General features: G+C 56.8%; 4 protein-coding genes and 1 long non-coding RNA gene across 12 annotated transcripts; 2 read left to right on the top strand and 3 right to left on the bottom strand.

Moving 5' to 3' along the window:
* The first annotated feature begins 18323 nt into the window (after positions 1-18323).
* LOC135286214 (uncharacterized) lies at positions 18324-19539 on the top strand. Its single transcript, XR_010350665.1, has 2 exons — positions 18324-18981; positions 19423-19539. It is a non-coding gene; the product is annotated as an uncharacterized LOC135286214 (long non-coding RNA).
* Positions 19540-27598: 8059 nt separating this feature from the next.
* Positions 27599-51753, bottom strand: KCNC4 (potassium voltage-gated channel subfamily C member 4). 4 transcript variants are annotated; one of them, XR_010350582.1, is made up of 6 exons: positions 51419-51750; positions 48893-49639; positions 43701-44637; positions 42062-42247; positions 28199-28920; positions 27599-28075 (listed from the first exon to the last, which is right to left on the bottom strand). XR_010350582.1 is itself a non-coding variant. In XM_064398880.1 (5 exons), the coding sequence occupies exons 1-5, from the start codon at positions 51590-51592 to the stop codon at positions 28859-28861; spliced, it is 2106 nt and encodes a 701-aa protein (XP_064254950.1). In that variant the 5' UTR covers positions 51593-51750; the 3' UTR covers positions 28185-28858. The 4 variants fall into 4 exon arrangements, 3 of the variants coding, with proteins under 3 accessions (XP_064254950.1, XP_064254949.1, XP_064254951.1); XM_064398880.1 differs by lacking the exon at positions 27599-28075 and having other exon boundaries at positions 28185-28920; XM_064398879.1 differs by lacking the exons at positions 27599-28075; positions 28199-28920 and adding an exon at positions 34494-36091 and having other exon boundaries at positions 51419-51753.
* Positions 51754-54655: 2902 nt separating this feature from the next.
* SLC6A17 (solute carrier family 6 member 17) lies at positions 54656-78437 on the bottom strand. 2 transcript variants are annotated; one of them, XM_064398812.1, is made up of 12 exons: positions 77983-78437; positions 70732-71130; positions 65796-65953; positions 65249-65375; positions 64426-64607; positions 62755-62865; positions 61533-61774; positions 61062-61254; positions 60529-60721; positions 60057-60216; positions 59385-59547; positions 54656-58974 (listed from the first exon to the last, which is right to left on the bottom strand). In XM_064398812.1, exons 2-12 carry the CDS (start codon positions 71015-71017, stop codon positions 58606-58608), a joined length of 2184 nt encoding a protein of 727 aa, XP_064254882.1. In that variant the 5' UTR covers positions 71018-71130; positions 77983-78437; the 3' UTR covers positions 54656-58605. The 2 variants fall into 2 exon arrangements, with proteins under 2 accessions (XP_064254882.1, XP_064254883.1); XM_064398813.1 differs by having other exon boundaries at positions 70732-71127.
* A 36534-nt stretch (positions 78438-114971) lies between these two features.
* ALX3 (ALX homeobox 3) lies at positions 114972-115367 on the top strand. The gene has a single exon (XM_064398842.1). The coding sequence runs from the start codon at positions 115053-115055 to the stop codon at positions 115281-115283; it is 231 nt and encodes a 76-aa protein (XP_064254912.1). The 5' UTR covers positions 114972-115052; the 3' UTR covers positions 115284-115367.
* A 2844-nt stretch (positions 115368-118211) lies between these two features.
* Positions 118212-132365, bottom strand: STRIP1 (striatin interacting protein 1). 4 transcript variants are annotated; one of them, XM_064398840.1, is made up of 21 exons: positions 132211-132365; positions 130027-130096; positions 129684-129758; positions 129008-129142; positions 127259-127379; positions 126913-126981; positions 126437-126543; positions 125911-126038; positions 124874-125056; positions 124573-124790; positions 124240-124305; positions 123983-124046; positions 123337-123408; positions 122791-122865; positions 122528-122625; positions 121884-122010; positions 121691-121791; positions 121408-121474; positions 120578-120682; positions 120227-120431; positions 118212-118569 (listed from the first exon to the last, which is right to left on the bottom strand). In XM_064398840.1, exons 1-21 carry the CDS (start codon positions 132259-132261, stop codon positions 118322-118324), a joined length of 2385 nt encoding a protein of 794 aa, XP_064254910.1. In that variant the 5' UTR covers positions 132262-132365; the 3' UTR covers positions 118212-118321. The 4 variants fall into 4 exon arrangements, with proteins under 4 accessions (XP_064254910.1, XP_064254908.1, XP_064254909.1 ...); XM_064398838.1 differs by lacking the exon at positions 132211-132365 and adding an exon at positions 132045-132204; XM_064398839.1 differs by lacking the exon at positions 132211-132365 and adding an exon at positions 130177-130312.
* Between the last annotated feature and the right edge of the window lie 1064 nt (positions 132366-133429).

Raw genomic sequence — 133429 nt, 5'->3', positions numbered from 1 at the left:
AGCCTGTGCCTGATCCCCACCTTGCCACTAGCCCAGAGCTCGGGGTGCCACATCCAGACAGTCACTGGACACTCCAGGGATGGGCACTCCAAACCTCCTTGGGCAGTCCCAAGGCCTGAGCATCCTCTCCATGGGGAAATTCCTGCTGGTGCCCACCCTGAGCCTCCCCAGCCCAGCCTGAGGCCGTTCCCTCTGCTCCTGTCCCTGTTCCTGGGAGCAGAGCCCTCCCCTCCTGTCAGGAACTGTGCAGAGCCACAAGGTCCCCCCTGAGCCTCCTTTTCTCCAGGCTGAGCCCCTTCCCAGCTCCCTCAGCCCCTCCTGGTGCTCCATTCCCTTCCCCAGCTCTGTTCCCTTCTCTGGACACGCTCCAGCCCCTCAATGTCCTCCTTGTCATGAGAAACCCAAACTGACCCCAGGACTGGAGGTGAGGCCTCAGCAGTGCCAAGAGCAGAGGGACAATCACTGCCCTGGGCCTGCTGGACACACTGGGCCTGACCCGAGCCAGGGGCCACCGGCCTTGTTGTCCCCCTGGGCACACCTGGGCTCACGTCCAGCAGCACCCCCAGGTCCTTTTCCAGCTTTCCAGCCTCTCTGCCCCTGGCCTGGAGTGTTCCAAGGGGCTGTTGTGATCCAAGGGCAGGACCTGGCACTTGGCCTTGTTGACCCTCAGCCCATGGACCCAACCTGTTCAGATCCCTCTGCAGAGCCTTCCTGCCCTCCAGGAGATCCACGAGTGCTGTCTGTGAACTGAAAAAGGTGCCCTTGACCCCCTCATCCAGATCATGGATAAAGAGATTTAACAGGACCACCCCAGTTCTGAGGCTTGGGGAAGGCCACTAACAGCTGGCTGCAGTGGATGTTGAATCACAGGATCCCAGACTGGTTTGGAAAGGACCTTCAAGCTCATCCAGTGCCACCCCCTGCCATGGCAGAGACACCTTCCACTGCCCCAGGCTGCTCCAAGCCCTGTCCAGTCTGGCTTTGGACACTTCCAGGGATCCAGGGGCAGCTGCTTGGGCACCCTGTGCCAGGGGCTTGCCACCCTCACAGGGAACAATTCCTTCCCAATATCCCATCCAGCCCTGCCCTCTGGCAGTGGGAAGCCCTTCCCTCTCATCCTGTCCTACCAGGCCCTTGCCCCAAGTCCCTCTCCAGCTCTCCTGGAGTCCCTTTAGTCCCTGGAAGGGGCTCTAAGGTCTCCCCAGAGCCTTCTCTTCTCCAGGCTGAGCATTCCCAGCTCTCCCAGCCTGGCCCCATGGTGGAGATGCTCCAGTTATTTCAACAACTTCATGGCCTGCTCTGGACTCACTCCAACATTTCCAAATCCTTCTGATGTTTGGGGCAGCAGAAGTGGATGCTCCATGATCTTTAAATACAGACCTTGGAGTGACAGGAATTGTGTTTGGAACATACACTGAGCTTCTGAAACTGAGATTCTTCCGTGGAACCACCTGAACCCAGCAGAGGTTCCTGTGGTGGCTCAGGAGCTCGGGGTGTGGGGATCACCATGGGGAAGCTGAGGGACACAGCTGGGTGGTGTGATCAGAAGAAGGGACACAAAGATGTGCAGGAGGAGCCGTGGCTGATCCATGGATCTGTCACAGGGCTTGTTCCAGCTGCTGCTCCCAGCTGGATCCAGCTGCTTCCCACAGAGACACAGCTGAAGGATAAAGCTCAGGCTTATGGTTTTCCTGTGGAAAAATTGTTATTCTGTCAAGGCTGTACTGTTTGACAGCAAAACCTCCCTTCCAGAGCTGCTAGGAAGGGTGTTGGAGTTGACTGAGGAGTGAGACCCAGCAGCCAGCATGTTTTAGAGAGCAGAATATCCCAGTGTACAAGAAGAAAGCAGTCCAACTGCAGTCTGGATCAGGTGCCCCCACATCCCATGCAGAGATTCCCCCCACCTCCAGCTCCTCTCCTGCATCTCCAGTTGTGTCTATAGGATTATGCAACCCCAGACTGGTTTGGGTTGGGAGGACCTTAAAGCTCATCTCCTCCCACCTCCTGCCATGGCCAGGGGCACCTTCCACTAGCCCAGGCTGCTCAGAGAAGAATCACTGAAGAATCGCTCAGTGATGTGAGAGAAAAGTGCGCAGAAAACCATAATGTGCCACATTTCAGCTTCATCTGAAATTTTTCAGTTACATCTGGTAAAACCTGGCACAGCTCCATGGCTGAAGAAGAAATGCATCACGTTAACAACAAGTGATAGAGACTTGTCTCCACGGTCCTCTCCTCTTCCCCATGGTGCCTGGGGTTGGGAGAGAAAGACAGGGATTAAAATTCCGCAGCAGATGAGTCACAGGGTAAAAGACACCTTGGGGGGGAGCACTGGGCCACATCACCACAGGAACGGGCCCTCCTGATAGACATTTAATCTGATTTCACTCCTCCTGAACTGCTCCTTCCAAGGGGAGACTTCTCCTCCTGGATTTTTCCACCTCTGCATCAGCTGCTGGGGATGTGGATCTCTGTGGATCTCCACGGATCTCTGTTTGGCAGCTCTGGTGTGTTTTGGAGCAGGTTTGGTGCTGGGAAAAGGCATCTCAGCACTGGGAAGGAGCTCTGGAGAGGATCACGTTTGTCAGGCCATGAAAAACGATCTGGCACAAGCAGGAATCTTCCCCTGGGCCCAGGCTGGAGAAGGAGCGCTGTGCTCTGCTCTGCCTGTGCTTAGATAAAAGTGTATGAATAATTCAGGTGCCAGATGGCCCTTGAGCCCCTGGCCTAGATCTAAACATCTAATTACAGCTGGTGTCCCTGGGACTTGGGCATCCACGTCCCTCTGCAGAGCTGGGCTCATCCCACAGGACACTTGGGTGTCGCAGAACCACAGAAATTGGCTGTTCTCTGGGGGAAAAAAAAAAAAACAAAACAAACCACAAAAACCCCCCAAAAACATTATCTTGGGGTTTAACTTTGCCTTTTCCTTTCCAAACCCAGCAGATCACAGACGAGCAGGTGGGCCTGATGGAGGAGGAGATGCAGTGGGCTCCTTGGATGGATCCCAGAGCTCCCTCTCCAATCCCCTGATCCCGGCAGGCCTGCGAGCCCCTCTGCTGGGGAGGCATTTGCCTGCTTGCAGTTTTGCATTCAGCCGAGCTGCCGAGATGCGCTCGTGTCCCAGCTGGCTGTTGGAGACATGGAAATCCATTAGCTCCACTTAGGCGAGGCCACAAGAGCCCTCCCGGGAGCGGAGCTGCCCCGCTCTCCGACCCGAACGGAGGCGCAGCTTCCCCGGAACGGCGGCTGCGATCCCCGCAGCGGCCCGGAGCTCGCTTGGCCAGCAGCAAGGAAACTGGAGAGCATCCCCGCTGCGGGATGCCGGGGAGCTCTGGCAGCGAGCAGCCAGGCGGCACCTCGAGGAAACACGGGAAGGAGCAGATCTCTCCCCGCAGCCGGGAAAGCTCGGGATGGAGACAGCTCGGGATTCCTCACCCTTGCCCGTGCCGCTGCCGGGTTGAACCGCTGCTAAAGCCAAGCTCGTGTTGCCTTGAGCTCTGCCCAGCATCGTCCCCGAGGGATTTGGGTCCCCAGGCAGCGATTTCTGCGGAGCATCTTCAGCACCAGCATCTTCAGCTCCCCAGCCTCGTGGCCCGGGGGTGCTGGGGCTCTGCGGGCAGAGCAGGGAGGGCAGAGCAGGGCAGAGCAGGGCAGAGCAGGGCAGGCAGCCCCTGCCCGTCCCGCTGCCGGCAGAGGGCAACGACAGCCCGTGAATGACCGCCTCTGAGCCGGCCCCGCCGCCGCAGCCCAGCCCGAGACCCTCTGCCCTGGCTCCTCACCCCCCTCCGCTTCCTTTTCTTCTCCATTTCGCCTCTTTTCCTCCGCTGCGTGGGGAGGGATGGAGTTTAATAAGTAATGAAGGAATTTATGGAGCCATTAGCACGGTAATTGTTCGCTTTCCACCTAATATTCAGAGATTAATGGAGAGGGAAGAATAAACCCCCAAAGTACAGGGAGAATTAAGGCAGGATCAGGGATTGCATTGCAGGGCCACATCCTTCTCTAAAGCCCTGCATCCTGAGGAGACCTGCTGCACGGACATGAACCCACAATTCCAGAGCTTTGGGCACCCAGGGGTCCCCCGTGCTCTTGGTCCCGTTTCCCTCCCAGGGACTTGCTGAGAATGGCCCCACTCAGACGGTGATGTCTGTACGGGATGGAGCCACCTGATTTGGGGTGCCAGCCCCGATCCCTCGCAGGGATGCAGCCCGAGGAAGCCAGGAGGAGCCCTGGGAAGCCGCACACATCCACGGGCTTCAGGTGCTTTGGCTCTGCTCTGTGTCCGGCCCATCTGCCCCCTGCAAGCTGCTGCCTTTGCCTTCCAAGCGTTACCTGTGCTCAGAGGAGCCCAGACTGACACGGTGCTCCCTCCCAGAGCCTTCCACCGAGAGGCAGGGACCTGGGCCACGGCCACCGCCGCTGCCTCAGCTCCTCCCGTGCTCGGAGGAGCTGCAGGGCCGGGAGGGCTCGGCCCGTGTGCGCTCCCGCAGCGATCCCGGCGCCTTTCAGCGCTGGAGCCATGTCCCTGCCACGCACGGTGACACGGCCGGGAGTGACGGACGGGCTGGGCAGACACCAGGCAGGTGGCAGCTCCGCAGGGGACCCATCACACAGCCAGAAGTGCCCAAAACCACCCAAACGCCAGAGACTCCATCCCAGCCAGGGCTCTTGGCTGCCTTTGGCAAAGGATTCTCCGTGGATAGGGAGAGGGAGGGAAAATGGGGGGACCCCCCCAGCCCCGAGCTGAGCTATAGCGTCACCGCTGCGTGTGACGTGTCTGCAGGACAAGTGGCACTTGCTCCGGGAGGGAGAGGCAGCGCTAAGGATGCTCCGAGGAGCCAGACAGCGAGACCAGCAGCGAGACCTGTGCCCTTCCCTGTGTCCCAGCGGGGAGGAACAAGGACACAGCCTGCGGCAAATGACATTTTCCAGCCATTTGCACAAGCGGCCGGGAAGGGAGGCGCTGGGCAGGAGCCTGCGGAGCGCCGGGCACTCACACAGGGAGACGAGGGAGATGGCCCCGGGACACAGCCCCATGTGCCAGCCAGCTCCAGGCACCTCACACCTCTCTCCCACACCTCTAAGGATCGTGCCCATCTCCCCTCACCTTCAGGGTGGTGTGTGTCACGTCTGGCAGCTCTTCCCCGTGACAGGCTCCAGCCACGGGGGGAGTGGAGCGTGCCATGCCAAGCAGCACGTCCTCCCCTGTCCCTGTCCCTGTCCCTGTCCCTGTCCCTGTCCCTGTCCCTGTCCCTTCGGGGCCTTGCCTGCAGCCCTGGAGGAGAACAGACCAAATCCTCCTGACACCTTCCTTCCCCTCCAACACCTTCCCAAGTGCAAAAGGTGCTGTGCTGAGATGCTTCACCCCAGGGCACAGGTGAGAGCCCAGGGAAGGTGCCTGGGACCCCTCAGCTCTGAGGACACGTGCTCATCACAAAACTCCAGGATTTTTCCTTTTTATCTGCCCTTCCCATCCCCTGCGATGCACAGGCAGCCCAAAGCTGGTTTCTCATCCCATTCACCTGCAGACAATTTCCCACCTCCTCCTAACCAGCTGCAGTGCCTCAGTTTCCCCACATTAGGGGGTTCAGGGAGCAGTTTTTCCATATGTAGAGGTGGGTGATGCCCCCACCGAGCCCCCAGCACATCCTGTCTCAGGTGCTCCAGCCTGGATTCATCACGTCTTTGTGTCACCAGGAGAAGGAAAAATGGCAATTAAAATAAGCCAGAGGCTGGCAGCTCCATTTGTCATCCCGAGGGGAACAGTTCCAGCCTGGATGGGAGGGAACTCAGGCAGGAGACAATCAATAAGGCCGTAGGTCTGTAAGGAGACACCCACCAACCTTCAGTCAGAGCCCCAAAGTCAAAACCTCTCCTGACTTTGCTGTTGGAACAGTGCTGGACCTGAGGAGGAAACGTGTGAGTTCAATTCCCTCAAGATCTTGTGTTTCCAAGCCGACAGCTCTGGGCAAGGCTGTGCTGCTCAAGGAGACCCTTCTCCAGGTGTAAGGGGATCCTCCACCCTATGGAGGAGCCGTGAATAATTCATGGTGCTGGCTGGTGGCACAGCTCCTGGGCAGACCTGGGCTGTTCCTCAGAGGGGGTTTTAGCCCAGGATGATCCGAGGAACAAGGGAATCTTCTCATTTCCAGAGACCTGGGAGCTGGGCCATGCTTTGGGATCTCAATCCCAACTCTGCAAAGAGCGGAGTGTCACTCCAGGTGATTCACACCCACCAAGCTTCATCCCCGAGGTGGCTCCATGCTCTTCATCCCATGGGACCATACCTGCCCCTTGTGTCTCCTCGTGGATGCTGCATTATGGATTTCATTCCATGCTTTCCCATCCCTCTGGGTGGTCCCTCAGCAGTTCCCTTCCAGAAGGGCTCCAGCACCTCCTCAGGTGCTCCCAGCCTCCACGGGGACAAGGACCCAAGCCAGGCTGTCCTTGTCCAGCAGAGGCACCAGGAACAGTTACTCCCAAAGGAGAGCCATGAAAAACAGGGCAATGTCACCACAAACCTGCCCTGGTGGGACCCACAGGGTCTCACAGCTTGGGTGCCAGTCCAACCCCATCAGCAGGACACCTGCTGGGAGATCCTGATGGAAAAGGAGCTGGTTTTAGAGACCCAAAAGGTTCAACATGTGGTTTTATGCAGTGTGGGGGCAGCTCACAGGCACGGGAGCAGCCCTGCAGCCTCCTCCTGCCCTGGGATCTCCTCCATCTCCCTCCCATCTCCATTCCTCCTTCTTCCCCTCTAAGCTGTGATAAATCCTGAGGGTCTTTATCAAAAACCACACTGTACATTTGGTGCCTGGAGCTCCTTCAGCCATGGACTATGAATTCTTGCTAAATATATATTTAAGGCAGTCGTGGGGATATTTTTAAATGACCCCTGAAGCTATTTCTGCTTAATTTCCCTCACTTTTTCTCTGTGTCTCTCCCTGATCTTCCCCTCCAGAGAGGACGAGAGCTCATTTTCATCTCTCCTGTCTGGGAGATGGGGTGTCTGACAGGCTGAGGACAAAAACCAGCCCAAAAAAAGAGCAGACAGGGCTGAGCAAGAATAGCAACAGGGCTGGCCCAGGGCAGAGCGCAGCAGGTCCGGCCCCCTCTGGCTTCAGGGTGCTGCTGATCACCAGTCAAGAGCACCCAGCGTGGAATATTCCCCTCTGCAGCCTCGTCCAGGCACCAAACAAGGCTTTCAGAACCTCTGTAATCTTGAATTAGATTAAACCTCCGTGGGCAGGATGAGATCTACTCCTGGTCCTGCTGCTTGGGAGCAACCCCTGCTCAAAGGCAAAGGCACATCCCAGCCTGCCGTGAGAAAACAGCGGGTCCAGCCATAGCCCCAAACCCAATTTATTTGCCACCTTGGGCCAAGCTGTTTCTCTGCTTTACATCTCAATTTTCTCATCTGACACCTGTGGAAAATCAGCGGTTCCTGGAGCTAATAAGGCCCCGCAGATGGAAGAGGTTATTTTCCAAGGCAGCCCTGGGGGAAGAGCAGTGTGTGCACACATGGGTTGGTGCACTGAAACACTGCCAGGGGAGAAACACAGACCAGTGCAAAACCCCAGGCTGGTGCTGAGGAGGAGCCAGTCTCTTGGTTTAACCCTTTCATCTCCCCCCAGTCTCCTGTCCCTGCTGCTGTCCTTGGGAAGCCTCCGTTCATCTGCAGCCACTGGCTCATCCATCTTCCCTGCAGGCATGATCTGCCCTTCCAGCTCTGCCCCTCATCCATTCTTTTCACAAGTCATTCATTCCCAGCCCTGAGTTTCATCCCACCACAGCAGCCTCATGCTGACCCCTTTGGTTTGGCATTTCTCAGGTGTCCGTGGGGATTTTGTCTGGCTGAGTGGGAAGAGGCAGGATTGCCTGCTGCCCTCCAGCAGGAAAGGGGAATGCTGCTTTGCTCCTGGCTTCTTCTCTGTGGCTTTCCATCTCTACCTTCCCCCAAATCTCCTTACCTGCAACTCACCTTCAGCCTTTTTGTGGCACTTCCCCAGCTGCCCAGGCTTCTCCAAGCCTTGTGAAGTGTTGACTTGATAGGATCCAGCAGAAAATGAAGACAAGAGCACATCATAAACCAGAAAATGGGATCCCTCTGAGGGAATAGATCCCTGACGAGGCCCTGCCTCCCAGGGAGCTCCCCCACCCCTCTGCCCAGGCAGGATTTTAACCTGCACCATGCTGGATGTCCAGCCCCAAGGTTTCACTGGTGAGATTTCTGCGCCAGAGCCCAGCCTGGATTTCCATTAAAGCTCCTCCAAACCGTCCCACAGGCAGGTGGAGTAGCACAGGTACAGGAACAAATCCCAGGGCCTGAAGATACTCAGAGCTTCTATTTTTCTTCAAATCTCTCCAGAATGCTTTAAGAGACCCTGGCTACTCCCTTTTGGTGCAAAATGACCCCAAAGTGTAGGCTGCCCACAATCAGGTTCTAACCACAGTAACACCAGTGACACACTCAGACCATTCCCAGCAAACCAAAGTGGGTGAGCTGCTGCAGCCCCTTCCTCCCTGGGCTCTGCCTGGGCTCTGCCTGGGCTCTGCCTGCCTGCTCAGCATTTGGCACTGAGGTGCTTTCTCACACCTCACTCAAATGCAGGCTGGAGCTGCTGGGAGGATTTTGCTGCTGCTGGAGAAAATCTCCCCAAATCCTGCCTGGGAGATGGGACAGAAGAACTGAGGATGGGAAACTGTGGCTCACTGTAAACCTTCTCAGCTGGGGTGCTTTGAAATCCTGTTGCACATTCAGTCCTGGAGGTTCTCCATCAACTCCTGGATCTGAATTTCAGCACAAACCAGTCTGGATCCAGGATCCTGGTCTGTCAGGAGCTCGGCAGCATCCATGAGCTTCAGGCTGACAAACAGAGGTACAGATGGGGTGAGATGGCCCAAAATGCCCCTCCGAGGGAGAGCCTGACCCCAGGAGACACCCAGGACATGGAGAGGAGACCCTACAGCTTCAGAAAACATTTTATCAGGTGAGTGTCAGGTGCCACAACCTGGGTGTAACCCCTTCCTCCCGTGGCCAGGTCAGTCACTGGGACAGCCCCCACTGAACCCTGGGACCAGCCAGCCCACTGCCAGGAGCTCTGGGAACGTGGATTGCTTCCAGATGCTCCTGGGGGAGGCCCAGGACACCCAGAGCTGCTGCAGGCCAGAGCTGGGCACGTGGGCTGGAGCAGAGCCAGGGCACAGCTCCTGCCGTGCTCAGAGCAGCGCGGCTGTGAGAGATGGAGGGACAAGGGAGGAGAGCAGGAGGGGGCCTTGGTCACTCTTTACAGCACCCTTGGCCAGGCCAGGGCAGGGATTGTCCTGCTCTGCCCTGCTCTGCACCAGGGCAGCCTCACCTCCAGCCCTGGGTCGCTTTTGGGCAGCACAATATAAAATATAAACAATATAAAAACGATATAAAAAAGATGTGAAGCCACTGGAGGGCATCCAGTGGAGGCCACGAGGATGGGGAAGGGTCTGGAGGGTCCTAATGAGGAGGGGCTGAGGGGACTTGCTCTGCTCAGCCTGGAGAAGGAGATGGGGGAAGACCTCGTTGGTGTCTTCAACATCCTCCCAAGGGGCAGCAGGGGGACAGCAGGGGGACAGCTGTGGTTTCTGTGACAGGGACAGGAGTCAGGGGAGGCTCAGGCTGGAGATCAGGGAAAGGTTCTTCCCCCAGAGGGTACTGGCACTGCCCAGGCTCCCCAGGGAATGGGCACAGCCCCGAGGCTGCCAGAGCTCCAGGAGAGTTTGGACAGCGCTGCCAGGGATGCCCAGGGTGGGATTTGGGGATGTGTGTGCAGGGCAGGGGTTGGACTGGGTGATCCTGGTGGGTCCTTCCCACTCGGAATTCTGTGATTCTGTCCCTTTTATCCCAGGCAGAGTGGGTGTCCTTTGCATGCTCAGAGCCACAGAGACCATTGCACAGCTGGACAGTGTCTGGGGACACAGACACTGCTGGGACACTGGAGTGGGCAAATTCTGCCCTGAGGACCAGCATCCATCCCTTCCCTGGCTTCCCAGGGAAGCTTTACCAGCGCCCAGAGGCACTTTGGAGCCCTGAATGCCCCCTCTGTCTCCTGCTGCTTCTTCTTCTCACCCACTTGTTCCACCCCAGTTCTCCCCCCAGAACCGATGACCTCCCAGCCCTTCCCTGTCAGTGCTGCTGTCCCCACTAAGGGCGCTGGTGGCACCAGGCTGGCATGTCCCTGGCACAGCCCTGCAGGGAGCTCACAGCTCCTCACTGATGATGGGTGAGGTGGCAGTGAGGAGCTGGCAGTGAGCACCCACAGCCCGTGTGCTCCCCGGGCCAGTGGCTGGGTTTGGGGGCTGGTTTGGGGTGTTTGGTTTGGGGGGCTGCATTTGGGGTGCTGGGTTTGGGGGCTGGCTTGGGATGTTGGGTTTGGGGGCTGGGTTTGGGGTGCTGGCTCAGCGTCGGGTGCTGCACTGATGGAGAGTGGCAGTTGTGTGTGTTGCTACGTGTGACACAGGCTGAGAGAGCTGGGAATGTCCAGCCTGGAGAGGAGAAGGTTGTGTGGAGACCTCACAGCTCCTTCCAGGGTCTGAAGGGGCTACAGGAAGCTGGAGAGGGAGTTGGAGTGACAGGACAAAGGAAAATGGGTTCAAACTGTCAGAGGACAGGAATACACAGATATTGGGAAGGAATTCTCCCTGTGAGGGTGGGCAGGCCCTGGCACAGGGTGCCCAGAGCAGCTGGGGCTGCCCCTGGATCCCTGGCAGTGCCCAAGGCCAGGATGGGGCTGGAAGCAGCCTGGGCTGGTGGGAGGTGTCCCTGCCCATGGCAGGGGGTGGAACAGGATGAGCTTTAAGGTCCTTTCCAACCCAAACCATTCCAGGATTCCAGGACACTGGCACAGGTGACCACCCAGCCTGGCAGGGGCAGAGGGCATTCAGTGAGGCTCAGCCAGGGGCTGGCAGCCCACACTGAGGGGACCTGGCTGGGACCCCCAACAGGGGCTGGGTGAGCCTCTGAGCTGCCCTAAGAGGAGAGGGTCCCTCCCCATAACCATGGGTGCCCACCCAGGGCACTCTGAAGACATCCCTGGAGAACCAGGAAGGTAAAAAACAGGGGGAATTGGCAGAAATGGGGCAAAATCCCACCCTGGGCTAAGCTGGGTGCTGCTCCAGCCTCAGGCTGTCGTTGCCCATGGCTGCTCCAGCCCCTCTCTCCTGGTAAAAGTGCCTCCCCTCCTTTCTCCAAGCCACAGCACCGTGCTGAGAGCTCTGATCACTGATCCGGCGCTGCTGCCCGGGGAAGGACTCCCAAGGACACCAGACAGGGAAGGGCACACCACGCTCAGGTTGATTAGATGGATTTGAGGCCGGCTCTGAGCCCTCCTCCGAGGCCAGTGGAGCAGGGCTGTGATCTTCCCAGGTGACTGGCTCCAGTTTGCTCGGGATACCGAGGGGGAGGTCACACCCACCTCCCTGGCATCCACGCTTCCCTCGGGCCTGGCCCAGGGGTGCAGCCCTCCAGAATTCCCCCTCCCGTCTGGCCACAGGGAGAGGAGCAGCAGCTGAGATAATTTACCATTTAATGTGACCAGATGGCTTAATTTAAACCAAATCAGAGGGGAGAGAAGCCTGTCTGTGTCTCCAGGAGTCCAGCCTGTCCTCCCACCTCTCCCTCTCCCTGCACTGCCTTCCTCCAGCAGCAAGGAGGGTCCTGCAGGACCTGCTGCAGGGGTGGATCCAGCCCCAAAGCTCCTCAGCTCCTGTCATCCTTTCTCCTCCCCAGGCACCTTTGTGCAGGAGGGAGGAAAAATATATCCAGCAAAATTCCAGCCTCCCCCAAAGACCTTTGCACAGAGTTTTGGTCTACAGAAGCCCTTGAGATCGTCACTTTGGGGGTCGTGTTGAGTGGTGACAGGTACTGGTGTGGTTGGAGGTGGTGGCACTGTCACCCAGTGGTGCAGGGGCAGAGCTGACAGCCATAGGAGAAGCCAACGTGGGCAGAAGCCCTGGAGGTGGGCACAGGGAGCAGAAGGATGAAGATCAAAGCTGTGGCTTCTGTGTTAAACCTGTCCTGCTCCTGTCCTGCTCCTGTGGAACATCCCAGCAAGCCTGGTGCCCACGAATCCCTTCCCAAACTGCCCCCCAAGCTGTGCTGCCCTGGCCCTGTGCCCATCCCACTGCCAGCTCGTACAGGACCATGGAAGGGTGGGAAGGTTGGTCAGGCCTGGAAGATCTGGAGATGACCCAGTCCCCAGCCAAGGCAGGGTCACCTGGACACAGGAACACCCAGGTGGGTGTGGAATCTCCAGAGAGAGGCTCCCCAGGTCCCTGGGCAGTCTGCTCCAGTCCCCATCTCCTGCCCTTCCCCTGTCTCAAGGCTTCTCCTGGCTCTTGCCTTCCACCCAGAACCAGATCCCCCTCTGGCTTTGGCCTCGTGGGTCCCATTTTATGCCCTTCAAGCCCCTCACACCATAAGATCCTGCCCAGACCAGAGCTTTCAGTGCTAAATTCAGTGTTCTCTTGGTCAGCAGGGGTGGAGGAGGCAGCTCTGAGCCCAGACCATGCCCAGGGCACGGTGTGAAAGCAGAGGATGATTGGGGAAGGTGTGATCAGGAGTTCAGCACTGCGTTTTCCTACCCAGGAATTACCCCAGCACGGCCCCTGTGCCCACAGGGAGAGCCAGGCAGCCAGCCCTGCTCCTGGCAGGCATCACAGGAGCCAACACAGCTCCTTGGGCTGCCAACCTCCACCATCCCCACCTGCACCAGCAAAACAGCCCTGACATGGGGGGGAAATACCTCCAACAGCCGTGCCGACCCCCCTAATTTCCAGAACAAACACACCGGGCTCTTCTCTGTCACGAGAGGTTGATTTTTTTTCTCTAATTACCAACATAACAAATTCATCCTGGTTATGCAGAGCTTTCATAACAGGTTGCATGGCCGTAGGTGATTGCTTTAAAAAGCTCCCCACCCATGGAGCTGCGCTCGCCGAGCCTGTTCCCTCCGCAGTAATAAATGCTAATAATAAGGCTCAGCACCACGCAGCATTTTATGGCCTGTCTAATGCAGAAGTCAAAGTTACTGAACACAATGGGCTCCTCCAGCCACAAAAAGGATCAGAACCCAAGGAAAAAGCCAAAGCAGCGTTTTGGAAGCGGCACCAGCAGCCTTGATTTGGGCTATCAAAGCCGAATCTGAGTTCAGTGATGCGCCCGAGGCTGGAGAGCGCATCGGTGGCGGGACCGGGCTGGAGCTCGCTCCTCTCCACCCGAGCCTGCCCCGGGCACCGGAGCGATGCATTCCCGTCCCCTCGCAGCAGTTTTCTCCCGCATGAGGCTGCTCGGCCCCCAGCCCAGCAGGTGCCGTCGCTCCCAGCCCGGCCGGGGATGCTCGGTGCCGCTGCAGCCGCTCGGGGCGGATCGGCGGCGCTGATCGCCAGCCAGGCTGCGCTGAGCCGAATTTCAATCAGGTCAGGCAAAACCCATCCACCTGCATCCTCCACCGGGAAATGTGGAGGGAGAATCCCGGAGAACGGCAAGAGCCGCGTTTTGGGAGGAGTGTGATGGCATGGAAATGCAGCGGCAGAGGGGACAGGGGGCAGCTGTGCTGGCAGCTCCGGGATGATGTTATCCTGCGGGCTGAAAACGTGGAGGGAAAAAGCAGCAATGAAATGTGGGGAGAGGAGCCAGGAGTAAAGGCTGGGGCTCACAAAGGATGGAGCTCACAAAGGAGGGAACTCACTAAGATAATTCTCTTTTCTCCTCCCTCCTGGTGAGGTTTTGAGGACGGGCACAAACCACGACCACCAGAGACAGAAGCCCTTCCCTCAAGAGCTGCTCCATGGCCACTGTGGAAGCTGAGGATCGCTTGTTGCGCCTCTTTTAGGCTCAGCTGGCAGCCAGGAGGGACTCGGGAGCCATCCCGATTTACCCCTCGCTCCTGCCCGTCGCCCTCGGGGCGGTTCCGGCTCTGCAGCACAGACAACGGGATTAGCATCGATCTGCCGAGAGCAGCATCCTGGGCACGGGCTGCTGCCCCCCGCCCCTCCCTGCCCGCATCTCTCCCCCGCAGCCGAGAGCCCTCTGCAGTGTCCTGGCCCCGTACCGCCCCAGAGCTGTCCATCGGAGGGGACAAAAGCGCGTCCCTACCCTAATAAACCATGACCCAAACAGGCGGTGCAGATCTGAGAGCTGAACCCCCCCCCGTGCATCACCCCCCTCCCCTGTCTGGCGTTTTTGTTACAGGTTAAACCTCGTCAAACGGCCATACCCACCAGCCTTTTTACACACAAGAGAGAGGAAAACATCCCTGGTTTCTCCCCAAATGCCTCTCTGGCTCCAGCAACATCTGTGCAGTTTCAGAGGGAAATGGGGAGAGGGGCTGAACACAAAAAAAAGCCAATTCCTCCTGCATGCTGCGTTTTGGGGTGGGGAGATCCCAGCAGCCCAAGGAGCTCCTGCATTTAAATTCCTTTTCCTAGGAGCTGGGTCCTCGTTGTGTTGCCTGGGGGCTGATGAGGAGGGGAAGGAGCAGCACGGCCAAGGCTCTGTTTACAATCCTGGAATCCTGGAATGGTTTTTCTGGAGGGAAGGGACCTAAAGCCCATCGTGTTCCAACCCCCTGCCACGGACAGGGCCACTTTCCACTAGACCAGGTTGCTCCGAGCCTGGTCATTGCCAGCAATTTCAAAGAGGTACTGAGGAACAAAAGCCCTTGAACATTTTTAATGATGGATGTTCCCTGTCTGCTGAACAAGGAGCCTTTAAAGTCGGGCTCCCTTTGATTAGACAATGGACCCAGAGAGAAAGAAGTGCTTCTCCTCCTCCTTATCTATCATCTACCCTCCTCCATACCCCTCCTGCCCCAAAAGGGATAAATTTAGAAGCAACAGCCCAAGAATTCCAAGCAAGGGGCAGGAGGGGCTGCCCGAGATCAGAGCAGCAGCCCCACAAACAGGGAATTTAATCCACTGTGTCTCCTGAGGGGTGTTAGCAGAGGATGGGAGGTACCAAGGGGGTTCCTCACCATCTATCCCAAATTTATCCCCATTATTTTCTGCGATACAGGAGCTCTCATTCTGCTGCACAGAGACAACACGACCCCCCCACCATGGCCACAGCCAAGACCAGAGAGGAGAACTTGCCCCTTCCCTTCTCCTCCTTAATCTCTTCCAAAGTGCTGCTCCAGATGAGTTAACAGCCCCAGGCCCTTAAAAAGCCATTTCTCCCCACAAATCCCAGCCCTGCCAAGCTCCTCAGCTCACCCTGGCTTCCAACATACCCGACAGGCTCCAAGGACACTCAGACCAGTGACAGGAATGTGACGTCCCTCTCTGAGAGGGACAGCACTGGGGAAGCACGAAGAGCCCCCAGCTGCAGCTGACTCCCAATTATTCTGCTCCAAAACTGCTCTGTGGTATTTTTTGGAGTTGTTAACATCCCATTAAAAGTGTCCTGTTGAGCAGAGCTGGCTGGCAGGGAGCAGGGAGGGTGCACGCTTGGAGGGAACCGCAGCTCTCCCGTTATGGTAAGTTTTCCAAAACCCACTGGTTGTGTCCCTAAATAGTTTCCTTCCATGAACAGTGAGATGGTGTCAGATGCCTTTTTTAAATGAACAGCAGAAAACAATAAAAGAGCTGCAAGTGGCAGCTATAAATGCAAAGCAGGGGCTGGAGGGGGTTGGGGTCCCCTTGAGAGGGACTGGGGGTGTTGCAGAGAAAGTGGAAACACATTCAAAGGGGTCAGTGCTGGGCTGACCCTGCGAGGAGCTGCTGCAGCCTGGCAGAGCTGCCTGGGCACCACTGGCCTTCCCTTTGTTGCCAGTTTGGGAGGAGATGGTATCTCTTCAGCTGGGAGCAGCCATCCATCCCTGGCAGTGTCCAAGGCCAGGCGTGGGGGCTTGGAGCAGCCTGGGCTGGGAGGTGCCCCTGCCATGGCAGGAGGTGGAATGGGATGGGATTTAAGGTCCTCTCCAGCCCAAGGTGTTCCACGATCCATAGTGAAAGCTCTCCTTGGACTTCTCCACTGTTCCCCTGGCTGTGTCTCCTGCACCCTCCTTGCTCAAGGGGGGACTCTGCTCTACTACAGAATGCTTCCCACCAGGGCTTAAACACATTGGGATTATCACCTGCCTCTGCCCACCCTGTCTGGCCATGCCTGCTTCCCATCAGTGCTGGGAATCACAGAAACACTTAGGTTGGAAAACACCTCTAAAAACATTGAGTGCAGCCTTTGAACGAAGCTGCAAAAACCTTCATTTCTCCAGGAAGGGCCACAGGCTCCCATGGAGAATTCAGCCAGGTTACTGAAATAAAGTCAGTGGATATCTGGAGTGCTACACTTTGGATTGGGGGTTGGTTGGTTGGTGGATTGGTTGGTGGATTATTTGGTTGGTTGGTTGGTTGGTTGGTCGGTTGGGTGATTGGTTGGTGGGTTGGTTGGTTGTTTAGTTGGTTGGTGGGTTGGTTGGTGGGTTGGTTGAGTGGTTGTTTAGTTGGTTGGTTGGTTGGTGGATGGGGTGGTTGGTTGGTGCGTTGGTTGGTCGGTTATTTGGTTGGTTGGTGGGTGGGTTGGGTGATTGGTTGGTGGGTTGGTGGGTTGGTTGGTTGGTGGGTTATTTAGTTGGTTGGTGGGTTGGTTGGGTGGTTGGTGGGTTGGTTGGTTGGTGGGTTATTTAGTTGGTTGGTGGGTTGGTTGGTTGGTTGGTGGGTTGGTTGGGTGGTTGGTGGGTTGGTTGGTGGGTTATTTGGTTGGTTGGTGGGTTGGTTGGTTGTTTTCCTTGCAGGCTATTCCACAAATACCGTTTTCTGGGAGCAGGAAGCAAAGCCAGGGACTTGCTCAAGCTGGGAAAAAAACAAAGGTGACGATGGAGCAGCTTGGGCAGGGATAAGAGGGAATTAATTTCATGTGTTTCATGCAGCCTCAGACACGCAGGAAATCATCCCCTGGTTACCACGGAGCTTCTGGCAGTGTTTGGAGAATGCCCTTGGCATGTGGTTCCTGACCCAGGGAGAAGGGGACTCCCTGGGACACTCCTGCTGTGGTGGCAGCATTCCCAGGGGATCGGATCACACCTTGCATCCCAGAGGAATGTCCACCCCAGCAGCACAGGGAGGGCTGGCCCTTGCCTGACCTGTGCCATCAGCCAAATCCATGATCCAAGAGCTGAATCACAGCCCTCCAGCACCAAAGTGCCTCTGGCAGCACCCCCTTGACTCCGTGGGGAATGACACAGTTTCCAAGACTACAAAAAGGAAGGAGCTGGGCAGAAAAATGACTTTTTTCCTCTTTTATTACCAAGAACAAGGAAAACAGCCCATTTTCTGAGCATGGCCTGAATAGGAACAAGTCTGCCTAAATTCTCTGTGAATGGAGATGAAATCCCATCGTGTCAGCTGTTTCCAATCCTGGAAAATAATCCGTTGGAAAGGAGCAGTTTCAGGCGTGCTGAGCACAGGGCAGGGCTGGGGGAGCAGCTATTAGTGCCAGTGGAAGTGGTTCTCAATTAAAAAAAGCCGATGCAACAGTTTTTAGATCAAAAGAAGCCTTCCACAGAAGGTTTTCTTTGCTTGGGCAGAAATGTTAATCAATCAGGCTGAGAGGAGCTGCAGCAAAAATCATTTTGTTTGGTACAAGTTTGTGAGTTGGATTTGGCTCGGGGGACACGGGATGTTAAACACCCATTGCTCTTCTAATGAAAACACCTCTGAGAAGGCGAGGAGGCTTCTCCACAGATGGGATTTCAGGATTTTTCCCCAGGTAATGGATGGCAAAGCACAAACTCTGCTTTGGAAATGGAGCAATTTGTTCAACCGCGGCTGCTCATGACTGGTTTGGAAAATCAAAATAATGAACTGTGCTGTGACAACGTGGCCTTGCAGTGCCTGACTGCACCAGAGGTTTGGTGGCTCGTGTCTGTCTGCAGCCTTCCACCTCTCCTTGGATCTCACCTGCCCTCACACACAGCTCTAAGAGATCTCACGAGGACATCTGGGTCTGGGGAGCCTTCTGCTCCCAGGAGCGGCTCATCCCCCCAGAGATGGTCCCTCCCTGGTCCATCCCTGGTCCCTCCCTGCTCCATCCCTGCCCAGCAGTTGCACATTTCCGTGTCACTGTCCCTGCAGATGCAGCGTTCCTATGCAGGGAGGCAGTGCTGGGGCTGACCAGGAGCCAGCCTCTGCTTTGGCCTTGATCTCATCGTGCTTTTCAGCCTCTCTTGGGGCAGCTACAAGTGGCTCCAGGTCAGGTTTTCAAGGTTTCCACGTGCTGGATCGCCACATGCAAAAGTCCCAGGGGGAAAACAAGTGGCAGGAAATGCTGTGGCTCCAGCCTGGATCTCAGCTGTGCCTCGTTTGGGAATCCTCCCCAGGCACCACCCCAGTGCTGGGCTGCAAGAGCAGAGATCAGCTCCTGGGTTCAGCATCTCACCCGTGCCCTCATCCCCACCAAGGAGGGCCTCCAAGAGTGCCCCTGGATAAGTCCCAGGCCAGTCATGCTGTGGTTGTTGGGAAAACCAAACAGCCATCTCATGGTGGGTCCCTCTTGCTGAATCTTCTCCAGTGCCACGCTGGTTTTCTCCTGCTTTGCCACCCAACACTGTCACTGCACCAGCTGGGGAGAGTCCTGACCACAGGGCTGGGCACAGGCTGGAGAAATCAGAGAAAAGCCCTGCAAGAATGAAGAATTTTCTCTTTTTTCCCTCCAAATTACCAAGGAAGATGCAGCAGGAGGTGGGGATCAAGGGGGAAATGTGCCGAGCTAGAAAATAACAGCGAACCCAACATTTCAGTATCTTCTCCATGGGAGAGTCTTGTGGTTGATGTCTCTACGTTGGCCAGCAAGCAAACCAAGACAAGACAGTCCTGTGGTGTCACCCTGGGCCACCACCTTCATCCTCGTGTCCTCTGAGGGCATTTCTGCTCCTGCACAGAGACAAACCTGCCCCAGGAAAGCCCTTTCAGAGATGCCTCGAGGCAGAAGACAGCACAGCTCCCACATGGGTAAGAGAATCTCCTGATTTAGCTCATTAAGTTCCTGCAGGTGGGGTAACAATTCCTGCTTCCACCATTCCAAACCCAACCTTGGCACCACACTGCCCCTTTCCTCCACAGCAAAACCCCCCAGGGAGCACACCAAGCCCCCAAAACCCTCCAAAGGGGCATGGGGTGGATGGAGCAGCACAGCCCACACCCAACCACCTTTACCAGCATTTCCCACCCACACCCACACCTCTGCTTCTGCCCCAGCATCCCAGCAGGAAGGGACTGGGATTTACAGCCACCACCCTCCCCCTGGAGCCATCCCATGGCCAGCCCCTGCGCCCGCTCTCTACCTGCTGCCTTTTATTTTTTTATTTATTTTTTTATTATTATTATCATTATTTTTGCAAGGAAAACGGGTTGCCCTGGAGCTGGGTCTCCATGGAAACTTGGGTTTTTCAGACACTCAATGGAAAACGCTGGCACGGAGAGGCTTGTGCAGGAATACTGATTCAGCCCCAGCGTCTGTAACACTGACTGCATTTTAATCCCGCTCCGCTACCCGGAGAGCTAAAAATACCCTGTGAGCTGTCGCCTCCTGAACTCGAGTAAACAGCTTAAAGCAACACGCTGCTGCCAGAGCAGAAATTCCATGAATCAGCTAAAATAAAAGGGATGGGGGAGGTAACCGTGGGGTCTCAGCCCTCGAGGAGCACCAGCCTGGTGGGGAAGAGCAAATCCCCGCTCCAGGGATGGAGAAGGGGCTGCTGAAGGCAGCAGACGGGTCCTTGGGGCTTTGTTGCACCTCTCCAAGATGCCCTTTTCCCGGTGTAAAAGCAGGAAAACAAGGTTCTCCCTGGTCCCCAGCTGGCTGGGAGGAGCGCTGTGTTCTCTGTCGCACTGACATGGGCTGGGAAGGAGCCAACTGTCCCCACCAAGGGGGTTGGGGACAACTGAGGGAGGGGTAACCTTGCTGCCACACTGGCACTGTGCTTTTCCTTCTCTCTCCTGTCATCTCTCCAAGAAAAAGACGTTGAGTCCAGCAAAAGGGGCCCTGGGGCTGTGGGCACTGCCAGCCCCTCACCGTGCCCGCAGCCCTGTGCCAGCCCAGCCTTCCCAGGGCTCTAATTGGGAAATAAAACCCAACTCTCCCCTCCCAATTAGCTGGGACTGTCCTCAGCTGACTCCCAGAGCTGCTTTTTGCAGAATACACAAACACCTCCTTAATTTTTTTTTTTTTTAAAGACATTCTCCCAGCAGCTCAGCATTCCCTGGGAGAGAACCCAGATGGGGAAACTGAGGCACAAGCCTGCTTGCTCAAGAGCTTGCTGCAAGCTGGGAGTGAATTCAGGTTTCCCAGCTGTGCCAGGAGCCAGGATCAGGCATTGCCCTGCAACACCCCATCAAGGAAACTCTCCTAGCCTGATTAGTGCTGCCTCCTCATTAAAAGGCTCTCAAAAGCCCATGGCAAGGTGGGAACCCACATCCAAGTGGCTTTGTGGTGGCTCCAGCAGCTGGGTGCAGAGTTGGGAGTGATTTTTCTAGGGAAACTCTGCATTTTTACATTTGTTTTTCTTCCAGCTGTGGGGAAAACAGGCAGCATTATAAACCTTCCTTTCTACCAGGATCTAGGGAAGCAGGAAAAATGCCATCCCCAGCTCGCAGTCAGACGATTTAGGGTGGGTGATAAATGGGGTTTTGCAGTGGAAAATTCCCCCCTGCCCTGCTCAGTATGGGAAGAGCCTGTTTTCCAGCAGAAACCGTTTCAGGGCTCAGCCATTCCCAGAACCCCAGGCACCCCTCCTAAGCCTCTCCCCTGCTTATCTGGCTTTTCAACACATCTTACAGCACTGCAAAGCAGGGATGAGGAAAAAAAGAACATCTTAGGTCAGTTTTTGTGGGCTCTAAGATGTCCCTCCAGCAGAGATGGGATTAAGGCCATTGGCTCTGAGTAGCCAGAGCAGTAAAATAAATCTGTGCAAGGCAGGCATGGCCTGGCCAAAACCAGACTGCAAGGCTTGTTCATTCCTTGATGATAAAGAAACTCTGTTTGGGGCTTGAGTTATTTATTAGACTGCATCTCGTTAGAAGAGTGGGAACTGGGCACACTGAGCACTCCAGCCCTTCCCCTCCACTCCGAAATCCTCCAGCACTGGAACTGGGAGCCTGGAGATCCCTGGGAGGGGACGTGCAGGAATGCTGCAGCCAGGGAACACTGCTGGGGTCAGCAGCTGTAGATCTCCGTGGGATCTGGCCGGGATCAGGGCTGGGATCAGGGCTGGGATCAGGGCTGGGATCAGGGCTGGGATCAGGTGGGGTCAGGGCTGGGATCAGGTGGGGTCAGGCCGGGATCAGGCCAGGATCAGGGCTAGGATCAGGGCTGGGATCAGGCCGGGATCAGGGCTGGGATCAGGGCTGGGATCAGGTGGGGTCAGGCCGGGATCAGGCTGGGACAAGGCTGGGATTAGGCTGGGATCAGGCCTGGATCAGGGCTGGGATCAGGCGGGATCAGACCGGGATCAGGCCGGGATCCGGCTGGGATCAGGGCTGGGATCAGGTGGGGTCAGGCCGGGATCAGGCCGGGATCAGACCGGGATCAGGCCGGGATCCGGCTGGGATCAGGCCGGGATCAGACCGGGATCAGGCCAGGATCAGGCTGGGACCAGGCCGGGATCAGGCCGGGATCAGGCCGGGATCCGGCTGGGATCAGGCCAGGACCAGGCCGGGATCAGGCTGGGACAAGGCTGGGATTAGGCCGGGATCAGGCCTGGATCAGGGCTGGGATCAGGCGGGATCAGACCGGGATCAGGCCGGGATCCGGCTGGGATCAGGGCTGGGATCAGGTGGGGTCAGGCCGGGATCAGGCCGGGATCAGACCGGGATCAGGCCGGGATCCGGCTGGGATCAGGCCGGGATCAGACCGGGATCAGGCCAGGATCAGGCTGGGACCAGGCCGGGATCAGGCCGGGATCAGGCCGGGATCCGGCTGGGATCAGGCCAGGACCAGGCCGGGATCAGGCCGGGATCAGGGGATTCTTCCCCCCAGCCCCACGGCTGGCTCAGCCCCTGTGCATGGAGCAGGGTTTGCCAGGCAGAGCTGGGCTGGGACGGAGCCCAGGAGCTCCCCGGGCACAGGAGCACCACTGGGGAGAGGCCCTGAACCAAACTGGTCCCAGTGGGCTGAAGTGTGGAAACCGGGATGGTGGGAAGTGCGGGTGAGATGCTGGAGCTGCTGGATGAGGCCAGAGGAGGCCACAGGGATGTTCTGAGCCCCTCTGCTCCAGAGCCAGGCTGGGAGAGCCTGGGGTGCTCAGCCTGGAAAGGCTCCAGGGAGAGCTCAGAGCCTCTTCCAGGGCCTAAAGGGGCTCCAGGGGAGCTGGAGAGGAACTTTGGACAAGGGCCTGGAAGAACAGGACAAGGAGAATGGCTTCCACTGCCAGAGAGCAGGGATGGATGGGATATTGGGAAGGAATTCTCCCTGTGAGGGTGTTGAGGGTGCCCAGAGCAGCTGGGGCTGCCCCTGGATCCCTCGGAGTGCCCCAGGCCAGGCTGGACAGGGCTGGGAGCAGCCTGGGACAGCGGAAGGTGTCCCTGCCATGGTAGGGCTGCACTGGATGAGCTTTAAGGTCTCTTCCAACCCAAACCATTCCATAATTCTGCTCTATGAATAAAGGTTCCAGGAAGCTGGACAGAGGCTGGACCCAGGGGTCTCTGATCACCTCGAGCTGGGGGAGGGGGCCCCAGCTGATGCCAAGATACATCCAGCACATGAGGCTGGGGCTCTGCAGGGGAAAAGAGCTTTATAGGATCCCACTGATCCCAAACTGAACAGGACAGCCCCTTGAATCCCATCCCTTACCTTCACCATCCTCGCTCCAAGGCCGTGGCCAGTCACATCAGCTGCACAGAGATTGGGGTGGGCTGAGAGCTGCTCTGGGCTGGGTTCAGAACCAGCCCAGTGCCCCCGGTTCCACCCCCTGCAGCCCCCCAGCCCCCAGGCTGTGGCAGGCACAGCTAGCCTCACCTCAGAGCTGGGAATCAGCTCTTCATTTTTCATAGGCATGCAGGGGGAAGGAGGAGTCACACCTGGCTCCAGGGAACCTCCCCCTCCCAAAATCCCCCAGCAGCATCCCCGAGGGGAGCGGGTGTGAGGCCGAGGCAGCCTTACACCACACGGAGTGCAGCTTGAGAGGAGGGATGCAGGGATTCACCTGCCCCTGGTGGGCATCCAGGGTGCTCCCCATGCTCTGGCCCTTCCTGAAGCTCTGGAAACCCATCCTTGCCCAGAGCTGGCCCCTCCTGCTCATGGCTGGATGCTCAGCTCCTGCTGCACTTCTCCCAGGCTTCGCTCCAGGCTTATCCCACATCCCATAAGAGGGATAAACCCCTCTTCATCCCCCCCACCAAATCTCCCCGTCTGAAAGGAGTGATCAAACATCTCCACTTAGGAGTGGGGAAACCGAGGCACAAACCAGCTGTGGAGAGTCCCAACAACCCCACACGAAGCTCCCATCCCTGTCCCCACCACCTCCACTGCAGCAGCACCCACAGGGCAGCCTGGCTCCGGGGGAAAGCCTCTCTGAGCTCAGGTTTTCCCTGGCTGCAGGCAGCTCCTTCCCCAGCCACATCCAGGCTGTTCCCTCCCAGCAGGTACTTTCCTAGATTAAAAACCCTGCTCTCATCCCTTGGCGTGGTGCCCCAGAGCCTCGCACTTGTTTTTACTGACAGCCCCATCTTTTGTTGATTAAAATTCCTTTAAGTGCACCTGCTGGTTAATCCCATGCCCGAGCCAGGGATGCTGTCACTGTCCCCCCCATGGGGCCTTTCTGCCCTGCTCCCTCTCAGCCCTGTGTCCCCGGCTGCTCCATGTGTCTCCTTGGCTTCAAAAATAAAGCAAAGGAAATAAAAATGCTCCGGGATGATGGGGAAATGGTGATTTTTACTTGGGAAGAGAAAGGGACTGGTGTCAGGGCGTGCCAGGCTCTGTCCTCATCCCTTGTCTCCCTTCTCCCACTTGGCTGGATTTGCACCTAGAGGATGGAGAGCCAAGGAACCCGGGCCAGCAGCAGAGTCGTGCCAGAAGCGCTGCAATCCAAGTCTTGCAGCTCCAAACAGGCGGTGGCACTGACAAAATCCCTGCCAGCCCCGGGCTGGGCATGCCTGGCACTGCCCACCGGTGAGGATCATCTGCTCCGTGGGGATGTGGGAATGCCAGGAGCACTGCCCAGTGAGGGGGAGGATGCCTGGGTCCAGAAAAGGTTTGGACTCCTCTGATAAATCGACCTTTCTGCTCCCCTTTGGGATTTCTGCTCCCTCCAGGAACTGTTGCTGCTGTCCCAGACTGCAAGGCAAGATGTGTTCTATTTGCCATCTGGATGGCAGTTGTCCCCTGCTCAGTGGGCAGTTTTCCTTATCTCTTCCACACCCACTCCTCCCTCGGGGGCACATCTGCTGATAACAGGCTGTGGAATGTCCCTGCATGGCTGATAAGAACTGCAGCATCCATGGGAGATGTGAGCCCAGAGGGAGGAGCCAAGCATTCCTACCTGGATACAATCTGAGATTCTGGAACACCAGCACGGCTTCTGCACTGGATTCCCAGAGGAGCAGCAGCTGCCTCTTCCCCTGGATCTTCAGAGGAAGACTGCACCCTTCTCCAGGATCCCTGCTCCAGCAGAACCACCCCTGACACTGCAGGAGGGCTGAGCCACAATTCCAATGGGACTGCTGCCAGCACCCTGACCCACAGGGTGTCAGGCTGTGCTCTGACTCTGTCAGTGCTGTTTTAGTTTGCTGCATTGTTTATCTTTTTATTTTCTTCCCTAAATAAAGAACTGTTATTCCTGCTCCCATATTTTTTACCTGAGAGTCCTGAATCTAAAATTTATAGCAATTTGGAGAGAGGGGGTTTCCATTTTCCATTTCAGGGGAGGCTCCTGCCTTCCTCAGCAGACACCTGGCTTTCCAACGGCACTCTTTCACACCTGATCCTGGTGCTCCCCCAAGAGGGTTTTGGCCCACCTGAGGTTCGGCCTCCCCCAGCTCCATTCCCCACCTGCCACAACATTCCTGTGATTCTGTGGTCTGTTGGGAAGCTGGGTTGCCCATGGCCTCGCCCAGCAGCCCCAGCCCAGCCCGTGGAGCTCAGCAAGCCCTGCACTGGTGGGAGTTTGGGATGAGCTTCATCCCCTCCTGCATTCCCACACCCCCGTGGGGTCCTGGGCTGAAGGACCTTCCCCGGCTCATGGATCCCATCACTTTGTGCAGCTTCAGAGAGGTTTGGCCTTTCATCATCCCCTGCCCCCAGATTTAGGCTGGGGCCACAATTCCCAGCCTGCAGCTCCAGGGTCAGGCATGGAGGGGTTTTGTTCTCTCCCAAAGCAGGAGAAGGAAGGAGAGGGGCCTGTGGGGATCTGTGCTCACACATTCCAGCCCTGAGTCACCCATCTGCTCCTCCTGCCTAATTTTTTGCCCAGGGATCAGAGAGGAACAGGTTGCAGTTGGAATGGTAATGGGAAGAGGCTTTGTCCAGGCTGGAGCAGGGACCTCCCGCTGCTGCTGGGGATCATCTCCAGCCACTTCTGTCCCAACCACCCACAGCACCACTGCCCTGTCCCCACAGGGCTGGGCTGTTCCTGTCCCCTCGAGGTCACCTGGGGGTACGTGGGCAGGTGCTGAGCTCTGCTGAGATGTTCCAAGAGCTCCCTGTCCCTGACAGGACCCGGGGCATGCAGGGCTCAGCACACCCTGACCAATACCCCTGTCAGGACCCAGGGCATGCAGGGCTCAGCACACCCCGACCAACACCCCTGACAGGACCCTAAGAGATGCAGGGCTGAGCACACCCTGACCAACACCCCTGACAGGACCCTAAGAGATGCAGGGCTGAGCACACCCTGACCAACACCCCTGTCAGGACCCTAAGAGATGCAGGGCTGAGCACACCCTGACCAACACCCCCTGTCAGCCAGCCCTGGCACCCAGCATCGATCCTGTGATCCATCCATGCCCAGGAGCAGGGCCTGGCACAGCTGGCAGCACCATGGGGCTCTCCCGAGGACTCTGCAGCCACAGCAGGAAGTGAAGGCTCCTGGAGAAAGGCTCTCTTCTCTCCTCTCTCCTCTCTCCTCTCTCCTCTCTCCTCTCTCCTCTCTCCTCTCTCCTCTCTCCTCTCTCCTCTCTTCTCTCTGTAATTGCTCTTTGGCCCCCTGCCACCAATCGCTCACATTTGGGAATGTTTTCTTTCCAGTCTCAGGGCTGCTTTGCAGTTCCCTCGCTGGTTTTACCCATCCCAGCCTCTTCCCACTCCCAATTAAAGGGCCTTGTGTTGTTGTCAAAGGTGCTCCCCAAGCTGTCCAGAGGAGGTGTCAGCTGCAGCCCCCTCAGCTCGTGGTGATTCGGAGCACCCAGGGCTGTGCCAGGCCCCTGCAGTTCTCCAGGGGCTCTGGGAGGGTACAGCCCCAAAAGGGTGGGAAAGGTGAATCCTGGAGTCAGGAATGGGGTCAGGGTGGCCCTGCAGTTCAGCAGGACCGGCCCGTTCACCCCATCCTGGTGTCCCCTGTGAGAGCCAAGGGTGCCCCGGCAGTGCTGGGGGGTCCTCCCTGCTGGGGGGCAGAGCCAGGGGCAGCTCTGCAGGGGCTTCCCAGACAGGGAGGTCATGGGGAGGTCATGGGGAGTCATGGGGAGGTCACAGGGAGGTCACAGGGAGGTCACGGGGAGGTCACAGGGAGGTCACAGGGAGGTCACGGGGAGGTCATGGGGATGATTCTGCCCTGGACTTTCCAGTGTGGGCTCCACTCCAAGCCATGACAAGGAGCTCAGCCACAACATGGAGTCCCAGAATCCCAGACTGGTTTGGGTGGGAAGGGACCTCAGAGCTCATCCAGTCCTAGCCCTGCCATGGCAGGGACACCTTCCACTGTCCCAGGCTGCTCCCAGCCCCATCCAGCCTGGCCTTGGGCACTGCCAGGGATCCAGGGGCAGCCCCAGCTGCTCTGGGCACCTGTGCCAGGGCCTGCCCACCCTCACAGGGAACAATTTCTTCCCAAAATCAAACCTAAATTTCCCATTTTTTGCTTCAAGTCATTCCCCCTTGTCCTGTCACTCCAGTTTTTGATGAACAGTCGTCCTCTATCTTCCCCGTAGACCCTTCAGGTCCTGGAAGGTGCTCTGAGGTCTCCACACAACCTTCTTTTCTCCAGGCTGAACAGCCCCAACAATCCCATCCTGTCTCCACGGGGGAGGTGCTCCAGTTCCTTTATCAACTTCATGGCCTCTCCTGGACCCACTCCAGCAGTTCCACATCCTTTTAGTGATGGGGGCACCAGACCTGGATGCAGCATTCCAGATGGGATCTCATGAGAGCAGAGCAGGGTGAAAGAATCACCTCTCTCAAGGTGATCCAGGCAACATCCAGGCAATGCCGTGGCCAAAATCCGCATTCCAGGGGACACCCGGGGCTGGGACAGGACTCCATGGGAACAGAGGCCGTGGAATTTTGCTTTAAACCTCACCCCCAGCCCCTGCTCATGAGTTTACCCAGCTGCCTCCCCTGCAGACCCAACACATCTCCAAAAACTCCCCCTTTCCCACAAGATAAGGTCTCGTTCTCCCTGGAGAGCCGGAGGCAAGGAGGCAGGGAGGCAGGAGGGGTGGGGAGCTGACTCAGCTCATGGATGACTTTATTGGAACTCTACACGTCGGACAGGCATGCGAACAGGACAGACGGAGACAGGAGTAGTATTGCCTTGGTCACAGAGATATGGAACAGCGTCGGAAGGGCCCTGACCCCTCCAGGCCAGCCGGGATCCCCACACCTCGGTCTCCTATTGCTTCCCATCCCCATCCCTGCCCCAGCCCCCTGCTGGGCCCCCGTGCCCCTGGGCTCAGCACCCATGGGCAGGGGCGATGGTGGCACCCAGAGAGGAGCCTGTGGCACCCAGAGTGGCACCCAGAGAGGAGCCTGTGGCACCCAGAGTGGCACCCAGAGAGGAGCCTGTGGCACCCAGAGTGGCACCCAGAGAGGAGCCTGTGGCACCCAGAGTGGAGCCTGTGGCACCCAGAGTGGCACCCAGAGAGGAGCCTGTGGCACCCAGAGTGGCACCCAGAGTGGAGCCTTTGGCACCCTGGAGTGGCACCCAGAGTGGAGCTTTTGGCACCCTGGAGTGGCACCCCAGAGCAGAGCCTTTGGCACCCAGAGTGGCACCCAGAATGGAGCCTGTGGCACCCAGAGTGGAGCCTGTGGCACCCTCCAGGGCCTGAGGAGGTTCCCAGTGGCCGTGTGACGATGGAGGGGTCAGGGCACGGGCGCAGCCGCGGGCAGAGATGTCCTGGTGAGCAGCTGGATCTCCAGAGGTGGAGGGTGAGGTGCAGCCAGAAGCGTGGGCAAGGGGAGGGGGCAGCCCAGGGGGTGCAGGGGCAGCGTGGCCGTGGCAGGGCTGGCACCAGGAAGGGGAATGGGGCTGTCCCCAACCTCCCTCCCGGCCCTGCTGCTCTGTGACACCTCTCGGGGGGACCCAGCTGCCAACCCCCCCGGGGATGGAGCTGGAGCTTTGGGGAAAGAAAGCTCCTTGGGAAGAGCAGCCCTGAAGGAATGCATGTCCCAGCCTTGGGGACAGCATCCCTGGGCTTTGGGGAGGACATCCCTCAGCCTTGGGGAGAGCATCTCCCTTGGGAAGAGCATCCCTCGGCCCCGGGGAGAGCATCCCTGGAGGAATGCATGTCCCAGCCTGAGGGAAAGCATCCCTGGGCTTTGGGGAGAGCAGCCCCGGGGGATGGATGCATCCTTTAGCCTCAGGAAGAGCATCCCTGGCCCCAGGGAGGGCCTCCTTCACCCTGGGGAGGGCATCCCCTGGGGAGGGCACCCCTCGCCAGGGCAGTGCCTGCGTCCAGCTGGGGCTCAGGAGAAGGTGACCACCTCACCCTGGGGGTAACTGGAAGCGAGGGTGTCCTGGCAGGAATCTGCAATTAAAGACATAAACATTAAACACAGCATTAGAGATTTGCTTCCATGGCTAGGTAGGGGGAGAAATAGGAGAGGGAGAGGGCACTGAGCTTCCAGGGGACCCTGACCTAGCAGGATGCAGAAAACAGAGTAACAGAAAAAAAGTAAAGTGGCCTTTTTCAGAGGGATAAAATGCTGCTGTTGCATTTGTAAATCAGGAAAAAAATGGTTTAAAACAGCCTCAGGATGGTGGCAGAGATGGAGACTTGGGAAATGATTCTCCATGAGAAACCATGCATGGAATCAGGGTGATTTGAGGGTATAAATGAAAAGCAGGGGGGAAAAAACATCACCCTCACCACATCCCTCTCAACCTCTCCTCCCAGAAAGCTGCTCTTGCCCAAAACTTCCCAAGCCAACCCCAAAGCAGATGTCCCAAAGCCAAGCCTGGTGCATTAATCTCTCCATGTTTTTTCTTCTCCCTCTCTCCCTCTCATTTGTTATCATTGAATTAATTATCATTGATTGGAGCTCTGAGTCACCCCACCGCCTCTCCCCATGTGCCAGGGCCCAGTTTCCAGGCAAGGGGCTGGCAGGCAGGCAGACAGCTCCTGATCCACCTGATAAGCCATGGAATTCTGTTCAAACCTCACCCCCAGCTCATGCCCATGAGTTTGACCCAGCTGCCTCCCCTGCAGCCCCAACACAGCTCCAAAAACCCTTCCTTTCCCACAAAAGAAAGGTCTGGTCTCCACTGAGCATCACTGCACAGGCTGGGTGAGCAATGCCCAGGCACGGAGGCTTTTCAAATCTCACATCCCATAAAAGCCCCAGGGATTACAGGAGCTCTCCCCCCTGAGCTGGCAGGAGAGCTCCCACCTCCAAAGACAAAAGGGTTTGGGGACCCAACACTCCCCCTGCAGCAATTTGGGGACCAGCAGTGGCCACACATGCAGCAGCTGCTGAAAAATAGCCCAGCTCTTGGTTCAGTCACTCCTGCAAGCAGCTAAAAGCTCTTGGCAGGGTTTGTGTCCTGCTAGAAACATTCCCCGTCAGGTCGATTGATTTACCAGGGGCACGACTTGGCTTTTAACTCCCATCTCCTCCTCCCTGTTCAAAGCCATTTTGTGTGTGAGCTCGAGACCTGCTGCCCACAGCCTCCAGGGGCCTGCCTTGGAAAGCAGCTTCCCAGCCTAGGAAAAAAATTAGCACCACTAAAAATAAATAACAACAGCTCAGATTTTTTTTTTTTTTTTTTTTTTTTGTCCCCTAGATAAAGGCACCATGAGAAAACATCAAAACATCCCTCCTGTCTTGGCTTACAGGTACCAGCTCTGTTCCACTCTCACCCCCACGGCCCCTCAGTGATGTTCTACCCTTTTCTTGAGGCTATTTTTGGGTGCAGAACTGCCACCAACCTCCACAGAGTGCTGCCCTGAGCACGGCAGGAGGCTTGGCACAGCCTGGCACAACTCAGCTCCAAACACCCCAAGGCTTGCTGTGCTGCTGCCAGAGCCATCACCCCCAAATTTCCCCTCTTGGGAAGTTCACCCAGTCCTGCCCTCTGGCTGTGAGCATCTCCTGAAGTGCTGCTTGGGGGCTGCCAGCTGTGCCAGCTGTGCCAGCACAATGTTTGGGTGGCTCCCACACTGACTGCTCTGCTCTGGCACAGCAGCCCTGAGGGGGAGGATTTGGGGGTGTTGGGGCTGAGCAGCTCGACATTCCCCAGGCGTGTTTCTGGAACCAGAACCCGCCAGGTGATCCCCAGCCTGGGCAGCAGGGCACAGGGGGGATTGCTGCCCCGCTCAGGGGAGACCCCACCTGCAGAGCTGCCCCAGCCCTGGGCTCCATCAGAGGAGCTGCTCTGCTCTGGAGCCAGGCTGGAGAGCTGGGGGTGTTCATCTTGGAGAGGAAAAAGCTCTGGGGAGATCTTAGAGCCTCTTCCAGTGCCTGAAGGGGCTCCAGGAGAGCTGGAGAGGGACTTTGGAGAATGGGGAATGGCTCCCACTGCCAGAGAGCAGGGTTAGGTGGGATATTGGGAAGGAATTCTCCCTGTGAGGGTGCTGAGGCCCTGGCACAGGGTGCCCAGAGCAGTTGTGGCAGCTCCTGGATCCCTGGAAGTGACCAAGGCCAGGTTAGACAGGGCTTGGAGCAACCTGGGACAGTGCAAGCTGTCCCTGCCATGGCAGGAGCTGGAATGGGATGGAATTTAAGGTCCCTTCCTACCCAAACAATTCCCTGACTCTGTGATTCCTTTTTCACAGCCACCAGGACACATCCCCTGCCCCTGCCTGTCCCACGCAGGAGGAAGTGTGACCCTGTTCCCAGGAGTTCACAGATCCCTTCTGAGCCTCCATTTACCTTTCCCGTGGGTAAAACGCTGGGCTCGCTTGCCCGGGCGGAGGTAAGGAAGTAACAGACTGGGAGCTGGGAGGCTCCTATTTATAAGCTCCCCTGCATCCTATTTTGCATCTGCCTCTGCTCTCCCTGTTCCTCGTCAGCACGGGCAAGCCATGGGGTTGCTATTTATTTTCTGTTTTTCTTTATTGTCATCAAATAAGCAGCGAGGATTTTTCCTGGCAGAGCTGGGGAAGCCAGGAACAGGCTCCTTCTGGGTAGAGCAATTACTCTCTTGACATCTTCACCTCCTGCCCGGCTGCCTGACAGGCCTTTCTATTTCCTCAGCTCTCTCAGGCATCTCCCGAGAAACAGAGCAGTTGTTGCAACAATAAAAATTAATACTTTGCAAGCAGCCCGGGATCACAGTGCAGCCTCCACGCAGTGCTGGACTGAGAGTCTTCCAGCAGGAAAAGAGGAGGAAGGAGCTAAGGCTGGAGCAGGGAACTGCTCCCAAATCCCCCTGAGGTGGTTTGGCTCCTTGCACAGGGGTGGGTGGTCACAGGGGCTGGTGACAGATCCTTGTCCCAAAGTGCTGATCCATGTCCCAAAGTGCTGATCCATGTCCCAAAGTGCTGATCCGTGTCCCAAAGTGCTGATCCGTGTCCCAAGTGGGCAGAGGAATGCAAGGACCCCACAGGGCAGCCCAGTATCACCCAGCACCTCTGGAGTGCTCAAGGCCAGGCTGGGCAGAGCTTGGAGCAGCCTGGTTCAGAGGAAGCTGTCCCTGCCCACGGCCCTTCCAACCCAAACCATTCCATGGCTCCATCATCTCTGGCCCCATTCCCACTGCTGAGCATCACACGTGTCCCCATGGTGGGGAGAGGGACACGGGGCACTGGAGCTCTGTGGGGTCCCACCCTGCTGAGCATCCCCTGCCCCTGTGAAGGTGGGCAGGCCCTGGCACAGGGTGCCCAGAGCAGCTGGGGCTGCCCCTGGATCCCTGGCAGTGCCCAATGGCAGGCTGGACAGGGCTTGGAACAACCTGGGATGGTAGAAGTTGTCCCTGGCCATGGCAGGGGTTGGAATGGGATGGACTTTAAGGTCCCTTCCTACCCAAACAATTCCCTGACTCTGTGATTATTTTTTCACAGCCACCAGGACACATCCCCTGCTCCACAGGTGAGGGACACGTTCCTATAACACACCCAATGCTCACTCCTGGATTCCTGCTCAATCCCATCGCCCTGCTGGAAACGAGACCCAGCACACCCATCCCATCCCATCCCATCCCATCCCATCCCATCCCATCCCATCCCATCCCATCCCATCCCATCCCATCCCATCCCGCTGTGCCCCCACAATCACTGCACGCCCCTTGATGTTATAATTTATTTTTAAATGCCATTTTAGGGCTTGGGCAGGGGCAGTTGGACTCCTGTGGATTTATGCAGTTTCTTGGGAATAAATCCACCAGCTTGGCTTTGTCTCGGTGCCTTTAGCCTGGGCTGGAACGTGAGCTCCTACAGATCCCTAAACACAGATAAGTCCTGCGAGGATATTCAGGGGAAGTATCGTATATTCCTGCTCTATTCTTATCCTCTTCTCCAGGCTGCCAATTTTGGCCACTGGTTGAGATAAAAACCTGGGCTCCAGAGATATTTAGAGGTCTGCTCTGATCCACTACAGCTCCTCTTCTAATCTTACCCAGGGATTAACCCGTGCTAACTCGCCCCCAAAACCAACCCAGACCCCACCTAAAAATAACAACAAGCTGTTTAGCTGTTTTCTCCCTCCTGCATCCCCCAGGTCCTGCTCAGAAGGAGGCAGGGAGGAAGAGGGAGAAGATGCCATGGGTTTTTCAGCAGTTTGGTGCCTCCCACTGAAATCCCTCCATCTCCCTTTCGGGGCTGGGCTGTTTTAGAGGAGCTTTTTGCACATTAGTCATCCCTTCTCTGGGTTGCATAACGCCCCAGCTAAAAATTGCATCCTGCCGGCTCCGTGGCAGCTCCTGCCCAACCCTCCTTGCTCCGGTGGGGATGGGATTTTGGGGGCTCCACCAAAGGTTTTGCACCCAAGCAACCACTCTGGCATTGGGATGAGCTGCTCTGGGAGCTGAGGGGGCAAAGGCAAGGATGGGATCTGCTGGGATCTGTGGCTGCTCTGGGGTTAATCCTCTACCCCAAGAGACTCAAACCCCAAAGTCTGGGCATTTTGATCTGATCCTTCTGCAGGAGACAGGGTTTCATACCTGGCTCATCCCAAAGTCAGCTCACAGCCTTGGGTGAATCATTTATGAGCCAAAGGCCACTGAAGCCATGGAGTGTGGCCTTGCCTCTGGCAGGGCTGGGGGTATTCCAGCTCCTCCTGCTTCCAGAGGGAAGGATGAGCCAGAGAAGCGCCTGCACGGTGCTGCTGCTCCCACCCCTTTGCCCAGCTCATGGAACTTTGGGGGATCCATGAACCTGCCCTGTTACCCCTCCATCTGCTGTGGGAATCCAAGGAATGCAGCTGCACCCACCACACAAACCCAGGCGCTGCTGGCGAGGGGTGGATCAGCAGCACAGCCCAGCATGGCACATCCTGGGCACAGGATGGACACAGCTCATCCCAATTCCTCCCCAAATCCACAACAACTCTGCCTCCAGCACCAGCTCCTCTCATCCACCCCCAAGATCCAGCCCAAGCCCTTTCACCTCTTTTGTGCTTCCCTTTGGCTCCTGCACAGCTGGGACAGGGAGGGAGGGAGGAAAAGAGGAAGGAAAAAAGGGTGGGAGGGAAGGAAAAAAGGAAGGAAGGAAGGAAGGAAGGAAGGAAGGAAGGAAGGAAGGAAGGAAGGAAGGAAGGAAGGAAGGAAGGAAGGAAGGAAGGAAGGAAGGAAGGAAGGAAGGAAGGAAGGAAGGAAGGAAGGAAGGAAGGAAGGAAGGAAGGAAGGAAGGAAGGAAGGAAGGAAGGAAGGAAGGAAGGAAGGAAGGAAGGAAGGAAGGAAGGAAGGAAGGAAGGAAGGAAGGAAGGAAGGAAGGAAGGAAGGAAGGAAGGAAGGAAGGAAGGAAGGAAGGAAGGAAGGAAGGAAGGAAGGAAGGAAGGAAGGAAGGAAGGAAGGAAGGAAGGAAGGAAGGAAGGAAGGAAGGAAGGAAGGAAGGAAGGAAGGAAGGAAGGAAGGAAGGAAGGAAGGAAGGAAGGAAGGAAGGAAGGAAGGAAGGAAGGAAGGAAGGAAGGAAGGAAGGAAGGAAGGAAGGAAGGAAGGAAGGAAGGAAGGAAGGAAGGAAGGATAAACTCAGAGGGGCCTGGTTTGGATATGTGCTGGCTGCTGCTCCTGGCAAATGCTTCTCCACACCAAGGGAAACTGAGGCACAGGGAACCTGGGGTGGAGCAGGAGGGTCCTGGCTGTGGGATCTGCCAAAATCCATCCCAGCTTCTTTCACATGCAGGGACCTTGGAATCACAGAATCCTTAAAGCTGGAAAAGAGCTCCAAGATCAAGTCCAACCTCACCATTCCCTGAGCACCAGATCCAGGTTGGCCATGATGGAGGGGAAGGGTCTGAGCCCAGGAAAGCTCTGGGGGCTCTTTGCTTTTCAAACACGTCCAAATCTAAGCTGTCCTCCCAGAAAAGTCCCCGGGCTCCAGCCCTGCCTTGCTCAGAGTGAGGGAAGAGGCCAAGAGAGCACGGAGGAGACTCCAGACCAGGGCTGGACACCCCAAACCTGCCCCCTGCAGCCACCCAAGGTCCAAACACCTCCAGGGAGGCTGGGCTGGACAGAACTGAAATGATCCAGGGACTGAAGGGTTTGTTCTAGTTCGGGAAGATACCTGAGATAATCCAAAATCATCCCAAAAACCGATACAGGTGAGCAAAAGCCAGCAGTGCCACAGGGAGTTTGACTCTCCAGCCTCATCCTCCCAGGGATGGGGAGAGCCTGGCTCAAACCCAGCTCCCACCCCGTGGGAATGTTCTGGAATCACCTCCTCACGTCCATCCCAAACAAGGATTCATCCCCCACCTGTTTAGGCATCATTTTGCCTCAAATCTCTCTCTGCCCTGCTATTCCACACCAGCAGCAGCTTTGCCAGGGACCTCTATTCCTCTTGCCAACACTTCCCAGCTCTTCATGGGATTATCCATCCCTATTATCCCAGCCTCTGTGTGCTCCCTGAACCCTCTCCCAAGGCCTTCCAGCCTCCACGGGATCTCAAGGCTGGTTTCCAAGGCCCCTCAGGCCCATCCTGAGGTTGGAAGGAGAAGCAGCCACAATCTGGGAAAGAACAAGTAGGATTTAGGCAGAAAGAGGCACAAAACAAGAGGGGAACCACTGCTGGGCAGGGAATAGAGGTTTATTCATCTGTTGCCTCCGGAAACTTGAGGCTGGTTTTAAAGAAAAACCAAACAAAATAAAACCTAAAAATATATGAATTCAGCCATTTCCAGCACAATGAGATATAATTTCATGAGTCAACTTGTCCTCCTTGTGTTTCCACCACCCTTTAGCCCAACACAAACGGCCCACGGGAGGGAGGGCTCGACACCAGAGGGAATTGCAGGGTTTATTTAGGATGAATAAGGTTTCAAAGAGGGGAAAAGCACCCCAACACCTCCTCCAGGGACTGCCCATCCACATGGACACGAGACAAGGCCAGTGGAGACGTGACAGGGGGGAGCTGGAGGGGCTCAGAACCAGCTCCTGGGGGTGGAGATGTCCCAGCGGGGGCTGCTCGGCGTGGTGGGGACCAGAGGGGCACCGGGGGCACAGCGAGGTCCTTTAGAGGATGGAGGGCACGGGGGAGCAGGGGCGCTGCCCCGCGGCTCCTGCCACGCCGTCTATGCTGCTCAGGCTCCGCGACTTTCCACAGCCTCGGGAAGAAAACACACAGGTTAGAGCCCAGCACCGGGCTGAGCCCCACACCCCGAGCAACCCCCCGAAAAAACGCAGGAAGGGCTTTTTGGGGACAAGCAGGCTCCTCCAGAGCGTCCCTTCATGGAGCAGGCTCAGTGAGGAGACCAAATTGCTCCTGGAGGGTGCTGGGTTCTGTTTCCCAAATTGCTCTGAATGAGGAATGAGTCTGGGGATTTTGTGGGCTGAAGCAGACGGGGAAAAGCAGCAGAACTCAAACAAATACGGGATCTGGAAGGAGTGATTCCCCCAGCTCTGGTTTTTACACCCCTGTAGCAGCAGGCTGCTGCTGACACCTTTCTGTGTGGAAAGGAGCAGGTAGACATGCTCATTATTTTCCATTGAAAATGGCATTAAAGAGCAAATATTTCTGTTTCTTTAAGCATGGGGACCCTTCACACTCCTGCAAAGAGCCAGGAATTTCTCCAGCTTTTATTGAAAAAGCAACAGCCAGAGGAAATGTTCTCGCAGGTCAAAAGCCACTTTTCTTGCTGGGAAGACACAAAGTCTTTGCACTGAAAATTGGATTTTTAGATCCACAAAGCAGCACTGCTAAGGATGAGTCTGTTCCCTGGATCTGCTGCCAAAACACGGAAAATTAATGCTGCTCCCAGCTGTGATGAGCCCAATGTCCCTGTGCCTGGGCCTTCCCTGAGAGCACCTGGCTGAGCCAAGCCAGCCAAGCCTGAGCCTTCCCAAGGCACCAGCGAGATCCAGGGAAAGCAAAGACCAGGGAAGCAGCGTTTGTGTGGGGGGAGCAGAGGGAGGCAGCTCCTGACAGCAGAAAAACAAGGTGATGGATGGCTCCTTCAGCAGTGCCAGGCTTGGAATCCCTCCCTGTGTCCTGCCCCAGGAGCTCGTGGCACATCTTTGGGTTCTGCTTGGCTGCTGCTGGTCTGGGCTCGGATCAGGGTCAAGACTCACAGCAGAGCAGCCCCAGCATCACCCCCAAGGTGCTGAGAGAGCAGCATCACCTGGGAAAGGCTCCAGAGCACTGCCTCTGCAGGCCTGGGGCTTGTCCCCTGTTTGTGACTTTTCCCAGCCCCAGCAGGGATTCTTCAGCCCCCCGAGGAGACCCAGCTCCTCCAGCTGTGAAACAGAGGCAGGCCCAGGGGACAGACACCTAAACCTGTTGCTGACTCCAGCAGAGCTTTTCCCTCCCTGCAGTGGAAGCGGGAGCAGCAGCAGGCCTGAGGAGAAGAGCAATTTCCTTATTTACATCTTGGCACGGATCCACCCAGCAAGCGAGGAGGGAAACGAGCACAGCCCTGAGCTGGGGGGGAGCTGGGAGTTTCCCACCCACAGCAGCTGATGCAAAGACCACCCTGCTCCCCACAACACTCCCAAAAACTCGTTTTTCCTTCCCCTTGCTCTTTTCCCTGGGTGTGCTGAGGCTCTTGGAAGAGCTCAGGCGTTTCCCGCTGCCCTGAGCTGTGTGGGAAGCAGCTGTGCTGAGATCCAAGTGGTCCCTGAAAGCCTGGAGCACCCCCCAGCACCCAAACAGCCCCAAACAGTGGGGCAGGAGGTGTTATGGGCTCGGGGTTTGCTGGGGATGGGCCCTGCTGTGGGGTTTGTGGGGATGGGCTTTGCCCCTCGCTCTGAACTCTGAATAGAAAAGGTGCAAACAGGGATAGAAACAGGGTCAAAATCCCACTGCTCACTCTGATTAAGCCTCAACCATCACATTTTGGGGCAGAACTTCATAAAATGTTTGATTTCCCTCTGCATTGGAGCTCCAGGGGCAAACCTGCCCCAAGCCCAACACTCCGTTCTCTCCATTAATTCATCCCAAGCCACACTTGCAGGAGCACCTCAAAAGGAGCTCCAGACTCAGCCCCTCAAGGCTGGCGTGGTTTCCCACCACACCCAGGGCCAGATAAAACCACAACTGGACAAGGGGGCTGTGCTCTGCTGATCAGCTGATAGACAGAGCTGGTGTCCCAGTAACTCGCCCTGGGGCCACCCGGAGTCACTGGGATTGCTTCGGCAGTTAAAGAGCCCTGGGTGACCCCGGGGGCTCCTCCAGGCAGTGGCACTGAGGGCTGGGGGTGCCACACAGGCACGGCTGGGCGCTGTGGCAGAGGGGATGGGCAGAGCAGGGAGGCAGCAGAGCCCAGGAACGTGCTGCTGCTGGGGGCAGAGGGTGGCACACAGCTCCTCTGGGGTCGTGTCCCTGTGCAAACTGGGCTGGTGCTCGCCCCCCCAGCCAGGCAGCTCCAGGGGATGCTCCCGTGAGTGTTCCCAGTTTGATCCCATCCTGCACGCTCAGGATCATGGCCCTGCACTGACAGCAGGAAACAGAGTGAAAATCAGCTGCACCATGCTCTACAGAGCCAGAAATTGCTGCTGTGCCATGTTAATGCTGATAAAGGAGGGGGAGCTCTTTGAGAGACACAGATGTGGCACCTGGGGACACGGGTTAGTGGCCAGGTGCTGGGGGAAGGTTGGAGCTCTTTTCCAGCCCAAGGGATTCCATGGTTCCATCCCAGCCAGTCTCACTGGCTGGGCTCACCCTGCCTCCACATCCCTCCATCCAAGCAGAGCACAGGCTTTTGTGCCAAGGCAGCCCCATGGCAAGGGTCTGCAGCCAGCAGGACACGTTTTTGGGAAGGGCTTGCAGGACCCCAGGGCTGAGGGGAGATAAAGGCTCTGAAGCCATCCCTGGCAGCCAGGGAGCAGAGCAATACCTCTGCAGGCAGCCACAGGAGCAAGAAACACATTCCACATAGGAATCCACAGCACTCCAGCTCAATCTGCTCCAGGCTCAGCTCCAAGGGCAGGAGCAGCTCTTCTCTCTGAGCTGCCCCAACAAGACCAACCTGGAGCTGGGGTTAAGCCACGATGGATGCCGAGATCTGCAGCTTATTCCCAATCCAGCTCCCTCTCCTGATTTCCACAGCTTGCACAGACACCAGTACCTGTCCCAGGATCTGACAGATGGCCATCAGAGAGTCGGGCTCAGAACCAAGCTCATCTCAATTTGCAGAGCTGCCAACATCCCAGTACCAGAACAAACAGCCTCAGCAGGAGATAAATCAGGACCAAGGGAAGAGGCGCCTCTGCGGCTCCCAGCGGATTTTGGCTGGAGGCTGCTTTGCCCCCTGGTCACCTCTGGTCACCTCTGGTCACCTCTGGTCACCCAGAGCATTCCACTAGGCCAGCCCTGACCTCCCAGGACAGCGTCCCATCCGTCTGTCCCACAGCCCAAGCAGGACACTGAGGTTCCCCTTCCCAAAAGGTCTCAGGCCTCTCTGGAGCCTCTCTGGACAGCAGATCCAGCTTTCTCCAGGTGCAACCTCATTCTAGCAACGTGGGCATGAGTGACCCGTGCACACCTCCTGTTTTGAAGTGTAACAGGCACTCTGAAATTTGCAGGGAAGACACCAGAGCCCCCCAAGAACCATCACCACAGCTCTTTTCAAAGAGCTGCTGTGCCACCACACAAGGACAGAAATCTCCTGGTCTCCTGAATCCAGTGATGGGATTTGGGAGTGAGTGAAAGCAGCTCTGGCTCCTCAGCTCTTAGAGCTGCTCCACTTCTCCTGGCTTCAGTGGGACCAGATTCAAACGCTTCAGCTGAAGCCTGGCTTCAGCATTTTCTGAGGAGGAAAATCAGCTCTGGCTTTCATCTGTCTCCTCCATCCCTCCAGTTCAGCATTCCCTCTCCCAGTCTGGAGTGGGACTAAACCTCTCTCCCCTCTCCACAGGACCTGCTTCACAGGAAAAGGCACTTCCAGGGAAAAAACATCAGGCATTTCAAGCAGATATTTGATGGTACCCCAAGAATGAGCAAAGCTTTTCCTCTTTGTCCTCTTTCTGAGGCTGAGCAGCAATGCCAAAGGGAATCCTTGATTTCCCAGGAGGAAAGAACCAACTTCCTTCTACTACTGATAAATGTGACTGCACCCAAACACCTCCCTGTGCCCCACTCAGTCTGTGCCATGCCAAGAGTTCCAAAAGTAACAAACCCCGAGGCTCTCCAAAGCACCAACAGGTCCTGGGGAGCAGCTCAGGGATGCAGCACACCATCCCTGCTCCTGCCTGGTCCCAGCTCCCCGTACCTTGGTACCAGGGAGGTGGAAGTAGGTCAGCTCTGCAGCTACAGCATCCCACGCCACCCTGGACACACAAAACACTGCACAGCTGGGAAACTGAGCTGTGCCCTGAGAGTCAGCCCAGCAATCGAGGCTGCAGCTGGATTTTGGGGCGCTGGATTTGCCCTCTCTGGGGCTGGAGCGCTGAGAGATGGGCAAAGGAGCAGAGAACGCTGGGACCAGGTTGAGGAACATTTTGTTTTGTCATGGGGAGAAGAGTTTTGTGTTTTCCTGACTCATCTCCCCCTCAGTTTCCCATGGAAAGCCTCAACACTTAGCACAGCTCCTGTTCCAAAGCCAGAGGAGCCTTTCTGGCAGCCCCGAGCTGCTGGCAAGGCAGCACCTGACACATCGCAGCTCCCCACGCTCGAACCCGCCCAAAGCCACCACAGGGGAGAGGAGGGGAAAAGCCTCTGGATTTTTTCTTTTTCCCTACTGAAAACCTTTTTGTCACCTTCAGTCACAACCTCACCATGTCCCCAGGAGAGATGTCCCACTCACACCATCCAGAGATGAGGGGTTGAAACCCTGGGAGAGGAGCTGCAGGGGCAGAGGGAGGGCAGTGCAGCCAGCGCGGGGTCACAGACCCCAAATGAGAGTCACAGAGCCTAAACAGGGGTCACAGACCCTAAATGGGAGTTATAGACCCCAAATGAGAGTCACAGACCCCAAATGAGAGTCACAGAGCCTAAACAGGGATCACAGACCCTAAATGGGAGTTACAGACCCCAAATGAGAGTCACAGAGTCTAAAGAGTGATCGCAGACCCCAAACAGGGGTCATAGACCCCAAATAGGAGTCACAGAGCCTAAACAGGAGTCACACACCCTAAATGGGAGTTATGGACCCCAAATGGGAGTCACAGACATCAAACAGGAGTTACAGACCCCAAATGAGAGTCACAGACCCCAAATGGGAGTCACAGACCCCAAATGAGAGTCACAGACCCCAAATGAGAGTCACAGAGCCTAAACAGGAGTCACACACCCTAAATGGGAGTTATAGACCCCAAATGGGGGTCACAGACCCCAAACAGGAGTCACAGACCCCAAATGGGAATCATAGACCCTAAATGGGGGTCACAGACCCAAAATGGCAGTCACAGACCCCAAACAGGGATCACAGACCCCAAACGGGGGTCACAGACCCCAAACAGGGATCACAGACCCCAAACAGGAGTCACAGACCCCAAATGGGAATCATAGACCCTAAATGGGGGTCACAGACCCAAAATGGCAGTCACAGACCCCAAACAGGGATCACAGACCCCAAACGGGGGTCACAGACCCCAAACAGGGATCACAGACCCCAAACGGGGGTCACAGACCCCAAACAGGGATCACAGACCCCAAACGGGGGTCATAGACCCCAAATGGGAGTCACAGACTCCAAATGGGAGTCACACACCCCAAATGGGAGTTATAGAACCCAAACAGGGATCACAGATCCCAAATGGGAGTCACAGACCCTAAATGGGAGTCACAGACCCCAAACATGGATTACAGACCCCAAATGGCAGTCATAGACCCCAAATTGGAGTCACAGACCCAAACGGGAGTTATAGACCCCAAATGGGAGTCACAGACCCCAAATGGGAGTCACAGACTCCAAATGGGGGTGACTGGGGAGGAGAACACAAAATGTGGAGCCAGCACAGAGAGAAACGTGTTGGATGGAGGTGAAGCGGATGGAGGGGCAGGGAGATGCGGATTTGGGGAGCAGAGGACAGCCAGGCAGATGGATGGAGATGAAGCAGCCTTGGATCAGCCCAACAAAGCTGCCCTCAGCCTCCACCTCTCCCTCCCAGGCAGGTCCTGCTCCCACCTGCAGCCGTACCTTTCTGGATGCCCCCATCTGCCGCACAGGAGAAGTCCCCCGTGGCCAGCAGGAAGCACGTGGAGGATTTCTTGTTCTTGTCCCGGGTGCTGGAGCGCCGCATCGGCCGCTTCTCCTCGTCCGTCGGGGACAGCGGCTGCTCCTCATCCGACAGCACCACGTTGGCCTCGCCGTTCTGCTTGGAGTCTGCAGGGAGGGGCAGAGACCCATCAGCAGCTGACAAACCACAGCACAAAGTGCTCAGGGTGGCCAGGAGGGGCTGGTGCTTCCACCGAGGAAGCACAAGAGCAGGCTGCAGGTGGCCCAGAGCAACACCAAGCAGTTCAGGTGCTGATCCCAGCCTGGACGCGCTCATTTAGAGCAGCCAGGGGAGCAGGACAAACACAGATATGATTCCAAGCAGCTCTAGTCCTGCTGAGGGTTATAAAACCTGCATGAAGCCAAAGCCGGGGATGAAACACCCCAGGTTTTTGAGATCCACCCACCTAATCGGAGGGAATTAGCTCTCCAAAATTCACACTGCTGAGGAACGGGCTGCTCGGGGTGGTGGGAAGTGCTAATTTATGTCCCCTGGCTCCCTGGTGCCTTGGCTGAGAGGATGCTCTGCCACGTGAGGGCCTGGCCTGGGCTCCTGGCTCCAACTGCTCCCTGCTGCCAGGGATCCTGGGCAGATGGGATTCGCAGGCATGTGGAAAAAGATTTATAAAGGGAAAGAGCTGTTTGGGGCACCCAGAGCTCCGTTTCCTCAGCAGGGAAAGCCCCATCCCTGTTGAACACCTCAGTGCTGGTGCAGGACACAACCCCACCATGGTGCCCCAGACACCCCAGAGGTGCCACTGGCAGCAAACCGAGACAAAAGGGGCAGAGCAGCCACCAGGGCCAGCACTGCCAGTGGGGCAGGGCTCACACAGACCCCCAAAGGTCACAGCCCAAGGCATGGTGCCCACAGCCCAAGGCATGGTGCCCACAGCCCAAGGCACGGTGCCCACAGCCCAAGGCATGGTGCCCACAGCTGCCCACAGCTGGGGCTCTGCCTTCTGCTGATCCTAAGGAAAGACTGGCCAGCCCCTAAACTCCAGCTCAGTGCACAAGACCAAAAAAAAAGAGAAATGTCCAGGGATTGGTTTTGCTCAGGATTTGGAGCAGCAGTGCAGGGATTCTGTCCACCAGCAGATGAATGAGGAGGTGGGGTCAAGCCCCAGGGAATGCCCCTGGATTTATCAATTTTGGTGAAAGTTACCCTGATTTATGGTGGAAGGAAGCAAAGGAAAAATCTGTGCCAAGGGCATGACCAGGCTAACATGAGAGTAGGGCGAGTGGCCTTACCTCTGTCGCTGTGAGGGAGAGGTGGGTTAGGCAGCGACACCTTGAAAGCCACCACGGTGACTTTCTGTGCCATTAGGAGGGAAGAACATGGCTTTTGGGAAAGCAGGTGGCCTTTCCCCCTGCCTGGATGGGGGATTTGAGCTGCAGTGCCCTGCTCCACCAGCATGGCCCCCAACACCCTCACACCTGAGGAGCCCCGCCCAGGGCTGGGGGCCACATCCTGCACCATCCCCGGGGACATGGGGACCAAACAAATTGCCCTGAGGGCTCCCAGAGGTCTCCCCCTCCCTCGGTCCCACCTTTGGGGTCTCACCTGACCGTTTCCGCTCAGTCGCCCCCTCCTCTACTGCCAGTGGGCAGGTGTCACTCTGGGTGCTGTTCCGGGGCGAGTTCTCCTCGGATTTGCCGAAGGTGGGGGAGTCCAGCGGGGCCGGACGGGGTATATGCTTTTTCTTCTTCTTTGGCAGCTTCTGCTTGGCCATGGCCAAGGAATAGTACATCCCAAAGTTATTGACGATGACGGGCACGGGCATGGCGATGGTCAGCACCCCGGCCAGGGCACACAGGGCCCCCACCACCATCCCCGACCAGGTCTTGGGGTACATGTCACCATAGCCCAGGGTCGTCATCGTCACCACGGCCCACCAGAAGCCGATGGGGATGTTCTTAAAGTGAGTGTGGTCACTCCCGGTGGGGTCGGACGTCTTGGCTCCGATCCGCTCGGCGTAGTAGATCATGGTGGCGAAAATCAAGACCCCCAAGGCGAGGAAGATGATGAGGAGCAGGAACTCGTTGGTGCTGGCCCGCAGCGTGTGGCCCAGCACCCGGAGACCCACAAAGTGCCGCGTCAGCTTGAAGATCCGGAGGATGCGGACGAAGCGCACCACCCGCAGGAAGCCCAGCACGTCCCGGGCAGCTTTGGAGGACAGGCCACTGAGACCCACCTCCAGGTAGAAGGGCAAGATGGCCACGAAGTCAATGATGTTGAGCAGGTTTTTAATGAAGAGAAGCTTATCTGGGCAGCAGATGATGCGGACCAGGAACTCGAGGGTGAACCACAGCACGCAGACCCCTTCGATGTAGGTGAGGATGGGCTCCGTCTCCACTTTGTGGGTCAGCAGCACCGTCGTGGTGTTGCCAACCACCAGGGTCTCTGTCACGTTGACGTCGATGTTGAAGGCCTCGTGTGTCTCCAGGCAGAAGGTTGTGATGGAGACCAGGATGAAGAAAAGCGAGGCGAAAGCAACCACCTGTGAAAGTGAAAGTTACAGGGGCCGTGAGCTGACGTGGGGCAACTTCTTCTGTTTGGAGGAGGTCAAACCACTCCAGATGCTGCCACCCACTGCCCCAAAGCCAGGGGTGGAGAATGAGGAGGGATCCCTGGACCTGTCCCGTGGGTTGACAGCAAACCTCAGTGCCTGGGGCCATCAGCCCAGGACCTTTCTCCAAGTGCTATGATCTGTGCAGGAGAAGGTGTGCTCCAGCTGTGCCTGGAGATGTGCAGTGTGGGGATGGGGGGGAACTGGGACAGTCAGCCTGGAGCAATCTTCCAATGGGAACTGACATGAAAAGGGAATTTTGACAGGACAAATTCAAAGGGCTTTCCCCCACACTAATCACAAACCCCTCGAGATGCCAGGTTCACACTGTTCACAGCCATGAGCTTTGGGGTCTGGATGTGTCAGAGACACCATTCACCCCCTCCCTGAGGGTCAGTGGTGGGTGATGTGCCCACAGAAGGTCCAGGACTGGGAGGGCAGGATGAGGAGGGGAGCAGGCAGAGCTCAGCCTCCTGCTGATGCCTGGACCTTGTGACACCCAGATGTTCCCATTTCTCCGTTCTGCCCAAGCAGGGAGACCATTGTCCCCTCCATGTCACCTCCTCCTCCCTTCTCACTTCAGATGGGGGTGAGGAGGGGCCAGCAGCACGCACTGGAAGTCACAGGCTGTGTCACAACATTCCACCTTGTGCTTCCATCAATCCTGCTCAGCTCCCTCCCTTCCTCGCCCATTACCTGGAGCACGTTTTCAAGAGCCAACCCCCCAAAAAAAACCAAAAAAGCTTCAGAGCAGAAAAACCCCTGTTCTACCTCCCTGCAGCACAAAAGCACGGTGGTTTCAGCTTCCCAGAGCAGGTCCTGCTGCAGCCCCTTTGCACCAGCAGGACGTGTGACCTTTTGCTGCCAAAGCCACCCAGGGCCGCGCGCGGTGGAGCCGCACCGCGAGGCTGCTGCGGGCGACAGCCCTGCTCCTCGGCCGGAGTGAATCAGCAGCAGAGACAGCCTGAGTCACGCTGGAGAAACACCCGACCCCCGCCACCGCCGTGCCCTGCCGGCAGCCCCGAGCCTGCCAGGAGCGTCCTTGAGGGCTGTCCCCAAGGGCAGACCCGCGTGGGTTCGTCTAGAGAGCGCCAGCCCTGCAGGAGTTCGGTGTGAAGTTTAAATCAGGCATTAAATGATGGGGAAACCTCTGGAAGATGATTCTCCTGCCCCAGTGAGGGACACCTGCTCGGGGATGGAGTGAGGTGCTCCTCACCCCTCAGTCAGACCCCTCTGAACCGCGCTTGGGGATTCGGCTCTGCAGGCTGACCTGTCGTGTGGAGTTTGGGAAACAAATCCAGCAAAACTGGGATCTTAAAGCAAGGCCAGCTTAACCAGACAAGTGTCTCTACACAGTGGTGGCACGGCCAAAATAATCTGCTTTTCAGCTGAGGGCTGAGTCACGTTCCTGAGCTTCCCTGTATGGGGAATCTTGGGAGAACCTGAAGAGTAAAAATTTAGACTTAAAGTAAAGTAGAAAGAAAAAAATCCCCACGAAGGGAGTGAGACCATGAAAACACTTGAGTAATGAAGCAGCCCTGCTGCTGGGTGTGAGGTGAGACCTGATTTAGCCCAAGGAGCAAAATCAGCCTTTAAAAATAGAAGTTGGGTTCACAGCCAGTGCCAAACATCGTGTCCCCCCCAGAGTGCTGCTCCAGTTCTGTGTCTGACCCAAGATGTCTCACCTCAGCCACTGCTCCAAACTCAAGTCCTTTTCCAAAACTATCTTTAAAATGAAATAAAACCTATGTATAAACCCAGTACTACCAAAACACACCAAACAAGTCCTCCAGAACCTGCTGATGTTCTACACAATATTGTCCTGCACTCAACAGCTTGCCATAGGTGTCACCAAAAAATCCATGACCCTACAGAGGGTGACTAGCCTGAAAGTCCCCATGAAAGTGAGGTCAGGACTCTCCAAGTTGGGCTGCAAAGGGAAAAAACAATGAGGAGCTGCACGTAAGAAGAGTTTGGACATAGAGGTAAAATCACAGTCAGGGCAGTTCCCCATGGGGAGGAAAAGTGCCAGGCTCCAGCTGGGACAGCAGCTGCACCAGGGACCAAACATTCCCTGAGTGAGGAGCCAGGGACCCCGTGGCCATCGATGGTGCACGGAGAGGAGGCGAAAACATGGGAGAGATTTCCAAGCGCGTGCTCACACTGCTGCCAGCTCAGAAGTGCTGGAGGGAGGGAAAGGTGGAAATAACGAGGAGCCAACTGAGTCAGGGCCCGAGGGGCTGCTCCGTGGAGAGGAGGAGCGACGACTGACCAGAGAAATTCAGCTCTTGAGACTCTTAGTCACGGCTGGCACACAGAGAGGGAGAGAGTTTGTATGGACAGCCTGGGACTGCTGCTTGCCGAGGTTTGGCAGCCTGCTGTTCAGCTGCTCCAGCACATTCCCTGTGGCTCTGGCAGGAAAGGGGGAGCCCCCAAAATGGGGTGTCAAACCAATCCCAATCACTGCAAACGTCACCCACCAGCAAAGCCAGGGCAGCACCAGGAATGTTGGACCCACACGAATCCTGCAGCATCCTGGCGCTGGATGGTGACTCCAGCCAGGAATTTGGGCTGGTTGTGTTGCTCTGTGCCTCAGTTTCCCCTCTTGCCAGAGCAGTTCTCCTAAGCTGTGGCAAAACTACACTGGTATTTTTTCCTGTTGCCTCTGGAAGTTGATCGTTCCCATGGCACTGCTGAGCTGAACACTTATCTAGAGCACTGAGAAGGAAGCAGGGAGATCCCAGTGCAGACTGGTCCCAGTCCAGCCCCAGCTGGGCCTCAATCACCATCTCTGCTCCCTCCAGTACATTCCTCCTGCTAAAGCCTCTCCAGGACCAGCTCAGCACACAGGAAAAGCAGAACCAAATGACACCAGGGGGAAAAAAAGGAGTGGAATTATTGTGCTTGGGTTTATTTTTAATTTTGTTTAATTTTTTATTTGGAGCTTTACACCACTCAGAGCATCTCTCCAAGGTGAAGAGCCCTCAGGGATGGGCAGAGGAGGGGGTACCCTTTTAAAATAGGTTCAGCTCTTGCTGCCCGAGCATTCTCTGTGTTTGTTGCTCTAACATTTGCTGCAAAAACACCTCCTTGCCAAACTGACCCCTGCCCTGTGTGCTGCTCGTGGGTGTGAAATGCCTGCAGAATTTCTTACCATTGATGGGGTTTTTTTACACCTCTAAATGCATCCAGAATTCATCTCCATCCCAACTGCCTGCCTGGGTGTGTGTGTGGCAGATTTATAAGCTGGGCGTGCCAGGGGCTGGGTGGGTATTGGGGGGGTCAGGGCAGAGCTTTGGGGATGATCTGTGAGGAGCTGGGAGAGGAGACACATGCACAGAGCAGTGCCTGAGGGCCAGGCTGGGAGCCTGGCACGTCCTGGGCACGTCAGCACCCATGGGGAGGGACAGCCCGCGTGCCCTGGGAGGGTGGGGGGCCTGGGTTCTGGGGGACACGTCCCAGGCACATCAGCATCCATGGGGAGGGACAGCCCATGTGCCCAGGGAGGGTGGGGGGTCTCTGGTGTGTGCACAAGCTCACATGTGCACACACACAGTACCAGGGCCTTGTGTGGGGAGGGGGCTGCAGGACCGTGCTGGGGTGTCAGCGGTGCCTGATGGGCTCTGTGAGACGTGGGGGTGGCCCTGGTGGGGACAGGGTGTACAGGGGCACGGGGTGTCCTTTGGGGCTGTGGGAGGATGAGGTGTTTGGGGAGAGCCATGAGGATCCCATTCACTGCAGGACCTGACCCCCAGCCCTGACCTCCACTCCACACCTGGGCTGTTCAATGTGGGTTTTGGCATCGTGCAGCCCAGCAGGAGGAACCCAAACATCCTATCCTAGAGCATCCTGAAACTCTGCCAGGAGCCAGCCCTGCCAAGGACAATCCCTCATCTCCGTGTGCCCAGGAGGTGCCCAGGGAGCGCTTGAGGGTGCAAAGGGGGCAGGGATTGCTCTTGCCCCCAGTTTCAGCCCAGCTCTCCCAGATGTGATGCGTTGGGAGGTGACTGGCAGACAATGGAAGAGCTGTCCTGTAGGACGGGACACGGCCCACGTGCCCCACAGTCGGAGTGGGACAGTTATGTGTAACCCACCAGGATGGGTCTTGCCCTCGGGGATGGTGAAGACACAACCCCAGCATGGCCCCATCCACCCCACCTCCCTCCGCCGCCTTTCGGGAGCTTACCCTTGCCGCCTTGGAAGAGTAGGGATCCTCAAAGAGCGCCCACATCTTGGGCTGCCAGTTCCGGCAGCAGCCACCCCCTCCGGCCGCCCCTGCCGCCCCCGGGGGCCTGTCATCCATGCCCAGGCGCTGAAGGGCCATCTCCCTACCCCCTTCCTCTTCAGCCTCCTCTCCGCCAGCCCCTCCACCAGGCTCGGGACTCTCGAAGATGTCCAGGGCCTCCTCGGCGTCGCGGTGCTGGCGGTAGGTCATCCAGCAGCAGGGCTCCACGTCGGTCTCGTCGATGCCCCAGTAGGTGAGCTCCTCCTCGAAGAGGGGCCCGCAGATGTCCGCGGGGCAGTGCAGCTTCCCGGTGCGGTAGTAGTTGAGCACGTAGGAGAAGATCCCGGGGTGCCGGTCGAAGAAGAACTCGTTGCTTTTGCCATCAAAGTCAAAGTTGCTCTGGGCATCGGGGTCGGCCAGCCAGGCCAGGCGCGTGCCCGGCAAAGTCCGCAGGGTGCTCTTGTAGGTCTCATGCCGGGTGCCACCTACGTTGATGGTGATCTTGTCCGACTCTTCCCCTTTGCCCATCTCTTCCTTCAGGCATGTTTTGGAGGGTGGTTTGTTCCCAGACTTGCGTCCACGGTAGGAGGAGACACACACCGAGCTGATCATAGATTTCGGTGGATGGGAGATGCCCACAACGTGCACCCTTCCTCCGGGCGAGGAGCCGGGGCTCAGCGAAGGCGGGAGGGGAGGACAGAGATGGGACTGGGGAGGGGAAGAGGGGGGGCTCAGCCTTGGCTCTGGCCTCGGGGGGAGCAGGCTGGAGCCGCGCCGGACACCGCTGGCTGCCGGGGGACAGCAGGGGAGGCTGCAACCTCCACCCCCTCCAAAGCCACCCCCCCCCAAATAAAACCGCCCTAAAGCGGGAGCCAGCCCAGCCCCGCCGGGCAGCAACAAGTGCGGGATGGAGGGGCCAGCAGCGGGCGGGGGGGTGCGGCACCGGGGGGGCTGCGGGCCCGGCCGGGAGGATGCTGGGCAAGGGATGGGGGATGCTGAGCCCGGCCGGGCGCTGTGTCCCCCCCTCCCGGTACCTGCAGCGCCAGGCGCGGGGGGGGCCCCGCCGCCCGCCCCTCCCGCTCCGGCGGCTCTGCGCTCCCTCCGCCCCCCCGGGCCGGCTCGGGAGGAGGCGGCGGCCGGGGGGCTCTTCCCCGGTTGCCGGCGGAGAGAAGGGGGGATGGATGCGCCCTCTCCGCCTCCCCTCCCGCTCTCCCCCCGCTCGGGGGTCCCCGTTCACGCGTGGCCGGGCCGGGGGGGCCTGTTGCGCCCCGGCGGTGCCTCCCCGCGGGGCTCGGCAAGAGGGAGGCGGCGGGAGCGGCTGCGGGGCTCGGCGGGGTTTTATAGGGCTGGGAGCGAGCGGTGGGGTTACGAGAACCGGCGCCGCCCCGCCGGGGGGCTGGGGACCCCCCGCCCCAGCGCCCAGCCCCGCAGCCCGCCCGGTGCCCCCCCCGCCGCTGCCCTCCCTCTCCTCCCCACATCCATCCCTCCCCTCCATCCTCCCTTCCCTCCATCCATCCATCCCTTCATCCCCTCCACCCCCGGCCCAACCCTCCGCCTACCCCCGGTCCCCCGCACCCCCCGGCACCGGCTCACCTCCCCGCGGGGCCCGACGTGCCGGTGAGGGTCTCGGGGGGTCGGTGTCAGCGAGGAGTGAACCCCGGACACCCCAGCTCGTCTTCGCGCCGGAGGGGAAATGCAGCCCAGAGCTGCCTGCGGATCTGGAGCCAGCTCTTGGCAGAGGCTCCCGCAGATCCCATCCCTCCCTGGCTCGCAATCCCTCGCTCACCGAGAGGTCAGGAGAGACCGACCCCGGGGCCGGTGGGGAGCTGGGAGGCTGCACTCAGAGCTGACCCCCCTTCCCTCCCACCGCCCTCCCCGAGCATCTCTCCGCCCTGTTTCTGCTCCTGCGTGCGAGATGCCCCTTTCCCGCAGCGGCTGCCGGGGCTCGGGGCACCAACCCCCCCAGCCCCCGGGGCCCTTCCCCTAAACCCCTCCCTGGGGGGCTCCGAGCCCCCCGGGACGCTGCTGGTGCTCAGCTCCCGGGGCTGGCGAGGGGGTGACGGGCTGCGGTGCCCCGGGCCGAGGCTGCCCCCCAGGCGGAGACCCGAGGCACTCATCGCTGTTTACCCCTGCTCCGGCAGTGCTGGTGCTGCTGCACCCAGGGCGTGGGGGATGCTTTGGGCTCACAGAAGGGACCCAAGCCCAGCACAGGCCTGGGGTTGGGGTGCGGGCTCACCCAGGAGGGGCAGCACTTGGGTGAGGGAGTTCTTGGTGCAGGGTGAGGGGACATGAGTGGGGATGCTGCCTCAGCACCCCTCTCTGCAGCTCCCCGGGCTGTGCACTGTCACCCCCCAGGGCCCCTCCTCACCCCCCGCCCAGGTTTGTCCCCCCCTGTTTGTGATGTGCCCCCAAAATCCAGGGAGCACTGGGGGGAAATGCTCCACCCAAAACCACCCACGAGGCACGAGAGCCACGCTGCAATCTTACCACCAAGAGAGCCCCAAGAAAGCTCCAAGTGTGGCTGCAACTCCACGGCTTCCAGGGCCGGATCCGGAGCGGGTGGAGGCTGCCGGAGCTCCACACCCAAAGCAGCCCGAGCTGCCCCCGCGGGAGAGCCTGGAGCCCGAGGGAAAAGCGTGCTGGAAAGATCGAGCCTTGCATCACCGGCCAGGCGTCGCGGCTCGGCTCCTCATCGCCGTCATGCCGGTTTGGCCAGGAGGGAGGAATGCTGCGACCTGAGGCTAATATTTTATCTGCCGACTTTCATCCCGCCAGGAAAAGCTCCGTGCACCCAAGCGCGGCCGTTCCTGGGGTGGGAGGAGGTGGCCAAGCAGACAAATGAGTTGTTTCTGGGGAAGGAAGAGATCTTTTAGCCAGCAACACCCGCCCAAAGCTGTCTGCTCTCTAAATATGCCTTCTGATTTTTAATGTCCATGGGAAAAAAGAAAAGGAAAAAAAAAAATAAAAGAGAGAGAGAGAAGAAGAGAGAAAAATGGAAAGAGCTGGATAAATAAGGACCTTTTGGAGCAAGGAGTCACTTCTGCAGGCATGTCCTGCAAGGCTCAAGGCATCTCAGATAACATCCAAAGGATGGAATGAAGAGCAGGGCCTGGAAGATCTCGAGGAGGATCAGCTGTAACCTGGAAAGCCTTGGGTGGGTGCTGAGGACATGGGGAGGGGTCTCTGGGTCACCATGGCCTCTTTCCCTGACCCAGCACAGCACCTGAGCCTGGCCCAAGGTCCTGAACATCAGGAACATCCCCAGAGCTGGGGAGAGAGCAGCAGGAGAGAGCAGGGGATGCTCGGGGGGCTGAGTGGCCCCACAGAGAGGCTGGGGGCACGCTGGGACCTCCCAGGCTCTCTGTCCATGGAAGGACAGAGGAGGGTGGAGTGCAGCAGTTTAGGGAGAGACAATCCTGGTTTGGTGTAGAAATAGCCAAACCAACCTCTCCAGGTCCTCCCAGGCCAGAATCTCATTAATGAAAGATCTGTTGTCCTCAGGAACCCCTGGATGCTCCAAACAAGGTCTCTGCCCTCGTGTTTCTGGTGGGATTCATCTCTGATCTGTGTGTGTGGCTCCCACAGCACTCCCCTCCCCAGGGTGTGATCCCCAAGAATCCTCCAAGACTCTCTCTTGGAGCTGGGTCTTCCCAAAAAAGCTCTCACAAGCCCTGGACAAGCTGTGTCTCTGCTCTCTGCCTCTGCCAGGTGAATTTTTCAGCCACAGCTCCTCATTTCAGCAGCGCAGGTGACACTGACAGACTCTGCAGCCCCATCCCTGCCCGAGCTCAGCCTGGAGGGGCAGCTCGCACCATTCCCGGGTGGGGAGCGCTCCCCGGACTGCTGGCGTGTCCCTTGCTCTGTCACACAGTGCCACCTCGTGTCCTGCGCTCCGCTGGAGCCCCGGCAGGCAGAGCACGGGCGCCGGAGCCTGGCGGGGTCTGGGGAGGATCTGGCTCCATCCTCGGCATCGCTGACGCAATTTCGCTCCGTGAAAGCAGCCTGGGGGCTGGGCTGGAGCGAGGACAGCGGTGGGCATGGTCCGGCTTTGGAGTGAGCGAGAGCGGCTCGTGCGGGGGGCTGTGCCTCGGTTTCCCTGTCTGGAAGCGTCAGGATGTCCTTTCCTCCCCGAGGTGCCCAGGGAATCACAGCAGACGCCGCTGTAGCAGCTCCACCTCGTGTCCGAACACACCTCGTGCCCGGAGCCTGGTCCAGAGCTGGAACACCCAAAACCCACCCCCACATCCACAGCAACGTCCTTCACCTCCCAGCAGGCTCTGAAACCTCCCTCCCTCGCTGTCACAGGAAGTTCAATATTTATGGGGTTTTAAAACAGAATGTATTTGGCTTAAATCCCACATTTGGGCCCATTTCTGTGTCATTTTTCCAGCCCCCAGGGGCCAGAATCGCCCTCTCCAGTTTGTTTCTTTCACCTGTTTTCGGGAAGCCCCTGGCACTGGGATTTTCTGGCCCCTCTCAGCCCCTGGGAGCACAGGATGGGCTGAGTTTGGCAGGTTCAGCACAGCAGTGACACCAAACTGTGTCCCACGGGGCACTTGGCATTGCCCTGAGCTGGGATCTCCATCCCTGCTCCCCCAGACTGGGCTGTGCTGGGGCCAGAGCTGCCCCACGTGTCCCACTGTCCTGCTCATCACTCCTGGGGATGTTTCCCCCAGAGCTGGGTCCTGGATGTCCTCTGGGACACGGAGAGCCCTGTGCCACCTCCTGTCCCCTCCCTGGGCAGTGCTGCTCCTCCAGCCATGTCAGACACTTACCCCAGTCACAGAATTCACAGAATTCACAGAATCACCAGGTTGAAGAGACCTTCAAGGTCACCGAGTCCATCCCAGCCCCAACACCTCAACTGAGCCCTGGCCCCCAGTGCCACATCCAGGCTTTGTTAAACACACCAGGGATGGTGACTGCACCACCTCCCCATTCCAGACCTTTATCACCCTTTGAGTGAAAAACTTTTTCCTGATATCCAACCTAAATTTCCCTTGGTGCAGCTTGAGGCTGTGTGCTCTGGTTCTGTCAGTGCTGCACCAACAATTCCAGATGGTGCTGAGATCTTCCCTGCCTCCCCACAGCTGCCCCTGCGTGGGGACAGGTTCAGCTCATGGCTGTGGCAGTGTCCCCATGTGTGGTGGCATCCCCAGGGCAGGGATCTCCTCTGGATCCATCTCTCCTGATCTCTTCCCTCCTTCCTCCTGCTCCCTGAAGCAGCCCTGGAGAAGCCAAGCAAGCCAGCAGAAATGGGAGGGAAGGGGAGAGGCAGCTCTGCTCCCCAGCTAGCCTGAGCTAATTCCCAGCAGCTGGAGTCATCTGGGATTGCTGGAAAGCCCAGCTCCTTCTCCAGACTCCGGCAGTCAGGATAAGCCAGCAGCACTGCTAGCAGGGCACTGTGCAGAGGAGCAGACCAGTCCCAGCGCCCTGGAAAACCACGGGGTACTGGTTAAACTGGGCCAGGAGGGAAAAGAACCTCCACAGGCTCCTGAGGCACCCACAGACAGCTCGCTCTCAGCAAGGCCCAGGCAGAGGCTGGTGCTGGGTGGAGGAAGGGATGAGGGGAGACAGGACAACAGTGGGACAGACAGGGAAGGACAGACCTCGACACCCGTGGGCTCTTTGCTTTCTGTCTCCGCCACCCTAAAACTCAGAGAGACCCCAGAGCCCACCCAAGAAAGGAAACAGAGGCACAGAAGAGACTCGGTGAGGAGAGACTTGGTAAGAAGAGACTTTTAATCAGACTGATACAGCTCTTAGAGGGTTTCTCCCGGTGCCCGAGGAGCCCGGGCGGCGCAGCCCGGCCCCGCCCGGCACGCGTGGGAACGACTGCGGCCACCGGGGACACGGGACACGCCACTACCGGGTCTGTGCTTTACCTGTACAGGAGGGTTTCGCCAGTGTTGTGCTTGTCCCAGGGGAAGCAGCCGCATCCTGCGTGTTCCCGTGCTGTGCCGTGTCCCTCCCGACCACCAAGGCCAGCCGGCCCCGCTCCTGCCAGCGAGACCCGGCTCGGGAGGGGTGGGGGCCGTGAGAAGGCAGTGGGAGCTGCTTCTGGGGGGTGCTGGGGCTGAACGTGACCTGTCGGGGTCTGGGCAGGAGCTGAGAGGTGAGGAAGGGGCTGTTCTGGAGGGGTTGAGGGGAAGGAGCCGTGGGACACCCTGGGGACCCAGCTCCAGTCATGCCCTTGCCAAGGCCGGTGCTGGGGAGCAGAGCACCCCAACTCCAGCCCTGCAGGCAGGACCTGACAGGGTGTGCCCCTCCAGCCACCTCCTGTGTGCCCTCTGCAGACCCGCTGAACACCCTCCCCCAGAGGGGGAGCAGGTTTGGACCCTCCTGACCCACCCAGCAGCAGGGACACCCCTCTGCTCTGAGCAGCAGGATCTGGGCTGGGAACACGTCCAGGAGCTGATGTGGGGGGACAGGGATATGGGCAGCGGTTCCCCCCTCTTTGTCCCACTGCCTGGAGGAAAACTGAAAAGTGCCTGTGCTCACAACTAGCAGCTATTCCCTGTGCCTCTGTGCAGAAAAAGAGGAAAAGAAGTGATTTCTAGGGCTGAAAGCCACTGGGGGTCGGCCCGATCCGCAGCCTGGCACCCCGAGAAGGCATGTGGAGGGAGAACCTGCCCCGGCGAGCGGGAGAAACCCCCACAGCCCCACACAGGCTCCAAAAGTGAGCGAGTAGAGCCAGAAGTGAATGCTAAAGGCAGCCACGCACACGGACACGCGCACCCCACGCACGGCATCTACGGACGAACACGCGCACGCTGCCACGGCGACAACACGGAGCTCCTAACACCTAACACACACACACACAGCCCCCAAACCCCGTGTGTAACACCGAGCAAATGCCACGACAAAACACGAGTATTTCCACGGATAAAATAAAGGTGTCGTCCCTCCTCCTCCTCGCTGCTGGACCCCCAGGGCAGCTGGGCACCCTGGGGCTGGGGGGAGAAGGGGGTGTACACCCACCAGACACAAGAAATAAAAAGGTAAAAATATGCCCTGCTATAGAATGAGAATTGATCTGTACAGCACTGGGAATGAAAATAGGTCATGGGCCACTTTGGAATACGATTTGTCATTTAACAGCATTTACAGTGACATTTACAGAATAAATATACAATAGAAATAGAGAATCTCTAGGTTATTATTCCATCTCCTCTCTCTGTATATATTTTTTATATATATATAATATAGCTTCTTTGTTACCTTCTTATTGACTTTGCCTCTTATTGATGCTGCAAGAAGAGAGGAAAGCGAGCTCCTCGCCGGCTGGTTTGGGAGCAGGGTGGGAGAGAGGGAGGGCTGGATCCTTCCCCCCGGGGTCCAAGGAGCATCATGCCGTGGGAGCACATGGGACTAAGCGTTCTGGCTGTGGGAGGTGTCCTGCTCCATTAACTCCATGGGAGCTACGGTGGGAACCCAGCCCCGGGCTCGGGGGCGTTGGGGAGGTGATGCTGGGCAAGGGTTTGACTCATCCTCTGTCCTGCTGGTCAGTGAGGATGGACCCATACGAAATGGGAGGGAAAATGTTGCCTAACGATGGGGAAATGCCACTGGATTTGGGGTTCTCTCTTCCAGAGATGATGCCATGGGGACATTTCTGTGTCCCTCTGGCATTGGGAAGAGGAAGGAGAAAAAGATGGGAGGGGATGAGGAAGAGAGAACTTCTAGAGGAGCGTGGCTGACTCACAGATCTTGGAACCATCACTGAGCTGCTTTGGTTCATTCTACTCCTCCATCTACCCCCAGAAAAACAGTTAACGAAGGGCTTGAGGTAATTGTCCTGGAAGAGTCTCCAGGTCACCAGCCAAGTCCATGGGGCAGACTGTGAATGAAGGATCACACCCACAAGAGATGTCACTGTGGGAATCTGCTGGCCCCAGGGATGTCAGGGGCGTGGTGAATGGACCAGCTGCTTCCTGCCTTCACCTCCAGCCAAAAGGAGAACCAAGATGAAAGAAAAGCAGTTGACAGAAAAGCAGAGGAGAGAAGGGCTCATGAACCAGCACCCACAAACGTGGCCTTCAGAGTGGCCTCAAGGATCTTCCTGCACAACCTAAGCCAAGCAGGACCCAGGTGAGGCACTCCCTCAGCCTTGGGAGGCAACAGAGGGAGAGAGTGTGCTGCTTCCGTGTCCCCAAGGAAAGGGGGGACGATGCCAGGCTGTCCCGACACCCTTGGCAGAAGTGCTTGGTTACATGTAGGATTCAGGGAAATGACCCTCAGTCCCAGTGGGACTCAGAGCTAGAAGATCCCACACTTTCCAAAGAGCCTGGGGAGAAACAACATGAGGTCACATCAGTCAGATCCCCCCAAAAACATGGATGGGCACGATAGAGGCCCCTGGACTCTCACAAGGGCTCCCCAGCCTGGATCAAGAGCTAGTGGGGAGCTGGCACTGGCTCCCAGGAGCCGCTGCCCCTCGGATGCCTGTGGTCCCCAGGAGCTGGTCACCCCCATCCAAAGCTGCTGAGCTCCTGTGGGGTGTGGCAGAAGGCAATGCCAAACCCCTGGCTCGGCGGGGACACGAGGAGAAATGAGGAGGCACATCCAGAGAGAACCACTGCCCAGCTCACCTCGGCAGGGGGGCAAGGGAGGGAAGTCAGGGGTGGTTTCCTGAGAGCTAAACCAGGAGTGTGGGAGGACTGGATGTCCCACAGCTCCTCTGCTTGTCCCTCTGGGACATCTAAAGAGAGAGGAGCGAGAGGAGATGATCACCATGCCAGGGATTTTGGTTCAGCAGAGCATCCCCCACGTCAGGAGTAATTCCAGGCGAGCGCTCCTGACCCCCATCACACCAACCCCACCCAGACCCCACACAGCCTCACACCCCAAACCACTGTCACTTCAGGGGTCCTCCAGCCACTCAGCACCATCACCACCAACCCATGGAGCCTCCCAGCTACTCCATCCCACGGCTGTGACATCTCCGTGCCTCCAAAGAACTCCCAGCCACCGTCCCTGTGCTGGTGGCAACAAAGATTCCAGGGATTCGCCCTGCCCTGTCTCACACACCCCAACATCACAGCCAGCCCCGTGCTGCTCCCTGCCAACCCTGGTCAGAATCTGGGGGGTTATTTGGGTGTGTCCACAGCTATAAAAACCTACAGGAGATACAACAACAACAACGATGGTGACAACAAGAGCACCTTTTTGTGCTATGAACATCGATGATTAATTGTGCTCGTTGGAATAAGGCCATGACTCCTCCCGGCTAAAGGACAACAGACGGAGAGGGAAGAGCTCTGGGTGACAGGAGGAAGTGTGATTGGCTTCCCACCTGCTGCCAGGTCCTTGTTCCAACCATCAGCTGCTTAGAAAAGAGAGAGATTCTTTGCTTCGGATTTGAGCTGCATGAGAACAGCTCTTGGAAAGGTATTGCAGCGTCTCTTACTCCTCTTTGCTTCCCCAGAGGTGAGTCCAGGGGTCCTGCCTTTCCACCGAGGGTTGTCAGAGGAGTCCTGCCCCTCCTGCAACCCCTTCCTCCCGACGTCATCTTAGAAATGGCTGCTTTGCTTACGATTTTAAGAGGGGTTTCTTCTTCATCTTAGTAATTAATTCTTCTCCGCCCTTAGTAATTAATTTTCCTGTTGCCTGGACAGCCAGGATCCACTCCCCAGTGCCCTGCTCTCCCGGTGGGGGTGGTGGGCAGGCAGCCCTCACAGTTCAGACTCGGGGGTGCTGGCCAGCAGGTAGCCGCTCCCGTACCGTCCGTTGGGAGCGCTGCTCATTTCCATGGGGGAGCTGCTCCCGGGGCCCAGGTAGGAGCGGTGCGTGGGCATGGGGGACGGCGTCTCGCTGGGCACTTTGCTCAGGATGAAGCGGGTCTCATCGTTGTCTTCCAAGTTGGAGATGTCCTTCATCATGCGGCCCTTCTTGTAGGTGACGGAGAGGGCGTTGGAGCCGTCCGACACCAGGTTGAACTGCCGGAGGATGAAGACCAGAGGCAGAGGGAGGGATGCCAGGATGATCAGGCAGATGAGGATGGCCATGGCCCACGTTGGGTAGAACAGGAACTTTTCAGCAGCCTGGAAGAGACAGATATTAACGTCTCGAGGCTGCTGCAGCAGTGATGCCCATCAGGTACAACATCTCTGAAACACCAGACAGCTCCTGCTGCCTCCTGCCAGACCCAGGGACAGCACATGAAGGCGGGCTCAGGTCGAGGGAAAGGATCCTCACACAGAATGCTGGGCACAGCATGGAGCTGTAGGAGCCAACCAAAATCAGCACAAGCTTCAGCCCACGGGCAGAGCTGGCTGGAGATATCTGGGCAGCGTGAACAAACTGCCCCCAGAGGGTGAGCAGGGTGGGAATGTCACCCAGCAGGAGAGGAAGGAGGAATGAGCAGAGCTGGGAGGAGCAGAGTGGTCTGGAGCTCTGAGCTGGCCCTGCTGTGCTGGGACATGGGTGGGGAAGGGGAGGGAGCTGTGCTCACCTCCTCTCTGATCCACGCGCTGTATCCCGGGGGGCTGACTCCCAGCTGGATGATGCTGGCAGTCATGAGCACGGCCATGCAGATGGGGGACACGTACTTCCAGGCATAGTAGTAGAACTGGTAGGGCCGGAAACCCAGCATTTCCGTCAGCTCCTGCATGAACCTGCCGAGGAAAGACATGGAATCATGATATCTCCCACCTCTGAGTGAGAAACAACCTCCCATGAACCTGCTGATGCTCAAGGTAGAGCCTGAAGAAGAGCCCAGGTGACCATCTCAGCGTCCCTCAAGCCTGAAGAACTTGTGGAAAACTTCTCAGGAAAAGACCATCTGAGCGTTATCCAGAGCTGCCTTTTGCTCTGGACAACTTCTGAAGAAGGAGACCTGTTGGGGAACAGCCTCCCCTTCCAGAAGGAGCTGGAAACCTCAGAAAAAAGGGTCATCACAAGTAACACAGCATCACAACCAAAAGGAGATACCCACAAGAAGGACCCACTCCTGGGGCTGTGTTACACCAGGGCAGGGCAGGGCAGGGCAGGAGGATCAAAGTGAAACAAATCCCTGCCTCCATAACTGCCCTTGGAGCATTTTCTCCTGGAGAAAAAACCCATATGGAAAAGAGGTGGAAAGAGTTACACCACAGTTATTCATTTTGCTGTAGAAATTCCTTACTTCTTGGTGCCGTAAATCCAGGCCACAGCGATGTTCTCCAGGATGACCACGACGGTGAGTGGCAGCGTGGCTGAGTAATCATCAAACATGGTGACGAAGTAGTTTCCAGAGCGCTGCACAAAGATCAGCCCCACCACGAAGGCAAAGATGCAGCAACCAACTGCGGGGAGCAAATGGGACTGGTCAGCAGAGCCTCCAGAGGGACACCAAGACCTCCAGAAGGTTCATTCCCTGTATGGGCATGGCCAGCAGAAGCTCCTGAGGAACACCAGGACCTCCAGAAGGCCCATTCCCTGTATGGGCATGGCCAGCAGAAGGTCCTGAGGGACACAAAGACCTCCAGAAGGTTCATTCCCTGCCTGGGCATGGCTCAGTTCACCTCCCACCACGTCCACACTTTCCTGGAGTGACTCTCAAGGCAATGGGGACCTCCCACCCCTTCCCAAGGAGGTTGCAGGAGAAGAGACCTCACCTGTGAACACTTCCTTCCGCACCTTGAAGGTGTCGATGATGGGCGTGGTGATGCCTGACATGGTCCCGATCATGCTCCCCAGGCCCAGGTTGATCAGCATCAAGAAGAACATGACGGACCAGAAGGGCGAGGCTGGGAAGTGGGTCATGGCTTCTGTGAAGGCAATGAAGGCCAGGCCGGTCCCTTGCACCGACTGTTGAGGTGGGGAGAGGACCAAAAGATGGGAAGAAACTTGTCAGGGACACAGACTTCGAGCCCCTCTCAGGTTTCCCTCACCACACCCTCTTCAAGGAAAGAAAACCCCAGTCTGGTACTGGAGATGAACTGGTGATGACCCTGCTCAACCTGTACTGGACAGAGCTTCTCCCACCCCAGGAGGACCCCTGTGTGCTGGTAAAACCATAGAGACTCGGATTCTCCATCCCTGGAGGTCTCTAAAAGTTGTTTTTCCAGATCCATGTGCCCAGGATTGACACAGGGAGAAGAAATGGGGCGGGTGACCTGCTGGTCCTACCAGGAGTGCCACCAAGTACCTTGTTGAGTTCATCCTCCAACAGGCAGGCATCCAGGCCCAGCTCTTTGAAGTGCCCCTCCTTCACCGTCATGATCACCCTGTACATCTCGTGGTAGTCCTTGGCAGTGAGGTGGGAGAAGTTCACGTGGGGTGGGATGAGGTCGTGGCTCAGCACGTTGGTGTTCAGGTAGCCCAAGATCTTCTCAGCGTTCCTAAGGGAGAGCAGAACCTCTCAGGTGATCCAGGGCACCTGAGACACACTGGATTCACACCCAACTGCAGATTAACAGCTCGTCTTGGGGTTGGATTTTAGCTTGGAGGAGCTGAATGTCCAACTCCCTCAGCTGCAGAGGTACATCCCTGGAAATCCAGGTCCTGACCAGCAGGAACTTGGGCCCACCAAACCCCAGGATCATCCAGCTCCAGACCCACCACAACTGGCAGCAGCAAAGACCTGCCCACCCCAAACAGAGAAAAAAGCAAATCTTACTCCACCACGCATTTCTCGTTCATGATGTTGGCCTTGAAGCCCAGCACAGCAAACACAACCAGGGTGGCCAGCACAGACGTGAAGAAGTTGATGAAGGAGACAAGGGTGGCATCGAAGTGGCAGTTGTTGTCCTGCTTGTTGTAGCTGGAGAAGGCAATGACCCCCCCAAAACCCAGGCCCAAGGCAAAAAAAACCTGTGTGGCTGCTTCGCGCCACACCTGGGGGTCCAGCATCTTGTCCAGCTTGGAGGGAAGACAGAAGAAGAAGTTAGGTGGCCTGATGGCCCCACAGCCCATCCCAGAGCTACGTTAAAAGAGCTGAGCTGGTTTTGGGGCAGCTGTGGGCTGCTTTGGTGGGGCAGAGGAAGGAAATGATCTCTAAAGCCCCATCCAACCCAAACCATTCCATGATTCCATGATCTGCCGTGCTCAGGTCTGGCTTTACCCAGCACTCACAGGTCCTTCTCCTCATTCAAACAGAGGGGGAAACTGAGGCATGGAGAGGTCAGGACAAGGTTTGACCTGACCACGTCTCTGTCTGCTCCACCTGCCCTGAAGGCCTAACTGGGGGTTCCATCTCTCTCTGTGCAGCTCCCCACTCTGTGTCCCCCCAGCCCAGGGCACCACCACATGCCCAGGGATGGGTCTCCATCCTCCCCTGGCCATCTCCTGCTTCCAGAGCACCTGGAGCACTGAAATCAAACATCCTAGCCGGGGGGTGTTTTAGGCACACTCCCCCCTCTCCCGGGAGCCAGAGCTGCAGCCTGGAGACCTCCCAGCATCATTCATCAAGAGACCATAATTAATGTCTTCTAACAGCCTCGCCGGCTGAGCTGATTCATCTACATCTCTGCTTAATTAATGAATTAGCTGCTTAATTAATAAGTGCATACCACCAGCAGAGGTTTTTCTGCCAGCCAGCACCTCTCCATTAAATCTTTGTATTTACATATTCCCTTGGGCACCTCTGTGCCCCCCACGCTGGCATCTGGGTAGCTGAGGATGGTGAGCTTGTGAGGCTCATGGCTGTCCTGGACACACCCTGAATTTTGGGAGCCACTTCACATCCTGATGATCTATCAGGATCCCCAAGTTTGGGGCTGGCAGTTTGATTTTTGGGGTGGGGAGCAAAATAAGGGGAATAATAAGAGAATAAGGGAAAATAGGACATGAGCAGCCTGGAGGGGAGCCTGCTTGGAGTCTGCTGGGCTTGGAACTCTCACCTTGGGTGTGAACATGTGCATGATCCCATCCACTGCCCCACGCAGCAGCAGCCCCCGCACCAAGAAGCAAACAAGCACCAGGTATGGGAAGAGGGAGCTGAAGTACATCACCTGGAGCGAGAGGGATGAACACAGCACAGCCTCAGTTCCTGCCCCCTGCGCCCAGCCACCCCCCACCCAACCTATGGACACCCCACAGCGGGGAGAAGGAGCATTTCCCTCCCCAGAATGGGGCTGGATCCCCAGGGATGAACTGTGGGACCCTCAGGGCAGCATGGTGCAGGTGGCTGGGCAGTGCCCAGGCAGAAAGGGACCTGGGGACACTGATGGACAGCAGCTGGACATGAGCCAGCAGTGTGCCCAGGTGGCCAGGAAGGCCAATGGCTCCTGGCCTGGGTCAGGAATAGTCTGGCCAGCAGGAGCAGGGCAGTGATTCTCCCTCTGTGCTCAGCACTGGTGAGGGCACACCTCGAGTGCTGTGTCCAGCTCTGGGCCCTCAGTTTGGGAAAGATGCTGAGGTGCTGGGCTGTGCCAGAGAAAGGTAACAAGGCTGGGGAAGGGTCTGGAACACAAGTGCTGTGAGAAGGGGCTGAGGGAGCTCAGCCTGGAGAAGAGGGGGCTCAGGGGTGACCTCATCACTCTCTACAGCTCCCTGACAGGAGGGCACTGCCAGGGGGGTCGGGCTCTGCTCCCAGGACAGGACAAGAGGGAACAGCCTTAGGCTGCACCAAGGGAGCTTCAGGCTGGACATTAGGAAGAAGATCTTCACAGGAGGAGACTGGGCATCGCAAGGGGCTGCCCAGGGAGCTGGTGGAGTCACCATCCCAGGAGGTGTTTAATAAAAGGCTGGATGTGGCTCTCAGTGCCATGGCCTGGCTGACAGGGTGGTGTGGCGTCACAGGTTGGACTTGATGACCTCAAAGGTCTTTTCCAACCTAACTGACTCTGTGAACTGACTCTGTGAACTGACTCTGGAGCTCAGGCAGACTCTCTGTGCTGGTGTGGCCGAGGCCTGGCTGCACGTGCCAGTTGAACTAAACCTCTTCCCTACACCCTCTTTTGATCTTACTCTGGATCTCTCCAGAGGTGACCCCAGCTGTGGAGTGGGTGTGACCATCCCAGGGGACACAGCATTCCACTGGTACCTGTCACCATCATATTTTCTGGAAAAATCCCTTGCCCAGGATTTCTCTCCTGGGAAGCTGAGAAGCCTCAGAGAAAAAGGAAAACAATAATTATCTAATTTGCTTCTCCTGTGTTTTGCTGCTTTGGAATGTGTTTGGAGATTGTTTACCCACAGGTGATTGTTTCATTGGCTTCTGCTGTGAATTGTTTTGATTTATTGGCCAATTGGGGCCAAGCTGTGTCAGACTCTGAGGAGAGAGTCACAAGTTTTCCTTTAGTATCTTTTAGCTTTCTGTCTGTATCCTTTCTCTATTCTTTAGTATAGTTTAGTATAGTTTTAGTATATCATTCTTTAATATAATATAGATCATAAAATAATAAATTAGCCTTCTATGAACATGGAGTCAGATTCATCATTTCCTCGTTTTCGTTGGGGGTCCCCTGTGAATACAAGAGGTACCCCAGAGCAGGGCAGGATAGTGTGTCCAGCAGGCTCCTGCCTCCAGGACAGAGCCCAGCCAGGCTCAGGGGGCCACCAACACCCACCTTCCCTGAGGACTGGATGCCTTTGATCATGGCCAAGCCAACAAGGCTCCAGGCCACCAGCAGACACAGGGTCATCTTCCAGTTGAGCCCCCCGCTCTCAGAGATGGAGTTGGAGATGTCCAGGGTCTCCCGGTACCAGAAGTAGGTGGTGGCTGAGCTCCTCTCGCATTCGGTCTCCACAACTGCAGGAGAGAGGCAGGAGAGCATGAGGGGGAGAGTCATCCACTGTCTCCTGAGCTGATCAAATGTCAAAGACCCGCTGGAGCCAGCCAGGACAGGGAGACACCTCTGGAAACTGAGGGGCAGAAATTAATGGGGCTCATTCTTAGCAGGGAAAAGAGGAGACAGGACATAAAACTACTGCCAGGTGAAAATGAGATGTTAAATACAGGGAGAGACGTTTTCATTTGCTATAAAACCTCTCAGAGAGTCCCAAGCTGATGCTCAGATATTTTAAAACACCATTAGCTCCATCCGTGTCGCAGGCAGGCAGTGGAGCAGCCCCTGCCTGACTCTCGCTGACTCCCTCCATGGTCCTGGCTCAGATTCTGGCCTCAAGCACTGAGGCAGTCTGGAAATCCCATCAGTGGGAACTCTGGATCCCCAAACTGGCATCAAATCCCATCAGTGGGGAGAAAGAGCACCGGAGACACTCATCCAACCCAAAGGGAAGCTCTTCACATGGTCGGGGCAGCTGGGCCAGAGAGAAACCTCCACCTGCTGTGGCCCCACCTTCTGCTGGGGTGATGATGTGTCCCACAGGGCCCCACAGCCCCCCTTCCCTGGGAGCTGCTCCCTCCCAGCCCAGCCCCCCGTGCCTCACCGGCCACCGAGCCGTTCTTCACGATGGGGCACTCGCTCCAGGGCAGGGGGTACTGGAAGGACTTGAAGAAGTAAAAGATGCTCCAGCCAATGATGACGTTGTAATAGAGACCAACAAAAAAACAGACCTGGGGGGAGGAAGGAGGAGGACATCAAACCACAGGGCAGTGAAACGGCCCCAGGGCACCACCGGGGCTGCAGGGATCAGGGGGTGGGCGCACCCCAAACCAGCCCTCTAGCCATGGGTGGAGCTGGAACAACAACTCTTGACCTCCTGAACCTCCCCATGGGGCTCCTTGGGGTTTGCCTCACCCTGCAGACCCCGGGATGGGGCTGGAGGGTCCCGGGCAGGACTGTAGGGTCCCTGGGATGAGGCTGGAGGATCCCAGGGCAGGGCTGGAGGGTCCCAGGCAGGGCTGGAGTGTCCCCAGGATGGGACTGGAGGGTCCTGGGTGGGGCTGGAGGATCCCAGGGCAGGGCTGGAGGGTCCCTGGAATGAGGCTGGAGGGTCCCCAGGATGGGGCTGGAGGGTCCCCAGGCACGCTCACCAGGCAGCTGGCGTAGCCGATGCCTCCCAGGCGGGGACAGATGTAATTCCAGACGCCGATGCTGCCCCGGCGGATGCGCTGCCCCACTGCCAGCTCCAGGAAGAACAGGGGCAGGCCGATGATGATGAGCAGGACCAGGTAAGGAACCAGGTAGGCGCCTGGAAGGGAGAGAAAGGTCATTCTAGGGTGGACAATCAGGGCAGAGCTGGGGCAGGCTCTGCCTGGTCAATCAGTTCATTTGCAAACAGCCTCAAGTTGTACCGGGGGGGTTTAGATTGGATGTTGGGACCAATTTCTTCATGGGAAGGATGGTCAGGCACTGGCACAGGCTGCCCAGGGCAGCAGGGGAATCCTCATCCCTGCAAGGGTTTAAAACGTGTGGGTGTGCCAGCTGGGGACAGGGACTAGTGGTGGCCTTGTGCTGGGTTGATGTTTGGACTCGGTGATCTCAGAGAGCTTTTCCAACCTAAATGTTCCATGATTTTGTGATCCAGGAATGCAGATCAGAGCTTGGCCAGAGAAGAAGCTGTGGAGAGGAGCAAATGTGTGTGGAAGCAAAGGCCGCGGCATTCCCTGCCAGTGTGGATCATGTGGGATTGACCCCAAGGCCTCCAAGGCCTCCCTGAATCCACACAGACAAATCTCCACGTGTCCTGGATTGCAAGGCAATGTGTATTCTATTTGCCATCTCTCAGAGCTGGGGCAGTTCTCTGCTGTTCATGGGGAAGTTTTATTCATCTCTCCCACAGCCAATCCTCCCTCCAGGAGATCTCTGCTGTTCATGGCCGCTGAGTGTCCCTGCAGGGCTGATCAAATTCCAGCATCCCATGGGGAGATGCTCTGCCCAGGGCAGGAGCCAAGCATTCCTACCTGGATACAATCTGAGATCTTGGGACACCAGCACAGCTTCTGCACTGGATTCCCAGAGGAGCAGCAGCTGCCTCTTCCACTGGATCTTCAGAGGAAGACTGCACCCTTCTGCAGGATCCCTGCTCCAGCAGAACCACCCCTGACACTGCAGGAGGGCTGAGCCACAATTCCAATGGGACTGCTGCCAGCACCCTGACCCACAGGGTGTCAGGCTGTGCTCTGACTCTGTCAGTGTTGTTTTGCTTCACTGTATTGTTTATTTTATCTTTTTATTTTCTTCCCTAGTAAAGAACTGTTATTCCTGCTCCCATATTTTTGCCTGAGAGCCCCTTAACTTAAAATTTATAGCAATTCAGAGGGAGGGGGTTTACATTTTCCATTTCAGGGGAGGCTCCTGCCTTCCTCAGCAGACATCTGGCTTTCCAAACCCAGAATAGAAGTGCAGATGACCACCTCCATAAGCTGACCCCTGGGGACACGGCCACATTCCTGAGCCATCCTGTTCCCCCAGACACTGCCCAGCCCCAGTCCCAGCACATCCTCCTGGCCATCCCACATTCCCAGCAGCAGCAGCACCATGCCATGTGCCACCCTGCACGGCCAAGGAGTGGAAACAACTCGGGTTAACAACTCGGTTAATGCCTGTCTGACTGGGGCTGGAGGGGAGCTGGTGCTTCCCGAAGCAGAGCCGGTGACCGTGAGGGATGCGTGACTCACACTGCAGCGCCCGGCTGAGGAACAGCTCCAGCTCCTGCCAGGAGCTGAGGAATGGGCTCAGGAGAACGTGCCTGGCTCCTGCAGGGCAGCACACGGTCCAAAGACAACCGAAATTCCTGCCTGGATTGACACCCCTGTGACAGCCGGGCCCAGGCAGGACCTGGGGCAGGGGGAGCTGCTCTGAGCAGGGACTCTGCAAAGCAGATCAGCCCCAGCATGGGGGGAATGTTGTGCTAAAAATGGGGGTGGGGAGAGGAACTGAGGTACAGCAGCCCAGGGTGAGTGGGAGGGTAAAAGTAGAGGCAGAGAGCAGAGCTGGAGCTCAGAGAAATTCAGAAAGGACCACGAGCATCCCATCTCTGCAGCACTCTCCTGGCTATCTCAGCCTACAGACAGCTGGACATGAGACAGATTCAGATGCAAATTTGTCCAGTATTGGAGATTTTCTTGCTGGGATGCCTGGAAAGGGGAGCAGCAGCTCACGGCTGTGCAGCACCAGGGCAGAGCTGCCAGCCCTGCTGGCTCCCGGCACTCCGAGTCCTGGGAATTTGGCTCCAGCCCATCCTGCCTCCAGCACGCAGCCGTTCTCCCCCGCAGACACCTGCTGGGGGAGCAGGAGAGAAAGCAGCCGCCGCCATCGCATCCTGGAGCTGCTCAGAGCCCAGGAAAGGTCTGTCCATCCCTCCCAAACTGCTGCTGGCAGCAGCCTCACGGCCTGGTGGGAGCCCCAGCCAAGAGGGTTGGACACGGCAGGAGGAAAAGGTGGAGAATCTGTGCCTGCCCCATGGGACAGACAGATTATGCCACTTGGGCAAAAGAAAAACCCAGCAAAGCCCAGCAATCTGCTGGTCAAGCCAGTTCCCAGCTCCATGCCTCAGTTTCCCCATCCATGGAATACTGGTAACGGCTGGGGCGGCTTGTAAAGCTTTTATTTGAAGTCCTGCTGCAGAAAGATGTTCTATCACAGTAAGAAGCTCCTAAAAGCAGCTGCTTGTCCCAGTCCCTGCCTGGCTTGGTGCTCCTGGATCCCAGCACAGGGTGGGTCAAACCCATTGCTCATCTCCTCTGCTGCAGCAGTGTCAGGGCTGTGCTGCCTCAGTCCCCATCCCCATAACACATCCCATCTGATCTTGCATCCAAAACCACTCATTTAATGTTCCCCACATACAGACAGCATTTGTCTGCATGGAATTGAGGAATACACCTCCCGGATTTGAGGAATACAGCAGGAGGAATCCCAGCCTGGGAACACCAGTGGCACCTCCCATCACCCAGCACTGCTCAGCTGAGGCCAAAGACCCCCAAATACCCAGGACAGCAGAGAGCTCAGCCTAAGCTGAGGATTTTTCATTGAGTGCACTAATTATTGTTAATTAAGGATTGCTGTGGCATGGGGAAACTGAAGCACAGCTGGGCTAATCCTCGTAGAGAAGAAGGATGCTAGTTCTCCAATCTCTGGCTCTAAATCTGTTTTAAAAATCGCATTTAATGGGGAAATCTGGTTCTAAATCTCATTTGGTGGGGAAAACTTTCTTGGCAATCAGAGGCCCGCTGTGGGCTGTAATGAAGACAGCAGGGCTGTACAGACCTCCCCCAGCCCCGAATTTGGGGTGAAGAGCTGTGCTGTGCCAAAACCGAGCTGAGCTGGAACTGAAACAGGGCACTGGGAGGTGCTGGGATGCAGGAGCTGGGCTGTATGAACCTCTCCCAGCCCTGAATTTGGGGTGAAGAGCTGTGCTGTGCCAAAACCGAGCCAAGCTGGAGCTGAAACAGGGTGCTGGGAGGTGCTGGGATGCAGGATCCAGGCACAGCCAGCCCCATCCCGGATGGGAGGGAAGGGAATGGGGCTGAGCAGCCACGGGAGGGGAGTGCTGACTGCACAGGGCACAGTGACTCATCCTGAAGGTGACACCAGAGATGTTTGAGTTATTGAGGGTGCCGCAGGTTCGGCAGCTGCGGGGCTGGGGCCACACAAAGGATGGAACACTGGGAGCACGGAGCTCAGGGGATGGGGGTGCTGTCCTGGCTCCCTCCAAGGGGCTGGGAAGGGACTGGGTTTGGATTAATGGTGAGGAGCCCACCCTCTCATCAGTGTCATGAAGGGTGGTGGGGCTCAGCACAGCTGGGAGGGACCTGACCCTCTGGGCTGCCCAAGGAGGAGGCATGGAGTGGGATGAGAGAGTGGCTGGCTGCAAGGAGGATTTGGGAATGGGATGGAACCACAAAATGTGGCTTCAAGGACCCAGGGAAATGGAGGAGCTCTCTCTTCCCTTTTTTAGCCCTAATTTCCAAACTAGGCACTAGGGTTAGGGGTCAGAGAACCACAGAGTCCACAGCTCTAGAGATAGGATTAGGGTTAGAGTTGGAGTGCTGGGGCTGGGAAAAGCACACCAAAGGGAGCACAGCACTGTGCCAACACTTCCAATGTACCCATCAATGCTAATCTGGGTCATTTGTGACACTGGGGACCTCAGCCACAGCCCCAAGCTGCCACTAGGGCTGGGGTGAGGGATCAGAGAACCACAAAGCCCACAGCTCTAGGGATAGTGGGGCTGCTGTTACTTGCAACTAAATATTCCCAACAGGAGTCAGGGGGAGCAGCCAGAAATCCTGGCTCCCAGCCTGGGATTCACTGTGACTTTGGAGAGGGCAGGTGGACCATCTTTAGGAAGAGGCCATCCTGGAGATCTCCACATCTCAGCACAACTTCTGGCAGCCCCTTCCCCCTTCAGAGCCCGAACAACACACTTTAGAGCCCAAATTGTGGCATTCACGTGCCCTTTGAGCAGAGAGAGATTTAGCTTTGTCAGGATTCTCCTGAGAGGAGCTATGAGAGAAGCAGAGAAAAGAATGATCAAGACAATTCTTATCTCATTTGCTGCTCCTGTGTTTGTGCCCATATGGAACATTCTGGAGATTGTTTACCCGAGGTGATTGCTTGATTGGATTCTGGTGATGGTGTTTTGGATTCCTTGACCACCTGGATCCACGTGTGCTTGTCAGGACTCTTGGGCAGAGAGTCAGTGGTTTTTAGTTTGTTAGTTAGTGATAGTTCTTGTTAGTATGATACAGTGTAATATAGTATATACAGTATATATACTATATATATATAGTATATAATGTAATATAGTGTAATATAGTAAAGTAATTAATTAGCCTTCTGAGATCATGGAGTTCTGCACAGCATTCTTCCTGCCTGCAGGCATCATAGCACCAATACCAAATAACCCATTTTAGAGCCCAAATCACCCCGTTCTCTCCCGGGATCCACACCCCAACACTCAGTGAGGCAGGACTGGGTCACACCCCCTTCTCCAAGGGCTGATCCCATCCCTGCCCCGTCCCTCACCTCCTCCATTCTTCTGGCAGAGGTAGGGGAAGCGCCAGACGTTGCCCAGCCCCACGGAGTAGCCGATCTGCGCCAGGATGTACTGCAGCTTGCTGTTCCACGCCGGCCGGTTCTCCGCGTCCAGCTCCTCGTCCCCCTCCTTCTGCTTGTCCCAGGCCTCCCCCGTCACGTTGAGGACGCTGCGTTTGTAGTCCACGGGCTCCTGGTGGGCCAGCAGGTCGGCCACCGACTCGGTGACATGCTCGCTGCTGTGCTCCCGCTGCGTCACCTTGCTGTTCTTGGGCATCGGGGCGGCGCCGGGGCGCGGTGGGCGAGGCAAGAGGGTGAACGTCCCGCAGGGGACAGCGCAGAGTGGCAGCTACAGCTCGGGCCTCACCTCCTCTTCATCAGCAGGACCTGCTGGGGAAGGGGTCAGCCAGGGTCAGCTGGGTTTGTGTTATCCCCAGTGACCTGGTGGGACAGGCAGCACCGGGAGAGAAGGGTGTCCATCCCCCGTGTCCTGGGACCTGAACCTGAACCTGCAGGGTCTCCTGCCCAGGAATGGTGGACCAGGAGCCACGTTCTGGTTGAGAATTAGAGAGTGCCAGGGTGGTTTGGGTGGGAAGGGACCTTAAAGCTCATCCAACCCCACCCCTGCCACGGGCAGGGACACCTTCCATAGGCCAGGGGCATCTTCCATGGACCAGGCTGCTCCAAGCCCCATCCAACCTGACCTTGGACACTTCCAGGGATCCGGGGCAGCCACAGCTGCTCTCATTCTTGGAGAAGAGCCTCCTGTGTCCCAGAGACAGGAGTTTCCCTGGCCTCCAGGGGACAGTGGCAGTGATGACAGGTCACATCGCTGTGACACCTCTGCTCCCCTCTAACCCCTCCAGCCCAGCAGCTGAACCTCACAGGGCCTGACACCAAATCCAGGGTCTGCCCTTCCTGTCCTGCTCCTTCCCCTCCTGACCATCAGCACAGCCCAGGCTTGCTACACGACAGCTTGGAAGCACTCAGGGGACAGTGACAAACGGCCAGGCTATCTCTGCATCCCAGGAAGTTATTAGGAGTGACTTAAAACCTTGGAGCCTGATGCTAAATCTCCCCAGGCAGCTTTACAACAGATAACAGCTGCAAAACCAGCAGCAGCCAAGGCAAAGCCATCAACCCTGGCACCTTCACTTCCCCAGCCCTCAGCGTGGGTCAGGAGGAGCAATCCTGGACAGAAGCACCTCAGGAGGTGCTCAGACCCCAGCCCACCCCTGCAGATTTCCCCCTGCCTCAGAAATCTTGGGGACATTGTGGAAATCTGCTCCACTGGGCTGGGGATGCCCAGACTGGGAAAGCACCACGTCCTTCCTCTCCATACTGGGAGCACTGGGCTCAGATGGACAATGCCCACCCTAGACTGACCATGGTCCAACACCAGCTGGGGGGAAAACACAGAACTCTCATAATGAATCCCTCAGCTTGGAAAAGTGACCCTCCTGCAGGGCTGCACTTCCTGCTTCCCTGCCCTCTCCATCTCTGCTCCCGGGGGACACCGGGCTGGTGGCTGGGCATGGCAGAGCTGTGCTCAGAGGCTGACCCACCCCAGCTGGGCAGCAGCTCCTCCCACCTGGGGGCTGTTCCAGAGCCATTCCCAGCTCTTCTTTCCTCTTGGACGTTTTTGATCCAGCTCAGCCCACAATCCCATCCCTCTTCAGGGCAGTGGGTTCAGCCCAGGCAGCAAAGCTCATCCCAGCCCAGAGCAAAGCACCGGGAGCAGGAAACCTCCCCCTCAGCCACCCTCACCTTGGTGTTTTCTCACCCCTGACGGAAGTTCCCCCTTTGCCAGGCCCTGTTCCTATATGAAAAAAAATCTATTTTCAACTGTCGGCTGCATCTGTTGCCAGGCAACCATCTCGGCTGCACATCTTTCCTGGATCCGGCTCCTCCGGAGAAGCCGCTCGAGTTATTTTTTCAAGCCTAGGCCAGCGATGTTTAATTTCCTAACGAGGGCTCATTCACGCCAATCGTGGCAATTACCGGCACGTGTAATTACTGCCCGGGGCCGAAGCATCCTCAGCCGGGCTGGGGAAAGGCACAGAGCACGGCAGGGCCCCACCGAGCCAGGAAAGGGCAGGATTTCCATCAGGGTGGGCTCGGGCTCGCTGTGGATTCGTGCAGACCTGGCTGAATCACCCACGGGCTGTTTGCTGCTCCCTGTGTGCTCAGCAGCTCCTTCAGAGCGCCAGGAGGACTCGGGCTTGGGGCTAAAGTATCTCTTAGGATTCTCTAAAGAATCTCTTAGGATTCTTTAAAGTATCTCTTTAGGATCGCTAAAGTATCTCTTAGGATTAGGGAGAGCCAGGGAGATCCAGGATGTACTGGCCAAGCCCCCAGAGTGCAGAGGCCCATGGTGAGGGCACCAAACAGCTTTTCTGGGACACCCCAAGCCCTTGGAGGTGCCCAGCTCCAGGGCAGGTGGTGCTGAGCCAGGCCAGCACCGTGGGGTCAGCACAGGCCCCACAGCATCCCGCTGGCTCTCAGCCTGTTCCTCTCCTGGGTTTAGGTCCCCCCGAGTTGTTCTGAGGAGTTGGGATGCACCAGGACACGGATCCTGGAGGAGCAGGGTCCTTCCTGCACCTACAGAGCCCCAGAGGCTCTCAGAGCCTTGGAGGACACAGCAACATTCCCAAAGGATGTGGGGGATCAGCAGGGCTGCTCTAAGGGCATGGGGATGGGCTCTCCAAACATGGCAGGAGGGTGAAGGACAGGTACAAATCTTCCTGCCCGTGCCCAAGCTAAGCTAGAGGGGAAAACCACAGCAGAGATCCAGACCTTGACCCTGGGATGGCTCTTGTCCCGTGGCTGGTTTGGGGATCTCCTGCTGTCTTTCCATGGCTCAGCCCCAGCCTGGGCATGGTGCTGCTGCCTGGCAGAGATCCAGGCTGAAGGAGAGAGGATCATTCCCGATTCCATGAGCACACCCAGCCTCCACCATCCCCATCCCTGCTGGGAATGGGAGATGAGCCCAGCCAGAGCCTGCACGAAGCCACCAGCCCACACAGCACAGGAACACGGGCAGGGAAAGCGAGGTCAGCGGGGCTCTTCCTTTTCCTTTCCCCAGCCTTTTGCATCAGCCCCAAACGAAAAAGCACAGTCCAAACCCATCTGAGAAAGGTACTTCTGCGCATTGCTTTGGTAGAAAAGGGAATTTAATCAAAAAATCATCTGCCAAAAATAACAACCACCCTGTGAGAAAGACAAGGCAGATCAGCTGACAAGCAGGAGCTTTCCGGGCTGGAGCGAGATAGAAAACCCTTGTCACCGACAGATGGAGATTCAGCTTGTTTACTTAGTCCCATGACCTTAATTTTCTTAAATGTGCATTTTTTCTCTCTCTTTAGAAGACAGATTAGGGTCTTTCAGAGCCCATGGCTTGCAAGAACCTCACTCGTGCTGCCAGACCAGGGCTGCCTTTGCACCCACAGCTTTGCCAGGTAAAACCAGCACTGGTGCCGCCCACCTGGAGAGGGAACATGGCTTTTCCCACAGCAGGACCCTGGGAAGGACCAGTTTGTGCTGTGGTCGGTGCTGGTGTCCCTGAACAGGCATTACAAGGGGAGGGAATAACTCACCTCGTCCTGCTCCATGTGTCCTTGAGCAGGATTCCCACTTCCCTGGTCCCAGTGGAAACCTTCACACTGATCTCCTCAGACAGCAGCCACATTCCCTGAGCCCTGTGCCCAGGGCTCCTGCTGCACTAAGTGACAGTCCCCATCCATGCCCAGGTGGCACAGGGTAACCCCAAGCACCCCATCCCTTTGGACTGGCATGGAAACCAGCACAGCAGCAGATCCAAGGCACGTGGGACAGGTTTGTCACGGGACAAACTGGATTTAACCACCAGGGAAAGGGCAGAGATGGAGAAGCTCCTGCCTTGTCACACCCAGGGGTTTAATCCCTGCTCAGAGGCTCCCATTATCCCAAAAGCAGCCATGGGAAATGTTATTTGGGATGAGTGAAGACCCCCCAGCCCTGCCAGCAGCATTGCCAAGGGCCAGGGGAGGAGGGAGGCCCCAAGCCACGTGTCCCAGCTCTGCCCATCCTTGCTTTCTCATGAAGGCAGCTGGGGAGCAATAAACAGGCTGGAAATGTGTCAGCAAAGCTTTCAGCTGGGCCTGGGAGAGCAGGGGAAGGCAGGGAGGAGATGGGGATTTACAGCAGAACCCAAGGAGAGCAGCCACCGGCAGCAAACGTGCTCTGGGTCCAAATGATGGGGCACAGTGGAATTTCTCCTCTCCTGTGTCCAAATTCTACATTTATCCCTTCTTTGGGTTCAGAAAGGAGAAACTGAGGCAGGAAAAGCCACAAGATGAGATTGGGTGAATTCAAAATTAGCATTTCAACCCCTGGGGACTCTGCTGGTCCCTCCCTGCCCCACCATTACCATTTCTCCCCCTTCAGCTTCCACAGAAATCCCCCACAGCTCCTAAAGGAGAAGAAAAGGATGTTCCTGGTGAAGCATCCAGCTCAGCAGGCCTGGAAAGGTCCAGCTCACCCCACCAAGGTCACAGAGCAGGGAAAGGAGGGAGGAGTGGGGACAGAGGGATTTCGGGAGGTGGAAATCTACTCTCAGCTTGGGGCTGGGAGATCTGAGCATCAGTTTGCAGCTCCTCGTCCTCCCTGACACACACAGAGCCAGGGAAACACTGCACCCAGGGCAAGGCTGCTCGGTGAGGTGGGGACACTGGACCAGGCAGGAGAAGGGACAGATCCAAGGTCACCGGGAAGCAGAGGGGGAGGGAAGGACACGGATCCCTCCCGTCCTCCCTCTGTGCTGCACAGCCAAGAGCCAAGGCAAGGAGACCTGGATGCACATCCCACTTTGGTCCAAGTCATGAGGAAACCAGCCCAGGCCCCTTCCTGCTGCTCCCTGAGCTCAGGAGAGCCTCTGTGGTGGGATGGGGATGGTCCTGGCAGAGTTGGTCCTTTGGGAAGTGTCCCACTCTTCCAAGCCACAGGAAACCAAGGGCAGCACCCTCCAAACTTCTCCTCAAAGCCCCAAGAAGAGATTTTTGCCCAAGGCAGAGTTTTTGCAGCTCTGCCCACCCCTGCCCTGCTCAGAGGACCTTCCCACAGCTTCCAGCACACAAACCTGCCTTTTCCACCAGCCCAGGCTGGTCCAAGCACCTCCATCTTAAACCTGCTCCATGCTGGGGTTTGCTCCTCCCTGCTCGGCCTCCGGCTCCACAGGGGAAGGGTTTTACCATCTGGGCTCATTAGGGCTGCTCCCATTATCCCCTCGTTAAAATGAACCCTGCTAATTAGCACCCAGCTCCCACTCCATGCGGAAAGGACGCGGGGTGACTCTCCCCTCCTCACACCCGCCCCTGGGGAGGCACAAACTGCACATGGGGTCGGTGTCAGAAGGTGACAGAGCACGGGACACCTGCGAGAAGCATCCCAGCTGGGGCTGAGGGCAGCCCGGCATTGCCCCCGGGGGGCTGGAGCCGCCCCGGGTCCTTCCCGTCCCGCTTTAGCATCGTGACACAGGAGAGCTGATGAATCAGAGCTGCCCCCGCTTCTGCCTCACACCCACGGCAGTGGCTGTGAGCGCCCAGATGTTATAAATAACCCCAGATCCTCGGGAGGGAAGCAGGCTGGGGCTGCACCAGCCCAGCTTGGCCTGTCCCACCTCAGGGGGACACGGCTGGGACCTTACAGGGACTCTTGTCCCCAGGAGGTGCCAAGAAGCCTCCGGAAGGGTTTTAGCGATGGGTCACGAGACGGGCACGGGAGGAGCAGCCCGGGCACTCGGGTTTGTCACGAAGCTGAGCCCGTGGCTTCAGGGGCTCAGGGCTCCTTTCATGTCTCCTTCGGTAGCATGAAAACACACACAGCTGCAATAACGTGACACCAGAGCAAAGGCAACCATCATATGATGCCTTCAGGGCTCCGTTTGATTCACCAGATGATGGTTTTGCTCTTAGACCTCAGCGATCCACTGTAACTCACCCACTCCAGCCAAAGGTTACTGAACGAGCCCCAAACCAGCCAAGATTTATCCTGAAAAGCAACGAACTGGAAGCACCCAAAGCCTGCCGTGAGTGCTGCTTTTCCTGTTGTAATTCATGAAGCTGCTGCTACGTTTGTAAACAAACAAACCCAAACCCAGCCCGGGATGGGGTAAAAGCAGGGCTGCTCCTCCCAAGGCAATGATTTCACCTGGACGTGGGCAGGTCAGCCTCTGATTTGGGGTGAATCTGATCCTCGTGACTCCAGCTGTGGTGTAACTCCACATTCCTGCTCTCTGCAAGGCTGAAGTAGCAGTGGAGTCACTCCAGATTTCAACTGAACCTTTTATCCCTGCTGGTTTCAGCAGAGCCATCTCCAGTCCCTCCCAGTGGACAGCTCAGACCCACATTTTATTTCCCTTGGAGCAGTCACAGCTCCAGCCAGGTTCCTTGACCTAGTCCTGACACCTCTGGAGAAATATTCACAAGGAACTCTCCACCCTGCCGAGAATAGCTCAGCTGCCGCGGTGCTCCAGGTTTTTTCCTACCAAGACCAGAAATAGTTACATCAGCTCCTGATGGATTCCAACCTCAGGTGCTTCAGACACAAGGCGTGATCCAGGCAGCAGGATTTCACCTTCTGGGTCCTCTACAGAGAGCTGGGAGCAGATTTCTCAGGTGGTTTGAGCCCCACATTCCCAGAGTGACGGAAATTTGGACCTGGCCAAGAGGCCAGCCCAAAAAACACATCTTTGGGTGTATCCAGCGTGCACAGAGGGGGCCAAGGGCTCCCCACACCCAATCCTGGGAATTACACAAATCCAGGACCCCCAGCCCCATTTTCTACCTCAAACCCAACCATCCACACTTAAGAAGCAGCATAAAAATAAAAGAAGGGACAAAACCCCCCCACTACTCCAGGGACCAGGACTGAAATATTCATTGCAGCCCAACGCTTTCTCCTCTCCCAATGTTATTGTCAAGGTCAACCTGGAGGCTGCATCCCCACCCATCCTCGAACGGGATGAGCCCCCCAGCAGCAGGAGCCGGGCAGGAACCCAGAGCCACCCCCGGCGGCGACCCCCCAGCCCCTGGAGTGCCTCAAGCCGTCTGCTGCCTCCAAATGTCCCCCCAGCCCTGGATAACACCGCCCTGAGGGCCACGCCTGATGCCTCCAGGCTGGGCTGTCCCCTCCATGAACCTCAGCCCGGCCCTGAGCATCTTCCCCCCAAAAGACCCCGCTGGGGGATGGGGGGAGCATCCTCACCTCGGCGCTGCTGCGGCTCCCCGGGAGGGCGAAACCGACCCGATTCCAGGAGAAACTGGTCCGGTCCCGGAGGAAACGGCGCAGAAATCTCCGGGTTCCCGGCAGAAATCACCAGCGGCGAGCGCGGGCGGCGGCGGGGCCGCTCCGAGGCTGCGGGGAGCGGGGCGAGCGGGAGCAGCAGCGGCCGGGAGAGGCGAGCGGCGCTCGGGAAGGGCTCGGCGGCGATGCTGCGAGGTGCCGGTGGCTCCGCTCCGCTGCCGGTGCCCCCCCGCCCCGCCGCCGCCCCGTGGATGCGCGCTGGGCTCGCCCGGCCCCGCTCGCCTTCGCCGGAGGGAGGACACTCCGCGCGGCTCCCGGGAAATCGAGGAGGAAAAGGGATAGCAAATTAAAAAAAAAAAAAGGAATTTAAAAAAAAATCAACGCGAAGGGACACGCAGCCCCTGACGCAGGCTTGAGTCACCAGGGCTGCGCATCAAAGCTGGGGTGCCGGGCCACCCCCCCTGCTCCGAGGGAGGCTCTCGCAGTCAAAAAAAAGTAGCATGGAGTCCTGACACAAAGGGGTGGGTCTGGTTTTGCTGTGGGGAAAATAAAAGCCCTTTGAAATGCCCCTAAAGCAGCCCCGGGAGGGCCCTGCTGGCTGCTGCTTCCCCTGGGGGAGGGAGGGTTTGGGGGGTTTGGGCACCCCTTTGCCCTGATTTATTATCACGGACTTGTAGGATGGTTTGCATTGCAAGGGGCTTTGATGATCACCTCGTCCCACCCCTGCCATGGCAGGGACAGTTCCACAATCCCAGGTGCTCCCAGCCCCATCCAGCCTGGCCTTGGGCACTGCCAGGGATGGGGCAGCCACAGCTGCTCTGGGCACCCTGTGCCAGAGCCTGCCCACTCTCACAGGGAAGGATTTTTTTCTAATATCTAATCTAAACCCACTATATTTTGTTATTTGAAATAAGTATTTAATATCTCTTTTATTAGTTGATGTTTCAGAGGATTTTCTTTGGCTGGGACCACACAGGAGGGAGGCAGGAGGAGTGGCCAGGCCCCAAATTCTGCTCCCCAAATTCACTCAGGTGTGAATCCTTAAGCTGCCCCTTCAGTGTGAGGATGCTCAGAGCTGGTGCTGAGCCCTGGGACACTCGGGCAGCCCAGAGCCAGCACTGGGCTCAGGGGACACCTCATCCCTGGCCACACCAGTTCCCCCTGCCAGGGGAGCCTGGGAGCAGCACTGACCTGAGTGGGCTGAGCTGGGCTGTCAGCCAGCTCTGAGATATGGGAGATATTTACATTTATTATAGAATGGTTTGGGTGGGAAGGGACCTTCAAGCCCTTCTCATTCCACCCCACCATGGGGGACAGCTTCACTGTCCCAGGCTGCTCCGAGCCCTGGCCTTGGACACTCCCAGGGATCCAGGGGCAGCCACAGCTGCTCTGGGCACCCTGTGCCAGGGCCTGCCCACCCTCACAGGACAGGATTTTTTTTCTAATATCTAACCAAAATTCCCCTTCTTTCAGTGCAAACCCATTCCAAATTTCTGAGGAATAATCCCCCTCTGGCTCCCCTGTAGGCCCCCTCAGCTCCTGGAAGGCTGCCCTGAGGTCTCCAGCTTTAACCCACCTTTAATGCAGACAATAAAATTCTCCAGGTGGAAGGACACCACTTCCCTTTCCTTCCCAGCAGGACATGGGATACAGCAGCACATTCATCTGGAAAAGGCAGAAATGCCTTGCACAAACATCTCTTGAGGGTGAGCAAACCCCAAATCCAGCTTTTTAGGCCAAATTTCCCACAGCTCCTCAGGCTGCTTGGTGTGGGGAGCAGAGCCCAGGACACCAGGAGGGCTCAGCCTTCCCCACCTGTTCAGTGCTGCCCTCAGAAAGCCTCTAACCAGATTCATCAGGAAAAGCACAGGACTGCTAGGTTGGTTCACTGCAGGGGAAACAGGGGAAAAGTTTTCAGAGGAGCTCATTTCTGGTTCAGCATCTCATGGAAAAGTCTCCTGGTCCTGAAAACACACATTCAGCAATGGAGCCTGGATGATTTTCCCAACCAGTGTATTTCTGGTGCTGGTGTTGCTGGTACCAAGAGAAACCCTGATAGGAGGAAAACCACATTTGGAAGAGACAAACTCCGGAGGATTCAAACCTCCAGCCCCAAACCACGCTGCCTCAGCTCCTGGATCGCAGTGTTTATACACATTCCTGGCCTTGGAGCCTTTCCCTTTCCAGCCTATTAGGCACAGAAGGATCAATTCTCCCAGGTGCTTGGGAGCTGGGCCAGCAGCCATGGCCATAACTCTGCCTCTGCCCCGGGAAGGATGAGCCATGCTCCATTAACTCTGCCTCTCCCAGCCTGGCTCCGGGGGAGGCAGCGCTGGAAAGGGAATGGACCCATCACACTCATGATTTAAAACTCAAAACAACCTCCCAGTGCAACATCCACAGTAGCAACATCTCCGTGTGATCCAGGGAGTGATGGATGGTGGATCCAGCCAGTGTTCTGGATTGCCAAGCAGATTGGATTCTCTTTGCCATCCGGATGGCAGTTGTCTCCTGCTCAGTGGGCAGTTTTCCTTATCTCTTCCACACCCACTCCTCCCTCGGGGGCACATCTGCTGATAACAGGCTGTGGAATGTCCCTGCATGGCTGATAAGAACTGCAGCATCCACTGGGAGATGTGAGCCCAGAGGGAGGAGCCAAGCATTCCTACCTGGATACAATCTGAGATTCTGGAACACCAGCACGGCTTCTGCACTGGATTCCCAGAGGAGCAGCAGCTGCCTCTTCCCCTGGATCTTCAGAGGAAGACTGCACCCTGCTCCAGGATCCCTGCTCCAGCAGAACCACCCCTGACACTGCAGGAGGGCTGAGCCACAATTCCAATGGGACTGCAGCCAGCACCCTGACCCACAGGGTGTCAGGCTGTGCTCTGACTCTGTCAGTGTTGTTTTGGTTTATTTTATTGTTTATTTTATCTTTTTATTTTCTTCCCTAATAAAGAACTGTTATTCCTGCTCCCATATTTTTACCTGAGAGTCCCTTAATTTCAAATTTATAACAATTTCGAGAGAGGCGGTTTGCATTTTCCATTTCAGGGGAGACTCCTGCCTTCCTTAGCAGACATCTGGCTTTCCAAACCTAGGCAGCCCAGGAGAGATGGGATATGGTCAGTGCCTGCCAGGGGCTGCTCTGGGCTGTGGTCAGTCCTCGTGACCTCTTCAAAGACTTGGCACTTCCTGTGTTTGTGGCACAGCCCTCCCTGTGGAACACCCCTTGGGTGCTGGGGAAGCAAACAGGGAAGCCAAGGAGGAGATGCTCAGGCTGGGAAAGGGAAATATGGACAGGAGAGACAGCCAGGACCCCAATGGGGACATGCAGGGGATGTGGAAAATGGATTTGTAGAGAAATCTCAAAGCTTGACAGAAGGCTCACACAGTGTGCATCTGTATGCAAACCTTGAGATAAGAAATGTAAACCTTGAGATAAGAAATGATGACTTAGAAATGCCATGGGATAGGACAGACATTGCTGAGAGAGAAATGGAACTTGAAACAATAAATGGAACTAGAAACAAGAAATGGAAGTAGAAACAAGGTCAGAAAAGGGCATAATCCAACAGAGGACACCTCAGGGAGGTGAGAACCTGGCACAGGGTGTCCAGAGCAGCTCAGAGAGCTGCCCCACCCCTGGCAGTGTCCAACCAGGTTGGATGGGGCTTGGAGCAGCCTGGGACAGTGGAAGGTGTCCCTGCCATGGCAGGGCTGGCACTGGATGGGCTTTAAGGTCCCTTCAACCCAAACCACTCTGTGATTTCCTGACTCTGGTTTCTGAACACGGGGATTTTTGTTGTCTCCGTGGGAGGATGGGCCTGAGCTTGGAGGGCTGGGGAAGGGGAGCTGCAGATCCCACGGGCTGCAAGTGCCAGCAGCAGCAAACTCTGCACACCCAGATTAGCAGAAAGAAGATTGCCGACCTGATTAGGGGGTCTTAAGCAAAGAGAAATCAAGGATCCTTGTGAAGGAGGGGCTGAACCAGCCACTCAGCTCCCTGCTCCTGCACATCTCATCAGGGAGCAGGGATAACCCTACTGCAGACGGGCTGACTCAGTGACACCTTAAGGTCTCACAAATCCTCCCCTGTGGATTTAAAATCTGCCCTTTGGCTCACCACGCATCACCAAAATGTTGGTTGGTAAACTGAGGCATGGAAATTTTCCCAGAGGTATCAGAGCTAAAACCAGATGAGACAAATCTGGATTTGGGCTTTGCCTTGAACATTTCCAGGACCAAAAATTCAGGTTATGGCCTTGTCACTCTGCAGCCCCCAGCACAGGAGATGCCACGGGCAGATGCGGGAAGGTTACGGCTGCGTTTGGCTGAGGCTGATTCAGAGAGATTCAGGCTCAGGAAAAAATAAACCAGACCCTCTGCCCGGTACTTTTCCGACACCAGCCTGAGCAGCAGGAACAGTCTGGATTAAAGCAGAGCATGAGTAATGTCTCTCCTGGAAGAGCAGTGCCCCGGAGAGCCGGCGCAGGGCTGATACCACGGTCCAAGGCAGACGCATTTCCATAAACGCTGGAGCAGCAGCCTATAAATAACTGCCTGAATTTACCGCTGCTCTCATGTGACCCTGATCCCCGCATTTCCCGCTGCCATCTGTCACCATGGAAATGGCATCACACGGCCACCAGCCATTCATTCATCGGGCTGGCCCAGGGGAGGGGGTCCGGCGTGGGGGAGGCTTTTTAAAGGATGGAAGTTGTGATTTCGGGAGGAAAAATACAGGAGGGATGTTCCGAGGGAGCTGGTGAGGATGGAGCGGGCGGAGACGGAGCCGTGCCTCCCGGGAGGGATGCGGCAGAGCCGGCGCTCCCGAGCACGCTGCAGGCAGGCAGAGCTGTGGGGAGGGAGGGACAGACAGACAGACAGACATGATGGACAGAAACCAGCCGTGAATGGGCACCTCCAAGGAGCGCAGGGGTGAATGAATCTCCCCCCAAGCATTTCGGAGCATCGGGAGGGAGCTGCTCTCCCCATCCCACCTACTCCAGCCCCCTCCTGTGCTCTGGGAGGAGGCGGCCGCCTCTGTGACCCACCTTAGTGCCTCCTCCGCGGGTGAAACACTCCCCAAGGCAGCTTTCCCCCTCAAACCAAGTGGGAGCAGGGTGGGGATTAACAGGACAGTGAGTGCAGAGCGCCAGAACGCTCTGAAGATGATTTTCCACCTAAGCTGTCAAGCCGACCTACATTCAAGTGATAATAATTGCAGGGGATAAAGCCCTCTGGTTTCTAAACACGAATTTGCCTGCAAAGCCAGGGCCTGTCGTGGCTCATTCAGGGCCAGCACTGCGAACAAGGATGCGAAGGAGCAGACCCGGGGAAAGGAGAGCCCAGCCTGACTCAGAGCAGAGGAATTTCTGGCTCTTACCGAGCATTTCCCACCCAAGAATCCCAGTCCCAGCTCTCCCTGCCAGGATGTTTCTCTCATCCCATGAGGCAAAGAGATGAGTCCAAGAATGGGAGAGGCTGCAGCATGGCTGGATCCCAAGCAGGGCATTCCCCTTGAGTTTGCCTTCCCCATCACAGAGCTGCCCCTTCCTCAGGGACAACCTGAGCCTGTGTCCCTCGAGCACACACAGACCTGGGGGCACTTCCAAACCTCCTGGGTCACTCAAGAGTGGGATGACAGCACCACAGGGCAGCGTGTCCCTAAAAAGGGGTTGATGGCAGAGAGCCCCAGCTGGAAACATCAGGAATCACAGAGAAAATTGCCTTTAAAAGCATCATCTCCCTTTATCAGGGGCTCTAATTAACCCAGCCCGGTGCCCCTCCATGCACTCACCTGTAGGCTGTGTGCCTCCAGCCCTGGAAGGTGCAGGGATCATCTATTTTTGGCCTAGAGATCATGTCTGAAAGACAAAAGGGTGGTTGGGAGGAGGCAGCAAGCCATGTCTGAGCACAAGAAAACCACACTGCTTCCCTCAGCCCCGGGGGACAGGCATGCAGGGAATAAAGGGGACTCTGCACAATAGAGGGGAAAATAATGAACCCCAGCCCAGGCAGAGGAATGAGAACCACGTCCCACGGCCCCTGGGAAGGGCTCCAAGCAGTGGGACATGCTTTAAAGAGCTGCTGCTCCAGAGTTCTGGTCTTAATTTTCTCCACATGCCAAGCTGCCGGCGGGGCAGCCGCGGTGATGTTGTGCAACAGGGAGAGCTCAGAGCACCAGGGCTGGGTGGCACCGCTCCAGCTCAGCCTGTCACTGCTTTTCCAGGTGCCTTTGGTGGCCTGGATGCATTTTTGGAAGGGATTTGGGTGATCCCAGAGAGTTTTTTTAAGATTCTTCCCATAGCTTGGACGATGTTGATCCCCACACCAGACCTCGCTGTCTGCAGGGCCCATCTGAGCCAGCTCCATCTCCCTGGAGGCTTTCCAGTGGGACAGACCCCCAGATCCCTCTCTCACAGCTGGATCCAGCCCTCTCTGCCTCACACAGAGGCCTGACTTGGGATCTGGGATGGTCTCAGTGCCTGGATCCACTCTGGGGAGCTGCACGGTCCTTGGACATTTTGTCCTTGGAAATGAAAATAAAAATGAAAGCCTTTCAAAGGCTGCTCAGCCTCAGATCTCCTTGCACAGGCACTGCCGACTGTGCTGCTTGTTCCTGGAGGAGCAAAGAGAGATCTCAGCCTGACTTGGGCCAGTTTCTCTGAGTGGGGCTTGCTATAAGATGTCAGCAGAGAACAAAAAGAAAGATCCTGAAAGCGACACGTGTCCTGGAGGTGATCACACAAGTAGATGCTAAAGCAGATGAGAGCTGGCTAAAAATATAATAACGATACTTTATAAATAATGCTTATCATAAAAATCAATACATTCACATTATACAATCGATATATCAACAGTAAGTGTTTGAGGAAGCTAACATTTTTTACATTTTTTATCATTCCTTTTTACATTTTTGCGTGTTACATTTTTTAAACATTCATGTATCAAGGAAACAGAGCAAAACCTTTAGAACCAGTTTGATATTAACCCCAAGCCCTGCAGGGAGGGAGTTTGCAATGGTTTTTTCTGATGCTGCCCAAACCAGCACTTGGCTTGTTCCTGCAGTTCCCTGACCATGCAAACCTGCCTGGTGGGCTCGGCAGGGCTCAAAGTGCCAAAACCAGAGCATTTTCACCCCAGCCTGCATCTTCCATATGGAAAAAGCATGTCCTGGGTTCCTGAGCCAACCCTTCCAAGCTGCTCATCGTCCCTGTCCCTCTGGGGAGGTGACCCTCAGCAGCTTGGCACCCAGCACCATTTTCTACCCAGCTAATGAGAAGCAGCCAGACGCCATCCAGCCAGTCCCCAGCAGTAGCTGCTTCCAACAGAAGTCACCCAAAAATCGCCGCAGGGCCGTGCAGCCCCGGCCGTGGCAGCAGATGGGAACCAGGCGGCCACCTGCTGTCCCCAGCCCTCCCCCTGTCCCCAACCCTCCCTGCTGTCCCCAACCCTCCCTGCTGTCCCCAACCCTCCCTGCTGTCCCCAGCCCTTTCCTGCTGTCCCCAACCCTCTCTGCTGTCCCCAACCCTCCCTGCTGTCCCCAACCCTCCCTGCTGTCCCCAGCCCTCCCCCTGTCCCCAGCCCTTCCCTGCTGTCCCCAGCCCTCCCTGCTGTCCTCAGCCCTCCTCACTGTCCCCAGCCCTCCCTGCTGTCCCCAGCCCTCCCCCTGTCCCCAGCCTGGCAGAGCAGCTCCCTGCCCGTGCTGTCAGCTCTCAGTAACACACAGTCACAGAATGATTCTATGCAGGTGCTTTTATTGAAGATCTCTGGTGTCAGGGGCACAGACCCAAATCTGACTCCACCATGGGAGCACATTTTTATACCCTTATCATTATATAACTACATATTAATTATTAAACTTATGTTGTTCTATTGTATATATTGATTTCATCCGAGCATGGATTTTTGTCATTTCCATTAAACCCCCCAAACATCATTTCTCATGATTCTTGTTACGATTAAGCAATAATTATATCCAATTATCAAGCAATCATAGCATTTAACAATCATATCATCTATCACATAACAATCATATATTTTATCACAGTCATTAAATAATTATACAGGTGCAGTTTTGCATGATCCAGTAAAGCCCAACATTTTCCCAGGGCCTACCAGGCCCAACCTTTCTTTCCAACTCCCCTGAATATCCCACGATTTTAGAAACATTTTATCCCTATACTATCAGTGCAAGGGCTGGGAGGCAGCTTCAGCAGGAGCGCAGATCCCCACGGCTCCCCTGGGACTCAGAGCTCCTGTTTCACCAGCTGCCATGTGATTTTGCCCTGGGTATATTTTAAGCGCTGAGTTTGACGTCACACCTGCTTCCCCAGGATGCTGCTTTCTATAAGGTTCCAGGCAAAACCGTTCCCAAATCTCCCTTTCAGCTTCTCCCCAGCAGGCACGGAGCCACCCTGGCCTGAATCCCCCCGTTCCCTGCAGCACTGGCTGCCCACAGCCAGGTCACCCTCGGCTGAGGAGCAGGGAGCTGTTAATGATCCCTTTGGGAGAGCAGGGAAAAGGGGGAAAAGCAGGCTGTGAGCTGCCCAGCTCACCCAGCAATCAGACTGGGGCAGGATGGGTCCATCAGCCCCACAGGGTCCACGTGGGGAGCAGGCAATGGGATGGATCCACGCAGGGTGGTGGGTTCGTCCTGCTCCCTTCTGCTTTTTGGAGCTTGGCACAAATGAAAAGTCATTCTTGTGTCCTGACAGACCACCTTGAAAAGCCCCATTAAACCAGACCCTGTTCCATCCTCTGCACTCCTGGATCAAGCAAAGTGCTGCATCCTGCCCCAAACCAGCATCAAGCCTCCAAATCCCTCCCGTCCCAGGCTGGAGCCCCTCCAGCCACCTGAGGCAAAGGATCCAGGCAGGGACAGAGCAGCACGGGCCCTGTGCTGGCCCTGGTGGCCGGGCAGGGCTTGGCAGTGCTGCAGCACAGCACGAGCTGAGCTTGGAGCTCACACGGCACATCCCTGAAACACCCCAGAGAGCTTCACCGAGCCTCCCCCACCTCTGGCCCAGCAGTGTGGGGAGCAGAGGGGGCAGTGATCCAGCCTGTTCTCCCTCTGCTGGGAATTCTCACCTGCAGCTCTGTCCCAGCCCATCCCGCTGGATCCCAGTGCCAGCACCAGGCACACAAGTGCTCCTTGTTCTTCCCCGGATGTCCCCAAAGCCAGGAGGTGCTGTAGGAATGGCCACTGACTCCCACACGGCACAGAGCCACCCTTCAGTGCCCTGAAATAAACCCAAAACACCTGGCCAAGGGACAGTTTCCTTACCCTGAACGCTGGGCACAGCCCAGGTTTTCTGTTGGGATCACCCAGCCAGATGTTTCCACAGCTGTCCTGTAACAGAATGTCTCAGTCTGTGATCCACCCCCACTCGAGCTGTACAGGCACAGGAGGGCTCGGGGCTGGGAGAGGTCACTGGGAGGACTAAAGCAGCTGATTAAAAAAACAAAAATCAAACAGAAAAAAAACCTCCCAACTCCCAGCAATTGGGCTGGAAACGATCATCCACGTGAAGACAGGCGGCTTGGGATGAGCTGCCCTGCCCTCCCCTCCCTCCTTGGTGTCCCTCAACCCTCCAAGGTCCTCAACGAGCTTTAAGGACAGAAAAAGCCCCGAGGAATGTGGAACGCTGCTGGAGAGGAGAGCCTGGATGCCATCCCTGCTCCCATGCAGGGGCAGAGCCAGGCTCCCCACCGCGGCTGGCAGCAGCCAAGGCAGCTCCGCTGTCAGCCCGGGGCTGCTTCTGCTCTCCCGTCCAGCACTCAGCCCCAGCCCGCCTGCGACAGGGCCAGGGGAGGGGATGGGGCTCGGGAGAGCTTTGAGGAGCGATCCTGCCCCAGCAGCACCTCCTGGGATGAGCTCTGCCTGTCCCCCCCCTCCGGGGGTGCGGGGTCGTGCCTTCAGCATCCCGCACCAGGCAGCTTTGCAGGATGCCAGGACAGGGCGAGTTTTCAGGGCAACATTTCCTGCAGCTTGGCAAAGCGCTCCGAGGGGGGATTTCCATCCTTGAGGCTCCTTACCCGGCCGGGGGTGGCGGAAACCAGGCGTGAATGGGCACCTCCAAGGAGCGCAGGGGTGAATGAATCTCCCCCCGGGCATTTCGGAGCATCGGGAGGGAGCTGCTCTCCCCATCTCACCTACCCCAGCCCCCTCCTGTGCCTCTGGGAGGAGACAGCCGATACTCTCTGACCCACCTTAGTGCCTCCTCCGCGGTGAAACAGCTCCCCAAGGCAGCTTCTCCCCCAAACCAGGTGGGAGCAGGCTGGGGACGAGCAGGGCAGCAGGGCTCGGCCGAGGGGAGATGCGACAGGAGGTGCTCCCAGGCAGAGCTGCCCGCCGGGAACAGCCGGGCTGGCTGGGGTTTGGGGGCTGGTTTGTACCTGCTCCATCCTCCCTTGTTTGTGGTCTCTCCTTTCTCCCAGAGCTTTCCGAGCTGGCTCCAAGTGGAGATTCTGCCCCATCCAGCAGCACCCAGAGCCAGGGGCAGAGCCAGCGCTGAGCTCAAGCAACACTTGATGGCACCAGGGAAGGATTTACTCAGGGCCTCAGCGAACAGCACTTTGCTCCCTCTCCAAGAGCCCTTAGAGCTCCAGGATCCCCGCTGGGACCTCCCTCCCACCCCTCCCAAGGGCATCCCCGGCACGAGCACCTCCGCTGAGGGACAGATCTTCAGTGGAAGCCCCCAGGCAGCTCAGCCCTTCGAGTGAATCCATCCGAGCAGCCTTTAGAGGGAATCCACCCGAGCAGCCTTTAGAGGGAATCCACCCGAGCAGCCCGCCTGCCGGTGCCCGTTCCGGGCTGCCCCGGGCGCACGGAGCCGTGCCCAGCCCGCAGCACGCTCCATTGTCCGCTCGGAGCCGCCGCTGCCACCCGCCGACAAAACTGGCACCGCCGGAGAGAGCCCGGGGGAGGCGAGGAGACAAACAAGCCGGGAAATCAACCCCGAACAAACAATGCAGCTCTCGGAGGCCGGGATCGTCCCCGCTGCGGGGCGCGGGGAGAAAGGGACCGCGGAGGAATGCGGCCAGCGGGGGTCCCCGGGCAGAGCGGGGACGGGGGACGGGGGAGGTTCGTGTTTGTGATGGGATTGCAAAGCCCGTGGCCTTTTCAGGGACCTGGGGCTCCGTTTTGGCTGTGCCACCTGGAGATTTAACCCCTGGGGCTGAGAACAGTCCGGGATCTGGGGAGTCAAGGGAGGAGTTTGGGGTGCAGAGGGAGATAAATCATCCAATCAGGCTGGTTTTTATGGATGTTCTAACCTTCCCTTCTCTTTGGCACCTACAATTTACAGCTCCTTCAAAAAGATGCTCAGGGCTGGAACCAAGGACTCAAAGCACGCGGCAGCCTCTCCGCAGCTGGGAGAGGAAGGTCGGGAGGAACCAGCAGGTCCCAGCCTCCTCCGTGCCTCAGTTTCCCCTGGCAGGAGCTGTGTCCTCACCTCAACTCCTCAGCAGCTGAAGCTCTGGCTTTGCACCGTGCACTGGGTGGGAATAGGGGCTGGGGGTGCAGGAGAATGTGGGGGTCCCGCTTGGCTGGGAATTCCTCGGGGGGATAAATCAGCAAAACAGAAGAATAAGAGGAGTCGGGAGAGAGAATGAGGCGAGGGAGAGCGAGGAGGCGGCGGCGCGGAGCCAGGCGGCACCGACCATCTGCTGCGGGCGCTTTCCATCGCCCCAGCTCCGCTGCCTCGGCTCCTCCGCACGGGCTGCAGCCGGGGGAGCCGGTCCCCAGCCCCAGGGAGCAGCCGGGAGCGGGGCAGGGCGAGCCCAGCCCGAGCAGCCCGGGGCCGGGGCAGAGCCGCGTTTTGCGGGGCTGAGCTGGAGAGCGGCCCTGCCAGGGGTGGCCCCGACACCGAAGCACCGCCGGGCCCGGGGAACCTCCGCTGAGCGACACCGGCAGAGCCCGCTGGAGCAGGGCGAGGAAAAACCGCTGGGAGCACCCAGAGGGCTCACACAACCCGGCAGAACCCGATGCCTCGCAGATCTTTAAGGATGGAGCACTTGTCGTGCACCTGGGGCTGCTGAGCTCTGCTCCGGGCTATAAACACCCCTCTGCTCCCCGCGGCAGCTTCTTGTGATCCATCGGCATCCCCAACACCTCCCTCGTGCTCCCCACTGCTGCCCTCCTGCCTGTGACCCCCAAAACCCTCACCCAGGGTTCCCATCCCTGCAGCATTGCTTTCCCCACCCCCCAAAATCACCTCTGCCAATGGGCAGGAATGAAAGTCAAAATAAAATAAAAAATTAAAATAAAATAAAATAATAAAATAAAATAAAATAAAATAATAAAATAAAAATTTGGGCGTCCCTCCTGGGTGTGAGATCTCCCACTGGGGGACCAGCAGCACCCCCTGCCAGGCTTCACACTTTGGGTGGGTTTGGGGGTCCCCCCACCACAAGGGCTGCAGCCCATGAGGTGTTTGTGCCAGCCCAAACAATAACAACAAGCCACCGTTCCCCCCACAGCCCTTCTACCCTTTGTTGGGGCTGGGGGGAACCCTTTCTGCTAATTATTCCTTGCTGTTAATTATTCCCTCCCCACACATGCAGAAAGCCGTCGGTTCCTCAGCATGGATGGACTCAGCCCGTGCAGCATCCACTCTCCAGGGGCTGCTGCTGGGTCACAGCTGGGCACCACCTGCCCTGTAGAGAGTCCTCAGGCTCCCAAGACCCCCCAACCCTTCCTGAGCTGGGTGGAGCCGCCAAGAACCACCAGGGATCCCATTAACCAGAGCCTGTTAATTGCTGTTGGCAGCGGGGACGGTCCTGGGAGGGAAATGCAGAGACAATGCTGCAGCCACGTGTCCCCACAGACCAGGAACAGCCAGCAGGAGCTGTGGGCCCAGCTCCTGCCACCCCTGGGTGAAATAAATGGGCAGGAGATCTTTCTCCTTTTTAATGCCTTTATTAAGAAGAATCAGCTCAGGTGGGGAGAAGCCGACGGGTCGCGCCCACGCCGCCGCTGCTCCCAGGAGTGGCACGGAGAAGGAGGGTGATGCAGCTGTGTCCGCTAGTCTGCAGGCAGAGCTGGGGACTCTGTCCTCACGGGAGAGTAGCAGATTCCTGCTTTTTTGTCTAACACCCCGGGGCGTCTCTTTAATCAGCACCTTTAGGTTAGGGTGAGAAGCAAAAAGGGTCCAAGCATGCACTGGACTACGCTCCCATTCTTAGATGTCACCTAAGTCACTTGTTGGCTGGTAATTTTAGGGGTTTTTCCTGTAAAAACTGTAAAACTGTAAAAATTCGGGGCGCAATGCATTTCTCATCTGCATACTGGCTCTGATGTCATTGCTATTTTCTTCGTACCTGGAGGGTCTGTCCCGTGTCCCTCCCTGGCAAGCGGCCAGCATCAGGGGGACAATGGTTAATCACCGGCCATTAACAGGTAATTGAAGAGCTCCTCTTTAGTAGTGACACTAAAGAGGTCTGACTGGTCTGACTTGTTTTTAACTCTGCAACCTAAAAAAATATACAACTTTCTATTCATAACACTGGGGGTTTCCAGTGCTCCACACCGGGAATATTGGGCTGTCTGTGCTGCCCTATCACAGGGGACACTTTATATCCTACAAAACCTCTGGGGTTGTGTTCAGAGGGGCAAAGGCAGCGGTTCTCCCCATGCCAGAGGTGTGAGGGCAGGAGGGATCTGGCTGGGAAGCCCAGGGTTCAGACAAGCAGCAGAACTGCACATCCCTCACTGCAGTGTTTGCAAACGGGATCAGAGCTGCCAGCAGTGCCGTGCCTGGGGTTTGAATGCCCTCCTGATGCTGAAATCCAGAGCTGCACTCGCCCAGTGCTGGGTGCCAGTGTGAGGAGCTGGCTGGGCCTGGTTAGTGCTCAGTTCCCGAGCTGCTTGTGAATCCCCCTGGGGAAAATTATCCCAACAAAGCCAAAAGATGGGATGGACCTGTGGGTGTCAGTGGAGGTGAGAGTCCAGAGAGTGAAGAGGATGTGGAGGTGAAAAAGTACCCTGTGCTTTGAGGGCCAAAACAAAAACCTGCCTGAAGGATTCTCAGGCACAGCTGGGAAAATACAATGTCATCATTTGACATGAAAATTATTTAAAGAAGTAAATTCTTTAAACTTTAAAGAAGTAATTCTTTAAAACCACCACATACATCCAAAGAGGTCACTCACCCAGCAGCTCAATACAACCAGCCAAGAGCACCAACAGGAAAAAGCTGCAGGTGAAAATTGGATCCTTAATCTTGGATCAAACCCTGCTCCCAGCCCTCCCTGCCTCTTGGAATTTCACATTCCTTTTTCCAGCACCTCAGGAAGGTTTATCCAAGGTGGATCACAGGGAGGGGGCAGGCTGGGAGCTCATGAAGAGGTGTCTGAGCTGCACGGGGGATCCTGCCCGTGAGGAGCATTGGCACACGGGGGGCTGGAATGGACTGGTGGTCCTGAGGGAGCCACCAGAGCCAGAAGAAAACCAAGTATTGGATTTTACCAGTATTACTGAGCAGAACAGACCTTGGCTTGTCTGGCCCCGGGTGCTGAACCAAATAGCAGCACCTGAGGTGTTTTGCCCCCCAGAGATGCTCTGGCTCACTGTGAGCACGGGGGGACACGTCCAGGCATGTCAGAGCTCCAGTGCTCAGGGCTGGGGCTCGTTGGTAAAACAGAGTCACTCCTCAGGCCTCCCTGGGCTGGAGAAACCTTTCAAGGCGGTGGTGAAGGAGTTGGTCCTCATGGAGGTTAATCCGGAGTTTTTATTCTGAGCTGCATGGCCTCTGAATGCTCCAGGAGAGCTCCTCGAGCACAGGGGGTGTTTGCCCTTTTAACCCGGGAGAGGGGAGGAAAAACAGGGAGCACCAATCTGGTACAGGGGCAGGGGGTCTCAGGTGGGAGGGACACCTGGGTGGGCAATGGCCCCCCAGGGATGGAGCGCATCCTTTGAACCTGCCAATCACTCGATGCTCCCCTGGTGTTTCTGGGTGATAGACAGTGCCCAGCAGGGGTCAAGGTGGGGGAAAGGAGAGGTGATTGACACCTGGGGAAGGAAACTTCAGGGGAGGGAGCGGGGAAACTGAGGCACACCGTGACAACACTGCGCAACACCCGAGGACCGAGGATCGGACAGCTCAGCGCTGAAAGGGGGATGGGAAAAGCAGAGGGCAGCTCCTCCTGGTGTGCCTCAGGGCCACCGAGGGATCTCGGGCAGAGCCAGCCCGGGACAGGATCCAGCCCCGCTTCCCAACTCCTTTCCTGCCTAATTGCCTCTCCGAATTACACAATTAGCATATGCAAAGGGAATTACAGATGGAGGCGTATCAGCATCATCCTCACGCGGTGATTTCCGTGGAGAACTGAGGAGTGAGACAGCGCAAAAAATAGATCACCTCCAAAAACCAGGAGCAAAGAATAAATCACCTCCAAAAACCAGGAGCAAAGAATAAATCACCTCCAAAACCAGGGAGCAAAGAATAAATCACCTCCAAAACCAGGGAGCGGGCAGCGCTCCAGCCTCGCACACACCTCTGCACTAACAGCCGCTGTGGGCGCATTACCAGGATAAATCTGGGATTCGGCAGCCTCCAGGCAGTCTGGGATTGCGGTGGATGAGTTATGTTAATGTACACGAGTCCTCTGCCCTGCTCCTTCCTTCTCCTCCAGCGCAGGGCTGGGATTTGTGGCCTTTTCCTTCCTTCTAATCGCCCGCAGGGAGGCATTAATGGGCAGCTGGAAGGAGAAATTGCAGGGCTGGGCAGCTGCTCGCAGTTTAGGATTGCAACGTGTTAATTATGTTAAAGGCATTAAATAATTTAACTGCGTTGATGAGGGGGGGAGAAGGAGGAGGAAAGGATATTCTGGATGTCCGAGGTGCTGGAGGAAATAGGATCCCTAGGGCCAAAGCCGCACAGACACCTCATTCCCCTCAGTTCCTTTGGAAAAATAAAATAAAATAAAAAAATTAAGATTGAACATCCCGGTTTGGAGATGTTCGGGTTGTGTTTGCAGGGAAGGAATCCACCGCGACGGAGAAACCTTTTTCCTAGGGAAGGGCCGCTCCGCTCTCCCCTCCATCCCCGGGAGGACCCAGCGGGGCTCGGCGGGGCCGGTGCCACCGTGTGGCGGTCCCGTTGTCACTAGATGGCAGTGGAGCATCTCGGTGGGGCTCGGGGGGCCTGGGAGACCCTCGAGCCTCTCCCCGCGCCGGGCAGAGCCCGCAGCCACCCCAGCCCGGGCTGGTCCCGAGGGGTCCCGGCTGCGATCCGGGGGATCCGGCACACCACAGCCCGGGTTCTGGCCCGGGTTCTGGCCCGGGTTCTGGCCCGGGTTCTGGCCCGGGTTCTGACTCTGTTTGGGTGGGAAAGCCAAGATCGTGGCTGCTGAACCAGGATTTGCAGGGGCTCGGCGCCCTGCCCGCTCCGGGCTGTGCCGGGCAGCAGCACGGGCGCTTTGCAGACCCCAAAACCTCCTCTCTGTCCCTACAAAAACCCTCCAGACCCTGCCAGACCCCAGCTGTCCCAAGTGCAGGGACCCCGTGTTCTCCAAGCCATAACGGGACAGGCAGGACAAACCTGGAGCTCCTCTGGGATAAATCCCAGCTCTAACCCAGGCACAATCCCAGTTAAACTGCCCCTGGGCTGGCAGCAGAGCAGGGCATCCCAGCACTCCCAAACAAGGAATTCCCCGAGAAAATCAGTTTAGTTCAATCGCTGCAGTGGCTGGAATGGAGATGAGCCAATCTAGAAACCAGCTCCATTAAATTACTGCAATTTCTGGGCGTGGATCTGCTCTGCATTTACAGACCTCCAGGCAGGGCACTGTCCACAGCAGAGTGGATTTCCAGAGAGGTCTGGTTCTCCTACCTCAGGACCTTCCCTCTTCCCTCCAGGACCAGCAGTCCTGGAGCTGGATCAATTCCTGCCTGGGAAGGAGACAGCAAAACCTGGAGATGGTTTCACCCCGGCGTGGTCAGGTCTGGGATGTGCAGCTGCAGGATGAAACTCCTGCTCAGAATGCACAGGGACACCTGAAAAGGGAGAAATGCACCCCAAATTCAAGACTAGCTGGGAGGACAAAGTCCCCAGGGCCAGCAGAGCAGAGGGGTGACACAGCACAGGCAGAGCACGCCCAGGGTGAGAAAAGAGGGCAATAAATAAAGTGGAATTACCCTGGGCCAAGAGCATTGCTGCAGGCTGCTGTGGTAAGGGACATCCCCTCCAGTCCAGTAAAACCAGTACCCCACCAGTCCCTTCATCAGGCCAGACCCACAGCACCCAGCACCCACCCAGCAGGTGCTCCCAGACCAGCTTGGGAGAGAGATTTTGGGGTTTAGTTCCTCCTTTTGGACACGGGACAGACCCAGTGAGGGGAGCAGAGAGAGGGAGCAGCCCTGACACCGTGGGACCCACAAGTCCCTGGGACTCAGCAGCCACAGCAAAGCCAAAAAAGGGATCACATTCGTTCACAATGAGCACCCAGATATTTTCGGGGTGCTCCAGTGGGTGCACCTGGAAGCTCTTAACCCTCAGACCCAGCCCTGCCAGCACAGATCAGGGGGATGAAGCCCAGGACAGCCCCAGTGAGAGGCACTAAGACCCCATCCATCCTCCAAAGGGGTTTTTTTGCAATGGGCAGGAGGGAAAGCAGCGAGATCTGCTCATTCTCAGCCGGATTCCCAGAGTCCCCCAGGAGCTGTGCTCCTGACACCGGGGCATCGGATTTCCATGGCTGAGGATCAGCCTCTTATCACCGGGGCTGCAGGAAATTGGGGCTGATGGGAGGCCCTGGAAGCCAGGATGGGGCTGGGAGGTTGGATCAGCAGCTGCCAGGACAGCCCCAGAGCCCGGGTCCCCCTGAGGTCACCTACGTGGGTAGAACATCCTGGGGTGCACCCCAGGGGGGAATTTTGTAGGTTATCCCAGGGATTGCTTGTCTGGGGAGGGCACAACCCTCACCTCCCACCTCCTGCCATCACTACATAGGGCCTGGGTGCATGGAACAGGGGAGTGGGGAGAGCAGGAGCCTCTGCTGGGCCCTGGAGCCATGGCAGGGAGAAATCCTCATCCTCATCCTCATCCTCATCCTCATCCTCATCCTCATCCTCATCCTCATCCTCATCCTCATCCTCATCCCCATCCTCATCCTCATCCCCATCCTCATCCTCATCCTCAGGCTGCTGTGACAGGACACAGAAGGAAAGATGTTTGTAGGAACATCCACAATCCAAGTCACAGCCCCGTGTCCTGTTACCCCAACCTCTGCCCTGAGCCAAGGGCCAGGCAGGAGGAGCAGCATTTCCCAGGAGCCAGGGAGGGGCAGAGCTCAGGATGGGGTTCAGCCCCTCCTGTTGGGGTGTCCCCATCCCATCCAGCTCCCCCCAGGTCTGTCTGCTCCACGTTTATTAAAACAACAACCAGGGGCTCTGCCTCAGGTGCCCTCCCACCTTCCTGTGGCACCGGTTTTGCTTCAGCCTCAGAAAAAAGCAGCAGCCCAAAGCACCTGCTGGGTGAGGAGCAGAGAGCCAGGCTCGGGATGGGTCCCCCGTGGAACAGGGGCTGCCCCACCAGGGTGGGGTGTCCCAGCAGGAAGCCAAGGGAGCAGGATCTCACCACACCTGATTCCAGGTGAATTTTTCCTCCTGTAGCAAATGCTCTTTCTCCCACAAATCCCCCCTTTGGGGGAAGGACAGAACCCTCACTCCTTCCTGGGAAGCACCTGAGCAGCTGTGAGCTGCCATGCCCTTGCCCAGAAGTGTTTTTATTCCTGGGAAAAAGTGAATTGATGGATCCAGGCTGGGCTGGGGGCAGCCCTGCTGCAGTCAGCGGGTGGATCTCAGCCTGGGAGAACACACAGCCTCCCCAGGATCAGTGAACGCTGGTGTGGAGCCTCCTCTGAATTAAAGGATTAATGAATTACTGCGAGCTGGAGGCACACAGAGCCATCTTTGCACCTTCCTCCTCGGGAAAGCATTCCCAGGGGATGCTCTGAGTGCGGGGATGCCCCAAAATCCCCTCCTGAGCATCCCGTCCCGGCTCCCCGCACTGCCGGGCAGTGCCGGAGGGAGGAGAGCCAAACAGAGATGCTGCAGCCAATTAACCCTCCTCGGCACCTTGACCCTCCGGCCAGGCCCCGGCGCGGCTGCAGCGGGGCCGGGAGGAGGGTTTGACCCTTCCCGGCCCCTCGGGCTCAGGGACGTTCCGCGACTCCCCCTGCGGAAGGGGGGCAGCGCTGGGAAACCTCGCTGGGCTCATGCCCGCGGCGAGGTCGTTGGGTTTGGTTTCCCCCACGAGCTGAAGGGAAGGGGCAGCGCCTGGGACCCATTAAAGCCCAGCCCGGCAGCCACACGTGGCCCCGGAGCAGGGCGGACTCTGTTTCCTCCTCCCCAAGCGATGCCCTCCCAAAAATAGGGCCGGGAGAAAACGCCGGGAGCGGGGCAGGACGGGGTCAGGCAGAGATGCTGAAGGAGGGGCGTTGGTGCAGGTCGGACCCTGCTCCTGGAGTAATTCCATCAGCCGGGGAGCAGCCTGTGCTGGGGTCTGTTACCCAAATTAGCAGTGTCACACCCAAACACAGGGCTCCCTAAAGGCTGAAATTGATTGTCTGTGCTCTGAGAAGCTCTGCCCCAATGAAAACACCTCTTACAGAGCCCCCCCACCCTGCAGAGCCCCCCAGGAGCCCAAACCCAGGGTCCTGTGTCCCTCCCAAGTGCCCTGCATGGGGGTTCCATCCCCAGCTCCCTCCCCCTCCTGGGTCCCTGTCCCAGCTCCTCCCTGCAGCTTCTGGGCACTGCACAGCCCAGCTGGGGCAGAACCCCTGCTGAAGATGCTCAGAAGGAGCAGCAACAACAAAAAAAAAAAAAAAAAAACCAAAAAAAAAAAAAAAAAAAAAAAAAAAAAAAACACAAATCAACCCTTTTCACCCAGAATGGCCCATCCTGCCCATTTCCCAAGAGGAATATGGTGCCCAGACCACGGCGTAATTTTTTCCCAGGCCCAGCTCTCTAAAGCTCTCATTTTCCCCAGATTACCTGAGCTGATGACTTTCCAACAGGCTTCACATCCTGAGACCTGGGTTCTCTGAGTGATCCCTCCTGGAGCATCTTCTCCCAGGTGTGGGGTTGGCTGCTGAGTCCTCCCCCCCAGATCCAGAAGGTTTTCACCCTGGTTCCATGCAGGGAGGGCTGGTCCTGGCTCTTTCTCCCTCCCCAATAACTCTGGGCACCGGGGTTTAATGGGAAAGTGCTGTGGGCTGTTTGGGCAGCGGGAGGAAGGCAAGTCTTGCTCCAATTTGGCAGAGGTCGCCTCCACTTATTGCTCTGAGCTTTCCCCCCTGCTGCTCTGGAGGCTTTGAACAGCTCAGATCCCATTAATGGGGTTAAGCAACAGCAGGGAAAACACAGAGTGAGTAACTGAGGCAATACAGGGAACCTGCTGGTGTTTAGGGCCTGATCCTGTGGCTGTCCATCACCTGGAATGGAGTTGCTCTTGATAAACACCCTGGAAAAGATCAAGTCAGAGGAGACAGTCTCAGCACGTCAGGGAAGGAATAGGTTGGATATTAGGAAAAAACATTTCACCGAAAGAATAATAAAGTACTGAATGCTCTTCCCGGGGAGGTGGTGGAATCAGCATCTCTGGGTGTGTTTAAAAAGGCTGGACATGGCACTTGGTGCTATATAGTTGAGGTGTTGGGGCATAGGTTGGACTCGATGACCTTGGAGGTCTCTTCCAACCTCATTATTCTGGGATTCTGTGGAAAACGAGTGGGATGTGTTTGGGAAAAGCCTCATGGCACAGAGTTCTCCTCTGCCCCAGGGGCTCACACACAGCCCATGCCCACACCAGTGTGGTCCCCAGAGCCTCAATCCTGCTACCAGGGGCCAAACACCCCCTGGGACGTGGGAGCCCTGCCTGGCCCCCTCGGAGCACAGCACAATCCCTTTGCTGAGCCACTGCATCCCCTGCTGTTGTGTTTCTACCAATTAATTGCTCAAAGCAATTAAGGAGCTCCAACACCTCCAGCCATCACCTCCCTCTCACAGCGTGACCCAGAGGGCGTGAGCAGGGAGCAGGGAATGCCCTGGAGCTGGACTGTGCTGCTTTGGGATGGGACAGAAAGTGAGGATGGAGCTTTGCTTCCATGGGCAAGTGGTGTGTCCGCTGAAATTACAGAATCACAGAGGGGTTTGGGTTGGAAGGGACATTAAAGATCACCTTGCATTCCTTTGTCCATCTCTGCTGACCTTTGTGAGCGCAGCAAGTAACAGACTAAACAAAAACTGCACACTTCATCTAAATCTGAAAATTAATTTCTACTCTAAGTTAATTTTCCGACCCCTCATGTTTCAGCTGCACCCCCATGCCTTGGACAGGGACACCAGGGGCTCTGTCTGTCCCCAGTCCAGGGGCTGGCAGAGGTAAAGGCCCCAGCACCATCGAGGCCTCTGGCTCTCAGAGAAGAGCAAAGGAGGTGCCAAGTGTCCCAAAAACCTCTGTGCCCCATCAGTGGGTGCCCAGGGCTGAGCACAGCAGCCCAGAGGGAGGGAGAGATGGGAAACAAAAGGGAAGGAAGCACCAGACCAACGCTCCTGACTGATCAGCCCACGGCACCTCCTGCACATCACACGTGCTGGCCCCGCTCCTCAGCAGGGTTAAACCCACCCATGCTCCTCGGGGGGTGGGGCCTTTTTTGGGTGCTTTAGAGTTTTTTGGGGGTGAAATTCCTTAAAAGTTCAGCAGCACGGGGGTTTTGTTTCCTATCAAGGAGCCTTTGAGATGCGGAACAGCTTGGGCTCCTGGCAGGGGGATTTGTGGTTGAAAGGTCAAAGCTGTTTCTGGTTCCCCTTATCAGCCTTGGCCGAGCACGGAGGAAGCGAAGGAGACCCTGGGGTCGGGTCAGAGAGGTCACTGAGGGGACAGAGCACAGGGGCACCGGGACCCGGAGATGAGGCAGAAGGTGTGGAGAAACCCAGGAGTCAGGAATCCTGACTCTGTCCCTACAGCCAGCCCTACAGCCTGTCCCCACAGCCTGTCCCCACAGAGCCTAGGGATGGTGGCACACAGCAGTCACACCACGGCCCAAGGTGGATTTGGCCACTGCAGTTACAGAGCTGACCCCAGGAGTGGCCACTCAGCTCTGCAGACCTGTTCCATGTCCCTCCCAGCACTGCTGGGTTTGTGTTGGGTCATCCATCGACACGGATGAGGATCCACGCTGGATTTGGGGGCTCTCCAGGGTTCTGCAGGAGCACGGAGCTGGCTGGGCACACTTCCCCCCTGAGAAGGCCAGAAGCAGTGTTGGCTTTGCAGGACCAAGGCCTCCTGAGGGACAAGGTCTCCACTCAATCTGTGTTCTATGGGGCCACCTTGGCCTTAAACCCAAATAACTCAGAGCAGAAGCATCCTCCAACCCAGCAAAGCTGAGACACTTCTGGGCTCAGCTCTTGCCCAACCCTGTCTTGTTCACAGCCTTCATCCTCCTCTTTTCATCCATCCATCCCTCCTCCATCCACCCATCCATCCATCCATCCATCCATCCATCCATCCATCCATCCATCCATCCATCATCCATCTCCATCCATCCATCCATCCATCCATGGATCCATCCATGGATCTATCCATCATCCATCCATCCATCCATCCATCCATCCATCCATCCATCCATCCATCCATCCATGATCCATCCATGATCCATCCATCCATCCATCCATCCATCCATCCATCCATCCATCATCCATCCATCATCCCTCCCTCCCTCCCTCCCTCCCTCCCTCCCTCCCTCCCTCCCTCCCTCCCTCCCTCCCTCCCTCCCTCCCTCCCTCCCTCCCTCCCTCCCTCCCTCCCTCCCTCCCTCCCTCCATCATCCATCCATCCATCCATCCATCCATCCATCCATCCATCCATCCATCATCCATCCATCATCCATCCATCATCCATCCATCCATCCATCCATCCATCCATCATCCATCCATCCATCCATCATCCATCCATCCATCCATCCATCCATCCATCCATCCATCCATCCATCATCCATCCATCCATCCATCCATCCATCCATCCATCCATCCATCCATCCATCATCCACCCAGTTCTCTGAGTTCTGGACATTTCAAGCTCCCCTTTCCCTGCTCCGCGCTGGTCCCCGGGCAGGTGGATCCCGGCAGGGAAGGAGGAGCCCTGGCAGCCCATCTGCTTCTGTGTGGCTCCCGCGGTGCTCTCGGCGCTGTCACCTCTCATTCATCCTGACAGGCACAGCCATCCCCACCAGCCTGCTCCCTTCAAGTCCTGATGTGGACAATCCTGTTGTGGGAAAACAGGAGCTCCTGCTGATGTGCCTGTGGGGAAGGCACGAGGCTCTGCGGAGCTGGGAGGAGTGGGAAGCACATGGGAAGAGGGAAACGCTCCCTGGGATGCTTGAAGGGGTTCCTTGGGGTCCACCTCCCCTTCCCTGGTTTCTCCAGGTGTAAAGTCATCCAAACATTCCCAACCCAACAATAAACCAGCAAAGGGAGAACTGTGGGGGTATTTGCCACCCCTAACACCCATGGCACAGCCACGTGCCTCAGTTTCCCCTTGGAAAGAGGGGAGTTTTGTCCCCTGGTGTTGGCTCCATGCTGGGACCGTGAGGATAAGGACCCATCCAGCACCCACCACCAAGCAGCCTGCAATGATGGAGAACCCGTGTGAGCTCCATTCCACGTCTGTGGGAAGCAGGAGCAGTGGGAAAACGCAGCTCTGCCCCTGCAGAGCCCCGGCACGGCTCCTTCCCCCGCCACCAGCCACCAAAAAAATCCCGATTACTTTCAGGTGTTGGCTGGTTAATAAAATCAATCTTCCCTCTAGGAAAAAGGAGGTGTGCAGGGGGGGATTTTTTTTTTTCCAAAGGCTAAACACAAACCAGAAGGCAGCAGACTCCAGAGCGCTGGCTCCACTGTCCTTTCGGGACACACTTGGAGACACTCGGCTTTATTTCTTTTCTCTTGTTTCACCCCAGGAAAAAACCTTCCTTAATTTTTAGGAGTTGCTGCGAATTTATCCCAGGAATCCCAAGGTGATGCCATCCCACCAGCCTGGCCCCGGGGAGTTCCTCACGTTGCTGTTTGCTGCAGACTTTCCGGAGAAAACTTTTTCTTTCCGTGCAATAAATTTTCCACTTACATTTTTTAAGGGAAGAAAATGTTTTCCGGTGCTTTTGCTGCCTCTCTGTCAGGAGTGATTACTCCCAGATTTATTGGGATTTGCAAAGGAGGCAGCAATACCTGGGATCTTCGAAACTTGCCGGGATAATGATGCAGGCAGAGCTTGGCAGCCTCAGATCTGATTTATGGAGCAAGATTTCACCCGTCCCGGTGCGTATAATTTACTGGGATCTGGAAGTGGCTCATTAGGGAATGGGATGAATAAATCCATCAGTCCCCGGGGAGGGGAAGGGCTTTGTCCAGCTCTGTTTGCAGATCTCAGGGGGATTGGGGTTTTCCTTGGTGGCAGCTGGGCTGGGAGCGGGGCCCTCACCGAGCGATTCGGATCCCCGGCACAGCACGGGATGGGCTCGGGGGAAACGAACCCTCGGGGTGGGGGAACCATCCTGGAACACCCCCAGGCACCAGGAGGCTCCCGGGTGGGAATCAGGGGGTGCTGAACGCCCAGCTCCACGGATCCCCCTCGAGCAGGGGAAGCCGGACGTGTTTGTTCCCACAAAGCCGATTTTGGGAACGGCTCGGATTTGTCCCCGATCCCTCCCCGGATCACAGGCTTGCTTCAGTCCTTTTGCACTGCACAGCCTGGAGCTAAATTTCCCCCAGCCTTCCCAAATCATCACCTCCCTTTTGCTTTTTTCCCCCATTTCCAGCACTTTCCAGCCATTTTCCAGATAAACTCTGCCCGGGGTAATCTCATGGAAACTCGGAATAATGGAGCCCGAGCAAGAGGCTGAGCCCAGCCCTGCACTAATGATGGGAATAAATTAATTTCTTCCCCTCAGGGAATTTATTTCCCTCAGGGAATAAATTCCCCCCACTCCCCAGGAATTAATTCCCCCAAACCAGACTGTTGTACATCCCATAGGAAGCATAAATCCACATAACACCCAAATTACTCTGATTTACACCCATTTCCCCAGGGTGGAGAAATGTAGTTTTAAATGTAGCAATTTAATCCAGGGGCTGGATCCTGCTCCTGGTTCTGTAGATCTTAAATCCAAAGTGATCCCACTTAATTTAACGCCAATATTTGAGACTTACAACTCTTAACAGGTTCAAATTAAAAACTCAAAAGGATTCAAATCCTACCACTTCCCAGCAAAGCAATTTTGCAATAAATTCCCTTCAGTTATAGACGGAATAAATTCCCTTTAATCTCTAGCTGCTTTCCTGATTTTCCAAGCACTATCGAGTTTTTAGGAGTTGAAAGAACCATTTTGTTCCCAGTTCCACAGCTTTTACTGGGATTAATGGCATAAAGATTAATAAACTTCCAGCCCAGCATCTCTCCTGAATCCCACCCACTGCCGGCTCGGCTCGCTGCCGCTTCCAGGCTTCACTTCCACCCTTATTTTTTATATTAAATATATTTTTGGAGCAGCAGGAAAGGAAAAATGCCTGAACTTGCCATCCTGAAGTACTTCCCAAAGCAGCCTGGAAATTCCCCACAGGGATGAAGCACAAATTTTTCCTTATTAAAGCAAAAATCCAGCCCAGCATCGGGATGACGATGGGAGAAGGGATTCACGGAGCCCCCTCTTCATCCCGGTGTAAAATTGAGTTTATGGGCCCAAATTACCCAGGGCTGGAATTCTCTGACTGCAAGGAGGGAGCCGGATCCTCTTCTAAAGCAGCCCAAGGGGTTTAAACTGATTTATTCCTGCAGCTCCTCCAAAGGCCACTACTTTAATTTATAAAAACTTGGAATTTTATCCAGCAGCGGCAAAAAAAAAAAATTGCTTTGATACTGGTTTGAACGGGGCTAAAATAACATTAATTTTTATTGTCTTTTCTTTTATTTCCCCTTAATCTTTCGCCTTGAAATGCAAAGGAAAAGTCCTTGAAAATCAAAGGAAAACCCCTTGAAATGCAGCAGAAAACGAAAGCGCCGCGCTCGGCGTTCCGCCGGGTGAATCCGTCCCGCGTTTGTTTTCACGGGATTCGCTCCCCCGGTTGTTGTTTAATCGCTCATTTACTGACACCAAATGCGGCTCCGGAGCCGGCACAGGCACAAAAACGGGAACATCGAGCTTTCAACAACACAAAAAAAAAGAAGAAAAATCGCTAAAAAATTGAAATTTTACGAAATTCGCTGTTTCCTGGAAAAAGATCCCTCCTTTCTAGTTATTATTATCCCCCTTTGCTGCAGCCACACACTTTGTACGTATAAACTCCACAATCACCATGTATTTACACAAATTTAGGGATTTATGCAGTTGCTTGCATGTGATTTCCACATGCTCATCCTCATCTTCCTGTCATCCAGACACAAAATTCCATCATTTTAGTGTCCCTGTGCTGAGAACATAAACTAACATGGAAATACACTGGTTTGGGGCAAAATTATAATTATATGTGCATAGGATTAACTTCTTAGGGAATATATCAGAATAGCTATAAATACTTATATTTATATAAATATGAATTAATATTTAAATATTGTTCTATATAAATATGTATATGTATTCATTTGGAATTATGGAATTTCAGAGTCATGGAATGGTTTAAAGCTCTTCTCATTTCACTCCCTGACACTTTCCACAATCCCAGGTTGCTCCAAGCCTGGTTCAGCCTGGCCTCAAATATTTCCTGGGATAGAAAAATATTAAAAATACATAAAATTAAATTATTACATAATTAATATTTTTATTAATTCAACAAAAATATTCTTTATAATAGTGTAAAATATATATGGTATGTATAATAATATGCAATCTACATTGACCTATATCAAATATATACTATTATTTATAATATATATACTATACTATTTATATAGATAATATATAATATACTATTTATATTGTATACTATATAGTATACTTTATATACTATTATATATATATGCTATATTATTTATATAGTATAGTATATACTATATAGTATACTTTATATACTATTTTTATACATATTATACTATTTTTATTATATATATAATTGGAATTATATTAGCTGTAGAAAATATAAATATATACTATTTATAGCTAATATTAATATATGGGATGAAGGTATTTTATAATATAATATGAATATATCTAATTTATGTCTAAATTACATCTCCAAACCCATTCACACGCCTGCAAAACACGTGTGTGACCCAGGGGCATGGTGACTCCACGTGGGTGGATATTTGTGTTTGCACTTTGGCTTTTGTGGGGTCAGGATCGTTCCCTGCATCGTCAGACTCGGAAAACAACAAACCCAGCCTGGCTCTGGGATCCCGAAGGGTTTCCAGCCCCGGCTCCATCCCTCACCCAAAACAGCCTTGTGGCCAGCAAGGGATTTTATTTATCTCGATAAATATATAAATATTAAAAATAAATATATAAATATATAAAATAGATATAAAAATTACTTTATTATTTCCCCGGGGAGTTCAGTAATTTTTTCCTGCCACCAACGTGCACATTCCCGAACAAAACCCAACGGTGGCTTGGGATGAAACTGCAGCGAGTGAGACACGAGGGTCAGAGGGGCTGGGATGTTTGGGAGAGGGACGTGCAGACGGACAGGACCGAGGGAAAACCAAACCCAAGGAAGGGCAGAGATCCCTCCAGTGCCCCAGGAGGGGTGGACCTGGGAGAGAGGGACAGGGATGGGTGTCCCTGGGACAGAGAGGGACAGGGATGGGTGTCCTGGGACAGGGATGGGTGTCCCTGGGACAGAGGGACAGGGATGGGTGTCCTGGGACAGGGATGGGTGTCCCTGGGACAGAGGGACAGGGATGTGCCCAGACTAAGCAGAGGGTCCCACTGGAGCCCCGAGGGGTGCATCCCCCCAGGGATGCATTCCTAAGGATGGATACCCCCAGGGATGGATCTCCCTGGGGATGGATTCTTCTGGGATGGATCTCCTGGGGATGGATCTCCCTGGGGATGGATCTCCCCAGGGAGCAGGGGAAGGTCCTGAGCAGTCCAGCCTTGGAACAGCAGCAGAGGAGCAGGATTCCTCCTGGATCCAGTGGCCTGCTGAATCCTGGCTGAATCCCACCTCTTCCTCGGGCAAGGGAAGGAGCCCATGGGCATCCCCCAAATGCCCATCCCTTAAAGGACAGAGGGAATGGCTTTTGTCCTGCTGTTCCAGATCCTTTTGCCCACACATGGTGCTTCCCCAGGCTGAGAAGAAACAGGAATTTCTTGCCTGGGATTGAGAGGAGCAGCAGAGCTGGAGATGATCCTCCAAGCTCGGTCAGGAAACACCCAGCAGGGAATGCTGCAGGAGGGAGGGGCCCTCAGTGCCTGATCACCCTTCGGACAGCTGTCCCCAGACTGTCCCTTCTGCCACCACCCTGAAGCTGCTGTGTCACAGCCACGCTGAGCTGCCTCCCTGCTCTCCAGAGGAACCCAGAGCTTTCCCTCCACAGCTCCCAGGAATGGGCTTTCTTCCCAAACCGCCAAAAACAATCAAACCCGAGCGCCCTTGAGGAAAAGCTGGACCTGGATGTCGGCTGCTGGTCCTCATCCACCCTGCCTGACCCTCGGGCTGGGAGGGAAACGTGACCCTGGGGAAGGAGAAGCACCGGGCACCGCTCCATCCCCCGGCAGCACTGCCCAGGCTCCGGGTCACGCTGCGGAGCCTTGGCTGCGAAGGGATGATCCTACAAACCGCAGAGCCCTGCAAAGCCTCCCTGCCCCCTGCAGAGCTCTTCTGCGACATCCCCAGGGGACGCGAGGCAGCGCTCGGGGACGGCTGGAGGCGGACAAAAAGCAAAAGGGAAAGCAAAAGGGAGCGAAAAATCCTCCCAGCAAAGAGGAGGCAAAGCAAAACCAGCTTTTCCCCACAGAGGATCCCATCAGAGCCCCCCCGCCTCCCTTGGTGGCTCTCTGGTGGCAGATCCAGTTAAAACTGGGCACAAAAGGTCATTTCCATGCAAGGGCCGACCCAGGCGCTCTTCCCCTTACGGAGATGGAGTCGGACACTGACGTTGTGAAAAGTTTCTCCTGGAAGCTTTTCAAGTTGGTGGGATCATTCTTTGCCCAAAAATAAGCTGATCCACGGAAAATGAACCCAGCGAGCGTCAGGAGCAGCACAGGGACCTGCCTGCTGCAGTCAGTCCCACACTGGCACCCACCCACGGTGCCCCAGGAAGGGGCTGCACTTTTCAGCCTTTCCCCTGATCCCAAAGCACCCACCACAAACATTCCCACATCCAGGAGCACGAGGGACCCTGCTCTGGCTCTACAGAACAGGGCAGAGGGTTGGGGGCAGGTTCAGGAGGAGATCCTGGGGGTCCTGGTCCTCATCCTGCCCACTGGAAGAACCAAATTCCTCAGCAGCTCCAAGAATCAACACAAATCCCCCAAAATCTCACAAACCTCATGCTGCCTTCAGCTCCAAGCACCCCAAACCCCACCTGCCCAAGACCTCTCCACTTGCCCAGGGGGTCCCAGCAATCTCTGGAGCCTGGAAAAGCAGCACACCCTAAACCAGCCTGTCCTGAGGCAGCACACGTGGAGAGATTCATCCCTCTGCTATTAAATTCCTCTAAATGCCAGCAGTAAAACTGGGAGAGCAACCTTAAAACTAATCAGCCTTTCCAGGAGTTATGTTATGTTTAATAATATTTAATGACCTGTTGTGAGTCAGAGGCCGCCCAGTCCCTATTTAGCCATAATTTACAGCACCCTGTGAGCTGTGGACAGTGGAACAGGGAAAATCCTGGCAGCTCCAGCAAAGGGAAAGTGTCAGGGAAGGCTTGGGATGCCCAGGGAGCATCGTGGGCAATGAAAAGGTGCCCACCCTGCAGGGAGGGAGCCAGATCCTCTTTTAAAGCAGCCCAAGGGATTTAAACTGATTTATTCCTGCAGCTCCTCGAAAGGCCACTACGTTAATTTCTAAAAACTTAGAATTTTATCAAGCAGTGGCAAATAAAAAAAAAAAATTGTTTTGTTACTGGTTTGAATGGGGCTAAAATAATGTTTAGCCTGCTCAGACCCCTCTGTGCAGAGCCAGCCCCTCACAGGATTCTGAAGGAATAATTTTGAGTCCGGGATCACAACGCAGCATTTCTCACAAACGCAGTTTCCCTGAGCAGGGCTGGAAAATGCAGCTGTGATTTACACCACAAATCCACCACTCCTGCAGCAACAGCTTCTCCAATGACCAAACAACACATCAACCCCAACCCCTGCCCAGACACAGAGGTGACATTTATATCACAAAGTCTTTGAAATGAGATTTTCCTGTGATTCCAGATTTTCACTGTGCCCGGGTAACAGTCCTGCCCCGGCACCACCAATGGGAGCAGTAATGTTATTTATGGTCGGTGTTATCCCCTGTTCCGCTATCTAACATCACACATCTGGGATCCCCTGGGCTGCTCTCCACCTCTTTTTGCTGCTCACACGCAGCTCATCCCCTCCCCACAACCCCCACTCCTGCAGGTTATTTTTTCATACACCTGGAGCAAGGAGTGGTGCCCAAGAATGAACTCAAAGTGTTGAAAAACAGCAAATAAAGGGGTAAAACTTCACCCCTCCGATTTCCACTTAGTTCTTTGGGCCCCTTATTTAGTTCCTTCTCCAAGTCTTTGAATTCCAGATCTTTCCCCTCATTTTGCACACAAACACCCCCAAAGCTGCATCCTCCCCCAGCCAAGCCAAACCGCCAACCCTGGCGAGGAAAGGAGCAAAATGCAGGAAAAGAGGGGAATAAAGTCCAAGATCTGATCCACACCAGTGCCTGATGCCAAAGCCAGACTCAAGCCGGGATGAGGGGATCCAAATCCTGGGTGTGGAGGCACCAGCAGGGGCACAGGGGGAGATGGGGACCCCCATGGTGCTGGGAGCCACTGGGAACAGCAGGGCCTGCCCCAGGGACACTGTGGGATCCTGGCTCCCACGTCCTGGGGTCACCACCATCCCTGTATCCCTCGTCCCCGGGTCACCATCACCTCTGAAGCAGCCTGAGCCGGGCCCCAGCCCTGGCTGTGGGGAGGAAAGGCTCCAAGGGACTCCAGAGCTTGTGAAGGGAAAATAAACCCGGGGAGCGACAGGAAAATGGAAGTTTGTCCCCTGCCCGGTATTTCTTGCTGCTATCAGCAGTGAGGGATGGGGTTTGAAATCACAGAGTGTTTGGTGTAGCTGGGACCCCCGGGAGCGCAGGGAGGGGGAGCAGCCCCTGCCTTGGGGCTGGCGGGATCTGCCCCACGCGGGGAAGTGTCCCCGGCGGGGCAGGATTTGGGATTAGAGGGTTAACCAAGTGGCTGGGAGGGCGCACGTGACTGGCTGGGGGGCTGGGGGGGCGGCTGGGGGTGTGCGGGCCGGGGGGGCTGCGGGCGATCCCTCCCTCCCCATCGCCCCCCCGTCCCCCTCCTCCCGGTGCCCCGCACAAAATCCGCGCACCCTCCCCGTCCCCTCCAACCTGCGCCATGGAGACAGCGGGCTGCCCGGCCTTCCCCCCGCCTCGCCGGGCCGGGGGTCCCCCGGGGCTCCCCCGGCCTCCCACCGCCTTCGCCCTCGGGCCTCCGGGGCCCCACCGGCGGCCGCCGCCGCTCAGCCCCCGGCCCGGCCGCTGCCCGCCGCTCCGGGCACAGCCGCGGTACCTGGGGGCGGCCGGCCCGGGCCCCCCGGCCGTGGCCGTGCACGGGAGGCCCCTGTACCCGGCCGGGGCTGCAGGTACCGGGGAGCGGCGGGTGGATGGGGGGGCCGGGGCCGCCGACCCCTCCCGGCGCTTCTGCTTCTCTTCCTCCCCCTCGGGTTCCGCCGGGAGCCCCAGCCCTGTCCCCCAAGAGCGTCGCTGCGCTGACACGCTCTGCGGGACTTCTCCGAGGCGGCGATGTCGCGATATGGCCCCGTCGGGGACAACCGAGCGTCCCCCGACGGGAGCCGGGGCCGGGAAGGGCCGAGTGTCGGCAGCTGGGATCGCCACAGAGCCCGGGGCGTCCGGGCTGGTGCCCGTTCTCCAGAAACAAGGGGGGAAGGGGGAGAAAAGGCGGCGGGAGAAACCCGGCCCCGCTGCCGCGACGGCGGGGAGCGGCGGGTCCCCGTGCCCGGGCGCGGAGAACGGCCGCGCTCCCCGGAGGAGGCTGGAAAGTCGCGTCCGGCCGCCGACTCCGCTTCCCGCAGCCACCGGGCAGCACCGGCGGCACAGCCGGGGCTCCGGGACCTGGGGGAGGCCGGACTGCGGGGCTGGCAGCGCTGCCCGGTGCCCGGTCCGGAGCCCGGCGCTCCCGGTTCCCTCGGTGCCCCGCTCCGGGCAGTAGCGCTCCCGTTCCCCAGTACCGGGCTCCGGCGCTCCCGGTTCCCCGGCTCTGCCCGGTACCCATGTCCGGAGCTCCAGCGCTCCCGGTTCCCCTCGGCCCGGCTGTCCCGGGGCTCCGCGGCCGTCTCCAGGCTCGGACAGGACCGAGCTCGTCCCCGGGCTTCTCCCGCCGCTCCCTTGCGCTCTCCCAGCCCGTCGGGGCTGCTCCGGGCTCTCACTTTCGCTTTAATGTTATTCCCCCACTTCTGCTTAAATAGAAAAAGCAAAAGGCAGAGCCGCGGGGGCGATGGGAACCAGGTAGGACCCGGCAAAGCCGCCTCGGGGAACAGGTAGAAAAAACCCCGAGAACTGCTGGGAAAAGTCCGGGAGCACCGGGAGGGGCCCCGCAGCAGCGCTTACCTGCTCCAGCCGCGGCGGGGATGCTGCGATCCACGCGTGTTTCCCCCGGTTCCTGGGAGTCCTTTCCATGCCCCCATCCCTTCCCTAATGATCCTCTGGAGTTCCTTCCCCTCCCCATTATCCCAGGAATCGTACAGCTGTTGCCCAGCTGCCGCCTTCCCCAGCGCCGCCAAATTTTTCGGGGGGTGTCAGTTTAGGAAGGAGTGGGAGAAAAATTTCTGCATCTTCCCTTTGTCCCTCGGTGCCGCTGTGTTTGTTTAGCTACGTGCCTGTATCCCGCTCTTCCTGCCTTTTCCTTCTTTTGGCTATTTATTTATTTGTCTCCAACGCCAGAACCCGTGGGTCACTTGGAAATGCGCCGCGCTGCCTTTGAGAAAAGGGGGGAAAAACTCCCAAACTCGATGCTTTATGCAGGATTTTATTCTGGTCATTTTTTCTTTAATTTTGGTTATATTTGGGTCTGCTCTTTGGTGAGATTTGGGGTTGAATGTTTAAAACGCTCCAGCCCAGCGGCTGAGCCCTTTGGAGGCCAGAGCAGGGAGGAAACAATTTGGCCTCATTCCTTTGCCGTTATCCATGAGCAGACAGGTCGGTACTGAGAGGGACAAGGAGCAACCACCCCCCCAAACCTCCCCCAAATTACAATTCCTCATTAATTCAAAGCAGCTGGATCAGGGCTTGGCGGCTCCATAGCCCCCAAATTGCCTTAATTAGAAAACAACCAAAAATCCAAAGGGAAAGGCCGGAAAAGGCCGCGGTGGGGGCTGCTTTGGGGAGCCCCGGGGGGGTCTGCAGGGATGGGGACATGGGGACCCCGTTTCCTCACTCTGTGGGGATGTGCTGGGGAGCAGGATCCATCCCAAAGGAGGCATTTCCCCTCCTGGCCGTGGGCCTGATCCTGCCCCTCTGAGGAACCTGCAGGAACCCCAAACGGGTGACTGGGGTGGCATCAGGGCAAACCCAGCATTTTTAGGCTGTCCTCTCCTCAGGTGACACCTCTGTGTCCCCTCAGCAGATGGGGGATCCCAGGGCACCCCTCTCCATCTCCTAATTCCCCGCTCACTTCCCCTTTCCCTGCTCAGCCCATCAGGGTCCCAACAGCACCCGGAATCTTTTGGAGCTGCCAAGCTCTGGGTGTCCCCATGTGGGGACAAACGACCCTCCTTGGGGTACAGAGGTGACCCCCAAAACGCATGGCAGGGATTTTCCTCAGGATCCTATTCCATCATCCACCCCAGCACCGAAGGGAAGGGGGGACCCCCAGATTTCTTGCTCTGATCCCAGAGGAGGGTGAGGAAAGGGAGCTCTTCTTCAGCACAAAAAGCAGGGCAGGATTTTTTTACTCCTTTCCAAGAGCTTTCCCGGGAGCTGCAGCTCCAGGGAAGGGCTGGCTCAGGGCACAGAGTGCCCTGAACTATCTGGGGCACAGGGGCTGCATATGGCCCCGAGCCAGGCTGGGTTTGGGGGCACTGCTGGGCCCTGTGGCTCTGCTCTGGGCTCTGCGCCGGGCTGAGGCACCAGCCTGGGCAGGAAGGGAGTGGGAGGAGAGGGATGAGGAGAGGAATGAGGAGAGTGGAGCAAAAAACCCCTGTGCCCACCTCCTCTGCCCCGTCCCCACGCAGTCACAGCATCCCAGTGGGACCCTGAGCACCCGCTGCTCCAGCCAGGCTTTCCCCACCTCCAGAGGCTTTTCCTGCCCACAGCTCCCGCAGCGAGTGTGGGTTTTGCCCTTCTCAGGGATGGATTTTTCCCTTCTCAGGGATGGGTTTTGCCCTTCTCAGGGATGGGTTTTGCCCTTCTCAGGGATGGGTTTTGCCTTTCTCAGGGATGGATTTTGCCCTTCTCAGGGATGGGTTTTGCCTTTCTCAGGGATGGGTTTTGCCTTTCTCAGGGATGGATTTGCGCTGCTGCGTGTCCATGCTGAGCCCTTTCTCCTGGGGCAGCACCTCGACATCCCCCGGGATGGGATGGGATGGGATGGGATGGGATGGGATGGGATGGGATGGGATGGGATGGGATGGGATGGGTGGGATGCCAGGGCTGTGGCACGGACAGTTCTGGGTTTCCTTGGCACTGTTAACACCCCCTGGTGCTGTGCCTCTCCCCCCAGGTGAGAAGGGCTGCAAAGCTGGGTTCCAGGCGATTCCCACCGCCTGCAGGGTCCCCCCAAAAGCCCCGGAGGAGTTGGGGTGCCCACTGGCAGCACCCCTGGGCAGCCTCCGGGACTTCGGGATCCCCGAGCTCCCCGAGCCCCTGGGCAAGAGCAAGAGCAAGAAGAGGAGGAACAGGACGACCTTCAGCACGTTCCAGCTGGAGGAGCTGGAGAAGGTTTTCCAGAAGACGCATTATCCCGACGTGTACGCCCGGGAGCAGCTGGCACTGCGCACGGACCTGACCGAGGCCAGGGTGCAGGTACGGGCACAGAGGGACGGGCATGGGCACCCTGGGGCTGCCAGGAGGGGGGATTCTCCTGCCTGCAAGGTGGTGCTGAGATGGAAGCTGCTTTCCCATGAAAATGCTAAATCCCAGATGGAAATCTCAGGCCGTGCACCCTCTGCTGTGCTGTGGGTGTTGGTTGTCTCTGAACCCTCTGCACTCCCCCCCTGGACAAGCAACAAAGGGTGGGAAGAGCCAAAATTTGGGAGGTCATTGTCAACCCCTCACCCTGAATGCCCTGATCGTGATGCCCCCCGTGCAGCCATCGTTCCCAGCCCGGCAGAGGAATCCCGGGAGCTCCGCGAGGGTGGGGCTGGGGTGGCACCTCCTGGGACGTGGGGCAGGACGGGACCGACCCTCCCTCCCCAGGAGCTGCTTCCAGGGGTGTCCCCATGCCGTTTGAGGCTCCAAGTGGGAAGACGCAGCTGCAGGGGGCTCCCAGCAGGGAGGAAATGGAGGTGGAGGGTTCAGCGAGAAGGGAGCACCCGCTGGGAGCTGCCATCCCCAGCAGCAGGAATGGGGACAAGGCACAGGCAGGGGAAGCGTCCCCAGGAGCCCAGCGGAGCCTCCGAACCCAGATTTGGGGTGGACTGAGATGAAACCACCCGCAGCCACGAGAGCCCCAAGCCAAGTGTCCCGGCAGGGCATCCTCCTCTCCGGGAGGTGCTGCTGGGGCTGTCCCCACCCCAGCACGGAGGGGACATCAGCACCCAGAAAGCCTCATTCTGCAGCAACATCTGGGATCAACAAGTCCCAGAAGCAGCAGGGAGAGGAAGGGGGAGCAGGACGGATCATTTTTGGTGCGGGACAAGATATTCCCGGTGTTGATAAAGGGCAGAGAGCTCCAGCAGCGCCCTTAGCGCGGCTGCGGCTCCCGGAGCGCCGGGCACCGTGCCCGGCCCCTGCTGCTGCTGATGGGAGGCTGCAGCGGCCGGGGAAGGGTCCCGCACCTCAGCCCCCTCCTCCACCCCCAGGTTTGGTTCCAGAACCGCCGGGCCAAGTGGCGGAAACGGGAACGGTACGGGAAAATCCAGGAGGTGAGAGATGGCTCGGGGGCTGCTCCAGCCCTGTGTGCCCCCACTCCCAGGGGAGGGGTCCCACCGCACCTGGGGGAGCCCCGCATCAGCCATTCCTGCCCCTTCCACCCCACATCAGCCATTCCTGCCCCTTCCTTCCCCCCACATCACCCACTCCTGCCCCCTCTCACGTCACCCGTTCCTGCCCCTTCTCCCCGGTTTCCCCCACCCTCGGGAGAAGAGCGGCCCGGGATGGAAAAGAGGGAGGATGGCATTTTTCCACACGCAGGAAGATGCTGCTTTACGTCCCACTCCATTGCCCTCTGGGGCAGGTTTTGGGGTGTTCCTCCTGAAGACCTCCTTTAGCTCTCTCCGTGCTTCCTGCCCCCCTTTTCTGCACAACTGCCTTTCCTCCCCCAGTATCGAAAAGCATAAAAATAGTTTTAAACTCTTCACGCACATCCCTGAAGCCAAACTGTCCCGGGGGGAATTATTCAACCAGGATTGAACCCCCCCAAGGGCAGAAAACAGAGCAAAGGCATCGCTCCCTTTGCACCGCGTGGGTGGGGGGATCTGAGGGGGGATGAGGGGGATCCAGGAGGGGTGAGAGGGATCACAGGTGGGATAAGAGGAATCCTGAAGTGGGGAGGGAGATCTGAGGCAGAATAGGGGGAAACTGAGCAGGGTGTGATGTCCCCACCCTCATTTTGGGCTTGTTGTTGTTTCAGCTGCAGAACAACCTGTGGCCGAGCCCTGGGAGCCCCCCGGGGCTGCTGCCCCCCGAGACCATCCCGTCCCCCTGCATGTCCCCGTACCCCCCCGCCCCCAGCAGTGGCTTCGTGGGCATTCCCGCTTCCCCGGGCGCCCACCCCGGCATCAACAGCCTGTACCCCCTGCACGGGCTGCCCCCGCCGGGCCTGGCCCCCCACCCCTTCGAGCCGCCCGCCCAGCACGACTACAAGGCGCCCACCCTGATGCCGCTGAGGATGAAGAGCAAAGAGGGCGCCGGGAGCCTCCTGAACTGGGCCACATGATCCCCCAGGATGGACACGGAGCCCCCCCGAGGGTGTCCCCCAGCCCGGGGAGGGGGGTCAGGGTGCTGGGGTCACCTTCACCCCTCTCTGCACACCCCAGCACGGTGTCGCTGCCCCCACCCCGGTGAGAGGGGCCCAGGGGGGGCTGTGGGGAGGAGAAAGAGGAGCCCCCAAAGCCAGGCTGCCCCAGCAGGGCTGGCACTGCAGCTCGGCACCCCGGAAATGGCTCCCCAAATTTCCTGAGCCCTCCCAGCACCTTCAGGGGTTTGATGGAGATTCCAGCCCCCGTGTGTGCCCCCTGCCCCAGCCGGGCACTGCCAGCCGTGGGTGGGCTGAGGAGGGACTGTGGAGCACCAGGGCAACTGGGGGCAATTCTCCCCTCCCCAGCTGAAATTCGGCTGCTCACGCCCTGCCCAGCACAACCAGCAATGGCAGAAATTGGGCTCTTCCTCTCCCAGTCCCATACTGGGGAGACAGGGCTGGGACAGCTGCTGGTACCGGGGGTTACTGGGGGCAGGAGCCCCAAAGCCCCCCCAGAGCACACAGCTCGTTCTGCTCCCTCTTGGAGGGGAAATAAGGCCCTGGCACAATAAAGCATCCCAAACTGAGGCTGTTTCCCTGGCAGGGGTCTCCCTGTCACCCCTCAGGAAGGAGTTTTAATCCCAGGTGAGAACCCTCCCAGGACTCCAGCTGGGGTGTTGGGACACAAATGGGTGATTTGGGGGGTGGGAAGGGGTTTGTTCTGCATTTTGCAGGGTTCTGAATGTTACTGTGGTACCTGCAAGGCCAGTAATGAGGGGGCACCTCATCTGCTCTGGGGGTCACCAGGGGGGCTCCCCAAGTCCCCAAGGAGCGAGGTGTCCTGTCCCCCCCCCCCCCCTTCACCCACTGTGGCCTCCCCCACTGCAGGGAAACACCAATAAACGAAGCCAGGAATGACCCTGCTCACCCCAGCACCAGGAGATGCTGGCACCCCCCAGGGACACCCTGGGGCCAAACCCCTCCCTGCAAAATCTGCAATGCCCCCCAGCCCCACATCCTGATGGGGGGACACCCCTGTGGGGCAGCTGGATCCCTCGGGGGGCACCAAACCTGCTGTTCCAGCCCAGCCTGGAAAGCCTCAAGGTCTTCAGGCAAGCCCTGGCAGCCTGGGCACAGCCTGGCCACAGTGGGTGCCACAGGAGGCAGCCCAGGGCTGCCCACCCTCACCCAGGGCAGCTCACACCCCTCCCACCGGTGGGGATTTTGTTATTCATTTCTAAACAATAAACCACATTTTTCATAAGTTAATTATGGCTCCAGCAGCCCTATAAAGCCAGGGGGGCTGGGGATGGAGACTCCCACAGGCTCCTCAGGCCTGTTCTGCTGCTGGGAATGGGGCTTGGGGGGCAGGATGGTGCTGGAGGCACCCACGTGGGTGCCAGGGGTGGGTACAGCCCTGGCAGGACCCTGGGGGCACATCCAGCAGCTCTGTGGTTGAGGAGGGCAGTAAAAAATCCAAAAATTAAAAAAAAAAATCCCAATTTAAAACCTCTGTCCTAGGGAGGATAAAATCCGTTTGTCTCCACTGAGAGCTGGGCTTTGCCAGGACCTGATGCTCCCTTGGAACCTGGGCTGAGGGATGAGGTTTGGGATGCTCAACACCCCACACAATCAGAGTGCTGCAGTCCCTGGGGCTGGAAAAGCCCTCTGGGATCATCCCAGCCAGCAGCACCACAGTGTTTCTTTCCAAAGCACGTTCAGGGTTACTGGGGTGCAAAGTGGTGCTGAGGGAGCTGAGGGAGCTTTGCAGTGTCCTGAGCAGGTCCAGGGCTGAGGAGCAGGTGAGCAGGGATTCCTGCAAGAGGTTTACTCATCATTAAACCAAGCCAGGGCAGCATTTCCTTCTCTGTGCCTCTCCTGGAGGCACAGCCAGAGCTGGCTCTGTGCTGCCCACAGGATCAGGTGCAGCACTGGGCACCCGGATGGAGCCAGGCTCCAACTCAGTGTCACCCTGGCTGAGGGGGAAGAGGCCAGGATGGGGACAGCTCCAGGCAGGGATTAAGGGCATGTCACCATCCAGGCTGTGCCCACAGAACCTCTCTGATGGCTCACAAGGCTGAGTTTGCAGCTTCCAGGGCTGGGGCTGAGCATCCCCACAGCTGGATTCACTCCTGGAGCTCCACAGGCTCAGAATCCCAGCAGGTGATGGGTGGAATTGGTGCTGTCCCAGGCTCCCTCTGCCCACAGCCATCTCTGCAAATCCCTGCCTCAAATCAGGGTGAATCCCCCAGGATTTCACCCCCCAGGGCTGCTGCTGCCCCTCTGCCAGGGAAGCTGAGGCCAGGCAATGTGCAAGGCTGAGCTCTGGCAGGATTTGGTGTCAGGATCCTGTGCTGGAAGCAGGGACCAAAGAAAATCCCAGTGGCAACACCTCAGTGGTGTCAGAAATCCCAGGAGGGGTCAGTGAATGGGACAGGGCAAGGCCTGGGAGAACCTGCTCCCCACAAGGCCACCAGCCCCCCCAAACCAACAGACCTGGGTGCAAGGTAAGATTAAACCTGCTGGGGAGGGGCCATGTACCCCCAGGGTTTGAGGGATGAGTGGGGACAAGGACCTGGGATGAGGAACTCTCATCCCAGCCCAACTCGAGGCAGGAGGGACAGGGACATGGACAGAGCCCAGCCACGCTCGGGGCAGAGGTATCACCAAATATATATAATATATGTACAGCTCCTGCACCCCTCGTGGGTGAGGGGAGGCCACCCCAGCCCCTCAAGCCCCCACAGGCACCCTGACCCCCCAGAGGGGCTGGGCAGGGCCAGCCTGGTGTCCCACCCAAGGAACCCCCTCCCACACTGCCCCCTGCTCCCCCTTCCTGGCTGGGGGGCACGAGAAGGGCGGTGCCTCTGAAAGCATCACATGGGGTGGGCTCCATCATCTCCCCAAGCTCCATCATCTCCCCAAGCCCACCACGACAGCACAGCCACCCAGAGACCCCCCAAACCTCAGGTCAGCCTCGAGCTCTCCAAGCAACCCACCCTGCCTCCCTGTGTCCATCACTGCAGCAGCTCCTCCCAGGAGATGGGCCTGGAGAAGACCTCCCTCTCCAGCCAGAGGTCGTAGTTGACCTGGAAATCCTCGGGCAGCTCCACACGCTGGCCCAGCACGCTCTGCAGGCAGTTGTCCACGGGCACGAAGTCGGGGTTGCCGTGGGCACGGTCGTAGCGCCGCGAGTTGAAGCGCTCGATGCTGGCACGCAGGGCACACTCCTCTGCCTGGAAATCCCAGGGACGGGCATCCAGGTCTGGGAACGGGGATCAGAGTGGTCAGAGAGGAGCTGGGGACTCCTCAGGCAGCCCAAAGCCCTCGGTGGGGTGGTGCAACCCCAGCCAGACTGAGCCCCATGCGGCTGCTTGCTGATTCCCACACCAGCCAGAGCAGGGAAGAATCAGGAGGGTAAAAGCTGAAAAACTGGTGGGTTAGGATAAAAACTGCTTAATAAAGAAAGCAAAAGCTGTGCAGCACAAGGGAAGAAAAAGAAGGAGTTAATTCCCCACTTCCCACAAGCAGGCAGGTGTTCAGCACCTTCAGAACAGGCCCCCATCCCAGGGAATGGTGACTTGGATGACAAACACCATCACTCCCAACATTCCCCAATTTCTCCTTTTCCTCCCACTTTAAATCCTGAGCATGATGTCCTAGGGTCTGGAATATCCTCTGGTTCTGTCTCCTCCCAACAACCCATGCACCCCCAGCCCCCTCCCACTTGGGGAAGATCTTTGTAAGTACTTCAAACAAAGTGCAGAGCCAGGAGCACCAGCAGCTCCACCACCACCTCCAGCATTCCCACCACAGGGAAACAACCACAATGAAGCCAGGAATGGGGGCTCCCTTCAGCCCCACTTGCCTCAGCACCAGCAAATGCTGGTACACCCCCACAAAGGACATTCCTGGGCCAAAACAAAACCTCTGAAACTGCAATGCCACCCTCTCCCAGCTCCCACACCCTGATGGTGGGAAGGGGACATCCCACTGGGGCATGTGGACCCCCTCAGGGAGGAACCAAACCTGCTGTTCCAGCCCAATTTAGGCCAAAAAAGGGTTTTCAGCCCAGACCTGGCAGAGCCCTGATCCCTGCAATGTCACCACCCAAAATCCCTCCCACACCCAGACATGCTGGACTGTGTCTGGCTCAGCTGGGATTTGTTTTCTCACAGGAGTCCTGCCACTGCTGGGCTTTGCAGTGGCAGCTGGCAAGGTTTTGGGAACTCACCAGCATTTTGGCTCTGCTGGGCAGAGCTGCCACAGCACCAGCACTGTCTCCCAAAATTCCCACCCCATCAAGTCCATGCAAGTGGGCAAGATCCTGGGAGGGGACACAGGCCAGCTGACCCCAGTTAGCCAAAGGAATATTCCAGATTCTGTGATGTCACATCAGATATAAAAGCTAAGGAAAGGAGGAGGAATGATGGGGCATTTGTTATTTAAAGCATGAGCCTTCCAGAGCAGCAGGTCCACGTGCTGCAGCCTGGCTTCTCCAAGGTGGCTGAACATCACTTGCTGATGGGAAGTAGAGAACAAACCTGGTTTTTTTCTGTTCTTGCTGTACTGAACTACCTTATTTCAACCTACAAGTCATTCCCCAGCTGATTTCCTCTGCCCTGTCCAGATGGGAAAGGATAGAGCAGCTCAGTAGACACTGCTGCTCAAGCTCAACCAGTCAAGGTCCACCAAGGGCAACCCAGCACACCTGCCCAAGCCTCAGGCAGCAAAGGGCGAGCTCGGGGCACAGCCCCTGGAGCAGGAGGGCTGGGGATGCCAGGGGTGCCACAGACCCCAGAGCAGGAGGGCTGGGGATGCCAGGGGTGTCACAGACCCCAGAGCAGGAGGGCTGGGGATGCCAGGGGTGCCACAGACCCCAGAGCAGGAGGGCTGGGGATGCCAGGGGTGCCAGGATGTACCGTTGCCGTAGGCCCAGTCGTCGTTGAGGCGGTGCCGCACTTTCTGGTAAATGGCTGACATGGTTTTCATGTTGCTCTTCCTCCACTGCCTGCCCAGGTACTTGGTCTGCACCTTGAGCAGCTTCAGCACGTAGAGCTGCATCATGGCCTGCTTCACCTTCAGAGCCCGCTTCAGGATCGGCGCCGACTTGAACACCACCAGCATCTGCCAGAACATTCCCAGATCCCGCTGGGATGGACTCCTGGGCCAACCCCTCCTCCATTCCCCTGCTCAAGCCCTGGGTTGTCCCAGGCTATCCCCAGCGCAGGTGCCTGGCCAGTGCTGAGCTCCAGAGCCCTCCCAGCCCTCACCATGGTGCGGGAATGCTTCCACTTGGTCAGCTTGTTCAGGATGCGCAGGAGGTTTATGCAGGAGAAGAGGTTCCGCCAGCAGAACTGGTTGTTGTCTCCAGCCTCCTGTGGGGAAGGAGATGCAGGGTCAGGCAAGGGATTGGAGAGGGGACGGGGAGAGGCTGGAGTGGTCTGAGGAGCCACGTCCAAAGGGGACAGTACAGCATGTGGGCATGGAATCCTCCAATCATGGAATTAAGATTGGGAAAGCCCTCTGAGATCATCAAGTCCAACTGTTCCCACAGCACTGTCAAGGCCACCAGTAATCCCTGTCCCCAAGTGCCACATGCACACCCACACATTTTCTGAACACTTCCAGAGATGGTGACTCCAGCACTGCCCTGGCCAGCCTGTATCAGTGTCTGACCATCCTTTTCACAAAGAATTTTTCTCCAATATCCAACCTGAACTTCCCCTGGCACAGCTTGAGGCCATTTTTGCTTGTCCTGTTCCCTGGGACTAGAACCTCAAACCCCCAGCTCCATCCCCTTGTCAGGGAGTTGTGCAGAGCCAGAAGGTCCCCCCTGAGCTCCTTTTCTCCAGGCTGAATCCCCCCAGCTCCCTCAGCCCCTCCTGGTGCTCCAGCCCCTTCCCCAGCTCCATTCCCTTCCCTGGACATGCTCCACCCCAGCAGACACCTGCCATTCCCATCCCCATCCCCCCCCCCAGAACCCCAGGAGCTGAGCACAGGAGAGCTGAGGGTGCAGGGGCTGGAGCCCTGTTGTGTCCCTGCATCCCACATTCCCCGGGCACACCCCAGGTGCCAGGACTGTCACAGCACGAGGACTCACCAGGCTCTCTGCCGTCAGCTCTGGCAGCTCATGCACAACACAGTAGGGGTAGTCCAGCACAGAGATGCTGTAGGAAGGAGAGGGGTGCTTGTGCTGCTGCCCCAGATCCCCCCTGGCCTGGGGGGCAATGCAGCTCCCACTTCCCACACACTGCAGATGGGCTGTGGTGGGAACTTTGCAGCTCTGCCTGAGCCACAGCCAGGGAGGGACTGCAGAGAGGCCAAAGAAACAGGGACCCCTCCCAACATCCCCCAGGAATGCAGGTGGGCTGCCTTCTCCTCACCTGTTCTTGGCAGTGATGTAGGACATGATGTTCTGGTTGAAGAACTTGAGGATGAGCGGGATGCAGTTGGCAAAGACCAGGTGCTGGGCCATGTACTCAAACTGGGGAGGAGAACGTGGGTGAACAGGGACCCACTCAGGGTCCTGCCATGCCCAGAGACCCGTGGGCACAGCTGGACCCCAGCCCACCTCACCTGGTAGATGTGGTTGAGCTTGAAGTGTTTGAGCAGGAGCAGCAGCACAGCAGAGATGGCCTTGACAATGATCTCCTTGTGCCGATTGACATCCACGCCCAGCTTCATGCTCTGCAGCACAGTGGTCCTGGGGGACACAGAGGGACAGTGTCAGGAGGGATTCTTCCCTCTCAGGGTGACACAGGTGTTCAGGGAAGCTGTGGCTGCCCCATCTTTGGAAGTGTCCAAGCCCAACCTGGTCTAGTGGAAGGTGTCCCTGCCAATGGCAGTGGGTGGGACTGGATGAGCTTTAAGGTCCCTTCCCACTCAAAGTATTCCATGATTCCTCAAACCCTCCCAGGGTGCACTGCAAGGGACACCACAGCATGCTGAGCATGGGGGGCTCCAGAGGCATCTACAGCTGCCCTTCCCAAACCCACTTGGCAGGATCACAGAATCGTTCAGGTTGGAAAAGCCCTCTGAGATCATCAAGTCCAACTGCTCCTGCTGCAGGAGGCCACCAGTTCCTGCAGGGTGCAATCCAGGGCAGAGCAGGGTCATGTCCCCCAGGGAGCCCCAGCCCACACCAGGTCACTCTCCCAGCTCCCTCCCATCCCTCCTTCCCTCGCCACCCCCAGGCAGCTGCTCTGCTCCCAGACACTCACGGCATCTCCTCGGGCAGCACATCTGCCAGGATGTTGATGGAGTCTGTCTTGGCTTTGGAGGTGGGGGCTGCAGCCAGGAGGATCTTCAGCAGAGCAATCTGGGAAGAAGAGAGAGATGGAGGGGGAAAGGGAGCTGCAGGGGACTGGCAACAGGCCCTTTCCCCACTGCAGGAGGGAGGAACAAGGAAGGGCCAGGGGCAAAAACTTGGGATGCATCACTGGAAAGGGACTGATCCAGGGAAACCCAGTGCTCCCCAGCTCACCATGTACTGGGGCAGGCTGGGCAGCAGGCCCTGGTACAGGATCTCTGCAGGGACTTGCTCCACTTCCTCTTCCCCCTGGTGCCAGGAGAGACCAGAAAACCTCATCCCAGGAGCTGCCACCAGCACCATGGAGTATGAGCCCATGGAGTAAACCCAAATCCTGCCCCAAACCCTCTGCCCCAGAGAAACCCCTCCCCAGCAAAACAAACCCCTCAGCCCTGCCAAAAAACCTGGCAGGACCGTGTGCCCTCAACTCCCAGCCCAGGATCTCCATCTCCATCTCCATCTCCATCTCCATCTCCATCCCATCCCATCCCATCCCATCCCATCCCATCCCACCCCATCCCATCCCATCCCATCCCATCCCATCCCATCCCATCCCATCCCATCCCATCCCATCCCATCCCATCCCATCCCATCCCACCCCATCCCATCCCATCCCATCCCATCCCATCCCATCCCATCCCATCCCATCCCATCCCATCCCATCCCATCCCATCCCATCCCATCCCATCCCATCCCATCCCATCCCATTCCCACACTCACTCCGGAGAGCGGGGAGCGCAGGAACTCCTCTTCCATGTGCACCTGCACCTCAGCAATGGACGTGTACTTGTGCTGCAGGGGACAGGGTGGGGTCACCACAGTCCCCCAGTGCTGCCCCCAGTCCCAGCCTGCTCCCACCACCCTGTTCCATCCCTCGCAGATCCCTGTCCCAGGGGTGACCTGTAGATGTGCAGGGTGGGAGCTGCTGGGCTCAGGTCTGCGACAAGGCCAGTGGGAAAGGGATGAAGACATGAAGAGAGGGATAAAACCCCCTAAGAAAGGGATGGAACCCCCTAAGAAAGGGATGGAATCCCCTGAGGAAGGAATGGAATCCCCTGAGGAAGGAATGGAATGCCCTAAGAAAGGGATGGAATCCCCTGAGGAAGGGATGGAACCCCCTAAGAAAGGGATGGAATCCCCTGAGGAAGGGATGGAGTCCCCTGAGGAAGGGATGAAGTTCCTTAAGGAAGGGGCTCAGACAACCTGTGAGTCCAGGATGAGAGTAAAGCTTAAGGCTGCTCTCCCATCACTAGGTGGAGGAAGGGGAAAATGGTCAGGAAAATCCAAGCTGAGCTGTGATGGGAGCAGGGAGATGGGCAAGGGGCACCCATACAGCAGCAGGGGCTGGAGGAATTCCCCAACTCACCAGCTTCAGGGTGCGGATGCTCTCATGGATGGGCCTGGGCAAGCCCACCACGGTGTTGGTGTCACTAGAGGAGGGAAAGAGCCAGGCTGGGAGCAGAGCTGAGCACCCAGGGGTGGGGCAGAGACCACCCAGGGATGAAGCCATGGACCAGCCAGCCAAGGCCTTCTCTGCTGCCATGTAGAGACAAAAGCAGCCCCCAAACTGGCCTCTCCCACAGGCCCCTCATAATGGCAGCACTGGGCTGGCTCTGCACCCACCTGCCCAGCGTGTAGCCGATGAATTTGCTGCGGCTGGATTCCAGGAACATCTCAATGTCCTTCTCCCTGCAGCAAAGGGAGAAGGGAAGAGTCACACCTGCTGGAGCATCTGGAAGATGTCCAGCCAGGCACAGGGAAAGGCACAGCCCAGGCATAGGGAACAGCCTTGCGGTCGGTAAAGCGTGCCAGCCAACCCCACAAGAAAACAGCCATCGAAGTGACCACTCCATCCCAAACACCTTCCCTACATCCCTGCTGAGATTCCCAACATCCAACAGCCTCCATTTCCCTGACCCTGCTCCAGTCCTCCCAACAGCGAGACCCCGGACTCACCGGACCTTGGGGGCCCAGGGCAGCCCTTTGGGGCAGGTGATGCGGTCGCTGGGGGGGTGCTGGGTAGGGGGGGGCATCACTTCATCCCGTTCCAGGGGGAAGGTCTCTCCCTCCAGGCTGTTGTCATCATCATTTTCTTCTTCTTCCTCGCGGGAGTCATCAGCTTTGTACGGATCCCGCTCGTTGAAGGCATCGAGGTTATCCTGCTTAATGAGGGCCTGGAGCGGGGAGAGAGGGAAGGGAATGTCCCAAAAGCAAGCCCAGAGGCTGGCAGTGCCCTCCCTAATGTCCCTGTCCCCACCTTGTGCTCCCTCCGGCCGCGCTTCTGCTGCTGCTCGATGAGGTCGGAGGCGGAGGCGGGCGGGGAGGCCGCGCGCATGTTGCGGATCACCTGGATGCTGTCCTCGGGCAGGGGGGGCAGGCCCAGCATCTCCCTCTTCTCTGCCTTCATGCTCTGCAGCTCCTCAAACCCTCCCAGGGTGCACTGCAAGGGACACCACAGCATGCTGAGCACGGCACAGGGGGCTCCAGGGACAGCTGCACCTGCCCCTCCCAAACCCACTTTGCAGAATCACAGAATAGTTCAGATCGAGTCCAACTGCTCCTGCTGCACTGCCAAGGCCACCAGTAATCCATGCCACCAGTGCCACATCTGTCTCCTTTAAATCCACCTGGGGATGCTGACTCCAACATTGTCCTGGGCAGCCTGTGCCAATGCCTGACCACTCTTTCCATGAAAAAAACTTCCCAATATCCAACCTAAACCTCCCCTGGCACAGCTTGATGTCATTTTCTTTGCCCTGTCCGTGTTCCCTGGGATCAGAGCCTGATCCTCACCTGGCTATCCCCTCCTGTCAGGGAGTTGTGCAGAGCCAAAAGGTCCCCCCTGAGCCTCCTTTTCTCCAGGCTGAGCCCCCTGCAACTCCATCAGCCACTTCAGACCCTTCCCCAGTAACGTTCCTCTCCCTGGACACACTCCAGCCCCTCAAAGTCTCTCTTATCCTGAGGAGCCCAAACCCTTCCCCAGTTTCAAACAGGAGCTGCCTGTCCTGTGCACCTCTTGCCATTGACAGAGGCAGAAGGGACAGGAGGATGTCCAGGCATCCACAACTGTTCAGAACTTTCCCTTCCCCAGCCAGGGACCTTGCTTTGGGTCTATCCTTAGTATCCAGCTCCAGACACCAATATCCAGTGCTCCCTGTGGAGGAAAACCTGGGACTGGGTTTAAAGGAAAACTGAACACCAGAAAAAGAGGATGGAGCAATTACAGCCAACTCTGAGAGCAGAATTCCCTCCTCTGCCAAGTATCAAACCAGACATTCCACGGCCTCTCCTTACCAGCACAGTCTTCCAGAGCAGAAGCAGCACTTTCTTCATGGGGAAGTGTGGAGCATGGCCGCTGCAGAATTTGGTCACCATCCCAAAGAGCATGACAGAGAAGGGCTCATTGTTGTACAGAGGGGCTCCTGCAACCACACAGCACCATCAGCCAGGAATTCCTTACCCCTGGCCTCACCCCCATCACCAGTATCACCAGCTCCTGCACTCTCCTCCCCATTAGGTCCAAGATTCTCACCTCACCCCAGATAGCTCCCTCTCCCCTTCCAAGGCCTCATAAACACCATAATTTCTTACCTTTATGTTTAAGAGGAAACAACAGCTCAAATATTCCAGTTTTTTTCTCAGGGAGAGAGCACCCAGCAGCAGAAAAGGCTGGATGGCTTCCTCTGCTCACCTCCCTCTGCCTCAGAAGTGGTGCAGAAACCAACCCAGTGCTGGCAGTCACTATTACCCAACTCCTAGAGCCAAATCCCATGTGACTGTCTCCAGCCCTGGAAGCTCTATCCCTGCTGCTGGTCCTCACCCAGCTCTGCTCGGAAGGTTTGCCTCATGCTCTTCCACTCAGGCTTGTCCCCCTCGGCCTCCTGGCGCACAGTCTCCACAATCAGGTACATGATGTTCAGCAGCACCCTGCAAAAACCAGGGCACCTGAATCCCTGCCAGGGATAAGTTCTGGAAGCACTGCCAGCAGCCAGGGCTCAGGGAGAAGCTGGAGCAACCCAGATCCACAATTCAGGTACCTGCTCCACACCAGTACACAGGCACTGGGGGGAAAAGTCTCCACAAGTCCAAACAAGAAAAAAATCTGCTTTCCCAAATGTTACTGCTTTCATATCCCCAACCTGTCCCATTCCTGCTGTGCAGGCTGAGCATGACAGACACCTGCAGGAGCTCTCAGAGCTGGGACAGCTCTGGGACCCCTTGCAGTGCCTGCCTCAGCCTCCCAAAGCTCCCAGAGAACCCTGGAGCCCCTCCTGGTGCCCCAGTCCCAGTCCATACCTGAGGTCGGTGCTGTCAGCCAGGGAAATGGCCGGTTTCCTCACGGCACTGGAACAGGCTGCGCTGTTGCTGCGGAGGGAGAACAGCTCAGAGAGAATCTGGGGGAATTCAGACTCTGTCATGGGCACTCCAAGTGCCAGCTCCACACCCTGAGACAGACACTGCTGCCATGAACTCCCCGTTCCCAGCCATGTGAGGAGGAGCAGAGCTGCCTGTTTGCTGCCAGGCACTTTGATTCATGGGGAATTTCAGGATAAATCAGGTATAATCCTACATTACACATCCACCCAGGATGTCACTCTGGTGAATTCCAGAGCCTCCTGAAGTGTTTTCCCCCAGTACTCACTCAATCTCCATGTTGAGCAGCTCCACCAAGGCGTTGAACGTTCCCACCTCCAGCAGGAGGAAGATGTTGTACCTCATCCAAGCCTGGACCTCGGCCTCGGAGCTGCACTCCCCGAAGGTGCCTGCGAGGAGACCCTGCTGATGCCAGCCCCACGGGCCCTGCCCAGCACCCCTGCCCACCCTCCACACTGGGGAACTGGGGTGCAGGGCGTGGAGCTGCCCTCTCTGGGTAATGCACTCCTGGTCTGCAGAACTGGGATAACACAGGGACATCAGCCTGATTTTGGGCCAAACTGCTCTAAACTATCTGCTGCCAGGAGATTCAGCTTGGTTCCAGACATCCCAGGTGGAATGGAATCCACAAGGAATGAAGATTCTTCAAAATACTATACATTAAAATAATTTGTAATTATCATATCATATTACTACTATATATTCATTATGTTATATATTGATATATTACATACAATACATATAACACATTGTGTATAATGTATAATATATAATACGAGTAATACAAACTATATCTGATACATAATATATATTAAATGCATTTAATATATAATGTAGAAATATATTAAATACACAATGCATTATATGTAAGACATATAATGTAATATATATAATATATAATATATAATATACAATATACAGTATATTATATGTAACATGTATTGTAGATTATAATGTATTATGTACTACATGTAGTACACATAATTAAATATTTTTATGTACATACTATACATATGAGATTATATTGTACTATGTCTCATATATATAGTATACACATATAATTATAATATGCATTCTATATGTAACATATAGTACAATACAATCTACAAAACATATTGTAGACTGAATTGTAATCTACAATATATATTGTATCATATATACTATAATGTACATTGTATTATAATACGTATTATAATACATATTATAATACAATGTACATTACAGTATATATAATACAAAACTCTGTATTACCTATTGTGTATCACATAGTACATATACTATACAAAATGTATCAAATATATATTACATATAAGTATCTTTTATATATATATATCTTATACATATAAAAGATACAAAGATATATAAAATATATATATAAAGATATATATAAAACATATCTTATCTATACCTTTTATCTATATTATATATAGCTTATCTAGATATAAGATCTAGATAAGATATATAGATATACATATCTTATAGATATCTATATATCTTACCTAGATATAAGATCTAGATAAGATATAGATAGATATAAGATTTAGATTTAGATATAAGATATATAAGATATATAAGATACAGATAAGATTTAGATATAAGATATATCTAGATATAAGATATCTATAACTAGATATATCTAGATATAAGATTTAGATCTAGATATATAAGATATATATCTAGATCTAAATCTTATATCTATATAGATCTCTATAGAAGATAGATACATATATATTACATACATATAGATATAAGATATCTACATATCTTATATATATATATAGGTCTTATATCTATATCTTATATATATCTTATATCTATGTATAAACTTTATAAACGTAAAGGAGTTCTACATTAACTATTTAAATACAGGCTATACATAAAACAGTTAACGTATACAATATAACACATACAGCTGCCCATCTAACTGTACAATATATACAATATATACAATATATACATTAACTATACCCCACTTCACGCAGCTAGCAGGGGAAGCAAGGGGCAGTGCCGCTGTCACCTTGTGCCACGTAGAGGATGGCGCGTGCCACGCGCAGCCGCTTCTCGCGCGCGGTCACCTCCAGCCCGTCCAGCAGGCGCATGGCGTGCGTGCGGTGCTGCGTCCGCTCCAGCTCCGGCCACCTCTTGTCCCGCACTGCAAACCAAGCAGGGCTCTGGGGACAGGCTCAGCCGGGCCCTGCAGAGCCAGGGGATGCTGGGGAAGGGCTGCCGGGACGGGTGAGGGCTGAGGGAGGGCTCCTGCTCTGCAGCAGGGGGTACAGCAGCCGTGGCATCACCGAACGGCCTGAGCTGCACGGCACCCACAAGGATCAGAGAGGCCAGCTCCTGGTGCTGCACAGGACACCCCAAAATCTCACTGGGTCACTGAGTGAACTGTCCAAATGCTCCTGGAGCTCTGGCAGCCTCGGGGCCATGCTCATTCCCTGGGGAGCCTGGGGAGTGCCCACACCCTCTGGGGGAAGAACCTTTCCAGATATCCAGCCTGACCCTGCCCTGACGCAGCCCCAGCCCTTCCCTTGACTCCTGTCCCTGTCACAGGGAGCAGAGATTGAAGCTGCCCCTCAGAAGAAGCTGCAGACCCCGGTGAGCTCTGACATCAGGCTCCTCTTCTCCAGGAAGAGAAATCCCTGTCCCTCCCCAGGGGAGAGGAATCCAGAAAATGATCCAGCTCTTACTGTGGATCCTGAAGTCCTCCTCGAAGCATTTTCGGTTGAGCAGGAACTCTGGCCCCTCTGTGTAGCTGTACAGCTCTGCCAAAAGAGGAGAAGCTCCAAAAACCTGCACCAAGCTGCAACCCAGCCCTGGGAAGTGCAGTTTTAGCAAAATATCAAAATGTAATAAAACCCCACCCAGTGTAAGGCCAAAAAGATGAACTACACATATCTTGCCCCTTTTAACAACAATACAGCATTTAAATATAATAATAAAGCGATACTGGAACTGACAAGAGTTCCTTTAATTCTACCAGGAGAGGAAATGATGGTTGATTAATTGATCCATCACAGAAGGATTCCTTACCTGACAGCTCTGCTGTCCATTTATCCGTGTCTGCATATTCAAACTCCAGGTCTGGCGACTCCGAATAGCCCTGAACACATGGGAGAAAAATCAATTCCATTACAGCATAGTTCAGGAAAACCAAAACCCCTGAAAACACTCACAATTCACCTCATCCTCCTGCAAATCCAGGGCTGGTCTTCCTGGTTTAGGGACCAAAAACATTCCTGCAGCAGCACAAACGTTACCGAGGCAACCCCAGCCCACCTCCTGCGTCTCCAGTGCCGCATGGAGCCACTGCAGCACCCCCAGAGCACAACAAACACGGCAGGACACAGGGTCTCAGAGGGTTCTCTGAGATCAGGGAGCTCCCAGAGCTCTCCCATTTCACACAACATTGGGAAAATTTGGGCTATCCCCCTGTGCTGTCTCAGCAGATGGGATTAGTGAGGATGAAACAACTCCAAACAGCTTTGGAGAGGCTGCAAAAACATCCAGGAGAATCTTTAGTGCACTAAATACCAGCTCCCTTTACAGAAATCAAGAACATCGACCCACAGCATTCCAGGGCACCCAGCCTGAGTGGGGCAGCTGCACAGCAAGACTCACAAATTTCAGGATCCTGAGCACAGGGCAAATCCACACCAGAACTCTCCTGAATTATGAGGCTCCCGCTCCTGAGCACGGGGAGGATCCAGAACAGAATCCTCACCCAGCCCTGAGTGAGGGGCAGACCCGTACAAGAACCATCCCAAATCTTGGGGCACTCACTCCTGAGTGAGGGGCAGACCCAGAGCAGAATGCTCCTGAATTATGGGACTCCCACTCCTGAGTGAGGGGCAGATCCACACCACAACTCTCCCAAACTCTGGGGCACCCACCTCTGAGTGAGGGGCAGACCCTGAGCGGAATTTTGGGACCCACACTCCTGAGCACAGGGCAGACTCAGACCAGAACCCGCTCAGGACATCCACCCCTGAGAGAGGAGCAGAGCCAGCCCAAATTTTGGGGAATGTATTCCTGAAGAAGCAGCACACTCAGAACCAAACCCACACAAATTCTGGGGCACCCACCCCTGCATGAATCCACAAGCAGAACTATCCTCAATTTGGAGGCTCCCACTCCTGACAGGGGCAGGCCCACATCAGAATAATCCCAAATTCCAGGAGTCTCAGAGAGGGGTAGCTCGATCCACCTCAGGTTCTCCAGGATTCCCCCTCACATCCCTCCCCTGGCATTCCAGGGACCTTCCTGAGGAAGCCGTGGGAGAGAACGGCTCTGGGGCCATCCCAGGAATGAAACACTTTGGAAAAGCCCCGGGATACCTCAGCTCCACAGAACCCTCCGACCCCCCAGGCTCAGGGTGACCCCAGCACCGCGGGGTGTCCCCGGGGGGGTCGGTCACCTCTCGCTGGATCCGAGCACGGCAGCGGGACCCGACACCCACCCCGGGCAGGCAACGACCGGCAACAGCGAGAAAACCCCCGGATGGGCTGGGAGACCCCCGGGCCAGCCCTGTCACTCCCGTTTGGGACCGGCCGACCGAGCCACCCTCGCGGCCCAGCCCGGTCACGGCCCCCGGACCTGGGCAAGGGGTGGATGGATGGATGGATGAAGGGGAACCCGGCACCGACCGAGACCGGGCAGCCTCCGGCAGCCCCAGGGCCGAGCAGGCCGGGCAGGGAGAGCCTCTCGGCTCCACAGCCCGGGGCCACTGCGCCAGGGAAGCGGTACCGAGGCAGCGGCCGGTCCAGGACCGGTTCCAGCACTGGAGCACCGGAGCCAGCGGCCGAGCCGGCCCGGGGCTGCTCCCGGGGAAGGCGGTGCCCAAGCACGGCTGGCAGAGCCGGGCACCGGCACTACGGGCACTGGCACCCACAGGGATCCACGAGCACGGGCACCACCGGACACCGGCACCGCCCGGACACCAGCACCGCCCCCGGGCACCGGCACCCACGGGCAGGCCCCGGACGAGGCCCGGCGCGGCCCGCCCCGCCCGGGAAGGCCGCCCCACTCCCGGCGGCGGCGGCGGCGCTGACCTCGGAGTCCTTGCGCGGCGGCCGGGCCAGGTCGCGGCCCCTCCCGGGCGCGGCCGCCCCACCGCGGCCCTTGTTGTTCCCCGGGACCGGGACAGGGCCCGGCCCGGGGCCGCCACTCGGCTCCATGTCGGCCGCTCCGCCGCGCCGAGCTCTCGCGAGGACTCACCCCCTCCTCTCGCGGGAGCGGCAGGGAGAGCCGGGGCAGCGCCGCCGCCATGTTGGGAGTGGCACCTGGGGGAGCGCCGGTGTCTCCGGTGGGTGCGATGCAGCTCCGCCCGCCGGCCCCGCCGCTCCGCCGCGGCGGCCGCGTCACGGCCGGCGCTGCCTGCCCCCGGCGGCCACGGACGGCGCGACACACGGCCGGGCGGCGGGCTCCGCCCCCGCGCGGCCATCTTGGGTGCGGCGCGGCTCCGGGCGCGGCCATGCTGGGTGCGGCACTTCCGCCTCGCCCCAGGGCGGGGCGGGCGCTGGAGGCCGCCATGTTGGGAGTGGCAGGAACCCACCCTGAGGGGCCCGGAACAAAGGAACGCTCCGGGGACGGGGCTGGGGGCTCAGACCCCAAAACGGGGGGACCTGATGGGCTCAGAGGGGAGTCGGACCCCACAAAGGAACCTGACGGGGTTAAACCCCAAGCTAAGGTGTCCCGTTGGGCTTTAAAGAAGGTGACACCCCAAAATCCAGAGTTGTGGCAACGCTCAGAAAATTCTGGCAGGACCCAATGCCAGCCCCAAGGTGGCCAAAGGGAGATTCCAGCCCTGCCCTGAACTCAGAAACAGCTCAATGTCCCCCCCAAGGCACCGAACAAAGCACCCACAACCAAAAGCACTTCGTTTTTCCTAATAGTTTAATTAGACTTTAATGATTTATTGCTCATCTGCAAGGATTAATATTGCATTCATTAAAAATCATTCCTATACAAAATAAACCTCTCGCTCCCGGCCCGCCGCTGCCGCCGCCGTCAGCCCGGGCTCCCCCAGCATGGCTTGTCCAGACACAGAGCCCTTGGCCGAGATTCCCCCCGGGCCGGGTGGGAACGGGGACCCCCGGGCGCGGGGGGCTCACGGGAAGGGGGGATGCTCCCGCTCCTTCCCACGAACGCCCATCCCAGCGCGCTGAGCTGGCCCCGGGGAGGGCTGGGGGATGGTGGAAGGGACCCGGGTGATCCCTGGGATCCGTGGGGGAGCGAGGCAGGTGGTCCCCAAAATCTATCCAGGAGGAGACCAGGCAGGGAGGGAGAGAGGAACAGTCAGAGGACGTGGAGGGGGATGATCTCAGCACCTCTCCCGTCCCCCGGCCCCACAAGGAGCTCGGCACCCCCCAAAACCTCAAATGCCCTGGGAAGGACCCGTCCAGGTGGATCCCTGCTAAGGGGGAAGGAGCAGCTC

Source organism: Passer domesticus, chromosome 25 (genome assembly GCF_036417665.1).
Source record: "Passer domesticus isolate bPasDom1 chromosome 25, bPasDom1.hap1, whole genome shotgun sequence".
Taxonomy (NCBI): Eukaryota; Metazoa; Chordata; class Aves; order Passeriformes; family Passeridae; genus Passer; species Passer domesticus.
Note: the sequence above shows the minus strand (reverse complement) of the source record. Positions and strands in the feature narration are given on the sequence as shown.

Coding starts and splice junctions, on each gene's coding strand:
- KCNC4 (XM_064398879.1), bottom strand. CDS start 51,592: ATGCAAGGCTCGATCTTTCCAGCACGCTTTTCCCTCGGGCTCCAGGCT. Junction 49,640..51,418: donor TTCTTGGGGCTCTCTTGGTG/GTAAGATTGCAG, acceptor TCCCCTCCCCAG/TCCCATCTCTGTCCTCCCCT. Junction 42,248..43,700: donor GACTGAGCGGAAACGGTCAG/GTGAGACCCCAA, acceptor CCCTCCCTGCAG/ACTCCAAGCAGAACGGCGAG.
- SLC6A17 (XM_064398812.1), bottom strand. CDS start 71,017: ATGCCCAAGAACAGCAAGGTGACGCAGCGGGAGCACAGCAGCGAGCAT. Junction 65,954..70,731: donor CTGCCAGAAGAATGGAGGAG/GTGAGGGACGGG, acceptor TCTCCCTTCCAG/GCGCCTACCTGGTTCCTTAC. Junction 59,548..60,056: donor TGGATTTACGGCACCAAGAA/GTAAGGAATTTC, acceptor TTTCCTCGGCAG/GTTCATGCAGGAGCTGACGG.
- ALX3 (XM_064398842.1), top strand. CDS start 115,053: ATGTCCCCGTACCCCCCCGCCCCCAGCAGTGGCTTCGTGGGCATTCCC.
- STRIP1 (XM_064398838.1), bottom strand. CDS start 132,170: ATGGAGCCGAGTGGCGGCCCCGGGCCGGGCCCTGTCCCGGTCCCGGGG. Junction 126,039..126,436: donor AACCTTCCGAGCAGAGCTGG/GTGAGGACCAGC, acceptor GTGTGGTTGCAG/GAGCCCCTCTGTACAACAAT. Junction 122,011..122,527: donor GTGCTGCCCGAGGAGATGCC/GTGAGTGTCTGG, acceptor TGTGTCCCCCAG/GACCACTGTGCTGCAGAGCA.